Source organism: Calliphora vicina, chromosome 5 (genome assembly GCF_958450345.1).
Source record: "Calliphora vicina chromosome 5, idCalVici1.1, whole genome shotgun sequence".
In the NCBI taxonomy this organism is placed as follows: domain Eukaryota; kingdom Metazoa; phylum Arthropoda; class Insecta; order Diptera; family Calliphoridae; genus Calliphora; species Calliphora vicina.
The window spans coordinates 75,815,702-75,959,880 of NC_088784.1; the positions used below are offsets into that span (position 1 = coordinate 75,815,702).

Consider the following 144,179-nt stretch of genomic DNA (forward strand, 5'->3'; position numbering starts at 1 on the left):
GCATAAATCTCCTAAAAATGTAGGTATAAGCACAAAATTCAACATAAATAACTTCCATGTAAACTTAAATCACACGACCTAATTTCATGGTGATCGGTCCATAATTGGTCATAGCTCCCATATAAGGCCACTTCCGAAAATTATTCACAAATATAAATTATAGAAATTTTGAAAGAAAAATGTTTTTGTTCATTTACTTAGTGTAGGGTATTATACTTTCTTACTTGTTTATTATTGATTCACAGCGGCGATATATAGAACCAACTAAATATCCAATCGCCTGCATTGAAATATTTTGTCATTCCCTTATAACCGCATCTGATATTGAGTCCTTCGTGTTATACACAGAGAAAACAGATTCGTAGTAGCAACCGAATTTGTTGCCAATCGAATGATTCGGTTGCAAACATAGAATGTTTCGTTTTTATCAATAGAAAGTCAGTTGATAAAAAAGAATTTCAGTTGAAGCTACCAAACTTTTTGAGTTCGTATTTTGCGAACTACAATTTTTCATAGGTTTTCTATGGGATTGAGAACTGTCGTGCAGGCCATTTCAGACAACGTTATCGACGCTCATTGTCGAGCTGTAATCGCCAAACTAGAGACATATTTGTCTCAGCAAAATGGAAATGTATCCGATTCCAGTCATAAATAGAATATTGAATGATATAAATTGGACCCATACCTCGTCCTGAAAAATAGAATCACACCATAATATAGCCACCGCCACTTATGTCTCTTTACCTTCGGCCGTCTTACAATTTATTTTTGCAAATTCTATACGAGTAGTAGTGGTTTTTTGCGGGCTAACAGTTCGAGAACTAATTTCATATTTTAGACTATGGATAACCTCCTAACCATTTTAAACTAATTTTGTATTAAATTGTATTGGAGTTAAGCATCTAATAGTTATTTTTAACTTAAAATTTAAATTTCTATTAAGCCATTGTTTTTTTTTTTAATTAAACATTTTTCTGTTTTTCTCACACAGAGAAAATTGTTTTTGATTTGATTACGGAATTCACTGTTAATCAAATGATTCAGTCTAAATGAGCATTTTTCTGTTGTGTCTGAAAAAATGTTAGTTGGGCTTACATATTTAAAATTTCAACTGAATTTCTGTTGTTAGTAACAAAAATTCTATGGATATAATCGAATTATTTATTGTGCAAAAATTATACTGTAACTTTAAGTAGAAAACTTATACCTATGTAACTTGAACTTTCACGGGAAAATTTTCCGCTTAGAAACCCTACCAAAATGTGTAAAATTTCATCACAGTTCAGATGTGTCCAAAGTGGTGCTGATTTGAGATTTAAAAATTAAGGTTTTGGTTAAAAATAGAATAATTTCTACATCACTATTGAAATTTACACCATCTAAGTTGTTTACATATTCCGTAGTCAGCTGTCAATGATAAATTTTGATAAAATTTGAAATTTAAGAGTGAACAAAGTGAATTTTAATATGTACAAAAGTTTTATATTTATCTTAATAGGAATTAGAGCAGACTTAATTTAAATGAAGAAATAGGTATTAAAACTAAACATAATTTATTTAAAACAATAGAAATTATTGAATTGTAATAACTAGTCATCAGTCCAATAGCAAAATCACACACTCAAGGCCGATAGATTAAAAAAAAGATCATTCATGGTCTGATTTGAAAATGAATTTATTAATTTGTATCATTTCGTTTTTAAGTTACATCGGAAATATTTTACTAAAAATAAAAAAATTCACAAAAGCCAACAAATTATGTTTATTTTTTTAAATGGTGCCATTTTATGAAGTTTTGATTATTTATCAATGTCTACTGTGCACAGAGGCAGTACCTATATTTACTTAATTTCTAAATCTCTTTAAACATTTCATAACTTATAACACCCTATCTTTGCCCTTTGTAAACAGCGTAGGGTATACCGCAAAAGAAATGGATTTATGATGAGGTGTTTAATACAATACAAAAACAACAGCAGAAAAAAACGTAAAAATAAATGAATTTCAAAAATATTTTACAAGAAAAACAACAAAGAAATGTTACAAGTAGTAGAAGTACAAAAAAAAACAAACAAAACGAATGAGCAACAACAAAAAACCCTCATCTAACCAGCTTTTTGGTTAAAGAAATAAATAAAAAGAAAGAAAAAAACAAACAACAAAAATCTGCTTATAAATATTAAACAACAAAAATATACATTTTGGGGGAGGAGAATTAAATAAGAAAAAAAAAAAAGAATTAGGCAACAACAACAATAACCATAAGTCTTTAACAGGTTCTCTAAAAGCTTTGCATGCTTAAAGCGAAACATAAAATAATACATCTCTCTGTTTAACCAACAGTTTTCCATGCACATAAATAAACACCAATCAAAATGTTTGTGTAGGGGAGAGTGCAAAGAAAAATATGAATATTTTAAAGAGAGTGTGTGTAGAAGAGAGAGCAAGCATGCTGTGTAATGATAACATGTATTCATTCTAACTTTCATGATGGTGTCTGTTTGGTTTAACACTGGAAACTTGTTTTTCCAGTCTCTAGTTAAATATCTCTTTTACTCTTTAGTGCTAAGAGGGTAAAGTACTCTCTCTAGCACTACAACTACATTAAGCTACAAACTACAAATTGCTGTTTTTCATTAATTTCCCCTGTTTGTGGGCCAGAAAACAGGTTGTTGGAAGAGGTTTGTTGTTGTTGAACTAAAATGTTGCTTAGTAGCCAGCACCGGCAATAGTAAAATGATCACATAATCACCTCGTACCTAGTCGTTCACGCACTTTGTTCGTGGTTGGTCGCGCAGACGTAGGTAATGTGTGTTGTCGTCGTCGTTGTGTAGTTTTGTATTTCTGTTGTTCTCAAACTATATGTGTGTGTTGCTAGTACTTTTTTTTGTGAAAGAAAATAGAAAAGAAAACACAAACCAAAAAAACGTTAGTTTAACGATTTCGTTAACATTGTTGTACTGCTCCTCACCATCTTTCTCTAAGGGTGTAAGCGTGAGAGTGTGTGTGTTGGTGTGGAAGCGTTTGTATGTGTGTGTGTATCTGTGTTTTCGTGTTTCCATTGTGCTGTTGTGTTGAAGTGTTTGGAAAATAATCACACCGTCGCAAATTTTTGATTATGGTCTTTAATGGTTAGTTGTTGATGTTTTTTACAGCGGTAATGTTGTGTGCTGTCTGTCGTGCCGTCACTACGTTAAACTCTCCACCAAACTCTAGCACTTACAAAAATTTAATGTGTTTGTTACTCAAAACCACCAGTAAACAACACAAAAAAATTACGCGTAATAATCATTAACCAAGAATAAAATTCCTCCAAAAAAAAAAAATATACTATAATCATATTAAAAAAAACGCGTCGCGACCGCAAATAATAATAATACAGATAAAAAAAATACTTAAATTATCCCTCTTTAAAGGCAAACTACTACCACAAAACAAGAATAAAAAAAAAATTAATAATAAGAAGAAAATTATCATAAAAGCTTTGATTATACAATTTTAATCAAACACCCTTAAGTGCATCATATTAAATAAAAAAGAAATTAAGTGATTTTTGTATTGCAATAAAAAATTAATTAAATTTAAATTAATTGACCATTAAAAAAATAATATAAAAAAAACTAAAGGAAACAAATCAATTAATTAGCAATAAATAAAATTAAAATCTCAAAATCCTTTCAATTCAACTTTAAAACTCTAAAACTAACCTCTACTGCCCACGCAATTTCATCAAATTTTTTTGTTGTTAAAAACGTCGCTTCTAGTTGTTTTTATTTGTTTAATAAGTGTCATCAATTTTAATTACACTCATTTATTTTTGAGTGAGTGTGTATCTAAATGTTGTTGTTTTTGTTGTAACAATATCAGCTGCTCTAAACTGTAATTAAAAGTTTGTTTACCTTTTTTATTGCGGGCTCTCTTAAATATTTTATTTTAAGTGTAGAAGTGTGTGTAAAAAATTAAATTAATTATTTAAACAACAACTAAAAAAATACAAAAATTTATTTGATTTTTTTGCTTAAAATTACATACAACTAAAATAAAAAAGAAAATTAATTGCCAATAAACAAACAACAGCTAAAAATAAAACACGTGCATTTTCTTTTAAAAAAAATAAAAATTAAAAGTTTTAAAACCAAAAGTTTTAGTTGTATAGCAAAATTCAAAAACCCGCTGCGTTTGCGTTTCGATTTTGTGTGTTGTTGTGTCAAACAAAGCCTTCAAAATTTTAGATAAAGTGGCCTCAATAGGCGCCAACACGCTTAATTTCACTGATTTAGGGAGCCCCTACGAGGGGCCTCCCAGTACACCACAGTCCGGCATGGATGCACCCGATGCCCCACATACCCCTAAATATATGGACGGTGGTTCCACCACCAGCATAACACCGGGTGCCGGTTCGGGGGGAGGTGGCGCCAGCGGCCCCACCGGCGGTAATATACCGGGCAAATCGGCTTTCGTTGAGCTGCAACAGCATGCTGCCGCTGGGTAAGTTTGAAATTAGAGATTGTCTAAAGATTTATTTAGACTTAACAAAGTTGTTAATTGTTTTGGAAAAAGTCATACAATTTTTTTCGAGATTGTTTCACATTTTGGTGAATAACATTGTTTTCTTTTGAAACGATTTGGATGATTTTCAATAGCAATATGCTTAGGCCAATGATAAACATTTTTTTATAATCTTAAAAATTTTAAAAGGGATATTTAGGAGGTGAACTTGTTTTATACAGACATAGCTAAATGGTACTTTAATGAATATGAATACAGAGAAAACAGATTCTTGATAGCAACCAATCGAATGATTCTGCCTTAGTGAACGAATTTTACAGTTGTGGCTACAAAATTTTAGAAGGAATAATAAAAGTTTGAGTTGAGATTTTCAGTTGATAGAACCGAAAATGTCTATGTGTGCAACCGAATCATTCGATTGGCAATAAAATCGGTTGCTTCTACGAATCGGTTTTCTCTGTGTTAGAACAAACAAAAACCATAGAACAGAAACATTTTAAATTCTTTTGGTAAAATTCATACAAATTTGTTGGAGTTTGTTTCGGACTTTGGTCCATAAATTTTTTGTCTACATTGGTTTTGCTTAGAAATGCTTAGATATATCACAAACTTGATTATGAAATTTTATGGAAATCAATAGAAAGAACTCTTAAGATTTTATTAAAACAACATCGAATTAAAACCTACTGCAAAAATAAAACTTTTGCTGATGCATCTTATTAACTAATGGCGTTTTCTTTTCTAAGATAAATGAAGCCTTTATTCAGACTTTTACCTTTCTTTATGTTCTTTTCTTAAACAAAATTTAGTTCTTTTCAAATAATGTTGCCCTAAAACCCCGAAAATATGCAACATGTTACACCCTGAATTTTAGCAAAGGGTTAGAAAGGCTGCACTTTTCAAAAAGCTTTTCTTGTTATTGTTTTTGAAATTCGTTTGTGTTCTAGTTTTAGAATATTAAAAAGAGAGAAAACAGATTCGTGATAGCAACCGAATTGGTTGACAATCGAATGATTCTGCCTTGGTGACCAAATTTTATAGTTGTGGCTACAAAATTTTAGAAATGTTAACAAAATTATGGTTGTTTCAACCTAAAATTTTCTTTATCAACAGACTTTCTGTTGATAGAACCGATAAATTATATGTGTGCAACCGAATCATTCGATTGATAACAATAATATTCGGTTGCTATTACGAATCTGTTTTCTCTGTGTGATAAAGATTTTTGTTCTATTTGTGAGCTTTAATAAAGGGTGTCTCAGTAAGAATGCGCTTTTTTATTTTAAAATATAAAGGAGACATGTTCCGATTAAGTATGTAATACAATATCCGTCAAATCACACCCACAGCACAGGATATTATCCTCTCCTGACCCCTAGAAGTATTATTTTGGGAATATTCCATATTTAAAAACTGTGTTGTATAGTGAAGGTCACAGTTTTTCTATTTAAAAGAACAATTGTTTAAAATTTTAACGGAAGTTCAAATTTAAATGTTAATTTGAGCCTTCAGATAAAACTGTAGCTCAATTGAAAGTTTTTTCAGGATTCAGGCATATTTTTTTTTCTAATATTTGGTACTTTAAATCAGTTTTGTTTAGTTAAGGCTAAACAATTTTTTTTAAACTAAATTTTTTTTTGGAAAATTGATTAAAGAAGTCAAAATTGAGTTATCAATTTGGGCCTACAGATAAAAATGTAGCTCCATTGAAAAGTCTCTCAGACTTTAGATCAGAGTTTAGAGCTCTAATACGGGCAGGCATTTTTATTTAATTTCAAGCTTTATTATAAGTTGATAAACTCGATTTTTAAGCAAAATCTGAAATTTAATAACGCTAGAGTAAAGGAAACTTAAACACCTAAAACTACATTGAAAATGGAAAAAACCCGACCAATTGTAGTAGGATAAAAAAGAAAATATAAAATTTATTGTTGAGGTTTTGTCAAATATTTTATATTTTTACAAATTGTAATTATTATTCGATCTAAAGTTTTATTTGTATAATAACTTAAGCTCTCCTAAAACCTTTGTGAAAAGGTTTCCTGGTAATCACGTTTCATTTCACGATTTCATTGAATTTATTTAGACTATTTAAACTGGGAATAAAGCATGTTCAAAATGATTAAAACTGAACTAGTTCCGTCATGGGTTCACAAGGTCTTGGGTCTGATTTAATATGTCATCTTTAGACCCTCTGTGGCGAGTCCCTGAACTAATCAATGGAAATTTTTTCCGTTTTGGATATTATAACAGTGATCACGAAATTAGCTTAAACAGGCCATTCCGATCGAAAGTGGAATTAATTCCGTATTTTCTTTCGGAATGAGTTCACTTTCAGTTTTAAATTTTTAAACAGTTTCTGTACCAAAAACTTCACTTTTGTTTTAATATACAATAAAAACTCTGTCAACACGAAATCTGAAGAACCTAAAACGAAATTGATCGGAATTGAAACCATTCAGAACAAAATGTGTAACAGGCCTGAAAATTTATTGATTGAAATGTTGACATTTTAACTTTCAGGGATGTGTCCGCTTTTGACATGTTACGGTTCTAAGTATCCCAGATATATCCAAACATATTTCCAAAAATCTAGGTAGCCGTGATTTTTTGATCATATCTCAGCTATTTGTGAATGGATGTATGTATCTATATTGAAGCAAGATTTGAGTTCGGCGGATATTTATTTGAAGGCTTTGGAAAGAGGATTGCAACCAACATACGGACAGGCGGACTTCGTTATATCAACTTCCCTGTCTATAACTATAAAATAAGATGGAATAATGATCTGGCATAAAAATACCTTTTTTGGCCCAGCTCACCTAATTTCATGCATACAAATCATGCAAATAGTAATGGATATAAAACAAATATTTGTATTCTACTTATAGAATATTTCAAGTATATTTATATATATTATATGTATGTACCTCGAAAGGTTAGTTTTTCAAAAAAATTCAGTTTTTTCCCTTCCTTCTTTTTAGTTTCTGTTTTCTACATTTTATTTTTATTTTAAATATTTCATAAATTCGTGCAACTTTAAAAGTTTCTGAATTAAATAAATTTCCTCAATTCATATCATACATTTCCGTCATATTGAAAAAATAAAATTAATTATTGCATACAACACAAAACACTAAATGCGAAGTGAGCGGCTTTAAAAGAGATTGCTAATGATGAAAAATAAAAAAAAATATTTTTGTCTTTGGGCTTTGTCGTCTTTTCTTTTATTTTTCCGTTGAAAAACAAGTTATAGTTTTGCATGTTTGTTAGATGTTCCATAAACTTATGCCGGTCTTTCTAGATTTTATCGGGTTTAAAATAGGATAGAAGCAGTGGCAAATCCCGATCGAGACGGAAGAACTATGTAACAAAGTAGTAGATCGTTCTGCTAAGAATGAAAATTTCAAATATAATATGATTTATTTACTCAAAATTTACCATAAACAATTTTTTATTCAAAATTCTTAGCTCGTAATTTGACACTCAAGTGTAAATGTTTGCTAAAAGTGTAATAAACTAAAGCAACCGGCATATTTGTTAAAAAGTTTTTATATGAATCATAAATATGTTGGAATTTCATATTTTGTTTTACTTTATTATTGAAATATATTAAAAGCTTCCGCTAAAACAAGAATGTGACTGAAAACAATTTAAATAAAAATATTTTTGGAATTTGAATGGTTCTTAATAAAGATTTAATTTCAAGCAAACCAATTCTATTTTTCAAATGCTTGTTTAAATTGTAGTACGCTTCCAAAGCAGCATAGCTATTGGGTAAAATAAACCAGGATGTCATAGGCTATCAGTAAATTGAAGTGCTCCAGGGTTATAATATTACCAATAAATTTGCTATTTTTTACTATTCCCTATTCTATTTGGAATATGAGAAAAAAATGGTTTCAGAAACATTCGAAATTTAGGCTATTTGGGTTTCTTTTTTTTACCTTTTTCGACCTTTTTACATATCGCAGTGTATTTACGAATATAGTCTAAAAATGTTGCATAAGGAGAGATTAAACTGTTTCTTAAGCAGACAATGTCCGGATATTCAGTGTTTAAAACTTCTTCGTTTCTTGGCACATCAAAAACGAGGGTCTGCCACTTTGTCATTAGCTGCCAAAATCAGAACTTTGTGTGCGTCTTTACATCAATTTAATGTTTGTGTATTTTTCGATTCAGAATTATTTTCTGAATCGATTGAACAATGTCCGTCGGTCTATCTGTTCATGTGAGGACTTCTTGCATCGAAATACCTTGAGCAATTGATTTATTTAGGAAAACGGTGGTGTAAAAATAAGTTATTGGCTGCATTATACGCCAGAGGCCGCATCAATTCAAACTTGTGTAAAGCATTCGTTTTATAATCACTTCCTTAGTTGATTTTACGATGTCCTTCGGTCTGTCTGTCCATGTAAAACAGATTGCAATAGAATTTTGTATTTAATCCCCTTTTACGTAGACCGAGACCTCTTAATTTAGTTTTGATAAGCGGGGTAAAAATAATCAATTCAAAGTTTTGTAGACCATTCAACGCCTAATCACAACCTGAGTTGATTGAACGTGGTCCTTCGGTCTGTATATGTAAAATTTTGAAGCAGCTTTCTTAGCTTCTTCAGACATCAGTAAAAATAGGCCATTTGGCTTTTAATTGCGGAAAAGACGTCAGGATTATACGATCAATTCAATGTTTCCACTGTACAAATAGTTACTTGAGTTAGTTAGCAGAGCTGGAAGATATCATAATGTAGGCGATTGCCCTTACCTTTCTTCAAACATCAAATTTGCTTCTTCAAATTACAAATTAAAAACTGAACTGCAAATTTGGTTTTTAATTGCGGATACGATGTCAGGATTATACTCAGACCTCACAGAAATTCATTGTTTTCAGTACTCAAATAGTCAGATATTTTATCCGAGCTGGAAGACAAAATATCGACTGGTATTTAAGGGCACATGAACTACGATTGAAGATAAAATTCGACTGTAAAAAGAACTACGACGAAATCTGTTTAAAACATCTAGGATTGAAGATAAAATTAAACTTTAAAGCTGAAATTGGGCTTTGAAAACAACTCTGATCCAAAATTGAACTTTTAAAATGACTACGATTGAAGCTGAAATTGAACTTTGAAAAGAACTATGATTGAATTTAAGAAAAGAACAACGATAGAAGCTGAAATTGATTAAATCCAAAATTGAAGTTTCAAAAGAACTACAATTGAAGCGGAAATTGATTGAATCTAAAATTGGACTCTAAAAAGAATTAAAGTTGAAGCTGAAATTGATTGAATCCAAAATTGGTGTTTAAAAAGAACAACGATAGAAGCTAAAATTGATTGAATCCAAAATAGGACATTCAACAGAACTACAATTGAAGCGGAAATTGATTGAATCCAAAATTGGACTTTAAAAAGAACTACAATTGAAGCTGAAAATTTTTGAATCCAGAATTGGACTTTTAAAAGAACTACGATTGAAGCTTAAATTGATCTATGGAAGGACCTACGATTGAAGCTGAAATTTGACTCTAAAAAGAACTGATTGAATCCAAAATTGAACTTTTAAAAGAACTACGATTGAAGCTGAAATTGGAATTTGAAAGGAACTAGGATTGAATCCAAAAATAGACTTTAAAATAACTAAGATTGGAGTTGAAATGGGACTATGGATGGACCTATGATCGAAGTTGAAATTGAAGCTAAAATGGGACTTTAAAAATAACTTCGATTGAAGCCCAAATTTTAATTTAACTGGAACTGCAATTATAGGGATTTGAAAGAGCTATAATTGAAAGCTATAATTAGATTTTGAAAAGAACTACGATTAAAGCCAAAATTAGACTTTGAAAGGAACTACGATTGAAGCTAAAATGGGACTTTAAAAAGAACTTCAATTGAAGCTAAAATTGGACTTTGAAATGAACTACGATTGAAGCTAAAATTGGAATTTTATAGGAACTACGATTAAACCTAAAATTTATTTTAAAAGGAACTACGATTGAAGCTAAAATTCGACTTTGAAAGGAACTACAATTGAAACACAAAATTTGACTTTGAAATGAACTACAATTTAAGTAATTTGACTTTGAAAGGAACTACGAGTAAAGCTAAATTTGGATTTTAAAAAGAACTACGATTAGTGCTCAATTAGGGCTTTGAAAGGAGCTACGATTATAGCTAAATTAGACCGTTAAACCCAACAGCGATTAAAGCTAAAATTGACTTTAAGAAGAACTACAATTGAAGCCAAAATTAAACTGTGAAAGGAACTAAAATAGAAACTAAAATTGGTCCTTAAAAACAACTACGATCGAATTACAAAGTGGCTAATAACTGATGCCATCACCTTGAAATTTGTTGAGCACATCAGGGGGTCGATTCTAGTTCTGTGAAACGGTGAAATGAAAAGTTTTTTTCATATTTTCATAGAGTTTCTGATTCTCGTTTAGTGAAAAAATGATAAATAAATTCAAATGTTTTCATATGAAAAGAAAAAGTTGAATAAAACAAATTGAAGAACGGGAATCGCAATTTGTGTAATTGTGAAATGATAATATGAAAAGTTCTTATGAAAACGAAAATGAAAAGTTTTTTTCATTTCACCGTTTCACAGAACCAGAATCGACCCCCAGTAATGCAGAATTATGTAGATTCGTTATTGAATATTCAATGAAATTCATTGCTTCTTAATTCCGTCTACTACCAAACTTAGTTCTCAGGTGAATTACACTTGAATTTATTTAGATTCATATATTTCGTTAGAATCATAAAAATTTCCCATAAAATTTTGTATTACAAATGAGGGCGTATTTAGGGAGAGGGAGTAAGGCTTTTATTCATCATTATTATTATTATTAGAGTTAATTTTTTACAATATTCTGTTAGATTTGTCATAAACATGCTGTTTGTTTTACATACAAAAATAATTTTATATAGAATTTTTAAACTTTTTTTTTTGTTTTTTATTTATTTTTGCTGCATCAATCATAAAAAGTAGCAGCAAAAAAAAAAGAGCTATAAAATAGTTTTAGAGGCATTTTGTTGTTGGTTTTATTGTAACAAAAATTCTGCATGCAATTTAAACATTTCACATTTATTATAGTTATTTTTATTATTTTGTATATACAAGTTTTTTTTTTTGTTATTCAAACATTCAGTGAACAACTTTTGTCAAGAGTAAAATGTTGACTCAATTTTTTTTTGTAAAGGTCTATTCAATAGTGCCCACAGTATAAGTATAAGTGTGAGTGTGTGTTTGTGTAATTGTAGAGTGTGTAGTAGTGAGTGTCACCATATTTTTCATAGTGACTTATTGGTATAATTTTTATATGTCTGTCTTTACTGTCAACTGACATGACTGACAGTTTTCTGTTTTTGCAGTAAAAGTTGCTAACAAAAAACTAAAAAAAAAAAATTGAAAGAAACATGAAACATTTTACACTTTTACTATTTCATTTGAAGACGTCTAAAATTGTCTATTCATTTCTTAAATGATTTCTATAATAAAGTCATGGTAGCTGCAGTTAAAGCTGTTGGTTTTTTTTGTGTATTTATGGCCTTTGAAGAGGAGGATAATAAGGAAAAGTGTTATAAATTTTTTTAGTTTAAACTTTTTTTTTTTTTGCTAAAAATGGTTAAATTATGACAAGTTGATGATTATCATTTAGTAGAGTTTTTCTGTTTTTTTGGATTCTGAATAGTTTTTTCTTTTGTTTGTTTAGATTTTGTAAAGCAAGTTCCTTTAGATGGGTAGGAATTTTCTAGTTTAAATATAATTAATGAATAGTTTTCATCCGTTTAAGTAAAATAATTTGTTTAATTTACTTTGGAGTTACAAATTAAAATGCCTTAAATGTTTATTAAGTTTTTGTTTGTTAGTTTTGCTACTTTTTTTTGTATTAAAATTTAGTAATTTAAAGAGATGTTACTAAATAAAAATATATTTTTTTTAAATTAAATTTTTTTTCAAAATATTCATCTAAAACAAGCTTAAGGAATAACTTCATGGTTTAGATATCTATGAATGTTTTTAAATAATGAAATTTGCCACTTATTACATTTGCGACTTTTCTTACAGACCGTCCTTCCGTCTGTCTGTCCATGTTAACATTTGGTTCGCATTCCGCTTATGGACTTTTTGATTAAAAAATCCTTGATTTGTTAATTTATTTTTGCTAAACGCCTTAAAAATCATATTATACTGTAAACATCACATCTATTCAAATTTTTGTAAAGCAATCGATTCAGAATCACTTCATTAATCGATCAGACCATGTCCTTCCGTCTGTCTGTCCATGTAAACTTTTGCAGCACGTTCCCCTTATGTACTTCTTGCTTAAAAAATTATTGATATGTTAATTTATTTCTGCTAAACGTTTTAAAAACTACATTATACGGCAAACGTGACATCTATTCAATTTGTTGTATAGCAATGGACTCAGAATCACTTACAGAGTCTATTTAACGTTGTCCCTCCTTCTGTCTGTCCATTTGGTACACATTCTCCTTATGGACTTTTTGGTTCAAAAATCCATGATTGGTTAATTTATATTAACTAAACGCCTTAAAAATCATATTATACGGCAAACGTCACATCTATTAAAATTCTTGTATAGCAATGGACTCAGAATCATTTCCTAAGTTGATTTAACGTTGTCCCTCCTTCTGTCTGTCCATGTAAAGTTTGAAATCAATTTTGTTATGGTCTTTAAATCATTCATCAGTTAATTTAAACGTTTTAAAAATTACATTATATGGCAAACGTCATGACGCGGTATGACGGTATGACGCGTCATACCTATTCAAATTTGTGTATACCAATCGACTTAGAATCCATTCCACAGTCGTATAAACCATGTCCTTCCGTCTGTCTGTCCAGGTAAACATTTGGTTCACATTCCCCTTATGGACTTCTTGCTTCAAAAATCCTTAATCTGTTAATTTATTTTGGCTAAACGCTTTAAAAATTACATTGTACACCAAACGTCATATCTGTTAAACTTTTTGTATATCAATCTACTCAGAATCACTTCCACAGTCGTTCAAACCATGTCCATCATTCTGTCTGTCCATGACATTGAAATCAATGAATGGAAAAAATTGAACTGTTAATTTATTTTTGAAGGGATGTTTACGGGTCTATACGAGAGACCACATCAATTCAATATTCTGTACAGCATTCAACTTAGAATTACTTTCTAAATCGATTGAACGATATCCTTCGGTCTGTCTGTCTAGTTAAACATTTGGTTCACATTCCCCTATAAACTTCTTGCATCAAAAATCCTTGATCTGTTAATTTATTTCAGATAAAAGCTTTAGAAATTACATTATACGCTCAAAAAGATATCTATTAAAATTTCTGTATACCAATTGTCTCCGAATCACTTCCTTAGTCGATTAAACCATGTCCTTCGGTCTGTCCGTCCATGTCTTTGAAACCAATGAAATCAAATGAATTCCTTTTATGGTTGTTTTGAATCTAAAAAACTTAAGTTGCTAATATATTTCTTAGGGGATATTTACGGGTATATACTAGACCCAACATCGATTTAATATTCTGTACATTCGATTTAGAATTACTTTCTTTGTCGATTGAATAATGTCCTTCAGTCTGTCTGGCCATGTAAACCATTGCAATGAATTTGGTATTCGTCCTTTTTTATTTAAACCTAGACCTCTTAATTTATTTTTCAATAAGCGAGAAATTTACCACTGTTGACACATCAATTCAAACTTTTGTATATCCTTCGACTCGGTAACACTTTCTGAGTCTATTGAATGACGTCCTTCAGTCTGTCTGTACATGTAAACTATAGCAATTGAATTTGGTTCTTCTCCCTCTTTTATTTAGATCTAGACCTCTTAATTTATTTTTCGATAAGTGTGTCCCCTGTGGACACATCAGTTCAAACTTGTGTAAGCGTTTCGACTCGGAATCACTTTCTGAGTTGATTGAACGATGTCCGTCGGTCTGTATGTCCACTTCTGCTTTTAGCATTTTAAAATTTATCCGTATTGCAGGAAACAAAAAGGCTAGATTTGTTTATTTATTTTTGGCAAACGTGATAGAAATTAGGACTGTATCCTGGGCAACACATCATTTTAATGTTTAGTATACCATTTGAATCGTAATATCTTGACATAGTCGTTTTTAACTTATCCGTCCGTATGTCTGTCCGTGGTAATTTTGTTACAATTTAAGCCCATTGCATTTTAAAATTTATCCGTAATATAGAAAACTAAAAGGCTAGACATGGTTAATTATTTTTGGCAAACGGGATAGAAATTAGGACTGTAAGCTGGACAAGACTTCAGTTCAATGTTTTGTTAACCATTTAAATCTAATATCTCAACTTCGTCGTTTTTAACATATCTGTCCGTCTGTCTGTCCGTGCTAACTTTGTTACAATTTTGTTGGCTCTCAAAACAAAATTTAAGCGCAATGGACATAGTGTGGACTGGAAAATATACAATAAATTAAACTCAAGAACATAAGTAGCAACAGAATTTATTAAAATTTGCTTATATTTTCTGCCCCGCAATCTTCAGTTTTTACAATATCTCTTGTAAATAGCTCACAATTAAAGAGGAATATGATTCAGGATTAAATTTGTAGTTAAAAATAACATCTACGAAGTCATTCAATCATTAGATATCAAGCATAGCTTTTAATGCAGTGCATAAGAAGCAAAAACGAACAACTCCTGAATACATGAAAAGAGTTTTCTGTAATTTGTTGTAGTTTTTTAGAAGTTCCCTTTATTTTTTAAACTATTACTAAATTATTTCTATGTAGTTCGTTAATAATGTTTGAATTTGTTTACAAACAAACAAAAAAACGCCATATTTTCTGTAACATGTATTTTTATTTCAATAAAGTTTTTCGCACTAACGCACATTTTGCGGTTTTTGAAAACAAACATGAACGAAACATGTGCGGTTGGAAAAATATGGCGTGTTTGGAAAACTAAAAAAAAGCATATGGTTGCTATATATAGTAAAAGGTACATAAAATATATATAAATACATATGGATTTCAAATAAAATCTTAGGCAACACACACACTTAAGCTCTAACATGGAGAGCCTACGTATGTGAATGTGAATGCGTATGTATTTGTGGTTAACCACTTCCGTTTCCGTGTTTAACTAACAACAACATCAGCAGCCAACAAGAAACATAACAGTTGTGGTCAATAAACAGCAACAAAAAAGACAAACATTCAGTTTTTTTTATTATTATTAATTTTTAAATAAATTTTCCAATAACATTTTGAGAATAAAACTAACACCTACCATTTGTTATTTGTATTTATTATAACAAAAAGAAGGACTGTTTTTCAATCAAACAGGATATTATTAAATATTTATAAATATTATACCTTATTTTGTTATCAATGCGAGGTTTTTTTTTGTGTTTTTTTCTAGTGTTAAAAAAATATTTTATATAACACTTGTTATGTTAATTATTTAAGTATTAAATTATTTATATAAAATTTTATGATTGTTTCTATTTAGTGTGAGAATTTTGGAGAAAACAAACAAATGGTTTTTCTATTATTAAACAAAATATGTATATTAAAGATTGTTTAAACAATTGATGTAACAAAATAATACGTAAAGCTAAAAACAATGAATTCCAAATTTGGTTCCCCCAAATTTGTATCAAAACTCCCCTCCTCGCCTTGTTTTAATACATTAAAAAAATTTGATTATTTGTCAAATTTGAAAGGGTTTGCTTTTTTAATCCATGGCATGTAATTGTAGCCTTTTTTTCAATTCATTTAATGTTTACTAAATTTTTGACAATTTAAAACAATTTAACTTGGACATTTTCGTTTGGTGTCATTTTCATAGAGAAATACAAACAAATTTTTGTGGGCTGATTTTCTTGATTTTAAATAGCAAACGAACCTTGACTATAGCGGATATATTGATGTATGAATCATGTTTGTAAGTTATTTTGGGGCTACGGAAAGTTGATTTCAACATACAGGCGGAGTTAGGTATTTGAAAGCAGAGTTTCACTCATAGTGAAGGGTATACAAATCACAGATACGAGTGTTGTTTTTATTTTCACAATCACCCCTATCGTGAAAAATATGTGAAATTTATATTCCCATGAAATATCCATTTCCCTCGAAGGGAAAATTGCTATCGTGATATTCCCCTAAACTTTTCATTCACAATAGTTGATTTTGTTCGTAACAGCTGTTTATTGTTTACAAAATTGCATCTAAAAATTTCACAACATGGAGAATTTTTTCACGTGAACAAAGTTTATGACAACTGAGTTAGGTGTTCGAAAGCAGAGTTTAAAATTTTTCGTATAATTTATTAAACTTTAAAGTCCTATGAGTTCATAATTATGTTTGAAATTAACATTATTTGAATCGATATTCTACAAGTTTTATTTATTACTAATAAAACCAATATTCATTAACTTAAATGGGTTAAAGATTGGCAAAATTCTCAAAGTAGGGAATCGGAAATGGAATGAAAAAAAATAATTTTTTTAACAGAAATGATAAATTTAAAAAAATATTGTATATTTATAAATATTGTATATAGGGGGCTGTTCAAAAATTTTTAAATTTATTTAATTTTTATTTTTTTTTATTATTATTACAGATTCCAAATAGAATTTAAATAAAATGTTAATTAGGATTTTCATTGTTTTTGAAAAAGTCATCAAAATTACATAATATTTGAATGTATTTTCTTTTAGAAAAAGTGCCACAACTTTGTTATTTAATAAATAATTTAATTCAAATATAGCTTATTTTATTCAAAACAAATCCGGCATTCAAAAATTGTTTTGAAATTTTAATAATTTCAAACAAAATCTTTTAATTAATTAATGCCAAAGTTCAACATTTTTGAAATAAAATTAATAAAATAAAAATTTGTTTATAATAAAAATTAATTGCTCAAGTTTATAATTAAAAATTTTAAAGCTATAAGGATTTTCTTCGCAAAACTTTTTTAATAATTAAAACCCTATTAAAAAAAATAAGTTCGCGCAGTCACAAAAATATATATTCCGGTACTAACTCCAGTTATTTCTTAAGTTACAAAATAGGCGATAAAGTTTTCAACCAGCTCTGTAATCCAAACTGGTTGAAATTGTAGTTCATGTAGTCCCATAAAATATATTTTGCTTATTAGAAAAGCTGTTTAGACAAAACTGGGCTTCACACTGAATGGAATTTCTCCATGAAATCCAAGATTTTTATAAATTAAATGAATTTTATTCTGGCTTAAATTCAGTGTTTTATTGTAGTTATGTCAAGAATACATTGGAAATGTAATTACTAAATACACTAAGCTGAGTGTAAGTTATATTCTGGACCTCTACATCCATCTTCAGCACTCTTCGGACGAGCCTTAATTGGCTTTTCACGATAGAAATTATATTTTTTTCTTATAAATTAGAAAACCTTTTTTAAAACAAACTGCGAAGCGTTTTGATTGTCTGCAGAAACACCCAGAGTCTCTGGCAGGAATCGAACCCGCAACCCTTGGATTGATAGTCCAGCACGTTATCATCTAGTTTATCGGGGCACCCTAATATGTTTTTAAAGGTCAGCAGTATAAAATTGGCTGGCGGCGGCTGACTCCAAAAATGGTCGGCGAAGGCTCAAAGCCGGCTGTCAGCCGACTAAAGAATAACTACTCAAATTCTAAATAACTAAAAATTTTAAAAGTGAAATTCCGAAAATTTTATGAAATTACTATTGAACTTTTTTCAAAACGGAGGCTATTTTGAAGACGACTTAAGCCGAACCAATATTGGGCGGCGGCGCGGCTTTTACAATTTATCGGCGGCTTGGCTCAGACGGCTTACAGCCGTTCGGCGCAGGTCTCTGGTCGGCACTAGTTGTAAAACAATCCAAGATAATTTCGCAACTGAATATTTTCAAAGTTTCTTATTGACATCAGGTTCTTTCAAAGGTTCAAAAAAGAGCAAGTGGGGATCTGAAATTTCAAATTGACTAACTTACAACTGTGTTGATTTTACAGATATTTGTTTGGTATATTTTTCCATACAAACAAATTTGTACATTACAGTAATCAGCCCAGTAAAACCAGTAAAACCGTGGTGTGTTTCTTTAAAATTGTTTCCATAAATATAAATTCAGTTTTATAAAGACATATTCCATCCAGGTTTTGTCCGAATATTTAAGCAAAATTCTTAATATTGCTGAAATTAAACAATAGCAATTTTAAGTCGATAACTTACCGGGTAATGCATCCAGTAACGTGTCTTTATAATCCTTTATCTTGAGAAACAAAAGCTGTTATTAATTAAAATCAATAAAGGTATTTTAGCAGGATTAATTTAATACTCTATTGAATAAACTTTAAAGCTTCTGCTTACCAGGTAATGAACCCAATAAGGCATCTTTATTACACAGTAATCAATTAGACAGTAAACTAAGCTTATTATTAATTAAAATTAATGCAGATTGATTTAAATAAGCTGTGTTTCATAATATTTTAGCTAGATTGATTTAATACTCTATTAAACGAACTTAAATGCTTAAGATTACCGGGTAATGTGCAATGTATGGCGTGCTTATTACCCTTAAACTTAAAGACAATAACCTGGACCTGGACGCTTGTCTTCATTAGAGGAGCCGCAGAACATAAGGTACTATTTCAAATTTTTTTAGAAATTGATTTTTTTGGTATTTTTATAATATTTGGGTTGAAATCTTCTAAAAAAATCAATTTTCCAAAATTTTTAAATTTTCATAAAAGTACATTTTGTTTTGCGGCTCCTCATTAGTATTCTTTAGGTAATGTTTTGCAAAGAAATTTGTTATTATTAAAAATCAATTTTTATTAAACATTTTTCCTATGATTTGATTTGTTAACCTCCAATGCTTATATTTACTGGGTTGTGTAGTTTTATTTTATTTTTTTGTTTCTTTTGTTTTAGTTAAATTTTGCTGTTGTTCATACATAAATAACTACAAATATATTTTGCAATAAAAAAAAACATTTAAACACGCAAACATTTTTTTTCATTTTCAGTTTTCTATACATTTGTCGGTATAATTTATTTATTTTTCAAAATATTTCACATTTGTTTAACATTTTAAAATAATTTTTTGTTTTAAAATATTTGTATTAAATCTTGTTTTCTATTTTCTTTCTTTCTTTTTAATGTTGCAGTTACGGCGGCATACGCAGCAGTTATCAACATTTTGCACCACAAGGTGGTCAAGATTCTGGTTTTCCCAGTCCACGCAGTGCTTTAGGTTATCCATTCCCGCCCATGCATCAAAATACCTATTCAGGTTATCATTTAGGCAGTTATGCGCCGCCCTGTGCAAGTCCACCAAAGGATGGTAAGTGTTTCTTGATTTTATATAGTTTTTACTTTAAATAAATTTGAAAGTATGGATAATGGGGAGGGGTTTTGAAATACAAAAATGAAAGCGATAGCGACTAAAAACTTTTAAATTTAATTATAAGGCATGTCAAAAAGTCTTGGATACAAATGTCCAAGATTTAGGTGTCTCTTAAAATGCTTCCTATAACTGTTTTAAATGTTCTTTTACATATTTTTTTATATTTTTAGAATGTTTTTTTTTTAATGTTAAGCTATTAATCAATATTTCTTTTAAATATTATTCATGACATGTTTTTGTTTTAGATTCTTATCTTATTAAAAGGACCTTAAATATGTCATTAAGGTTTATGATTGATTAGAATATTTATGTATATAAATAATCATAAACTGAAAACAAATATTCTAAACAATTCAATCTTCTTCAATTTAATTAAGCAACAAACTATGACCTTTTATCCCACAAACTCCGGTAAAATAATATTCATTTTGAGCATTTTTATCACCCTCATATTTTTTATACATACTTTGGTCAAGTATCAGTTTATACAAAATCTTAGATATTTTTCTGTTTTTTTCTCTACATTCATTGAATTAAATAATCATTTGAGAAATATAAACATTTCTACAGCTCCTACTACACTTAAAGCTCACTAAAGCACAAACTCAACCACTTAAGAAAGAAGCTTCACAGTTTCAGCAAGTGTTTAAAGGTAGACAATGACAAACAGCCAAAGACATACAGACAGACAGACGGACTCACTGAAAGACAGACACCAAGAGGTTTTTGAGCTACATATGTATACAAATTTCAAAAAAGATCTTTTATTCCTTATACTTCTTTTTTTTCTGAAACACAATTGAAATATATTCGTTTAACAAATATCGCATACAAATGTGTATTAGTTAAATGAATTTGTTTAACACGTACTTGTATGGTCCTCCATATAAGGAGTTTGGTTTTTTTCTTGAATAACCCATCAAAAAATGTAGCTAAAGCACGGAGATTTTAGAGGAGTAGATCAGCAGATCCAATTTAAAGCACAGTTTTAAACAAAATGTTGTTAAAATAGGTTCAAATAGAGGCAAATTGAAAAAAAAAATCAAAATGATTTATTCAAATTTTAAGCTTTAGTAAAGCTTTGAGATTTATTAAAGCTAGAGCCTTATTAAAGCTTTAAGCTTGATTAAGGCTTTGAGCTTTTTTTAAACTTTAGCTCTATTAAAGCTTTGAGCATTATTAAATTAAAGTTTTCTTAATACTTTGAGGATTATTAAAGCTTTGAGCTTTATTTAATGCATTGAGCTTTATTTACAGCATTCAGCTTTATTTAAAGCATTCAGATTTATTAATGCTTTAAACTTGATTTAAAGCTTTAAGCATTATTAAAGCTTTGAACTTTACAAAATCTTTAATCTTCATCAAAGATTTGAGCTTTTAAAGGCTTTGAGATTTATTAAAACATTGAGCTTTATTAAAGCTAAAGCTTTAATTAATCTATGAGGTCGGTTTTAAGCTTTAAAACTTTATTTAAGCTCTAAGCTTTATTAAATCCTTGAGCTTTTTTTTAAAGGTTAAGCTTTATTAAAGCTTTAAATTATATTTAAAGTTTTGAACTTTATTAAAGCTTTTAGCTTTATTATAGCTTTGAGCTTTATTAAAGCTTTTAGCTTTATTAAAACTTTGAGCTTTAGTAAAGCTTTGAGCTTTATTAAAGCTTTTAGATTTATTGAAGTATTAAGATTTATTAAAGATTTAAGCTTTATTAACGCTTTAAGCCTTAATAAAGCTTAAAGTTTTATCCAAAGCTTTTAGTTTTACTAAACTTTAGAGCATTAGCTTTGTTAAAGCTTTAGACTTTATTAAAGCTAAACTTCTTTAAATATTTGAGCTTCAATAAAGATTTAAGCTTAATTAAAGCTTTGAACTTTATTAATGCTTTAAACTTTATTGAAGCTTAAAGATTTATTAAACATTTAAGCTCCTTAAAGCTTTTAGTCTACAAAAGTTTCAAGATTTATTAAAGCTTCGAGTTTTAATCTTAAAGTTTTAAAAAAGGTAGTTTAATTAAGCTTTATAAAAGATTTAAGATTTATTACAGCTTTAAAGTTTAATAATGCTTGCAGTAAATTAAAAATGTTGAAACTAATTGAAGCTTTAAGCTGTTAAAAGCTTTAAACTTACCTTCAAGCTTCATTAAAGTCAAACAAAACAACAATTTTATATAAACCTACATTTCGCTGGGTTATTTCACAAAAAACTCTCTTAAAATCTGTATAAAAAAAACAATCGCAACCAAAAGAATCAAGAAGAATGAATTGTATTAAAAAACTTGACTTTCAATTGTATGAGTTTTTCTTAACTGGTGAGTGTGTGTGATTTATTATGGATTTTAAATGATTTTTATTGTGGCCAAATTCACACTTGTCTAGAGCTCTTGTAAATAGGGGGAAAAAACTGTTTTATCAAGGGTTCTTAACCAAACAAAACAACGATGATGACGACAAGAACAAGATAAAAAAGTGCTTCCTCATGATTTGAATTTATAACAGATTTAAGTGCAAGTTTTTTTTTTATCTGGCTGTTGTTTGTTTGTTTGTTGGTTTTTTTTATTGTATTCATTGATCTTTTAATTCTAAACACAAATTTTGTGTTTTAGTAATTGGTCTTTAACACAAAATACGGAAAATATGCCGCTCATTTGTGTTGACAACTCCCTGCTGTGTGGGATGTAGATGTCTTGTTAACCCTTATTTGGGAAAATAAAACAAACAAAACATTAAGGATAATCAGTAACAACAGCAAAGAGTTAAATAACTCTTAAAAAACTATTTCAATTTTATGTTTCTTGCATTCAACGATTAGCCTTACTACTCGTCGTAATTTTAAATATCTTATTTTTGACATCACAAATCTTACAAAAATCAAGTAGCGTTTTTAACAACTGACAAGTGTCGTTGTAAACATCATGTTTTCTATATATTAAACAAGCACACATTAAAAACGTAATAAATATTCAAATAAAAAAACACCTACAAAAAGTTTATGCATGAAAATAAATTCATTAATTCTCTATTGAAGTTTTAAATGTCATGTCATGTTTTGTGATTTTTTTTTATTACATTTAAAATTCCAAAATAAAATCTATAGAAATAAATTTTAAATCAGTGCAAAATTGTTTTTTTTTTTATTGTCAGATTTTTTTTCCAGACTAAAATTCAATTCAATTGAAATGCATAAAAAAAATTCGTTTCTATGCAATATAATAATAATAAAAAAATAAAACATTTGAATTTATTTTCAAGTACTTTGTACATCATCAAGGTTATAGCTGTGTATTTGTCAAGCATGTGAACCATCACATCTATAAACGGGAAAGATTTTTTTTATAATAGTTTTGGGTTTTTTTGTTATTTTTTTGCAAAATCTAAAACCACTGAAGCAGAAAGTTTTCGACACAAACAAAATTTAAAAAAGAAAAAAAAAACAGTAAATAAAAACATTTAATTATGTCATCATCGTCATAAGATGAGTAATGGAAATATGCAAAATAAGCTAGGTAAAGCTTAAAGCTTTAAAATCTTAATATTTAATAAATTAATTTCTAAATATTCCAATGCATTACAAACAAACATTGCAATGTTAAAACATCAAAAAGCTATAATGATAAATAAAATATAGATTTTGAAAAATTTCAATAATATTGATATTATAAAAAAATATACTTTTGTTCTTGGAAAAGCTTAATAGTAAAAGCTATACACTTTAATATGCTTTAAAGTTTATAAGAATTGCTGTAAATATCGTTTCTTTATCATTTATAGTATTTAACCAAACTTTTAACTATTCCAGCTTAAAGTTTTTAATTGAATTTAAGTTGTTACTTTCCTCCAAAAAAGCTTTGATAAAGGCTCTGAAGATGATTAATGGTTGTTCAGGAATTTTAAGACACTTTATTAAAGCTTTTTTGGCATTGTATTAAACGTTTGCCTATGTTTTATATTTTTGCTATGAAATATTAAAGTTTAGCTTAAAAGCTTTAAGCTCCACAAACATTTGATTCATAAAAACACCAAAGCATTAATCAAAGCTGTACTATATTGTTTTTAATATACAAATTAAGCTGCGTTAATCACCTAATAAGAAGCTAAATGTAACTGAAAAGCTTAAAACTCTAAGGAATGTTTACACAAAAAACATAGAAATATTAAAAGAATAGTGCGTTGAAGGTTTTAATCCATTAACACACTCTATATAGTATTAAAATAAATATTATACAAATATAAGCTTAAAGCTTTTAGGCGTTTTAATCATTTATATATTCTTTTAACTTATTTTTAACAATAAATATGTTAAAAATTAGTTAAAATCACAATTTTGTATAAATTTGCTATAAAATAGTCAAAAAGCTTAAAGTTTTATGGAATTTCTAACCAAAAAATAACAACAACATGAAAATAATTGTGTAATGAAAGCTTAAATTGATGTATACACACTCTGAGACTTTTTAACCACTTAAAACAACCTCGAGATTATTAAAAACAATGTAGAATTTTAAAAATAAGCTTAAATTGACTATAAGGTAGCTTATATAACGCTAAAAAGCTTAAAGCTCTAGGGAATTTTTAACAACAAAATAGCAAAAACATGAAATTAATTGTATTTAATTTCTTTTATACACAATTTAAAGTAATAACTAAAACCAAGCTTAAAGCTTTGACGCCTTTTAATCATTTAAAATATTTTGAAAGGTAAAAAAAAACTATATACCACTTTGTATTAATAAAAAACTTAAAGCTCTTAAGAATTAAAAAAAAAATTTAGAAACATTCCCTAACGAACGTTTAAATACACAATTTAGGTGATAAATATTAATATTGTTAAAGCTTAAAGCTCTTAAATTCTTTTAATCATTTGAAGCATGTTAAATGGGTAAAAACTCTCTAAAAGTCTTTTTTATTAGCTTGCAACAATTGATTAAATTAAAGATAACTTTTACAACTTAATTTATGAAAGCTTAAATATCTTAAAACTTTTTATTTGCGTATTTAAATTTAAGACATATAAATCTCCACTTCTACTTAAAGTTTTAATATAGTAAGCTTTTAGTATAAGCTTTAAATTTTATCAAAATAGTTTACCAAATACGTAAGCTTTTTATTGGAATTTAACGAATTACATTTACTTTAGTTTCAATAATATTTTTGACCAGGAAAGCTTTTAAAACTTACTTTCTATTAAATTAAATATTTTACTCATGAAATAAAATTTTTAAGACTTGATTAAAAAAAGCTTTTTAAAGTTAATTATTTATTACAGTTTAATTTAAAAAATTATAAATTTTTAATAAACTCAATATTTAAAATTGAACTTCTAATTCAAGAAAAGATTTTTTTAATACGAAAGCTTTTTATTGGAATTTATCGAATTACATTAATTTTAATTTCAATAATATTTTGACCAGGAAAGCTTTTTATAAACTTACTTTCTATTAAGTTAAACATTTTAAAATAAAATAAAATTTTTAAGACTTGATTAAATTTGTAATTTAAAAAAATATAAATTTCTATTGTAATAAACTCAAGATTTAAAGTTGAGCTTTTGAATACTTAAGTCCTGATTAAAAAAAAGCTTTTAAGTTTTTGTTTTTAAAGTTGGGTTGTAGTAGCTTTTACTAAATTAGTAGTTTGTTTTTATATATACATAAATATGATTTAATTTTTATTGCTGCATGCAATTTGCTTTAAAATTAAAAAAAACAAATTTTTTTTGAAAATACAATATTCAACAACAAACCACCCCTTTTTACAATTTCTAGATGAATCTCCATATAACAACCGAAAAGTTTCTAACTACAGCCCAACAGAATTTAGACTACAATTAGCGCAATATACAAAGAATGACTGGTCAAAATATACTAGAGATATAACGGGTATGTATTTTCTTTCTACAAAACAAACTAAAAATAAACCACAAATTTCTGAAATGAAAAAAAAGCTTTCTTGAAATAAAGAATAAAGTTTCAGGGGAATAATTTTAAAACGAAAAGTTTAAGCTAGATTTCCAAGTTGAAAATATAAAGCTTTTAAAGTGAGCTTTGAAGTTCCTACTAAAACTAGGGTTAAATAATGGTAATAGCTAAAGTATGTAGAACATTTTTAAATATTTGTTGCATTAATAAGTTCAATGGAATTATTTATTAATATTCTAAATTTAATTCAAACATTGAAACATTTGAACATTTGAACTTTGACCAAAAACCTACAAAAGCTCAATCTATGTAATTCTATACATTAGATAAATCTAAACTTTATTTACTCTATATTTTCAATATCATTTATAATTTATATTAAATACATACATTTAAATTGTAATAGACATATGTAAACTTATGTAAGTGTATGTGTAATATACATATACATACATATGTATGTGAATTGAGTGTCTGGTAGGTAATTGTAATTGCTGTAATTAAGTTTTCATTTGGCGTTGTAATTAATTGCAACCATTCTTTAGTTCTTTTTTTTTATATTTTGTTTTGGCTTCTATATGTAGAGGATCAAACATGTAGATATATAGTATATATACAGACAGTTATACATACCTTTGGATATATATGTATATAAATGTACGTATTTGGAGAAAAAATGTATGGTGTAAGGACTGGCTATGTAATTGTAATAGCAGACAAATGTTTTCATTTTCAATATAGTTTTTTTTAGATTTTTTCACGAATTTCTATAGTTAAAGCTTTAATTATTAATACTCAAAGTGCTAAATGAAAATTTTAGGTGATTTTTTTATTAAGGCTAGAAAACGTTAAAGCGTCAAGTTGATAAATTAGAAAATTTAAAGAATTTATCTTAAATTTTTTAAGCATGAATCTCAATAAAAGCTTTGAATTTAATTAAAATTTTGAGCTTAAACTAAGCTTTAAGCTAAATATAAGTTTTAGGCACAATTAAGCTTGAAGCCCAGTTAAAGCTTTCATCGTTTATAAAGTTAAGCTTTCATTTTAATTAAAGCTCTGAGTAAATTAAAGTAGTAGACTTAATTAAAACTTTAATCTTTAGGTTTAATTAAAGCTTTATGCTTATTGAAATCATTATCCTTAATTAAAACTTTAAGCTTAATTCAAAATTTAAGCTTAATGAAAGCTTTAAGCTTAATGAAAGCTTTAAGCTTAATGGAAGCTTTAAGCTTAATGAAAGCTTTAAGCTTAATGAAAGCTTTATGCTTAATGAAAGCTTTAAGCTTAATGAAAGCTTTAAGCTTAATGAAAGCTTTAAGCTTAATGACAGCTTTTAGCTTAATGAAATTTTAATTTAAGCTTTACTTTTATTAAAAGTTTAAATTTAGTTAGAATTTAAAAGCTTAATGAAAGCTTTAAGCTTAATGAAAGATTCATGTTGAAAGAAAGCTTTAGATTTAAAGAGAGCTTTAAGCCTTCATTAGCTCTAAGTTTAATTCAGTGATAGGTTTAAGTTTAGTAAAAGCTTTGAACTTAATTAAAGCTTCAATGTTAATTAAACGCTTTTCTCTAATCTTTACTGTTAAATATTTCAATCTTTGCTATTTTTGAATACATATTTTTAGGAAAACTTATGTCTTATAATGCCATTCTTTAGTTTAGAGGCCTTGTCGCCTGTCGCTTTCATTTCAAACAACAAAGCTTTTACACTCTAACCAGCTTTAAAGGTGGATGCTTTAGTTTCAAACTTAATTATTTACGAGTGTGTGTAAAAATGCAACACATAAAAATTGAATGTCAAGCTGACCAAGTAAAAATAGTCATAAATAATAAAAATGTTGTCGTTTTTTTTCTTTTCATTCTCAAAACTTAATTATAGTTTTGATAAATTTATACAACAGCAGCAAAAAAAAATAAGAAAAAAACTCAAAGAAAGATAAATAATTTACAAAGTGTTTTAGTAAGGGTAAAATAAAAAAAGCCGGTATATATTTAAAAACTAAAAAAAAAGCAAATGTTAGACTTGTAATTACGTTTTTTTTTACAAAAAAAAAACTAAAATACAGCTAGACACAAATGTTTTCTAGTTGTAAATTTTTCTTAAAATTGATTTATTTTTAATCTTTTCTCTCTCTGATTTTTTAGATTTTTCCATATCGGATAAATGCGAGGACTCTGGATTACGTGTGAATGGTAAAGGCAAGAAAATGCGTAAACCACGTACCATCTACAGTTCACTGCAGTTGCAGCAATTAAATCGTCGTTTCCAGCGTACACAATACTTGGCCTTGCCAGAACGTGCTGAATTAGCAGCGAGTCTGGGCTTAACACAAACCCAGGTTAGTATTTGCAAAAAAAAAAAAAAAAATATTTATAAATATGGTTCACAATTATTAATCCATAATTAATAAATAGAGAGATCAGCAATTAAAACTTTTAATATTTGAAATATTTAATAAATAATTTATTATTGTATTAATACAAAATACTACTCTTACGTTAATTAAAACTAAAGTTATGCAGTTCAAATCATTGTTACATTTTTAACTTTTTCTTACATATTTATGTAATAAAGTCAACCTTTTAAGAGATCTAGAAAAAGGGTATTGTGGATTACACAACAATGTGAAATATTTTATTTTAAATTTATATATGAAATACGTATTAATTAACATTTAATTGCTTTATACATTTCCATTAAATAGGATAGTTTTCTAGGAATTTGAAATGATCTGTTTGATAAGAAAAAATTTAGAAAATTTCATGAAAGTTTAAACTTTTTTAAAGGCTAGTCATTGAATTGGATTTTCATAAATTTCAATAATTTAGAAAGAAAATTAAATTAAACAATAAAAAATTTCATATAATTCTTTACTTAATTTACATTTCATTAAATAATGTAAAATTTGTCATTACAAATTTTATTAAAATTATTACATTGTTTACCTATACTTTACATCGTGTAAAAAGTTAAAATTTTTTACTAAAATATGAAATTTTTGTATGATTTTATTTGGTAGATTTCAATATCTTTATAATTCTTTGATATACATGGTGAAAATAATGTAAATTTGTGTTTGCCTTAAAGTAATATTAGTTTACTTCATGAATTTATAAGAAAATTTTAATTTTATTTCAATTGTTATATTATTTACCTATAATTTACATGGTGTAAACAATTGTATATTGTTTATACTATGTGAAATTTTTATCAATTTTAATGATTTTTAAGATTTTTAAGTTTGAAATTTTTTTACATGTAAACAATTAAAATTTCTTGTTATTATGAAACATTTTTTGCAATGGAAACTTTAGATTTTTTAGCTGATGTAAATTATATGATTTACATGGTGTAAATAATGTAAATTTGTATTTGACTTGATGTAATCTTTGTTTATTTCGTGATTTATACGAAAATTTGAATTTTATTTGAATTATTACATTGTTTACCTCTTATTTACATGATGTAAACAATATTTTTTATTTTTTGAAATTTTTATCAATTTCAATGATTTTTAGGGAAGGTTTTAAATTTTAATTTTTTTACACCATGTAAACTTTACAATTATGGGATTTACATGATGTAAACAATTAAAAATTCTTGTTATTATGAAACATTTTTTACAATGGAAACTTTAGATTTATTTACTCGATGTAAATAATATGATTTATATGGTGTAAATAATGTAAATTTGTGTATGACTGAATGTAATCTTTGTTTATTTCATGAATTTGTAAGAAAATTTGAATTTTATTTAAATTATTACATTGTTTATCTATTATTTACATGATGTAAACAATTGCATATTTTTTACATTATGTAAAATTTTTATCAATTTTTATGATTTTTAAGGAAGATTTTTAAGGAAGATTTTTAATTTCCATTTTTTACACCATGTAAACTTTACAATTCTCGGATTTACATGGTGTAAACAATTCAAAATGCTTGTTATTATGAGACATTTTTTATAATGGAAACTTTAGTTTTTTTTACCTGATGTAAATAATATGATTTACATGGTGTAAATAATGTAAATATGTGTTTGACTTAATGTAATCTTTGTGTGTTTCATGAATTTATAAGAAAATTTTAATTTTATTTAAATCATTACATTGTTTACCTATTATTTACATGGTGTAAACAATTGTATATTTTTTATATTATTTTATGATTTTTATGATTTTTAAGGAAGATTTTTAATTTTTTAATTTTTTTCAACATGCAAACATTACAATTCTCGGATTTACATGATGTAAACAATTCAAAATTCTGTGTAATTATTAGATATTTCATTAAATTATTTAATTTTATATGAATATTCTGATTATATTTAAATTATTACATTATTTACCCTTCCTTCTTTATATTATATAAAAATGTCATAAATTATAATGATTTTTAGGGAACATTTTAATTTCCTAATTGTTTACACAAAGTAATCTTTACATTTTTTAAATTACATGATGTAAATAATGTAAATGTTTGTGTCATTGAATAAAATTTCCATGAAATTAAGAATTTGTAGGAAAATTCTAATTATATTTATGTTATTACATTGTTTACCCATTCTTTACATGATGTAAACAATTCAACATTATTTTTGTTATATGAAAATTTCATAAATTTTAAAGATTTTTATGGAACATTGTAATTTCTTAATAATTTGTATTAAATAATCTTTACATTTTTTAAATTACAATATGTAAATAATGTAAATTTTTGTATTACTAAATTTAATTTCCATAAAACCAAAAACTTATAGTTAAATTATAAATATTTTTAAATAATTAAATTGTTTACCTCTACTTTACATAATGTAAACAATCAGGACAGCTTGCTATTGTTTCAAATTTGAATACATTTTTATAATTTTTAAGCAAAATGTATATATCAGTTGTTTACACCATGTAATCTTTGAATTAGCTAATGTAAATAATGTAAATTTTTTGGGTAACTTTGGGATTATTCTATAAAATTTGCTGTTTATCTGTTTTTAGCTTGAGCAAAATATTTATAAAAAAGCTTTTGTTTGTAATTTTGCTATTTTACTTCAAGTTATCTTTAGGTAAATAATTGAATTCCAAAAAAGTTTTCAGCAGAAGTATTTGAGCTATTCTCTATCTTTTACATTTAATTTTGTGATTTTATGTAAAAAATGTTTCCAAAAATTGTTGTACATTTCAATAGAGACTTTGAACTGACACAGAACTTTAGTTCCTTGTGGCTAGGAACCGATTCCAGTTGTAACACTTTATATCAAAGTGTCCTTCTAACATGTCAATCACCTAGCAGGGTTCAAATTGATACCTTTTAGACACTTAGTGACTGGTCAGGTAACTAATCCAATCGAACTTGATGGATTAAAATTAATTGATACGATTTTTTACCAAATTTGTTTAAAACTACTTGATAAATGATCAACTTTTTACATAATTTTACAAGTAAATTGCTATAATATCCCCTTTTCACATGTCACCGGACTTTATTACGTTTATATTAACACTATTTAGGATTGCCTTTCCATCAAACTCCCTTTAACATTTGTCTAATATTGTTTTGGGGGGATTAACTTTAAGTAATAAATATTTGTAGCATGATTTTGTTTGTTAGTTTTATTTTCCTATCAATAAATTAAATCTGTACAACAATTTAAGCTTTCTAAATCGCTGGACAAACACTACATTTACCACCAAAAACACACCCAAAATATTAAGTTTGAAAACGAGTGGAATGTTTCCTCTTCTATGTTCCTGTTTTTAAGGCCAAACGAAAAAACAATAATGTAGTCAAGGACTAATATTTTATTAATGTTTACAGACCAAATGTGTTTTTGTACTAAATAAAACATTAAACATTATTAACATGCCCTTAACTTTGTTTGTGATCACATGTTTTTTGGGTTAAATGTAGATTATTTACATAAATTTACACCATTTGCCAAGTGTAAGAACAAATTGGACTCCGATTTGAATTTTAAACCAACATTTTGCTAAAAAATCAATGATTTATTTCCTGCAACTAAAATATTTATTTGAGTTTACTAAAATTGTGTCAAGACAACCAATTTTTTTTGGAAACGGTTTAATATATGATTTATTTGAAAGAGATTTTCTGAAAAGCTTTATTAAATTGACTTTAGAACTAGACGAGCGTCGTAATTAGGTTATTTTCAGCATGCTTGTAAGTCTTGGTTGTGATTACCGAATTTTTGTTAAGACAAACAAGATCAGAACTAAAGCAATTAGTGTTTAAAAGAATTGCTTTAGTTTTGTATTGAAAACAGAAACATAAATTAACATTTTTTTTTTGTTACAATTAAAATATTTTGTTTCAGCAATCATATTTTTATTTAGTTTTACAAAAGTTGTGTAAAGCCAACTAAAAATTCAAATTAATTAATTAATTTCCCCAACTAAATTATTTATTTGTTTTTACCAAAGTTGTGTCAAGGCAACCAATTTTTTGTTGTTAATGGAAATGGTTTAATTTATTGTTTATTTTTTGGGGCATAAAATATCTTATTCTTGCAACTTAAACAATCAATAAACAACTTCCGCTTTTTGTTGTTGTTGTTATTGTTGTTGGTGTGCCAGACCTATTGTTTTTGTTGTAATTTGATGTGTGTTTAGGTCTGTGAAACAAGAAGGCGGTTTTAATTACTGGCCCTTAAGTAAACTGAAACTACACTAAAAATCGATTGTAAAACAAAGCCTGGCTGGCTGGCTAACTGACAGACAGTGTAGTGACCCTTTTTTTTGTTTGTTTGAGGAAAGTTGTTCTCAAAAACTATGGTGTTGAAGTAAATTATTTTAAAGCACTTGCAATTTTGTTTTTGTTTAAGAAACATTAACCTTCATAAATTTTGTTTTAAGAATGAAAAGTTGACTGGTGCTGAAGATCTTGATGTGAAGAGAATTCAGCTACAGATAACGGGTTTATATATAATAACTAACAGTTACACCCTTAAAAAAACATAAATTAATTTTTTTTTTTGGAAAAAAGGGTTAAAAATTAAAAGTTTTTTTTTATTTAAGTTCATTTGTTTAATTAACACTTTTGCTATAATATTTTCATAATTTTATTCTTAATCAAAAAACACTTCCTTCCTAATGATATTTGTTTGTCATAGCAGTTAGTTAGGTTAAGGGAGGGCAGTACTCATATAAATTTTATTAAAGTTGTAATATTCCTGGCTTCCTTTCCTTTCTTTTTTATGGTGTTTTTCTTTATTTATTATAGTTTTTTTCTTTAGAAAGTTTTATGGCTTATTTACTTACCACTTTTTCTTAGTTTTATTGATTTCTTAACTAAATCTTTAGTTTGTTGTTTTGTTTCTCTATAGTAGTTTTATTAAATTGTGTCTTGTCTAATAAAGTTTAACTGAAAACTGTGGGGGCGTGTCACTGTTGTTTTTTTTTACAACAAAAACAATAAAATGTTGTTGCTGTTTGTTTGCATGTCAGGTATGGTTTTGCGTTTTTCTGCCTTCATGCAATTCATTACACATTTGCAACTTTAACTCCTTACTATTTTTTTTTTTTGGCCACAATTGTTGTCTAGTCTTGTTACCATATAAAAATATTGTGGTTTGTTACGATTTTTGCCTTAGTTTAAATAACACGCTAAGAAATATTTTTCAAAAATTAAGGCGAAAATAAAAAATTTAGGAAAAATGTGGGATTCGAACCTGGGGCTTCTAGAAACAAGGAAAATAAACTTAGATGTGGGTATTGTAACTTAAATTTCTATATTTGTGTAGTTATTTAGGAAAAACTCAATAACGAGCTTTAGAGCTTTACAAATAAAGGATTTTGTATATCTTTTTTTAAGGAAAGCTCAATGTCGTGCTTTTAGAGCTTTTAAAATTAAACATTTTGTTTATCTATTTGCATAGATCTACTTTAAAAATCATTCCTTTTATTGCAATGAATGATTTTTAAAATTGTTTCATACATTTTTTAGGTAATGTTCAGAATTGAGGTTTAGAGCTTTTAAAAATAAAGCTTTTGTATCTAAGTTTAATTTAAAATCAATCTTTTTGTTGCCTAAATTGTTTTTAAAATTTTGTTCATACATTTTTTAGGGAATGTTTAGTATTGAGCTTTAGAGCTTTTAAAAATAAAGATTTTGTATCTCTATTTGCATACGTTTACTTTAAAATCAATCTTTTTGTTGACTAAATGGTTTTTAAAATTGTGTTCATACATTTTTTAGGGAATGTTCAGTATTGAGCTTTAGAGCTTTTAAGAATTAAGTATTTTTTAACTCTATTTCTATAATTTTGTTTTGAATTCCAGTTTTTTTGTTTTAAATTTAGCTAAGCGAAAGCTTTACTTTGATGGTACACTCTCTTTTAAGCAAAATTATTTAATAAAAATCTGAATTAAAAGAGCTTTTAGATTTAAACAACTTTTAAGTGAAAACCTTAACCAGTCTTTAACTAAAATTTATGAAAGCTTTTCATAATAATCTTTTAGAAAGCTTTCAATTAAAACGTTTGTATAAAAATATTTAAAATAACAAGATTGAAAGCTTAAGTATGATACTACTAGCTCGGCTTTTTAAAGTCCATCTATGTGAAAGCTTTACTTAGTTCGTACTGTTTTTTAAGCTAAATAATTTAATAAAAATCTGCATTTTAGACTAAAACAACTTTTAAATCATAGCCTTAGCCAGTCCTTAACTAAAATCTTTAAAAGCTTTTAACTTTTATCTGCAAGCTTAATGAATGTTTTTGACTACAAGCTTCAAGAAAACTAACTAAAATGATTTAAATGTCTATTTGAATAACTTTAATTTAAAATCATTCCTTTTGTTGCCATAAATTGTTTGTAAAATTTGTTCATAAGCTTTTGAGGCAATGCTCAGTATCGAGCTTTTAGAGCTTTAAAAATTAAGTATTTCTTATCTTTATTTCAATAGTTTTCCTTTGAATTTTTTTTGCTAATTTCTTCAGATAAAGCTCAATATAGAACTTTAGCGATTTAAAATTAAAGGACTTTTTGTCTGTATTTGAATAATTTTATTTTGAAATAATAAAACTATAAATAGTTTTTGTTCATAAGTTTTTGTAGGGAAAGCTCAGTATTGAGCTTTAAAAGTTTAGGATTTTTTATCTCATTTTCAATAAATTTCCTTTGAAATCGTTCCAATTTATGTTTGTTTCCCTCAAAATTTCTCTCAGTATTTGCTTTTGCTGTCTCTTGCCAAAAAGAACGTACATTTTTTTAAAACTTGCTTGTTTGTTGTAGATGGATTGACAGCTGCCAGCTTTTTTTTTCTCAATTTTTTTTTAAATATAGCCAAGTTTTTAGGTATATGTTGTTGTAGTTGTTGCCAATATAAATAAATGTTGAAAATGTGCGGGTTTTTTTTTGTATTTTCGTATTCATGTTAGTGTAGCTATAAAGTTGCAGTATCGCCGTATTGTTTTTTTCTCTCTCTGAGCCGTCAACTCCTAAGGCGTTAATTTAAACATGCAAATGTAAATAGAATATATTGTGTAGTAGTTTTAAAATATATATAAAAAATTCATGGTAAAAAAGGTGTTTATTGCAAAGAAAAATTAAGGAGAAAAATGTGGTCAAAATTGAAAACAAACACTCAGAAAAATAAATAAATCTAATCTAGTTCCAAAAATAAAAAATTTACACATAAAATTCCTGTCTTTAAAGAAGAGTTAAATAAAGTCGCACCGAAAAATTAAAGCGATTTTAACGATTTTCTTTATAGATCTTTACAACACTATAAGGAACGTAAATATGACTACAAAAGATGTGAAGACTTTCTATCAAATTAGAATACATATTTTAAAATTTGAAATGTAAGGACAGAAGGACGGACAACAACAACTCAAATCCTCTGTAAATAAAGAATCCTAAAAATCTTTAATTTATAAATTATTCTCTTAACAATCGTACTATAAATATATCTTTCAATTTGGAAACGATATCATATTAAAACCAGAAATTTTAAAACAACTTCAAAAATCTTACACTCACAAAAACAAACTGCTACAAAATTCCCTAAAAACTAAGCAAATCTCAAATTTCAAAAGGCACAAACAAACAACAAAAACAAATCATCCACCCACTCAGCTCAGAAGAGAAAGAACAAAAAAAAACAAACAAGTTTCTGGCTTTAATTCTTTCAAGTTAAAAAAACTATAAACAGAATTTACAATGAACTTATTTTGTATTTATTCATTTATCTTTTTCTTACAATATATTGCCTGGTGCTGCTGATACCAACCATATGGAGGGCTTGTTGTGGGTACAACCAACTACAACAAACCAACAAACACACAAAACATATGCATGCGGTGGCAGAGACCACAGACCCAAACAACTCGCAACACACAGACCAACTATATACGTATGCTAGTACTAATTCAATTAGGATACACACGCCCACTATCAATAAATATATCAAAATGGGTGATTTGAAGTGAAACAGCTAAAGAAAAAAAAAAAAGTTACAACAGAAACAAATATATGCAGTGTGTTTAGGGTAAAGCTAGACATTAAACAGTGGCATGTTTACAAGAAAATTTACAACAGAAATTTAATAATTGTTTTAACCGTCTAATAGGGTTTTTGAAGAATTACAAAGTATTGAATAGAAGCAGGATATTTTGAGTAAATATAATTAAGTACAAAAGCTTTAAGCTTAAATACATATTATTGGAAAAATAAATGGGTTTTTAATGTCCATTTAAGCGAAAGCTTTGCTTAGTTAAAGTAAATTCTTAAATATCTGAAGAAAGCTTTTCACAACAAGCTTTAAGAAAGCTTTTAAATAACTTTTTTAAACGTTTAAGTAATGTGATTTGAAAAGAACTAATCTTAAAAGCTTAATTATTTTAATACTAGTTCGGCTTTTTTAACTCCCAACTATGTGAAATCCTTACTTAGTTCTTACATATTTTTAAGCTAAAGAATTTAATAAAAATCAGCATTTTACACTTAAACATCTTTTAAATCATAGCCTTATCTAGTTTTTAACTAAAATCTTTAAAAGCTTTTAACTACAAGATTTAAAAAAAACTTTTAACTGCAAGCCTAATGAAAGCTTTTGACTACAATCTTAAAGAAAACTATCTAAAAAGAGGTAAATGTCCTTTTACAAGAAAAAAACTGTTTTCTTAATGCATAAACAAGACTTGAACTAAAAGTTTCGAATACAATTTTTCTACAACTTTAAAGTTTTTGATATATTATTTTATTAAAAAGCTTTTTATTATAGTAATAAATAAGAGATTTTGTTAAAAGCTTTAATTTTTTTGACCAACATTTTTAAGAATTTAGCTAAAAGTTTAGTTTTTAGTTAAAAGCTTAAAGTTATTCTGTGATTTTAGTTAAAAGCTAATTTCAATATTTAAATTTTAAAGTCTTAGTTAAAAGCATTAGTTTTTAGTAAAAAGCTTTACTGTTTTAGTTAAAAGCTTTAAGTTTTTAGTTAAAAGCTTTAAGTTTTTAGTTAAAAGCTTTAAGTTTTTAGTTAAAAGCTTTAAGTTTTTAGTTAAAAGCTTTAAGTTTTTAGTTAAAAGCTTTAAGTTTTTAGTTAAAAGCTTTAAGTTTTTAGTTAAAAGCTTTAAGTTTTTAGTTACAAGCTTTAAGTTTTTAGTTAAAAGCTTTAAGTTTTTAGTTAAAAGCTTTAGTTGTTAGTAAAAAGCTGTATGATTTTGTTAAAAACTTTAAGTTTTTAGTTAAAAGCTTTATGGTAAAGCTTTCTGTTAAAAGCTTAAGTTTTTCTGTTAAAAGCTTTTAAACTTTTAGTTAAAAGCTAATTTCAATATTTAAATTTTAAAGTTTTAGTTAAAAGCTTTGGATTTTTGTGAAAAGCTTTAAGTTTTTAGTTAAAAGCTTTAAGTTTTTAGTTAAAAGCTTTATGTTTTATAAATGTTTAGTTAATAGCTTTGGCTTTTTAGTTATAAGCTTTAAGTTTTCATTTAAAAGCTTTAAATATTTGGATAAATGGTTCTTTTAAATTGTTAGTTAAAAGCTTTATGTGGAAAATACTTTAAGGTTCAAGTCAAGAGCTGTGAGTTTTTTGTTAATACGTCAAGATTTTATTTAAAAACCTTTCAGTTTTTAGTAAAACACTTATTTTTAGTAGTAATATTAAAGCTTTTTGTTTTCAGTTAAAAGCTTTAAGTATTTAATTAATAGTTTTATGTTTTAAACAGCTTTAAATATTAAAAATTTGATCATTTCCATGGTTTTAAAATTCGTTTGCTACATTTAACTAGTAATGTTAAAAATTTAATTTCGAAACTTTAAAAAGCTTTAGAAATCATTCTTGAAATTGTAACCTTGTCTATTAAGAGTGTTTTATGTGGCAATAATTTAAGAAAACTGTACTTAGTAAAGAGGTGTGTTGGTTTATTGCAAATAATCAAATAGAAAAGCTTTTTTGGTAAGCTATAACATTTTCTATTTATAAAATATTAGAAATTTGTTAGTTTCGTACGTCTAGATTCTAAAGCTTAACAGCTCGCTTATTTTATAAGCTTTAAAGCCATTAGGGAAACCTTCCCCTTGTAAATACATACTTGTATTTCTTACTACTATTTACAATTTATTTTTATACCCTTCAGCTTCGTGAGAAGGGTATATATAAGTTTGTCATTCCGTTTGTAATTTCTACATTTTTCATTTCCGACCCTATAAAGTATATATATTCTGGACCCTTATAGCGGAGTCGATTAAGCCATGTCCGTCTGTCTGTCTGTCTGTCCGTCTGTCTGTCTGTCTGTCTGTTGAAATCAGTTTTCTGAAGACCCCAGATATCTTCGGGATCCAAATCATCAATAATTCTGTCAGACATGCTTTCGAGAATTTTGCTATTTAAAATCAGCAAAATCGGTCCACAAATGGCTGAGATATGAGGAAAAAACCAAGACAACCTCGATTTTTGACCTATTTTTTTACCTATATCTGGATTACTAAGACATTAATATAGACAATATGGATATCTAATGATAGATATTTCAAAGACATTTGCAACGACGTATATAAGACCATAGTAAGTTGGACCTACAATGGGTCAAAATCGGGAAAAAAATTTTGAACCCGAATTTTTTTTTAAAAAAAAAAAAAATTTAAAAAACAAAAAAAAAATTTTTAAAATTAAAAAAAAAAAATTTAAAATTTAAAAAAAAAATTTTTTAAATTTAAAAAAAAAAAATTTTTAAATTTAAAAAAAAAAATTTTAAATTTAAAATAACAATCGAAAATTTTTTTTTTCCAAAAAATTCAAAAAACAACTGGAAAAAAAATTAAATTTTGTTTATCTAAAAATATTTAAAATTTTGAAGTATAATTTGGTGAAGGGTATATAAGATTCGGCACAGCCGAATATAGCACTCTTACTTGTTTTTTTTATCGAAATCTAATTTAAACAAGCCCTAGTTTCAATTTAATCTATAACAACATTAACAACATGCATAATTATGAGAACAAAGTTGTTTGTTTCTAATCTGTGATTAAAATTGACATTTGTGTCTTTGAGTGTGATTTTTAAGTTTCTAAACAAACAACAAAATCTAATATTAAACTTGATTTTTTCCAAGCATTTTTAAAACCTACATACATGAAGCAGGAGTTACGAAAAAATCGCGTATAATTTTTTTTTTTTTGCTAAATTTTTGCAAAATGTTTGCCAATGTCACACCCGTACTTTTCAAGTCAAATAAATACACACAAATACTGTTAACAAACTCAAACATCATTTTGCAATTGCATGTCACATTAACGTCTTAACAGCCGTACTAAACATAAAAAGTTGAATTTTTAATTTTTATTTTTTTCTATTTTTGTAATTTTAAGCAGAAAATCGAAAAAATAGAAAAAGCTCGCTAATAAAAATAATGAAATAAATAAACTGTGGTGGTGTTTGGTGTTGGTTTAGAGAGTGGAGCTGATTTAATGTTTGACTATTTGGTTGGTTGCCAGCAAACGCAGACACTTTTTTTAGCAGTAATTCTTCTAATGAAGCTTCCATCAGTACCGCTAGTAAAATAGTAGAAGTAGTAGTTGTGAGACCTGCATGCATGCATGCCTCCTCTTGCCTGACATGCACATGCAACACTCATAATATTTTTTAAAAGAAACTTTACAAAAGACTGACAAAAAAAACCACCAGCAAACACTTTCGTAATAGTTATATCCCCTCCAGCTAGATTTTTTTCTACATACACAATATATATATTTTGAGCGTTTGAAAACAAACGATCTGTCAGTGTTGTTTAGAGGAAAATACTTGTAAGTTAGTCAGTCAGTCAGTTAGTTAGATTGCTGAATAGATGGATGGATGGATGGATGGTTGGATTTATGGAAACATGCATGGTTAGATGAATGGCTGACTGGCTGACTGACGGTTTAACTGACTGGCCCGTTTGCCTAAACAGACGTTCGGATGTATACATCAAAATTTATGATTATTTTTTCACTAATACACTAACTTTTGTTTGAATAATTCAAACACATTATCTAATAAATAGATTTTTTTTTATTTCGCATAAAATTAAATTCTAATCACAATTACAAATATTTGAAAACAAAAAAAATAGATATGATATTTATTAAATCGTTATGAAAAAAATATTTAGAATTTTTAGTAAGTTTAACACTAAAAGGATTAAGAAAAAAGGCGGTCGATACTTTCGCGATCCAAGTTTAAAGATCATTTAAAATGCACAAGCCAACTTCTATGGGGACCACAAGCCACCCTTAAAAATTTAAATTTTTTATATTTTCTAAAATTTTAAATGAATTATTTGAATATTTAGATTATTTCTAGCTTTTTGTGAGTTTTAGCACCTGGGGCACATTAACCATTATTTGTATTTATCTTACAAAATGAAAATTGTTAAAGGTTTTGATGTTTTTTATTGAAATATTTTAATTTTAAGTTAATTTTTGATTTTATGCGAGTTGTGGCCCCCAGGGGTACATAAGCCACACTTGAAATTTATCTTGTAATAAGTGTAATTTTAATAGTTTTGATGGTTTTGAAAGAATTATTTTCATTTTGTTTATTTTTGATTTTTCGTGAAATGTACACCTGGGGTCCATGAACCACACTTAGTATTTATGTTATTTTAACATAATTTTTTAAAGATTCTTCACATTTAAATAAAATATTTTAATTTTTAACATATTTATAGCTTTTTGTTAGATGTAGCACCAGGGGGTACATGAGCCATTCTTTGTATTTATCTTACTATAAATGAATTTGTTATAGATTTGTTGCTTTTTAAAGAATTCTTTAATTTTTAGTGTAGTTTTACATCTTTTGCGAGATGATGCCCCGGATTTTTTTTATGAGTTTGTGCACCTGGGGCACATAGGCCACTTTTTGTTTTTGTACTATAATATATGAATTTTTAATTATTTTGTTAGTTTTTACCGAATTATTTAAATTTTTAGTTTATTTCTTGTTGTTTTGTGAGTTAAAGCTCCTGGGGAACATAAGCCACCTTTAGTTTTTTTTATTGTAATAAGCAAATTTACAACATTTTGAGGTTTTTTAATAAATTTATTTAGTTTTAACATTTTTGTGAAATCTTACACCTGGGGACCCACAAATGAACCACAATTTGTTAAAATGATAAAATTAGTAAGTTTTTGTATAGTTTTTTAAACAGTGTAACTAATAGTTTACACATAACCAGACTTCGTGTTCATGGGGGTTTTTTAAATAATTTTTTTTGAATTTTTGTTTAAATTTTTTAAATATTTCGTTTGAAATCACTATTATTTGATAATTATATTATAAATGTGACTTATTTTGAATCAAATAAGCTCTATAATCGGGAATCAATTGTCAATGTGGGGTATCCTCCCAAAGGTAGGATAAAATATTTTTTTGATTTTTTTTTTTAAATTTAAACTTTGGCTTTAAATAATTTAAAATTTTTGTTTGAAATGTTTATAATTTAAATAAAATTTGTGAAAGCTTGTTGAAGTTTTAATCATGTAGGCTTTATTCCTCTAAAATTGCTGTTAAAATGTCAAAGTTGTCTAACTTTTTCTAAGCAAGAATAAAAATAAAACTTTTAGGTTTTTAACTAAATTTAGCAACTTTGGCCCTAATTAATTGAAAATTATGTTTGTAATGTCATTAATATAAATACAGATTTTGAAAGACTGACTTATTATGAATCAAATAAGCTATATTTCCTTAAAATTGATTAACAAATGTTAAAGATGTGGTATTTTTTTCGAAGTAGCTTTTTATTTTTTTCAAAATTTTTTAAGTTTGGCATTAATTAATTTCAATATTTAGTTTGAAATGATATTAATTTCAAAACATTTTTGGAAAGCCTGTTTTATTTTGAATCAAATAAGCTATATTTCTTTAAAGTTGATTAACAAATGTTAAAGTTGTGGCACTTTTTCTAAAAAATATTTTTTTAATATTTCAACTTTAACTTTAATAGTTTTAAAATTTTGTTCAAAATTTATATTATTTGAATAAATTTTTTGAAAGCTTGTTGAATTTTGTATCAAATAAGATATAAAATTCCTTATTAAAGAAGATTTTCTTTAACCCTTTAACTGAAGTAATAACCAAAAATAGCCCATATTTTTAAAATGAAGATTCCTAGTCATTGCAACTGATTATGGTAAAACAATCCTGTGAGTGTTTCAAGTTAGAATTTAAGCCTAGAGGCTTTTCTTATTTAGGCATAGACCGTTTAACCCTTAAACATGAGGGTTCCTAAATGACCCCTGACAAGTTTTTAAAGAGTTAAAAAGTTTACAAAATTTCCTTTCGATTGTAAAACAAAATATAAAATTTATATAACTTTTAAGCAAGCTTTAGGAAACTTTTTGGGGTTAATAATAATATTAATAAACAGCAACAAACAACTTGTTATAAATGTGGCGGCAAAACATCATTCATGGTCATAATTTTTTTTTATTTTTTAATTTTATTCACAAATCATGTTTTATTATTTTAAAACTTAAATACACTGGCTGGGTTGAATGAGTGACTGAATGACTGACTACTAGATTTGATATTTTTTTTTTGTTTGCTGTTGTTTTAGTATCTGTTGTATTTATATATCTCTAAGCTATCAGCAGCTGAGCAAAAAAAAAAAATGAAAAAAAACCTAAAATAATAAAAAAAATTTAAACAAAAACAAAAAAAACTTGCATGTAAAATGAGTTTGTGTTAAATAAATTAATGCAAAACATTCGTCATTTTGTCAGTTAGTTTGTCAGTTGTGACTAAATGCTCTTATAAATTTACTCATGACTATAGCAGTAGCCAACTGCTGCTACTGCAAGTTCTTGAGTTTCAAATGCATCTGCTGTAATAGTGTTCTTGTTCTGTAATTAGAAATATAAATTTTTTCTTTAAGCAATTTCATTTCAAATTTTGTTTAGTTGCAGTAAACTAAATTAACACAAATTTAATTATAATAATTTATTTACATTTACACTAGTTGATTAGTAAGTAAGTAAATATTTCTTTGAGTGTATGTATGTATATGATTGAAACAGATTTAGTGCAAATGTTTTTTTTGTATTTTTTTATTATTATTTTCATTAATTTATTTTGTTGTTTGCGTTTTTATGCTGGTTACTTGTTGTCGTATTTATTAAAACAAAATTGTAATAAAGCTTAAAAAATACTTAACAAATGAGTAAGTTTTTCTTAATACATTTGTTTTTTTTTTTGCTGTTATTTCTTATTAAAATTTATTTAATCATCATGACTTGGCAGCTTTCAATGTCTGTTTTTTTTATAGGAAAAATACTTTTTTTTTATTTGAACCGTCATCATACTTCCACCCTATATAGTACTTGCTAAGGTCTATAGTGACAATATTAGTTTTATTGCTGCAATTTTTACGCCATCATTATTGTATTGTTTTAAATCGTGTCAGAATTAGTTTTAATTTTTCTTCGGTTTTTTTCACTCAATTGTTAAAAGTGGTTTAATATTTATAGAGTTTGCAGCAATTGTTTGAGATATATTTCAATAAAATTGATAACACAGAAAACATTGAGGTTGGTTGGAGAATGATTTGAAACCAAATCATTAGTCAAATCTTAGATGTTTGAGAATAAGGCAAGTTTATTTTCAACTTTAAAAAATTCAAATTGTGCTCCAACTTTATTTAGGAAAAAAAATTTTAAATATCTAAAATTTTAATACATTTTTAAAGTCTGACTTATTTAGAATCCAATAAACCACATTTCACTTTAGTTTGAAATATAAAAATTTTTAAGTAAAAAAATATATTTTTTTTAATTTTTTAACTTTGGCGTTCATTAATTTGAATATTTTGTTGAAGATGATTGTTATTTAAATACATTTTTTGAAAGCCTGACTTATTTAGAATCAAATAAGCCATATTTCTTTAAAATTTATTAACAAATAGCAAACTTTTCCTAAGTAGGAATACAAACACAAATTTTGACTTTTTTTATCATTGGCTTTAATAAATTTTTAAATTTTGTTTGAAGTCACTATTAGTTATTTAACATTTTTGGAAACCTGACTTATTTCAAATCTAAATTTCTTTCTTTATTTATTTCTTTGAAATGGATTGACAAAGTTCAACAATTTTTAATAGTTTTTCTAAGTAAGAATTTAAATAATTATTTTTTAAACTTTTTCCACTTTGTGTTTAATTAATTAAAACATTTTGTTCCAAACGACTATCAACTGTACATATCTTCTGAAAGCTTGACTTATTTAGCATCAATTTGGCTATTTTTCTCTCAAATAAATAAGGAAATATAAAATTTGTTTTATTTGTTTCTAAAAAAGAAAATATAAAATTTAGATTTTTTTCAAAATCTTCAATTTTGTCTTCAATTAATTTAAAAATTTTGTTTGAAATGACTATCATTTGTATACATTTTTTGAAAGCCTGATTTGTTTTAAAGTAAATAAGCTGCATTTCTCAGAAATTGATTAACAAATTTCAATAATGTTTAAGAATTTAATTTAGAAAGAATAAAAATATATTTTTTTTTTAATTTTGGAGTTACTTAATTTCAATATTTTGTTAGAAGTACCTTTAATTTTAATACACTTTTAAAAAGCCTGGCCTAATTTGAATCAAATTAGCTAGATTTCTTTTAAATTTACAATCAAATTTCAAACTTGTAATACTTTTTCTAAGAAATTATAACAATTAAAGAATTTTTCCACTTTGGCTATATTTTATTTAAACATTTTGTTAAAAAACACTAAACAAGATATTAATATTTTGAAAACCAGACTTGTTTTAAATCAAATAATATATTTTTCTCTAAAATTGAAAATGAAATGTCAAAGTTGTGGCTCTCATTCTAAGTATGGATAAAAAAAAATTTGTATTTTTTCTAAATTTTTCTACTTTGGCTTTAATTATTTAAAAAATTTTGTTAGAAATACTTTAAATTGAAAACATTTTCTGAAAGCCTATCTTATTTGGAATTAAATTAGCTATATTTATATAAAATTTATGGGTAAAAACCAAATTAAGCTACTTTTTCAAAGTAAAAGTAATTTTGTATTATTTTTGGAATTTTTCAACTTTGGCGTTAATTAATTTAAAATTTTTGTATCAAAAACCTACAATTTATATAAATGTTTTGAAATCCTGATTAATTTTGTAACAAATAATCATTTTTTCTTTAAAATCGTAACTCAAAAGTCCCGTTGTGGCCCGTTTTCTAAGTAAGAAGAAAAATAAAAATTTTGATTTTTTTCCATTTTTAATTTTTGGCGTTAATTAATTTAAAGTTTTTTGATAATTTATATAAATGTTTTAAAAGAATAATTAATTTTGTAACAATTAATGTAGTTTTTTCTAAAATCGAAAGTCAAATGTTCAAGTTTTGGTTCATTATCTAAGTAAGAAGAAAAATAAAAATGTTTGATTTTTTCAAAAATTTTTAATTTTTGCCGTAAATTAATTAAAAAATTTTGTTCGAAAAGACCATTAATTGAATAAATTTTTGGAAATTCTGATTTATTTCTTATCAATTAAGCTCTTTTTCTCTTAAATTTATTGTAAAATGTAAAAATTTTAGTACTTTTACTTATTATAACATTTAATTTTCGGATTTTTTCAAAATTTTCAACTTTGGCGTTAATTAATTAAAAGAATCAGTTCGAAAGGACTTATATTTGATTAATTTTTTTGAAATACAGATTTATTTTGCATCAATAAGGCTTTAATTGTCTTAATTTGATTGTAAAATGTGAAAATTGTGTTAGTTTTTCTTCGCATAAAATTTAATTTATGTTTTTTTTTTCAAAATTTTCTTCATTTAATGATTCATTTGGTGATTAATTTAAAAAGTTAGTTTGAAATATCTTTTATCTAGATAAATATTTAAAATGTTTGATTTATTTGGTTACAATAATTTACTGTAATTTTCAAGCCATTTGTACAAACAACACCTAAGCCAAGTTCTTAGCCTAGACATTTTGGGTGGTTGTAGCTGCTAAAGTAAAAGTATAAAGCCCTCGCCACATATTCAGTTTGATTGAAACAGACAATGATGCATATAATTTGCTCTCATTTTCATGCAATTTGTACAGACAACACCTAAGCCATGATCTTAGCCTAGACACTTTGGGTGGTTGTAGCTGCTAAATCAAAGGTATATCTGAAGCATGGAATTTTTTGCTTCTTTCGATATTGATTTCTTACTATTGTAAATTTACTTTAAAAAAGATAACAAATTCTTACATTTAAAGACAATTCATTTGCAATATTTTTTCATAAACATTTGCCTATCATTGTAAATTCTTTTTTTCAAAAGAAAAATTAATAACAAGTAGAACTTGATTTATGTTTAGTTTATAAAAATTATTTCTAAAAAAGATAAAAATCTTTTTGCAATAAAAACATAAAATATTTCGCCTGTATAGTAAATATTTTTTACAACTTTGAACATGTTTCTATATGAGACATCAACAGAGAAGAGGAGGTAAAACAAAAAGAAACTTATTATTATGATTTTTTATATTTTAATTTTTTTTTTTTGTAAAATAAATAAAATTAAATAAAACTTGCTGACCGCATTTAAATACAACAACTACGATCAACGTCAACATCATTTACATTAAATGAAAACAACATACAAGATACAAGTACAGATTCATGTGAACAGAACACAACACAGTCTAGATACAACGAAACAAACTGACAAAATCATGTTCACATTGTCATCTGAGGGGCTTGTATCATTACAAATATCTACAAACATATTTACATAGTATTTCATATTATAGTATAGTAAAGAGTATGTAGATGTGTTGTTGAATATTCTATATATTGTAAACATATCCATCATTTTACTAGTTTCAATTATGTATGTTTGTATAGCTTATAGTATGAGTATCTAGATACTTAGATACTCATACTATAAGCTATAATAAGTATTGAGATACTGAGACAACCGACCTGGCAACATAGTAGTGACTACAGAATCACGTACAATTAAATAAACCCTCATTTTTTGTACATTACTACTTTATTTTATAGTTTATAGTTTTTTTTTATTTCCAGCCACCGTCCTAATCTGTGTTAAGAGTATATGATGATAGTTGTATAGTCGTTTATAGATACATTTATTAGGATTTCAGTAAACTCTCTGCATATTGTCATACAATGTCAATTAAATTATGGGTCATGTAGTAATAAATACAACAAAATCTCTCTCGCTTTAAACACTTGTACATAATTCACATAATTTTTTATTTTTTTTTTCGTAATCCATACCCGAGACCGCATTAGACAAGATTAATTGAAATTGTTTATACTTAACTAGATAAATGTATAATGGAAAAAAATTTTTATAAAAAAAAAATAACTAGTTGCACGTTTATTTTCATTTCGTAAACAAAAAATTAAAAATGAAAGTGTTAAACTTTATTAATATGTCATTTAATGAAAATAAAACTAATTGAGAAAGTTTAGAACGTGTTTGAAGAGCATTACAGGAAGCCGGAAGAGGAGAAAGTGAAATGATAAGGCTTTAAAATAGATCAAATAAGAGCAGTCTCTTTGTAAGGCAATTTGTGAAAACAACACCTAAGCCACGATCTTAGCCTAGACACAGGGAGTTGTGGTAGCAGCTAATGGAAAAGTGTATAGACCTGATCACATGTTATCTCTCCATTATGAATCAAAATAGCATCAGCTTGATGAAAATTTCATGCAATTTCTACACCTAAACAATGTTCTTAGCCTAGACACTTTTGGTTGTGGTAGCTGCTAAAGCTAAATTATTTAGCCATCATCACCAGTTGTCTCTTTGTTATCGTACAAAATGACATCAGTATGGTAAATTCACTTTAATTTTCAAGCTATTTATACAAACAACATCTAAGCAAAGTTCTTAGCATAGACACTTTAGGAGATTGTAGCTGCTAAAGCGAAATAATAAAGCCCTTGCCACATGCTGTCTTTTTGGTAATGATGACAAATAATATTCCTATGTTGGGCACAGATAATGATGCTTTTAATTCGCTTTCATTTTCATGCAATTTGTACAAACAACACAGAAGCCAGTTCTGAGCCTAGATACTGAGCAAGTCCTTAGCCTAGACACTTTGGGAGGTTAACTCTACTTTTGTAGCTGCTGTAAATTTACGCAAGCTTAAAAATGTTCCTCTTTATGTAACGAGTACATTGTTGCTTTTAATTTTTTGAAAAATCAAATAGCACATCCTCATTGTTTTTCATAACAAATTTTTAAAATAAAATTTTTTGAAAATTGAAGCTATTTTGATATGATTTATTATAATTAATAGCTGACAAACAAAACTGTTTCAAAAAACTAAGTAGCACACCCCAGTTTTTTCCTTATAATAATAAAAATTTTTGCATTTTTTGTTAAACTGCATTTATTTTAATGAAATTTTCAATAAACTTAATTATTTTACAGTGTTCTACTGTTTTTAATTACAGAAAAATAAAAATCTTTTGTAGAACTAAGTAGCACACTCTAAATTTTCTCTCCCTGAAGAATTAAAAATTGTAAATTTTGTGTATTTTGAACTAATAACAATTTACCACAGATAAAGATTCAGCTAATAAAGTTCTTAGTCTAGACCAACACCTAATGTGTCTAAGTTAAGATCTTGCTTAGTTGTTGCTCATACAAATAATTTAGAGTTGCTTGACAGTATTTATGAGTGGCTAAAACTCAAAAGCTCATCTTTACACTCAAAGTGTCTTGGCTGAGAGCATGTAGATCTCTATCATTTCAAATACCAAAGTTTGTGATATTTTCTTAGTTCAATCAAAATTTTTGTTTAAACAAATCTTTTAAAATGACAATATTACTATTTGCTAAATATGATTATTTGCTTTATATTACTTTAATTTTTCGCTGGCTCGCAATAGCTCACCTTAAGCCGATACAGCCACCAAAAGTGTCTAGGCTAAAAACATGTGACTGACTCAAATACCTATTGTTCGTGATATTTTATTTTCAAAATCTTAATTTTTGTTTAAATAAAATCTATAACATGTTAAGACAACTTTTTGTATGTTTTGTTTTATTCAAACTAAAATTTGAGTTAAAATTTAAAGTAAAGTACAAAAAACCAACACACAACTTTTTTAAACAAAAAGGGGTGTAAACCGTGGGCGATGCGTCTGAGGATAAAGAACGCTTTAACACACACATTCATATAATTCTGTAAACTCTTTTTGTGTTTAAACAGTTTTAGCTGTTTCCTATACCATGAAGCGCCGTTTTAACAGTTCATCTAAAATGTAGAAAAACAACGAAAAAAACATATTGAAAAATCAGGAAAAAAAGGTTCCTTAAACTCTGCTGTTAGCCTGCAATGCTTTATAAACATAAAATAAGATCAAAATAGGCCGATAAAAGCTCATAAACACGCAGTTTAATCATTTTTATAAAAGTTTCGAGGTTAAAAACCGACAACCAAAAAAAATATTGTTGTTGAAAAGTTCACACGCTGCTTTTGAAAGGTCTCCTGTTGTTGTCTTCATGGGCTGCTTGCTGCTCATGATGCTGACGACACGTTGTTGTATGCTTTGATGGCGATGTGTTGGAAGTGTGATCTTCATTTTTTTAGCTGTTAGTTATTGTATATTATTTGTGTATGAGGTTTAAATCATTGTAATTATTCAATTAGGATCACTTGTTGCCAAAAACTAAAGTAAACAAGAGAGCTAAAGAGAGGAAAGCGAGTGAGCATTGAGTGCGTTGCGAATTTCCAGTAGTAAATAATTGTTTTCATAATAAATGGTTGTAGTTGCAGCAGCAACTAATAATTTTCTTAACAGCTTCAACTGTTAAAAATGACAGTGATGACAGTTTGGAATGATGGTAAATACCCTGGGAAAAAAAGTAGCACACCCTGATTTGTTTTTTATAATAATATAAAACCTAAATTTTTTTGGTTAAATTTTCAATATTTAAAAGATTTTTAATGAATTTACTAATCTACACACAGAGAAAACAGATTCGTGTTGGCAACCGAATTTGTTGCCAATCGAATGATTCTATCTTCATGACCGAATTTTACAGTTGTGGCTACAAAATTTTAGAAGTGGTAACAAAAGTTTAGTTACTTCAACCGAAATTCTTCTTTATCAACAGACTTTCTGTTGATTGAATCGAAAAATTCTATGTGTGCAACCGAATCATTCGATTGGCAACAAATTCGGTTGCTATCACTAATCTGTTTTCTCTGTGCATCAATCTATCTATTGGAAAACCAAGTAGCACACCCTATTTATTTATAATACATTTAAAACTAAAAAAGATTTTTAATAAAATTAAAGAATTTCACAGTGTTTTACTGTTATTAATTAAAAACAAATCAATTTCTTCCTTAAAAATAAGTAGCACACCCTACATTTTCCTCTCCAGAAAATTTAAAAATATAATTTTTGTTAATCTTTTTGTTAACAAAGTATTTTCTTGGAATTATTAATTAACGAAATAAGTTATTTTAATAAAATAAGTAGCACACCCAAATTTTGGTGTGCTAACATTTGATCATAAATAATTTTTCGTAAATTATGGAGATTTTATTCGGCTTGTTTGAAATTTATAAGCAATTGCCAAATTCGTTTTGAAAAACTAAATAGCACACTCTAAATTTCATGATCAAATTGGTTTTAATATATGATTTATTAAAAATTTTGGTAAAATTTTAATTTTTTTTTTTAATTAATAACCATCAACAAAATCTTGTTGGAAAAACTAAGTAGCACACCTTAATTTCTAATAAAGAATATTTTAAGGGCATGATTTTTTGTAAATCCTGGTAAATTTTTTAAAATTTAATAGTTTTATTAACCAGCATTAAAATGTGTTTTCAAAAACTAAGTAGCACACCCTAAATATTTTATCTTTGTTAATTTAACTATATGATTTTTGCGAAATTTTAATATTTTTAACTAGTTTACTAGATTTTTCCTACCAAAAACTTATATTCATTTGAAAAACTAAGTAGCACACCCTAAATTTTTTCTCTTTAGTGCATTAAAAATGTAATATTTTGTAAATTTTCTTAATTTTTACTACTTTTCTATTGAAATTTTAAGTCTCAAAAGAAAAAAGTTTTCTTTGAAAAAATAGCACACCTTAATTTCTAACCAAAACAATTTTAAGAATGTGATTTTTGGCACAACCAGATAATATCGTAATGTTTTCATGTATTTATAACCAGTGACAAAATATGCTTCCAAAAACTAAGTAGCACACCCTAAATTTTGTCTCTTTGTTAATTTATATATATGATTTTTGTTAAATTTTAATATTTTCAACCATTTCTGCTGGATTTCTTTACCAAAAACGAAAACTGTTTGGAAAAACTAGGTAGCACACCCTAAATTGTTACTAATTGCCTATATTTCTGTCTTCGATATTTCAATTATAAGAATTTTTCATAAATTTGACTTATTTCATTGTATACTTCTGAAATTCACAATCAACTAAAAAATAAGTTTTATTTAAGTAAATAGCACACCCAAATTTATTATTAATAAATTTTTATGAAAGTGAATTTTACTAAATACTGCTAATTTTCTTTTGTTGTTGCTGAATTTACAACAAACTAAATAATTTTGTTGAAAAAACTAAGTAGCACACCCCGACTTTGTTTTCTTTCTTAATTTAGCTACATAATTTTTGCAAAATTTTCATATTTTGCTTAAGTTTTTCTGGTTTGCTCTAACAATAAAGAAAATTGTTTTGAAAAACTAAGTAGCACACCCTAATTTTCATTTAATAACATTTAAATCTCGTGATTTTAGTTAAATCCTAATGATTTAATTATGTTTTATTGTTATTTATAATCTATTACAAAATTAGCTTGAAAAACTTAAGTAGCACACCCAAATTTATTATCTTCAAATATAAAAAATTAAAATTTTATTTTGAATTTTAAAAATTTCTTAAAATTTTAGCAAAATTATTATTAAGTCTGGAAATTTGTTATAAAAAACTAAGTAGCACACCCTACTTTAAGTCATTTTGATATTTAAATGAATGATTTTGTTTTAATTTTGTTATTTTCAGCCAGTTTTGTTTAATTTAATATCTATCCAAGTTATTTGTTTAAAACTTATAAGTAGCACACCCTAAATTTTATCCTCTAAGTTTTAAAAATGCAATTTGTTTGGAAATTTTTGGGATTATTACTTAATTTTTAATAAACTATAACTTAAAGTGTAAAATAATTTATATTTTTGCTTTTTAAAGTTGAAATTGAAGGTAAATTTAATTTTCCTTTGACGAACTATTTAGTTTTTCGGGTGCTTTTAGTTTAGAGAAATCTTTTCTTATTGCAGTATACACAATTTCTTTGGCTGTAGTCTTTTGCTTTGCTTTATGATTCATTTAAAATTCCTTAATGTCTGGCGGAAGAAATGTTCAAGCTAAGAAAAGAAGAAACTGTTGGTGTTTTTGATTTAAATTTGTGATATTTTAAGGTTTTTTTAGTGAGTGTTTTCATATAAAACACAACAAATCTTTTCACTTTCAAAAGCCTCAAAATCATCGCCCACCACTATGAAAATACAAAGAAATATATAAACAAAAAAAACCAACTTCATCGATTAAAAATCCATCATACAGCCCAGACCAGAACAGACATCAGCTAAAATTTTACGCATAAACACCGCACCACCACAGATTTTCGGGTAAAGCCTACTTTTTTGGTTTTTTAAGGTTGTTCTATAAAAACAAGTATCGAAATCTGTACAAAACAAAATAGCAGTGCTTTAGTTATGCAGCATCTTTATGCAGACCCTGTCAATGTTGTAGGCCAGAAAAATGTTCTTTAAAAGGCTGTGGTGCAGTCCCACTGCACTTTTTTCCTTTTTTAATCCAATGGCAATGGGATGTTAAATATAATAAATTTATAATTATTGTTATTATCGCGTAACACAAATCGCATAAATTTTGTATTTAAAGCCAAACAAAAATAATTTTTTGAACAGACTTTAGGGAAGAATTATTAAAAAACGAAGAAAACGTTTAGTATTTAACACTAAATATGGCACACGTTGGGGAAAATTCTTTTGGAGGATTCTTAGTGAGAAAATTCCTAAAGAACCTTTTTCTCTAATTTGTGTGTAAACCTAATTTCAATACAGATTTTGTTGTTAACTACAATCGGTCGTTTTATAATGTTGACTTTTCTCAAAGTTGCTTGCATTTTCCCTGCCTTCTCTTCTTAATTTTTACAAGATTTTGCAATTTCCTTTAATAAAAGATTTCAATCACACATAACAAACTCAATCATCAAGAGCATGTGTCAGTTACCAGTTTTTAAACGATTTAACTTTTTTGCGCTGTGGTAAAGTTTCATAAATAATTTTAAGATAAAAAACTTGTACAGAGCAAACAAAAAAAAATTAAAAAAATCATTAAATTTGTTGTATAAATTTTATATTTAGTATGTCAACAATAACGGCCCACAAATTATGACGACGGTGACGACTGACTGTGTGTGTCAATGAGTGAGTGTATATGAAATCAGTTGGTACAGGAGGCAAAACAAATTTTAAATGGTTTTTAAGCAAAAAAAAAAATTACAAAAATAAATTTGTTGATCATTGATAAATGATCTGATTAACATGAACATTACTTTGCAATATGTAATGTCATATGTTTGTGTGTGAAAAATTTGTATGGAAATATTTGAGTTTTAAGTTGGTAAGGAAATTAGGTTTGTTAGGTAAGAGTTGAGAATTGTGAATAAATTCGAAAAGAATCACTCAATTTTTATGATCGATATCTCATTTTATTCCTATTATATGTAACTTTGCGATTAAATAATAAATCTTCACAATTTTTGGTGTTTTCGATTTTTCCTGTATTTTTTAAAACAAAAAAATTTGCTATTTTCACTTGAAAAATATATTTTTTGCTTCAATTTTGTTATTATAACTCCGAAACTACTGAGCCGATTGAAACACAATATATAAATGAAAATTTGTAAATAGCATGGGGAAAATATTTTAAAAATTCAATCAATTGAAAGAAGAACATTAACTACTCAATTGTATGTATATCAAACAAAAAAATAAAATTTTGTGAAAATGAGCGAATTCACTTAATTGTAAATAAATTCGAAAATAATCAATTCATATTAATGATTGATATATCATTTTGTTCCTATTACATGTAACTTTGCGACAAAGTAATAAATCTGAACAAGTTTTGCCGCTTTCGATTTTTCCTGTTTTTTTAAATAAAAAAATTTTTTATTTTCACCTAAAAAATATATTTTTTGCTTAAATTTTTTATTATAACTCCGAAACTATTGAGCCTATTGAAACGCAACATATAAATGAAAATTTGTACATAGTATGGGGAAAATGTTGTCAAAATTCAAACAATCGAAAGAAGAACTTTGAATACTAAATTTTATGTATATCAAACAAAAAACTAAAATTTTGTGAAAATGAGCGAATTCACTTAATTGTGAATAAATTCGAAAAGAATCACTCGATTTTTATGATCGATATCTCATATTATTCCTATTACATGTAACTTTGCGATGAATCAATAAATCTAAACAATTTCTGTCGTTTTCGATTTTTCCTGTATTTTTTAAAACAAAAATATTTTTTATTTTCACCCAAAAAAATATATTTTTTGCTTAAATTTTTTATTATAACTCCGAAACTACTAAGCCGATTTAAACGCAATATATACATGAAAACTTGTACATAGCATAAGGAAAATCTTTTCAAAATTAAATCACTCGAAAGTACAATATTAACTACTCAATTTTATGTATATCAACTAAAAAACTAAAATTGTTTGAAAATGAGCGAATTCACTTAATTGTGAATAAATTCAAAAAGAATCAATTCATATTAATGATTGATATCTCATTTTATTCCTATTACATGTAACTTTGCAATAAAGCAATAAATCTAAACAATTTCTGCCGTTTTCAATTTTTCCTGATTTTTTTAAAATAAAAAATTTTATTATTTTCACCTAAAAAATATATTTTTTGCTTCAATATGTTATTATAACTCCGAAACTACAGGGCCGATTGAAACGCAATATATAAACGGATTAATGGTTATGTAAATCTCAACATTTTTCAAGTTTATTTTAGTTACATCGGAATAACACTTCTTGAGTTATCATTAATTATGTGGAGAAACGTCTAATTAAAATTCTACTTAATTTTTTTTTAAAAAAAACCTCTCCATAAAATGTAAAAATTGGATCATATTTGTACTACTGGTTTAAAAAGCCTTTAAATTTTTTTTAAATTTTGATCCCTTGTGTAAATGTTACGTTTATATAAAGTATATAAACAGCACTTTAGAGCACTACAAATAATGTTTAAAGTGACTACACTCTAGATTACTTAGAGACACTTAAGTGATAATTGACTTCATTCTAGATTTCCTGGGATGTATAAAGTAACCAATTTTCTCTCTGCAAAGAGCTAAATTTCAATGAAAAAGCCTAAATATTTCTGAATTTGGAACTTTGACCCTGTCGGCGAAAGAGTTAATGTTCCCTGATTTCAGTAAAATCTTCAGTATATATTTGATAATGATTAAAATTGTAATATATTTGTTGATGATAACATTTCCCTGCATTTGATTTTTGCCATTTTACATACATTAAACATAGATTGCACAAACTATAAAAATAGATAATGAAAATGCTCTCAAATACTAATTGGCTACAAAAAGTATCAAATGAATAATAGAAACTCTAAACACACTTGCTGCTCACTGCCAGCTGCCCCTTAGCCAGCAACATCCCCCCCAACAAAATGCAAACTGAAGCCTTTGAACTGTGAACACAAAATCAAACAACAACAATATTAAAGATTAAACTTTGGACTGGAGAAGGGCTAGAATGGCAAACAACCAACCAGTCAGCCAGTATGTAGTTGCTATTTAGTAATACGAGTGCAAGTAAAATGCTGTGTTAGCAGCAGTTGCTGATGCTATTGAACAATTTGATGCCAATTAGGAAAGTATAATGAAATATAAAAAGGACTTTCTTAATGATTACACAGAAAGAAAAAAACTAAATGTTTAATAAAATAATGTAGAGAAATTTGTTTAAAAATTAAGGTATAATGAGTTGTATTTAATAGACTATTATTTAAAAATGGTTTGTAATGGCTGTTTTGTAAATTCACGTGACGGTTACACTTTGCTGAATTTACCAAACATTTTTATAAGAGACATTTCTATACCCACATACAAACAAACTAAACGTATTTATTTTGTTTTCATTTTTCTCTTTTTTTGTGAAAATAATCACAATAATAAAAAGTAATTTTTTTTTTTAAAAAATCACTAAACCATGAAATTTTTTTTTTCAAAAATAATAAAGATTATGATAAACAACAAACAATTACGCTGACATTTTGTCATCAAAATTTATTGTTTTAGAAAAAAAAAAACAAAAAAAGAATTGTATATTGTTTAAAAAATCATGCATATTCATTTTCGAACCAAAAAAAAAAATTCCCATTTAAAGGGGATTCCAGACAACGAAAACAATTGAAAACAAATTAACATAGTAAGTGTAATGAGGGGTTTGAAAATATTTGATTTTGTAGTGTAAAAGAAAATGCAATAAATTTTACTGGTTTTTGGAAACTTTTGAATGCTGTACCCTTATTCTGCCTAATATGGATAAAAGCTTTGATTTGAATTTTTGTCCAACTATCATAACGTTTATCCATTCCCATCTATCAACAATAAAGTTATATTTTTATGCCATTTTCAAAATTCCAGTTTTAAACTTTTTAAAACCTTATTAAACAAATTTTGTAATTTAAGCATTTTATTATAGGGTTTTATTTATAAAAACCAAAACGAATTTAGTCAATAACTGTCATAATTTAGACGTACGGGCGATTTGAACTTTAGATTCCCCTACAAATTACATTTTTAGCTATCATTTGGTCAATATGCCCTTATTTTAAACTGTTGCTTGGTTTTAATAAAATAAATTTAACAATATTATTACTAAATCTATAGCCAATATATGCTGAAGATTTTACTGAAATCGGCGAACGTTAAATCATTCAACGCTGAGGTCAAATTTCAAAATCTTTCAATATTTTGGAGTTTTTGTTTAAATAAAGCGTAATGTTATGCATATATTGCAGTATTTTTAAGAAACATCTGACAAGTATTCCACTAGTTTTTGTACATATGAAAACTAACCCTTTTAATACCTATGTCTCAAAATTACCCGATACAAAATTTTGGTTTATTTTGACCCCAAGTGCCTAAAATGGTGAAAAATCCCTAAAAATAATGTTCTAAAGGTTATTTTTCAAACATTTTAAACAGACCGGGGTTTTAAACATTTAAAACTTAACAACTCACTAAATACTTCTCTTATGTTTTATAAAAATTTGCAAATTAATACCATATAATTTGTAAATTTCTATGAAAAATTAAAAATATTGAAAAAAATTTAAACTTTGACCCCAGTATTGAAAGAGTTAACGCTTGCCGATTTCAGTAAAATTTTGAGTCTGTATTTCCAGTAGATTCAGTTAAAATATTCTGCATTTATTTTATTAAAACTAAGCCTCGATATAAAATAATACAATATTAACCTAATTATGGCCAAATTTTTTTTTTTTTTAAATTTTTAAGTTCAAATATTAAACTATTTCTTTTTGAATTTTGTTGCTTTAAATATCCTTAATAAAAGCAAAAAGCAATTCTTTAATTTTTATTTTTAATTTGCTAATAAATTCAAAATAATTTGTGAATTTCTATGAAAAATTTAAAATATTGAAAAAAATTTGAAATTTGAAACCGATAATGAAAGGGTTAACGTTTGCGGATTTCAGTAAAATCTTCAATATGTATTTCCTATAGAATCAGTTAAAAATATTCTGCATTTATTTTATTAAAACCAAGCAACACTAGAAAATAATGCAATATTGATCAAATTATGTCAAAAAGTGTTTTTTTTTTTGTCAAAATTTATTAAGTTTAAATCATATTTATAGAAAAATTATGAGCAATATTAAACTATTTCTTTTTGAATTTTGTTCCATTAAAGCAATTCTTTAATTTATATTTCTAATTTGCTATTAAATACCAAATAATTTGTGAATTTCTATGAAAAATTTAAAATATTGAAAAAAAATTTGAACTTTGAAACCGTTAATGAAAGCGTTAGCGTTCGCCGATTTCAGTAAAATCTTCACTATGTATTTCCTATAGATCCAGTAAAAATATTCTGCATTTGTTTTATTAAATCCAAGCAACAGTAGAAAATAATGCAATATTGACCAAATTATGGCCAATAATTGGCATTTTGTCGAATTTGTTTAAGTTCAAATCACATTTATCGAAAATGTATTAGATTTATTAAACTAATTCTTGTTGAATTTTGTTATTTTAAATATCCTTAATTTCTATTTGTAATTTGCTAGTAAATACCAAATAATTTGTGAACTTCTATGAAAAATTTAAAATATTGGAAAAATTTTGAACTTTGACCTCGATAATGAAAGGGTTAACGTTTCAGTAAAATCTTCAGTATGTATTTCCTATAGATTCAGTAAAAATATTCTGCATTTGTTTTCTTAAAACTGAGCCTCATTATAAAATTATGTAATATTGATCAAATTATGGCAAAAAATGTTTTTTTGTCGAAATTTTTTAAGTTCAAATCACATTTATCGAAAAATTATGAGCAATATTAAACTAATTCTTTGAATATTGTTCTTTCAAATATCCTTACTAAAGTTGTATAGAGACTTTATTTAATCCTGAGAATTTATTTAAGAAATTTTTTAATAGTTTGAAACCGGAGTTTTGTAAAAGTTATTTAAAAAAATTACCTTTTTTGTTAGCAATTTTTAATGGGTAAACCTTAACATATTTAGACAAAAATTCATAACTGAGCTTTTATGAATCTAAGGTAGGTAAAAATATTCGTTTAATACAAAAAATATTTTCTTGTTTTTTTCTTTTCCACAAGATCTGGCAGACATAATGGTACGGGGAATTTTTAATATTTCAAACATTTTTAAACCCATTTTTGAGTTTTATATTATTTTAGAAAGATAATTATGTATAGATTACGATTTAGTAATGATTAATGGCGATAATTTATATTTAATTAAAATTGTTTGGCAAAAACTTAAATAAAAATCAATTTTTCTTCTTGTAAACTGATGTTCAAACTTCAAATCGAATGTGTCTAGGCTAAGCACAGTCAATTTGATTCAAATTTCCAGATTTGATCAATCTAATATACCTATGAGGAGCCGCAGAACAAAAGTTACTTTTTTGAAAATTTAAAAATTTTGGGAAATTGATTTTTCTTAGAAGATTTCAACCCAAATGTTATAAAAATACCAAAAAATCAATTTGTAAAAAAATTCGAAAAAGAAAATTTTGTTCTGCGGCTCCTCATATATAGAACCCAGATCATTTAGTTTTTATTTGTTTATACCAATATAAGTGGAAATCACTCTTCGTTGCAAACTACCTCTGAAAATCTTGCATATGTTGCAAATCTAGCATAAGTAACACAACAACAAAATACAGCATTTGCAACATATGCAAGGTTTGCAAGGTTTGCTATAGAGACTAGCTATTCTAACCCTTTGTCTACTTCATAGTTTTAGTTTGTTACATTTTTTTATAATTCCCGTATACTGTTTGCTTGAAATAATCTTAGTTTTATACAACATTTTGTTTAAACAAATTTAAATATTCCCACAAAATTTAAACAATATCTGTTGTATTTTTTCTTATGAAAATAATTTTCATTTTATTATTATTTTTTTATGCTAATAAATTTTGTTTCTTAGAAATGTAATAAAACAATATTACAACAAATAACTGTAGTAAATAGAAAAATATTGTTGTTGTTGGCTTTTTTTCACTCTTTTTTTTAAACAAAACAATTACATTTTACCACGACATGCCATTGTTTTTAAAACAACAAAAAAAAAACAAAAATTTTTTTTTGAAAATCTGGAGATTTTCCAAAATAATTTTAAAATGCATTGTTGTAGTTGTTGTTACATTCTATACATTGTAAATCTATTTAAATATTGCTGTTACTACAGCTATTTTCTTTGTAAGTTGAATGTAATTGTAAGTTTTTTTTTATTGTATTTTGCTACCGCTGCTGTTACTTTGTTGTAAAACAATTGCGTGTTTAAATATAAAAATCGGAAAATAGTTTTTTTTCTCCAACCAAACAATGGCTTTTGTACAACAACAAAAAAAAAACTTTAAAACGAAATCAAATAAAAAAAAAATTACGCAATCCGTCAACCATGGCAATCAAAAGACAAGAAACAATGACGTTGTTGCATGGTTTTATTTAGTTTAGTTTGAATTTTTTATTTGAGAAAAAATTCATAGTTTTAAATAAATATGCGTGCTTTTAAGAAGAGTCACATTAAAGAAAATTTAGATTTATGGGAATTTTTGTTAAGGTACTTACATCCATAGTTCTTTAGGTTCAAGTGTCCCTTGACTGGCTCCTAGTGGTACAAAGAGTAGCCACATATAAAATTAACAAAGATGAGCCTGTTACAGGGAGAGAGTAACAACATAATCCATAATATATCGCTATTTGAAACACAAAACTTTCACAAAACTAATTGTTCTAGATTCTAAATAATCATTGCAGATCACACCAAATCCAATACATTGTTGCTGGTTTATAATTATCATTATATCTAGTTTCTATAGCTGACTATTTACGTAAATAAATGCCATTAAAATTAACCTTTAACTCAGTTAGAATAAAAAGGGTTTTGTTTTTTCTGTTGTTGTTTTAATTACTAAAAGAACTTCAATTCTATACTATTTTCCAGCAATAAAAACTAAATACTACTAATAATAATAAATATTAATAAACACAACACGTGTCCGGTATTAATTTTTATGTTTAATACCATTTTTGGTATGAGAAATATCAACTCTAGATAAATTCAAAATTACTATGGCAGTATTTCAATACCAATACTTAAATTCTTATCGTTAGGATCAATAATAGAGTTAAACGTAAGTTTGACACACAGTCATCTAGCTAGTAGCTACCAGTTGTTTGGTTCTGCTTGAGCAACTTCTAAAATGTAAAGGATAGAGAGTAGAAGCAAAAAAATGGAATTATGAAAAAAGAAAAATCAATAAATGTTTTAAATGATTTTCCGATTTCACAAACAATTTTCAGCTTTTTGTGATTTTGAAGACCAGACCAGACAAGTTTTATTATGACAATAAGCCATCAACACTCTCTTAAAGGCCATAAAACACACACAATAGAACTGAAAGTCCGTTTTAGGCAGCTTTACTAAAAAAAAAGGAGCCAAATAAAAGAAAACTATTTAATTTCCCTAGAAATCTTCATCATCTTGATGAGGGGCCTTCGTTTTGTTGCATTCATAGATGCTGATGATGTTGAAAGATCATCAAGATATTGATGATGCCTGTTCTCTCATTACCAAACTGGGAGGATAATGTTTTACTTCTTAAGTTTGTCTAGTTTAGTTTTTTTTTGTTTTTTGAGTATCTCTTTATACATATTTTTATTATTATTATCATTTGTTATTATAGCCCAGTTGATAGTTTCGTTATGGGGTTTCTATATATTTTTTTTGTAACTTTTTCATTATTTTTTTTTGTTGTTGTTACCAAAAGCTATAAATGGCTAAAAGTATGTAGCTTTAAGCACTTAAACATTAAACAGTCTATAACTATAATATTGTTGTTGCTGAATGTTTATTTAAAAGTCGAAAGCCATGATTACCTGATCCTGGTGTGTAGCTGTTTAACGGCAGCATTTACAGCTGCTTGTGTTTAAAGCGCGTGTTCTCTATTTCTCTATATATTTTTATAGTTTTTTCCCCTTCTAAGTTGTTGTTGTTTCTTCATATGATGCTCTTTTGGCCACATCTAAATGATTCTGGTTCTGTTATGATTAAGATCGGACTATACAGTGAATGAAGGCAAAAGCGAGTTTTGAATCTAAAGGCATTTTTTTGGGGAAAATTGTGTAAAAAGCTTTTAGAGAAAAAGATTTCGTGAAAGCTTTTGCAGAATTTAAGCATTTTTTGAAGACTTTGCATTATTTTCAAATATAAAAAAGCTTTTAAAGCGAGGTTTTCTAAAAAAAAACTTTTTGATGAGCTTTAAGTTTTCTATATGAAAAAGCTTTTCAAATAATTTATTAAAAATATTGATAAATATTTAGAAATGTAAGCTTTTTTTTTAATACAAACTTTCCCCAAAGGCTCGTTTTATTAAAAAGCTTTTATGAAACTCAAAAAGCTTTCAAATCATATGTGTTTGATAAATTGGAAATAACTTAAGTTTATATTAAAAAAATCTTTTATTAAAATATGAATTGAGAGCTTTTAAAAGCTTTACAAATATTTAAGCTTCTTATTATAATAAGCCTTCAACAGAAGTCTGTTTTAATAAATGAAGACCATTTGGAAAATTAGATTTCAATAAAGCTTTAACAGATTTAAAAAAGCTTTCAAAAATAATTTATTTAAAAAAACACTTTGACTGACTTTGAAGTACTTTTAATTAAAGCAAACTTTAAAAACAAGACATTAAAGCTTTTAAAACACTTGAACTTTATATTAAAAAAGCTTTGCAAAGCTTGAACAATATTTAATCTTCCTATTATATAAATCTTTCAGCTTTAATTAAGCCCATTTGGAAAATTAGATTTCAATAAAGCTTTTAAAATAAATTTATTTCAAACACTTTGACTGATTTTGAAATACTTTTTATTAAAGCAAACTTTTAAAACAAGACATTGAAGCTTTTAAAACACTTGAGCTTTATATTAAAAAAAGCTTCTTAGAAAAGACTTTCAAACCTTTAAAAAAATTTAAACGTTTCTGTTAAAATAAATTTCCAACAAAAGTTGATTGATAGTAAAAGCATTGTTAAAACCAGAAAAAGCTTTTTTAATAAATCTTATTTAAATCACTTTGACTGATTTTGAAATACTTTTTATTACATTAAACTTCAAGTAAAAGCTTTTAAAACAAGACATAAAGCGGTTTTTATGAAAAGCTTTTATAATAGTTAAGCTTTATATTGAAATAAAAGATTATTATAATAGGCTTCCAAAGCATTACAAATATTTAAATTTTTCACTAAAATAAATTGTAAACAATAGTAGGTTGGTTAATTAGATTATAACAAAAGCTTTCAAATTTGTTTAATAAAGTATAAACTTATTTTATATTACTTTTAATTAAAGCAAACTTTATTTTAAAAAAAGCAAAGTTTCAACAAAAGCTTATAACTGATTTTTAAAAGCTTAACTGATTTTTAAAAGCTTTTGAAATTCTTCAACTTTTTGTTAAAATATTCTTCCCAAAGAGCTTTTAATAAACTACATACAGCTTAAAAGAAACAAAGCCAGTTTCTCAAAGCTTTTTGTTGAAATAAATAAATAACTCTTTACATTTACGAATCTCTTAATGATTAACATCGGATTAGTGTACTAAGTAAACAAAAAAATCATATCATTTATAAACATATTAACTAAAATTAACTATTAACCTGTGCTGAGCTACAACCTATTTTTTTGTCATCAATTGTATAACATAAACGTTTCAATACATGTGATAGGTAGGTAGCACGGTTACGATTAAGCAATCACTTAAAAACTCTAAAGCAATAACAAAAAACACACAAAACTGTAATATATATTTATATAGGAAAAAAACTACGTACTCATATATATTTATTTATTTTTTTAATAAAAACAAATCATTCGAACGTGTTGTTTTGTTCCAACTTAAACCGTCTCAGACACTCCACTCACTAGTATTCGTTGTAGTATTTATTTTTTTTTTTTGAAATGATGATGATAATAAAAATCAAGATCAATATCTTTATTTATAACTCTATAAATGTTCAAAATACCATTACATTTCATTTCATTACATTAAAATTACACATTCAACTACTGTTTGGTTTCTACTCAGTTTCAATGTCTGTTGGTTGCTGCAACGCGTTGTTGCAACAGCCAACGGCTGTTTCTTTTATTACTTTTCTTGCCATTTGGTTTTTTTTTGTCGAAATCATTGAGGATGATGGCTTAAAAGTTGTGGTTTTATGAAAGTGCTTTTAATTATTTGTTTTGCAGGAATATTAGCTGGTTTATGTGTGTTTTGCTGGAGTGTTTAAATCATATTTATTATTTAATAACAACTTTCCCAGGAGAATTTCGTAAATACAGAAATGGTATCTATTAGTAGAACAAAGTATAATATAATACTTACTTCTGGTTAACCGGGAGCTTAATGAACTGGGAAAAAGAGTGGTAGCAATGGTATATAAAGTTCACAATGAGTTGCTTATGTTCAACTACTACAAAGAATAAAAGTTTCTTGTAATATTAGTGGGTTTCATTCTAAATATGCTGTCCTTTAACTGAAAAAGTTAATCAGTCATTTCCCGGTTGTAAAATTTTTAGGGCACTTTAAAGTGGAATGCTTTTTTTAGCCAAATAAAATGAAAAATGTATTTTATGACATAAAAAGTTTTCTTTTGTTCTAGAGTTTTTAAAATTTTAATTTGAAATTATGCAATTTGGCAACAATAATTTGAAAGTTTGTAAAATTCCATAAAGTTATCTAATATAAAAAGCTTGTGGTAAAAATCGTACCAACTTTTGTGAAAGTCAATATAAAATTACAGCTTTTTAAATTCTTATTGTATTTTACAATACGTATAAAGCTTTATTTTGTACGAGAGAGCTTTTACATTTTTCTCCAATACATAACATGTCTTGAAAGCTTTTGATATATGTAAGTATTTCACTAATACTTTTTATTATTTATGAAAATGTAAAAAGCTTTTAAAAAGATATTGTTTAAAATTAAGTTTCTTAAATACAAATTTTTATTAAAATAAAAAAACTTCTAAAAAAGATTTCCAAAGCTAAAAATCAAAAAAGCTTTACAAATTATTTTGTTTTAATAACTTTCAAATAGTTAAACTTTGCATTTAAAATGTTTATATTAAAAATTTTAAAAGCTTTTATGAAAATATAAAAAAAATACAAACAAGATATTTAGATTTATTTTTAAATATTTATGCTTTTTCTTAAAATCAAATATTAACAAAAGCATGTTTAATAAAAAGCTTTTTATCCTGTAAACTTATGGAAAATCATTTGATTTCAATAAAAGCTCACACAAATAACAAAAGCTTTCAAAATGAATTTGTTTAAAAAACTTTAACAGATTTTGAAATACTTTTAGAAAAAACTTCTACCAAAAGCTTTTAAAACAAGCTTTCAGCAAAAGTTGGTTTTAGCAAAAAGCTTGTACGAGCAGCTAAAGAGCTTTCAACATAAATTTGAGATAATTAAGTTTTATATTTTAAAAAAGCTTTTATTATAAATGTAAGAGCTTTTATGAACATATAAAACATCTTTAAAAAATATAAAAGCTTTTCAAAACATTTAAGCTTTTTACTTTTTAACAAAAGGAAAGCTTTCTCAAAATATTTGTTTAAAAATTACTTCAGCAGTACCCAAAAGCATTTAAAATATATAAGCTTCAAAAATATTTAGTATTTTAATTTATAAAAGCTTTCAGCAGTAGCTAGTTTTACTGAAACAAGCTTCAAATAAAATATTATATGAAAATTAGAAAAGCTTTCGCAATAAATTTATTAAAAAATATCTTACAAGTTTCCCCAAAGCTTTTAAAATATATAAGCTTTTTATTGAAACAAGTAATTTAACAGAAAAGTTTTGCTTAAAAACCTTAAAATTAACAAAAACAAAATACTAGAAATATATGGCCTAGAAAAATTCTAGAAAATAAAGCTTTTTATTTAAAAAAATTTGTATTATTCTAGTAACATTTTACTAAAGTGTTTGGTTAATATTATTATGCTTATATCAAAATCGAAAAGCTTACACAATTAAAGTTATTCAAATAAGCCCCCAATAGAAGTTTGCCTAAAAAAGCTTAGCCAAAGATTAGATAAAAATGTTCTGTTTTATTAAAGCTTATAAGGAAAATCAAAAAGCTTTGACAATAAATGTATTTGAAAAAACTAAAAATGCTTTAAAAAACTTCTGAAACAATTATGCATTTCATTTAAACAGCTTTCAAAATCGTTTGAGAAACTTAAAAGCTTATTTAAAGCTTTTGTTAAAAAACCCATAAAATACTAAACAACTGTTTACAAATTTCAATTAAAAATTTAACAACTCTTAACAGATATCCTTTTACCTCCCTATAAGATCATTTATACTATATTACTTGCATTGTTCACACTACATTCCTGTTTGTATTTGAGAAGATGAAAAAAAACAAAATTATTATTCAACACAACTTGTTTGGAATTTCTGGAAAAATTATGATTTTTTAATGATCAAAGATAAATTTTTGTAAAAGGTGCGAAAATATTAATTTTTATTTTATTTACTTTTATCTGTGGGTTATTTTAACAAGACAGACATTGGCAGTAACACTTTGACCATTTAAAGTTTTGCGTAAAACTATGTTTATGGTTGCCATTTATAGGTGATTGTTTAATTGATTTATATCAGTATAATAATATATGATAATGTGGCAGAACAGACCTTAAATGGAAGAGGCTGCTAAAGTTTTTTTTTTGTTATTTAAAGGGAACTGCTTTTTTTGGAAAACATAATTATTAGCATGTAATAAGCAAGGAAATACATAAGATTCTTTTTTAAGTTATCAATGAAATCTTTCAAAGGAAATCTAAATTTTAGAGAGGAAAAATATAAGTAAAGTGATGGAAACTGAGTGTGTAAGTATAAATCTAGAGGAATATTTCTTTTAGAAAACATAATAAAAAATCTTCTTTTAATTGAAGTTAATAGAAAAGCTTTAAGTTAATATATAACAAAATCAATAAGAAAAGAGCTTTTAGGAAAAGTTTAAACTATAGTCTATTAAAGCTTTTTTTAAATTTAGTTTTCAAAAGCTTTTAATTTGAACAATAGTTTAGTAAAAAGATTCCTATATGTTTAATTGATAAAGCTTTGGCGAAAGCTTTTTTAAAGTTTGTTCAATTGCAGATATCTAAGACAAGTTTATTGAATTAAATTTTTCTTAAAAATTATAAAATTTGTTACACTTTTTCAAGCTTTATACAAGACAATGATAAAAATGTAACAATAAATGTCGTTAGCAATTAGAAAACTTGAACTTTAGCTAAATAAAATAAAACGAATTCCTAGAATTGACTAAATTTCAGGGTAAATAAAAACTATATTATAGATTTCATTACAATTTAAAATCACAAACTATTTTTTCCATTTTTTTTAAGAGGAATTTTTTTTTATATTTTTTTTAGTTTAAAATAATTTATTCTAGATAAATATAAATTTGTTGTATAGATGTTTGTATACATACATATAAACACAAATATATGTGCATATAATTTATAAAAAAAATCTAAAAATCTAAGACTGACTGACTGTAAATATTGCACAACGGAAACAATATTTCATACACTCGACTTTAGTATTAATTTTTTTTTTATTTTTATTTTTTAAATACAATAAGCAATTTACAATTACGTATGAAAAAAAAAACAACTGAAATACAAACAAAAAGTAGCTACAATTAATGCAGAAATCACAAAACTATTTGACCAGTTTTTTTTTGTTATTATATTGTTTAAATTGAAGCGAATTGTATTTGAAAAAAAACAAACGTAAAAAATACACGCAACAGGTGTTTTATGTTTTATAACTTTAGAATTCTATTTGCACATAAAAAAATGTATTTAGTTTTGTTGGAATTTTAAAGAAAACTAAGTTTTTTTCTTCTCTCTTATTTAATTTAAAATTCCAAATACTAAAAGACTGTGTAACTGTTTGAAAATACGAGAATATAAGTATGATTGTGGTTTGTTGGTTGTTAGTTTGTAAGGGGAAGTGGCTAGAGTCTACAGCTTTTTTTTAATTTGTTAAAACAAAAAAAAAATTAAATAAAAAATACGAAAAAAATTCTCTAACTGAAAAATCTAACCTTGACAATTGTTGATCAAATGAAGCCGACAATTGAATTGTGTGCTTTTTTTCAATTTTAGCATTTTATTGTAGCTATAAGGTTTACATTTAAAAAGTGAGTAGCTAAAGTTGGTTAGTTGGTTTGTGAAAAAAAAACAAAATAATCGGTGTTTGAATTAGGGCAGTTTTTTGCTAAAACCTATTTCAATTTCCTCCTACAATTCACGATTGGTTTTGAGCTCGTTGTCATAGACCTTCATTTTCAAATAAACTAATAAAAATAAAGTCAAAGGTGTTAAATAACACGATCTAGAGGGCCAATTCCGATCACCCATACGACAGAGTATCCGACCAGGAAATGTCTCATACAGTAATTGTTTTGTTTCAGGAGCTTTAAGGTATGAGGCATCGTCTTGTTGAAACCCTAATATCAACCAATTTAGACAGAAAGATCTCAGGATATCATATCGTAATGTTGAGCAGCAGTAACAATTACTGTTTGACCGGTCTCCTAATGACCTTATGCTGTCATTAGGAGTTCAGAAAACCCACAACCCAGAAATAAAAGGATAGAGAACGTGTTACTGTTGGGTCCAAAGAAAAATTAGGACCCAACAGTTTTCTGAACTCCAAATGACAGCGTAAGGTTGCACGAAGACAGCAAAATCAAGTGGTTTATGAACCTCTCTTTAAAAATTCAAGATTTGTTAAAATAATCCGCAAATTTAGTATCAAAGGGAACTTAAAACAATCTGGCGAAAGAGTCCCTTTCTATACTCATTTATTCTCTCAATTATAGGGTATTTTGAACCCCAAATAACAGCGTAAAGATGCACGAAGAGAGCGAAGTCAAGTGGCTTATGAACCCTCTTTAAAAATTCAAAAAGATTTGTTGAAATAATCCGCAAATGTAGTATCAAAGGGAACTTGAAACAATCTGGCGAAAGACCCCTTTCTATACTCATTTATTCTCTCAATTAAAAGGTATTCTGTACCCCAAATTTCCGCGTAAAGATGCACGAAGAGAGCGAAGTCAAGTGGCTTATGAACCCCCTTTAAATATTCAAAAAGATTTGTTAAAATAATCCGCAAATGTAGTATCAAAGGGAACTTGAAACAATCTGGTGAGAGAGCCCCTTTTTTGTATTTATTTATTCCCTCAATTATAGGGTTTTCTGAACTCCTAATGCCAGCGTAAGGTTGCATGAAGACAGCGAAATCAAGTGGTTTATGAACCCCCTCTAAAAATTCAAAACCATTTGTTAAAATAATCCGCAAATGTATTAACAAAGGGAACTTAAAACAATCTGGCGAAAGAGCCACTTTCTATACTCATTTATTACCTCAATTATATGGCCCCGAATAACTTCCCTGAACCCCGAATAACGGTTTTAAAAATTCAGAAGGATTTGTTGAAATAATCCACTGGTTCAGTTACAAAGATAACTTGAAACAAGCTGGATAATGGTCCCTTTTCTATAACACAGGGTTACAAAATCGAAAAAAATGTTAGAGGCTTTTTAAACCACTACACAATTTTGATATATTGTGGTTCCAGTAGTACAAATATGGTCCAAATTTTAAATTCTATGGAGAAGTTTTTTTTTAATTTTTTTTTTTTCTAAAATTTCGAATTTTTGTAGATGTTTCTTCACATAATTTATGATAAGTCAAAATGGGTTAGTCCGATATTACTGAAATAATCTTAGAAAACTTCCAATTTACATAATCTTTAATCTGTTTTTATATTGCGTTTTAATCGGCTCAGTAGTTTCGGAGTTATAATAACAAATTGAAGCAAAAAATATATTTTTTACGTGAAAAAAGCTAATTTTTGGTTTGAAAAAAATCATGAAAAATCGAAAACGGCAGAATTTGTTCAGGTTTATTAATTTAGCACAAACCCACATATAATAGCAACAAAATGAGATATCGAGCATAAAAATTGATTGATTCTTTTCGAATTTATTCACAATTAAGTTAATTCGCTCATTTTCTCAAAATTTTACTTTCTTGTTTGATATACATACAATTGAGTAGTTAATAATCTTCTTTCGATTGATTGAATTTTGAAAACATTTTCCCCATGCTATGTACAAATTTTCACATATATATTGCGTTTTATTCGGCTCAGTAGTTTCGGAGTTATAATAACAAATTGAAGCAAAAAATATATTTTTTACATGAAAATAGCAAATTTTTTTGTTTTAAAAAAATCATGAAAAATCGAAAACAACAGAACTTGTTGAGGTTTATTGCCTTATCACAAAACCACATATAATAGCAACAAAATGAAATATCGATCATAAAAATCGATTAATTATTTTTGAATTTATTCACAATTAAGTGATCACTCATTTAGTTGCTTCAACCGAAATTCTTCTTTATCCAATGATTTTCTGTTGCTAGAAACAAAAAACTCTATGTGAACAACCAAATCATTCGATTGACTACAAATTCGGTTGTTATTTTTCTGTTTTCTCTGTGTAGAGTTAATTTAAATTCTACTTAGTTTCAACAAATTTTTGTGTATTATTTATTTATCTTCTTTTAAATTTCAATGACTCAGTTTAAATTTTTATTACTTTTATTATACATTCGGTTAATCACAAAAAAATAACAAAATCTAAAATCTAGAAACTCTCATTAATGAGTTTTTTTTTTACAGGTGAATCGTCATTACATGTTTTAATACATTTACTTATAATAAAAGCAAAAAACAAAATGTTGCATGTGTTTTAAAGTTTTGCGCCAAAACATTTGCAACGTAAAAACACTCATAGTTTTAGTTTAGATTATTGCACAAAAAAAAGCTAAAAAAAGTACAACATGATAAAAATCTCAAAGGTTAAAACATGGGAACAGTTTCCGGATTTATTGTGTGGCGAGTAAAATCAACAAACAACTAAAACTCGTCATTGAAAATCTATATAATACAACACAATATCAAAAAAAAAGTTAAGATTTTAGCAAAGAAAACAACAAAAAAAAAACTATATAATATTTGAAATCGAACAAAAAAATAATCTATGACTTTTGGTTGTGTGGCTTACATACACAACGGATGTACGTCATTTACATCCGTTCAGACATGTTTGTTCAAACTCAAACATACACTTTAGTTTAGTTTTGGTTTGTTTTTTTTTTTAACATCACATAGATCATTTTTGTATCAAAAAAATCCATAATTCTAACTTTGAGTCATGGAAAATTAAAAACTATTACAAATATTATTAAGGTTTTGGCTACTTAGATTCTTCTAGGGGCTATTTAGATTTTTTCCAAAAACTCTGGTGAAAAATATTTTTCCCTCAATCTATTGTCGATACAATTTTCGAAGTCATTGGAAATATGACGCCTTTCAAAAACTGCTCATTTCCCTTATATTAAACTGACAAATTAAAGCCTTTGTACCCTAGTGGCTCTTGTCCCCCTTTCTTGTGGTTAAATAAGTTTCTTTAAGAAAGGTGAAAAGGGGGGAAAAGTATCTTGGGCACAAAGTCATTCATTTGGAGAATTGAAGAAAGCTGACAATCAATAAATATTTAAATAAATATTTTTAAAAATTTATTTTTAGCTTTCTTAAATTCTCCAATTTAATAACTTTGTGCCCTATGGTTTCCCTCCCCTATCCCCCTTTCTTAAATTAACTTATTTAACTACTTATTTTACTATACATATTTAACTACAACTATTGAATTATGACTGCTTCAATTATTATTATTATTCATCGAATAATGCCTTTGTAACCTAGGACAAAAGCCCCCCTTTCTTAAATAAACTTATTTAATTCAAATAAAACAAATAAACTAAATATTTTAAAACTTTATTATTTGTTCCAAGTTTTTAGCTTTTTGGTAACCGGTTACTCGATTATTCGATTCGTTTTTTAAAGATTATTTGAATAAGTTTTATTAATTTTCAAATAACAAGTGAAACTACATATTTATTGAAGCTTTCGAATATTTTTAAGCAAACGGTTACTCGAGTACTCGGTTTATTATTTGGTAACCGCTTACTCCATTTGTTCTTTAAAGATTATTTGTATATGTATTCAAATAAAACAAATAAACTAAACATTTTAAAATTTATTATTTATTCCAAATTTTAAGCTTTTTGGTAACCGGTTACTTGATTATTCGATTCGTTTTTTAAAGATTATTTGAAGAATCTTTATTAGTTTCCAACAAATTCCGTATTCAAAAAAAAGCAAACGGTTACTCGAGTACTCGGTTTATTATATGGTAACCGGTTACTCGACTATTCGATTTGTTCTTTAAAGATTATTTAAAGATTATTTGAATAATTTTTATTATTTTGCAATAAATTCCTTAATTAAGTAAACATTTTTAAGCAAACGGTTACTCGAGTACTCGGTATATATTATTGGTAAACGGTTACTCGATTTGGTTTTTAAAGATTATTTTTATTATTTTGCAATAAATTCCGTAACAACATATTTATCTAAGCTTTTAAACATGTTGAAGCAAACGGTTACTCGAGTACTCGGTTTATTATTTGATAACCGGTTGCTCGATTATTTGATTTGTTCTTTAAAGATTATTTGAATAATTTTCATTACTTTGCAATAAATTCCTTAATCAAGTAAACATTTTTAAGCAAACGGTTACTCGAGTACTCGGTATATATTTTTGGTAACCGGTTACTCGATTTGTTTTTTAAAGATTATTTGAATTATTTTTATTATTTTGCAATAAATTCCGTAACAACATATTTATCTATGCTTTTAAACATGTTGAAGCAAACGGTTACTCGAGTACTCGGTTTATTATTTGATAAGCGGTTACTCGATTATTTGATTTGTTCATAAAATATTATTAGAATAAGTTTTATTATTTTGCAATAAATTCCTTAATCAAGTAAACATTTTTAAGCAAACGGTTACTCGGGTACTCGGTATATGTTATTGGTAACCGGTCACTCGTTTTGTTTTTTTAAAGATTACTAGAATTATTTTGCAGCAACATATTTATCTAAGCTTTTAAACATTTTTAAGCAAACGGTTACTTGAGTACTCGATTTATTATTTATGTATTTTAATAATATTTTTATGGAATTGAAAAGTTTTTTAATAGCTTTTGAGAAAATTATAATTTATTTGTTGTTATTTTAATTTTTAGGTTTTTAAGTAACCGGTTACTGGTTAATTTTTATTTTATGCCAAGCTTGATTTATATAATTTAGGTTATTTTTCTTTAAATTTAAAAAAAAAACTGCTAAATTGTCTTTGCCTTAAATCGGCTACTCGATTATTCGTTTAGTTTTTAAACGATTATTCGCAATTGCTAAAAAAAAGCTAAATTGTATTTGCCTTAAATCGGTTACTCGATTATTCGTTTAGTTTTTAAACGATTATTCGCAATTGCTAAAAAAAACAGCTAAATTGTATTTGCCTTAAATCGGTTACTCTATTATTCGTTTAGTTTTTAAACGATTATTTGCATATTTTTAATATTTTGCTATAAAATTATCAAAGCTTTGTAAAACGTCCAAGCAAACTGTTAATCGGTTAACAATTTATTTTCCAAAATTTTACTACATCAATTTATTTCTGGGATTATTTGCATATTTTCATTATTTTGCTATAAATATAGCAAAGCTTTTTAAAACGTTTAAGCAAACGGTTAATCGGGTACCCGATTTAACAATTACTTTTCCTAAATTTTACTACTTCAATTTATTTATGATTTTTTCTAAATTATTACAGTTCATTAGCTTATTTAATTTTCCAAATTAATGCCTCTGTAAACTAGTGGCTTTTGTCCCCCTTTCTATAAACTTATTTGGCATTTACTGGGCCTAAGTTGTTTATGTTTATCAAGTTTCTCATATTAATTATTACATATTTGTCCAAATATATTTTGAATCTTAAAACTCAAATTATGAAATCAACCTATTTAACAATGTGTTAACAAAATGGACATCAACAATAAAAAATTGATGAAAAAGAAAATGTTATAAATGTGTAATAAAACGTTTTCAAAAAACTATTATTTAATGGTGGCACATTAAACATGAACGCGCGTGCGTACAATAAATTATAAAAATAATAATAATGGACCAAAGCAACTAACATTTGCAACTAAATAATACATAATACGTTTAACACCATAGCGGCTCAAATCAAATTATACTGATTTAAAAGCACACGTACTATAACAAGGTTATTGGCAGCCTCTTTTATTTAAAGCCTGTGGTATTATTAAGGTGGCAATAGTTCAATAGTTAAGCAAACTCAAACATACGAGTACTAAACAGGGTTTGTAGTTTTGAACTTGTAACTCTGGCTTAGCACACTTTGCTGCACAGCATCTGTTGCTGTAGCTGTAGCTGTCGCTGCTGATGATGAGTTGAGGTTTAATAGATTTTCTTGTAATATTTAACGCCTTTTTTTCTCTAAAAATCTTTGTTAGTTGTTTTTCCCATTTGTATAGCTTTTTATTTAAAGCCTAAATGTGTTTATAACAGCAGAGTAGAGGAGCTTCAGTTAAAACCTCATAATTCATTCAATGTTTTATTCAATTTTTTCCTCTTTTTTTGATGTTGTTCTTTTTCAAGTAGATTTAGGGCTAAAGTGATAAGTCACAATGCATTTATTGAAATGATTTGTTAACAACACCAACAAAAAAAATATATTTAAAACACCCTTTAAAGTATAATGTTATTTAATGTAAATTCTCTTCTTTATTTTTGTATTTATTTCAAGCCAAAGAAAAAAGGTTTGTATCCAAAAAAAAACCAAACTGTAGTCTGTCAGTCAGTCAATATAAGCAGCAAACTGTTTGTATTTTGGTTGTTAGTGCCTGGTATTGGCCTTGAAGCCTTTGAGGGATTTTTGGTTTTGTTTCAAAATGTTTTTTTTTCTTGTTGTTTTCTTCTGCAGGGTTTTGAACAGTTTTTTTTTTTCGTTGGGGTTTTGTGTTTTCTTTTATATTAAAAATAGAGGCGTGAGGGCGTTAACTTAAACTGCCTTTAACGTTTTTATTTGGAAATTCGTTGTTAAGCATATACAACGTTTTCTTTTACTTTGATGAATTTTTTCTTTTGATTTTTTCTTTTTTTAAAAATGTTCAGAAAAAGCCAAACAATAAAATTCAACATTTTAGTTTGTTGATTTTGATGACCTGGAATATACAAAATTCGTGTCATATTAAAATTAAATTTAAAAAAATAATCTTAACTGAATGAGAATTATTTTGAACTTTTGTGAGTTCAAAACTTTCATGTAATGCTAGCAGTATATAGTACCCATTACAATGTATATTACCCAGGAATTGCTAAGAAACCAGTTAAATAAATAAAAATTCTAGACTTTTGTAAGAAAAATCAATACAAAAAATATCAAACTAAAAACAATTGTAAAGAAATTTAAAATTTTCAACAGAAAAATTTAGATTTTGAAAAATTCCTTTAAATATTCAAGGCCAATTGAGCCTCATATCTGCCATTTTAGCTTTCCTATTTATGTTTCTTTTTTATCAATTCCCAAAGAATTTTTATCAATAGTTTATGTAAATTTTGTATTGTATAAAAAAAAACAAAAAAACCTGCTGTTTTAAATTAAACCACTTTCCTTTAACACAAAATTTACCAACATTTCTGTGCTTACGCTTAACACGAGTAGTCAAAATATGTTTAGTAATATTAAATACCACTCACTCACTTGGTACACTTAACGTTCACTTAATAAACTAGGTACTACTATGTAAGCAAAATGTAAAATACAAAAACTCCGCCAGGCAAAACTTCAGCATCCGCGCTCTGTAACACATATTTTGTAGCATGTAGCAAGATCTGTACCTGGCTGTTACCCCAGCTATGTGTGTAACTTTGAACAAAAAAAAACTTATCAAAATGCAATCACTAAGTTTTCTTTTCTTCTGCTGAAGCGAGATATTTAATTTATGCCGGTTTGTTTATAAAAATAATCTAAACAGAATTTTGTGGGGGGGAAAAAAACTTTAAAAAATTTTGATTTATGATCTTGTCGCTTAAAAGTTGTTCATCATCTATGAGATGCTATAGAAAAAAAATCTTAAGTTTAGTTTAAAAGTGGATTTTTAATAACAACTTTTTCAAACTTCCACAGTGGCTTAAAGTGTTTTGAATAATCGATTAATCGGTTATTCGTTGCAAAAAGTAAACAAAACATATTGAATTTGTTTAAATTGCGCTATCTATCTTAAAAAAAAATTAATATGTTTTCTTTACGTGTTGTAATGATTACCCGATTAATCGATTATTCAAGACTTGTTAAACAAGCTTGGAAGTTTGAAAATGTTGAAACAAATGACAATTTTACTATAATCTATTAGAAGACATTCAATTATCGATAAAAATATTCTTAAATCCTTTAAAATTTAAAACGGGTACTAGAGTAACCAACTTATAAAACGAATACTCGAGTAACCGTTTGCTTGGAAGTTGGAAAATGTTGAAACAAATTACAATTTTACTATAATCTATTAGAAGACATTCAATTATCGATAAAAAATATTCTTAAATCCTTTAAAATTTAAAACGGGAACTCGAGTAACTAACTTATAAAACGAATACTCGAGTAACCGTTTGCTTAATTGACTAACCAATTGATAATAAATAAACAATTTACTGTTTTCTATATGTTTTCTTCACTTGTTGTAACGATTACCCGATTAATCGATTATTGAAATAAATTATAATTTTTCTATAATCTATTAGAAGACATTCAATTCTCAATAAAAATATTCTTATTAACCAACCAACCAACCCATAAATATAAACCGGGTACTCGAGTAACCAATTTATAAACCAATTGAAACTATATAAATAATTTGCTTTTTTTTTTTAATTTAAAGAAATATACAGAATTATATAAAATAAGCGAGTAACCGGTTACTGAAAATTTTAAAAATCTAAATACCAAGAAATAAATTGTATTTTTTTACAACATACTAAATTATTTCATTATTTGATAAAACATATTCTTAAAACCGATAAAATATAACCCAAGTACTTTAGTATTAGGAATATAAATCGGGTACTCGATTAACCATTTTCTTAAACAATTTAAAAAGCTTTGATAAATTTGTGTGTTTATTTATGATCGCGAAATTTCTTGCAAAATAATAAAAATGTTCGAATAATCGTTTAAAAATAACCGAATAATTGAGTAACCGATTGAAAGGAAAAACAATTTAGCGTTTTTTTACCAATTTTTAAAGAAAAATAACCTAAATTATGTACATCAATAAAAAAAAATATTCGAATAATCGTTTAAAAACTAAACCGAATAAATGAGTAACCGATTTAAAGAAAAACAAGTAAGAGTGCTATATTCGGCTGTGCCGAATCTTATATACCCTTCACCAAATTATACTTCAAAATTTTAAATATTTTTAGGTAAACAAAATTTAATTTTTTTTCCAGTTGTTTTTTGGAAAAAAAAATTTTTCGATTGTTATTTTAAATTTTTTGTTTTTTTTTTAAATTTAAAAATTTTTTTTTTTTAAATTTTAAAATTTTTTTTTTTTAAATTTAAAAAAAATTTTTTTTTTAAATTTTAAAATTTTTTTTTTTTAAATTTTAAAATTTTTTTTTTTTAAATTTTAAATTTTTTTTTTTTTTTTTAAATTTTAAAAAATTTTTTTTTGTTTTAAAATTTTTTTTTTTTTAAAAAAAAAATTCGGGTTCAAAATTTTTTTCCCGATTTTGACCCATTGTAGGTCCAACTTACTATGGTCTTATATACGTCGTTGCAAATGTCTTTGAAATATCTATCATTAGATATCCATATTGTCTATATTAATGTCTTAGTAATCCAGATATAGGTATAAAAATAGGTCACTAATCGAGGTTGTCTTGGTTTTTTCCTCATATCTCAGCCATTTGTGGACCGATTTTGCTGATTTTAAATAGCAAAATTCTCGAAAGCATGTCTGACAGAATTATTGAAGATTTGGATCCCGAAGATATCTGGGGTCTTCTGAAAACTGATTTCAACAGACAGACAGACGGACAGACAGACAGACAGACGGACATGGCTTAATCGACTCCGCTATCTATAAGGATCCAGAATATATATACTTTATAGGGTCGGAAATGAAAAATGTAGAAATTACAAACGGAATGACAAACTTATATATACCCTTCTCACGAAGGTGAAGGGTATAAAAAAACAAATTACTCAAGTAACAGGGAAATAAAAAAAAATAACCGATTAAAAGGAAAGACAATTTAGCGGTTATTTTTAAAAAATTTTAAAGAAAAATAACCTAAATTATATAAATCAAGCTTGGCGTATAATAAAAATTATAAAAATAAACAAGTAACCGGTTACTGAAATGCCTAAAAATTAAAATAAGAAGAAATGAATTAAAATTTTCTCAAAAGCTATTAAAAGGCTATTTAATTCTATAAAAATATTACTAAAATGCATAAAATAAAAACCGATTACTCGACTAACCGTTTGCTTAAAAATGATTACGGAATTTATTGCAAAATAATAAAAATTATTCAAATAATCTTTAAACTAAAAATTGAGTAATCGAGTAAACGGTTACCAATAATATAAACCGAGTACTCGAGTAACCGTTTGCTTAAAAATTATTACGGAATTTATTGCAAAATAATACAATTTATTCAAATAAACTTTAAAAAACAATTCGAATAATCGAGTAACCGGTTACCAACAATTTAAACCGAGTACCCGAGTAACCGTTTGCTTCAAAATTTTCAAATGCTTAAATAAATATGTTGTTTCACTTTATTATGGATTTTAGTGCAAAATATTAAAAACTATTCAAATAATCTATAAAAAACTAATCGAATAATCGAGTAAACGCTTATCAAAAAGTTAAAAACTCGGAATAAATAATAAATTTTAATCTTATTTATTTTATTTAAAAAAAAGTTTTAATATAAAAAAAAAATATTTCTGTAGCCGATTGCAAATTAAATTAATAATCGAGTAATCGGTACAAATTTTTAAAAATCTTAAAAAGGTTTTTTCTATTCTTGATTTATTTTATTATGAAAAAAGAAAGAAAGTAGTAAAATTTAAAAGGACATTTGACAGTTATTCGAGTAACCGAACAATCCGAGTATTCGAGTAACCGTTGGCTTAATAATGTTCAAAAGCTTAGATAAATGTATTGTTTCTCTTGATTACGGAATTTATTGCAAAATAATTATAATAATCTTTAAACGAGTCGAATAATCGAGTAACCGGTTACCAAAAAGCTAAACATTTGGAATAAATAATAAATAAATATGGTAAAATAAGGAATGTATTCAAATTTAAGAGGATTGCAGTTTGCTTCAACAATAATTATTCGAGTAACCGAATAATCGGTTACCAAAAATTAAAAAAAAAATTAAAAAATTCCAAAAATTTAAAAATTTGAGGGTATTTCTTTAATACTAACAAAATTAAACATACAAAAATATTCCAGTAACCGATTAAAATCTAGCGAATAATCGGGTACTCGCTATTATTTAAAATTTGTAAACTATCTTTGTTAGATTGTGCTTTAATTAAATTGCATATAATTGACTTAAAAAATATAAAATATTCGAATAATCGAATAATCGGTTACTTAATTATTGTTAAATCTTAGTTTTTTATAGCTTTCCTCTCTAACATTAGCTATTTGGCTGCTAACAAGTGTCTTAAAGTGGACATGGGCACGTCTTAATGGTTACAAAATGTATACATAAAACATACAGCCAAATCAAGTGATCATTCATAAAATCTTTAAAACTAGCACGTGTTTAAAGTCTCTGCTGGTAGTTTTTTTTTTGGTTAAATGTTGCAATCATAAAAATTTCATTGAACAGAAAAACACAGTTTTAAAAACATGTTTTAATATGTTGTTTAATAAACATTAAAGATACGAATCTCTTGATTTTAAGAAATTTTTGTGAAATTTGTACAATATTATTTCAATTCAAGTGATATTTGTTTTTTGGTTTTTAAAAACATCAAAATTATTTTTGCAAAAAAAAAAAATAACCAAGTTTTTTAAAAAAAAATTTCATGGCATTGAAAACAAATTTTCCACTTGGCAGGTCTTGCGTAACCGTTGCCAAATGGAAAATCACACACATAAAATAAATAAAAAACTCAAATAAATCTAACAAAAAAAAAACTGAGGTTTTTTGTTAAAAAGTGTTTAGTTAAACAAAACAAAAAATTACAATTAAATAAAATATAATTAAAACGAAACATTGACAGTGAACTTAAACATTTAGTCAGTCATTTCTGTGTTTTTGTTTCGGAATGATGTGATGATGATGTTTAAGTTGCTCTGTTACAAATTTCAAGCTTCATTGATTTTCTTTTGCCAACAGTTTGAATTTTTTATTCTTTCTAACCATAACTATTTAGAATTTTCCCATCGTATTATACATAGAATTAATAGATTTTAAATTGCTTATTTTCTTTTGTGTGCTGTTCACACAAAAACCACTAAATTATTAAGAAATACTAAACAAAAAATCTTGGTAATTTTGAGATAAAAACAGCAAAGATTAGCAAAAAAATTAATAATCAATTATTCAGTTTACAAACAAATAAAAAAACTTAATAAATTCTGTGGGAAATTCAGAATTATGGAAACAAATAATGACTAGCAATATTCATAAAAAATATTCGCAAACAAAAACTATTCATATATTTAAATTACTTCATAAACTTGCATCATTACTTGCAAGCCAAACTTTTATCTTTATTTTTTTTTGAAAGGACCTTCTCTCTTACAATATTCCCACCTTATCTTTTTATTATTCACTTTTATTTGAATATTTCATTAATTTAAAAGTTCCCGCCAATTCCTCTAAGCCGTTGATATAATAATTTTGTAAATCGTTTGTATTTGCCATGCTATTCGAAATGATAAATCTTTTTCAAACAAAATAAATACCCAACAACTATCAACATTTGATACTAAATGACAATTTAATGTGTGTATTTTTTTTAATATTTTAGTAGTATCTCTCTTTCTCTCTTAAATGCCATTAAGTGTAAATTAAGCTTTAGTTTGTATTTTTTTATTTAATATGAATGTGTATTTTTTGTATCCTTTCAAGACTTCGATCAGGTGCGATTAAAATCTGTTATAAAATCTTGTTAACCATGTGTTTAATGAATTGTTAAAAAATTTATTAAACTGGTTTCAATGAAAAATTGTTGGAAAATAATTTTGAACTTGCAGCCAGAGGTGTTTTGAGTTTTGTGGACACCCTATATCATAAATACCAAAAAAAATTATTTGTGCACAAAACAATATTGTAATGTTAGTTTTCTTGGATTTATTTAATCGATTAAAACTAATCGAATAATTTTATTCCAAAATAATTTTGCTTTTATGTTAAAGAAAGGCGTACAAAACGATATTGAGTAATCGGTTTTCAAAAATTCTAAAAATTCTAACCAATAACCAAGTTAATTAAAAATAATTTTTAGATTTCTGCACAATTAAAATTTCGATTATTCGTTTAAAAATATTCGAATAATCGAGTAACCGATTTTCAAAAATTACAAAAACCTACAAAATGTAATTAAGTTATGTAGCCAATAAATAGATGAATAATCAATAAAAAATGTATTTAATCGATTAAAAATATTCGAATAATTGAGTAACCGATTTCCAAAAAATTAAAAACTTCAAAAAATGAAATTATTACAATCTTTTAGCTTTCTATTAATAAAACTAGAGGTTAAACCAATAACAACTATTTTATGGAATAAAAAATGTGCGAATAATCGAGTAACCGATTTTCAAAAATTCTGAATAAAAAATTAAATAAAAATAATTTCTAGCGTTCTGCACATATAAAATAGACGATAGAGCAATAAAAAAATCGATTAATCGTTTGAATATAAACGAATAATCGAGTAACCGGTTTTCAAAAATTAATTAAAAAGCTCCCAAATGTAATAAATTAATGTATATATTTATTAACTAGATGAATAACCAATAAAAAAACTATGTTTACTCGATTAAAAGTATTCGAATAATCGAGTGAACGGTTTTCAAAATTTACAAAAAGCTCTAGAATGTAAAAATTCAATTTATGTAGCTAATATCTAGATGAATAGCCGATAAAAACTATGTTTAATCGATTAAAAATATTCGAATAATGGAGTAATTGGTTTTCAAAAATTCAAAAAATACAAAAATTAAATAAAACTAGTTTTTAGCTTTCTGTATATAAAATAGATGATAGATCAATTAAAATTGTAATTATTCGATTAAAATTTACGAATAATCAGTAACCGGTTTTCATAAATTACAAAAACCTCCAAAATGTTAATTAATGTATGTAGCTATTAACTAGTTGAATTCTATTACTTCAAATACAGTCTACTCGAATATTCCAAAGAGTCTTCCTTTAATCGATTAAATATATTTGACAAAATTTTTAAACGGTTACCAAAATTAAGTTCTCTATCTGATTAACTTAAATATTCGCCATAGCATTTAGTAATACTTGAATATTCTAAAAATTCTTCCTTTAATCGATTAAAAATATTCGAATAATTCCGTAGTCCGTTAAACTTAAACTTTCGACTTAGTATTTAATAATACTCGAATATTCCAAAAAATTGTTCTTTAATCGAATAAAAATATTCGAATAATTTGATAATCGATTACCAAAATTAAGTTCTTTACATGATTAGTTTAAATATTCGCCTTAGTATTTAATAATACTCGAATATTCCAAAAAAAATCTTCCGTTAATCGATTAAAAATATTCGAATAATTTGGAAATCGGTTACAAAAATTAAGCACTCTACACGATTAGTTTAAATATTCGCCTTAGTATTTAATAATACTCGAAAATACTAATAAATCTTCCTTGAATCGATTAAAAATATTCGAATAATTTGGTAATCGGTTACAAAAATTAGGTCCTCTACATGATTAACTTAAATTTTCGACGTAATATTTAATAATACTGGAATATTTCCAAAAAAAAATTCTTACAAATATTCGAATAATTTGATAATCGATTAAAAATATTCGAATAATTTGGTAATCGATTAAAAATATTCGAATAATTTGGTAATCGGTTACAAAATTTTAATGATTAACTTCAATATTCGCATTAGTGTTTAATAATACTTGGATATTCCAAAAAATCTTCCTTTAATCGATTAAAAATATTCGAATAATTTGGTAATTGGTTAAAAATATTCGAATAATTTATTTTAATAATACTAAAAAATCTTCCTTGAATCGATTAAAAATATTCGAATAATTTGGTAATCGGTTACAAAAATTAAGTCCTCTACATGATTAACTTAAATTTTCGACGTAATATTTAATAATACTCGAATATTTCCAAAAAAAAAAATCTTACAAATATTCGAATAATTTGGTAATCGATTAAAAATATTCGAATAATTTGGTAATCGGTTACAAAATTTAAATGATTAACTTAAATATTCGCCTCAGTGTTTAATAATACTTGGATATTCCAAAAAAATCTTCCTTTAATCGATTAAAAATATTCGAATAATTTGCTGATCGTTACCAAAATTAAGTCCTCTCCTAGATTTCATATTAAATATTCGCCTTAGCATTTAATAATATTCGAATATTAAAAAAAATTCGTATAAATTTTTTTTTATTTCTAAAAATTCTGTTGTATTTCCTTAAATTGTGAAAATTTGTTTAAGACCTCTTACTTTTATCATACATACTTTGAAGTCAGCTTTCTGCTTTAATCTTTTCTAAAAGTTTCTAAACATTTCCTTCTTTTCTATTAATGCAAAGCAAACAAAATCTTCTTAAAAGAAATAAATTATTTCATAATATGTACTTATTTCTCAAGCGCCACTAAGACTGTAAATCATTTTCTTGTTTTAAGTGTTTTTTTTTTTTTTGAGGAATTTATGCTAAATGCATAATGACTTTATTTGTTGCACTCGTATATGTTGCATTTTCAAAAAGAAGAACCAACAGCAGATCAAGTAAAGAATGTAATCTTTAATTTAATTTAAAACTCTAGAGAGCTGGGGAATTAGTATAAAAATTTACGGTTTTTTTAGAGTCTTTTAGTCTGAGAATTCACACCATCAATTGTCTGGCAATGTTGTGTCTCCTTTGTATGCAAAACTGCAAAACATTCATCATTCATTTAACCAACGTACCATGCAGGTACTCTCGTATAAAATAATTGTTGGCAAAAAAACACAAAGAATTTGTTTAAGCTGTTTTTAACAAATATTTACCAAAAGCCATAGTTACCAAACTTAATAGTCTAACAACGCCTTTTTTCTACTTTTTTTTCCTCAAAAAACAACAAGCTACAAGCCATATTTTTGAACATAAAATTTATACAATTACTTATTTATTTATACTCGTACATCCATACAAACATTCATTCATTCAGTAACAATAGTTATAAACAATTTTTGGTATTTTAGTTTTCGTTTGTTTTTACAAAACTTAAACTTACAAAAAAAATGAAGAGGAAAAGCAAATAGTTTCCTATTTTTGCAATTTCAAAAAGTTGTTAATAAATTTATGGCCTAAACGTTGGAAAATAGACAACAACAAAATATTTCCTCTTTTTGGCATTAAGCAGCCAGGAAGGCAGGCAGTAAGTTAGGCCTGGTCTGTATTAATGAGAATTATTTTCCCCTGTTTTGAAATTGATCTAAGAGTATGAACGAAAGACAGACCCTTTTAACCTGTTTCTTCGTTGACTGTTGGCAATTTTAACGAGCCCCAACTATGTACTGCAAACATTTTACAGCCAACCAACAAAAGCCGCTTGCTGTTTATTTATACAAAAAAAAAAACACAAAACTCTTGTTAAAACTTTTCATTCATAAATTCTTTGTTGGCTACAGCAGCAGCCAGCCAGCAACATTTGTTTTCTTTTTTTTTTTTGTGTTGGCCTGTAAATGTTGCACTGGTATTTTAAAACATTTTTTGTTTTCAGTTGTTGCACAAAGAAACACCGACAACACATTGTTGTTGCTGTTACATTGCTGTTGTTTTTCCAAACAATTGCAATTGTTGGTGAAAGAGTTGAGAATCCAAAAAACATAAAACAAGATTTGTTTGTTTGTTTTTATTTCATAAACAATAAACAATTAAAAAGGTTTTCTAAGTTTACACAATTTCTATTAGCTGAATTTGAAACTAAAAGTATGATCATCTGCCTTTAACCTTAACATTTTTCAGAGAATGTGTTGAATATTTGTTTATATCTTAGGTGATTTCAATTGAGTTTCAAAATTACTTTTATTTTATTATAATTTTTAAATACTTTAGCTAGCTGAATTAAAGTTTTTCTCCCAGAAAATACTCAGGCAGCAAATACCCAGCAAATTACTGAATATCACAATTATTAATGTGATCCACATACCATTGGCATTACTTAGAAGTAGACAAATAATGACTTACTGATAATCGGAATGTCCCAAAATTTATGCGGGATTTTTTCAAATTTTTAGCTTTTATTTTGGAATTTTTGTACAATATAAATTTATTCGAAGTATTGGCTATAGTTAGCTATGAACTTTTCCCATATTTCTGGCAACATATGCATTCCGAGCCAAAAGAACTGCTCATCTTTTGAGGCAAAGAACGAATCAAGTCAATTTCGGACACTCTGTTCCAAAGGGAAGCGTATCCCAGAAATAGCGTTCAGCTTTGATCGAAACAAATAGTAGTCGGACGTAGCAAGGTCTGGACTATAAAGTGTGTGAAGCAAAACATCCCAGCCAGTTCATTCTAAATACTTTTTAACACGTTTTCATGATGGAATAATAGGTTTTTCGGCTAATGCTCGCTTCAAACGAATCAGTTGCGTTCTGTACAGATTCCCTGTGATGGTCTGGTCAAATTTCAGCAGCTCACAATAGCTACGATCCTTTTGCTCCCACCAAATAAAGAGAATTACCTAATCGCCATGGATATTTGGCTTTGATATCGATTCGGCTGGTTGGCTGGGCTTCACGTACGATCACTTACGCTTCGGGTTATCGCAATCGCAACTAATGACTCGGCTTTTCAGACATAGAAAATTGTCTTTCAAGGTCTCCCTGCTTGTATTCGTATGGTACCGAATTTCCTTGCCTTTGGATGAATCGTAATCGCAACTAATGATTCGGTGATAAAACGATTTTCATTTATAGGGTTCAAAATCAGCTTTTTAGACATACAAAATTTGCTTTCAATTCGATGTGCTCCAATTCGTATGGTACCCAATTTTCTAGCTTTTGGATGAATCCTGCAGACAAAAATCCTATTTCAAGATCTCCCAGCTTCAATTCCTATTGAACCGAATTTCCTTGCCTTTGGATGAGTCGTAATCGCAACTAATGATTCGGTGCTAAAACGATTTTCTTTTATAGGGTTCAAAATCAGCTTTTCAGACATACAAAATTGTCTTTCAAGGTTTGTCTGCTCCAATTCGTATGGTACCATATTTCCCTGCTTTTGGATGAAACCTGCTGCTAGCAAACGTTGTGAAATTGCTGCTTGAGTAGCTTCCAATGATTTTGCAAGCTCTTTTTGAGTTTGACAACAATATGTCGAATAGTTTGCCATGATCACTCTTCGACGGTTGAGTGGTTGTGGGGTTGTTGACTTCAAACAATTCCATAAAAACTTTTGACGATTAACTAAGCCATCTGGGTGAAATTTATCTTCATCGTTTTGGATCGGATTATTTTCCATGAAAAATCAGCATCCAACTTGTCCATTTAATGAACTCTCTCCGATGTGCCTGGTCGTTAGACTTCAGTTCATGTGTCAATTGAACTTGGAGACGCAGATGTTCAGAGAGCAGAGGGCATTTTGCAATTTGCTATTCTTAACCAAGACGCCTAATTAATCGGCCCTGAAACTTTTTCCAAAACTCTATGCGTTGTTTCGATATTGATATGTAGCCTTGTTTTCAATTCCTCTCTTCGCTGTGCTTGTTCATGAGGCTTCAGTTCTTGTGTCAATTGAACATTGTAAAATTGTAAGCATGGAGATGCAGATCTTCAGTAAGTAGAGAGCTTCTTGCAGTTTGCTATTCTTAACCAAGACGCCTACTAGATTGGGCTTGGAGTTTTAGCAACGCTCTTATGGTTTTCTTCGATATTGATATGTAAACGCCTTGTTTCTGAATGATCAGTGTATTTATCATCATCTTTTGATCCAATATCTCTGAATTATTCAATAACTGCAGATCTTTAGTGAGTAGAGAGCTTCTGGCAATTTGCTATTCTTAACCAAGACGCCGAATTGATCGATCTTGGAGATTTAGCAACGCTCTTATGCTTTTCTTCGATATTGATATGTGAACGGCTTGTTTCTGAACGACCAGTGTATTTACAATCATCTTTTGATCTAATCTCCCTGATTTTTTCAATAATTCTCTTCGTTGGTCATGAGACTTCTGTTATTGTGTCAATTTAACTTTGTAAGCATGGAGGCGCAGATATTCAGTGAGTAGGAAACTGTGGAGAGCTTCTTGAAATTTGCAATTATTGATAACGACGTCGTATTGATATTCCTGGATTCTTCGCTGTGGCTGATCATGAGCATTCAGTTCTTGTGTCAATTGAACTTTGTGAGTAGGGAGCTGTAGAAAGCTTCTTGAAATTTCTTGATAACGACGTCGAATTGATGGTCCTGATCACGCCTTGCTTCGATATTGCTATATGCACGATATTGATATTGTTTTTGCACGACAAGTGTGTTTAGCATCACCAATTGATCTAATCTCGCTGAACTTTTCAATTACTCTCTTCACAGTTGACGATGTTAAATCAATATTCCGACCCTATTTGATTAAAAATGTTCGAACTGTGTGCGACGAACTGTGTACTTAAGGGAATTTTATTTGTTTAAGGAAATTATTGAACTATGTATTACTAAGTTGTTTTTTTTTTAATTTTCTAAATTAATGAATTTTATGAAAACTTAAAGTATTTTCAATTAACTTTAGCATCATACATATGGCTGTTCAAACTTTATAGCTTTTTTTATCATACAAACCCATACAAATACCCATCTGTTGAAATTCTGTTAAAATTTCAATTTAAAACTTGCGGTCAATGGAGCATAACATTTGTTGGAGTGCTGCTGTCTGTCTAGCTGGCCTTCTTTTGACATTTACAAAAATAAATTAAGGAAAGTAAAAGTGTGTTTAAAGCCCCTTTTGAACAAATATGTCAATAATATGTCATTTACTACAAAAACCATAAAAACACTTTCAATTATATTGCTTTTATTTGTAAGCAGAGTTTAAAGAAAAGAGAAAATTAGCATACAAGAGAATCTGACATCCTTTTTAACCTACTTTTGGCTGCTGTTTACAATTGTTTACATGTTTATAAAGTTTTAGCAGGAATGAGAAAAAACAAAGAACAGCAACAAGTTTGTTTTCCGACTTGATCACTCACTTCCTTAACATGTCAGCTCTTATAATTTATGTTTTTTTTTTTTTTTTGTACGTATTTTTCTCTTTATTATTGTTGCTGTTTCTATTTCTATAGTTTTATTTTTTTTGTAGATGTTGCTTAACAGATTACAGACATTTATGACAGGTCTTAAGACAAGACAAGACTCGCAAGTGTTTTTTATATTTATTTATTTATTGTTTTTTTTTTCTTGTTCTCCTACCAGTTTTTTAAATTATGACCAGGTCTCTGGGGTATTTAAAAGTGTAAAATACTTGAAAGAAGCTTTAACGTGTCATTTTGTCTGTATAGCAAATAGTGTTAGTGTTTACATTAGCTTTATTTGGCGGCCACAGTTCGCAAAATATCGTACAAAATATGGTAGGAATATTGATGTAACTTTATCAACCGCGAAGAGAAAATTTGAGGAATTCAGGACCTTTCAAATGTTAGTATTGAAGCAATGAAAGTCAAGGATCAATCAATTAGGAGTCGTGGTTAAGAATAGGAAATTTCAAGAAGCTTTCAACAGTGTATACTCTTTGGATCATTGTCTCCATGCTGCAATTGACACAAAATGTGAAGCCTAATGATCGATCGTGCACTGCGAATAGAGTTTGTTGAATGAATTTTGCTTAAATTGTGCCACATTCAATATAGGCCGTGAAACAATTCAATTTCAGCATGAGACATTTTCTGGTCGTATAATCTCTCGTGTCGTTAATCATATCGTGTGAACCACCATTGTGTAAGTAGTGAAGTGTCAGCATATTTGGCATTTAAAGTCATTACTTGGTAATGAAAGCTGCGGAAGCAAGATGGAACAGCGATTTTTGTATATTTTTATACCCTTCACCTTCGTGAGAAGAGTATATATAAGTTTGTCATTCAGTTTGTAATTACCACAATATAATTTTCGACCCTATAAAATATATATATTCTGGATCCTTATAGATAGCGGAGTCGATTGTCTGTCCGTCTGTCTGTCTGTTGAAATCAATTTTCTGAATACCCCAGATATTTTCGGGATCCAAATCTTCAACAATTCTGTCAGACATGCTTTCGAGAAATTTTCTATTTAAAATCAGCAAAATCGACCCACAAATGGCTGAGATATGAGGAAAATACCAGGACAACCTCGATTTTTGACCTATATCTGGATTACTGAGTCATTAGTATAGACAATATGGATATCTATTGAAAGATATTTCAAAGACCTTTGCAACGACGTATATCAGACCATAGTAAGTTGGACCTACAATGGGTCAAAATCGGAAAAAAAATATTTTTTAACCCGAATTTTTTTTCACCAAAAAAAAAATTAAAACAAAAATTTAAAAAAAAATTAAGAATTAAAACAAAAAATAATTAAAATAACAATTCGAAAAAAACGTTTTTCCAAAAAATGAAAAAAACAATAAATTTTGTTAACCTAAAAATATTTAAAATTTGTATTTTGAAGTATAATTTGGTGAAGGGTATATACGATTCGGCACAGCCAAATATAGCTCTCTCTTACTTGTTTTAACTCAAAATGTTGTCGGACTTTTCTTTATGTAGGTCTTTAATTCTGTTCAGTGTGGTCCTATAGACTAGACGATAGTGTGCTGGATCATCAGTCTGAGTATGGCGGGTTCGATTCCCGCATTTAAGCAAAGGATTTGTAATTTGAATTATGATGTTTTATTTTAAATTTGATTTGAAGTCTTTGTAATGAAACTGAAATTAAACTTGTTATTATAACCATCAAGTTTTATTTTAATTTTATTTCATTATCGTTGTTGTAATTATTATAAGAGTTGTTATTATTAAGACAATATAACTGACATTTGAAAATAAAAGCGGCTGGCTTCATTTCTATCATCATAATAATAATTTATGCTGCTACTTATGGCCATTTCAAGTTAAAAAAAATAAATAAAAGCAAGAGTTTTGTTATATGCAAAGTATATCTTGTACAAACTTCTTGTCTGTTAATCATTTTTTCTCTTTAGTTTAAATCTAGATTGTTTTGAAAGTGGTTTTTACAGCGAAAGTGGTTTGTTGTTCAAATAAAAAAAAAATAAAAGTGTAGAAAAAATTTGTTTAAAAAAAAATATTTTTAAAAACACAATAAAACAGCTAAAACAACAAATGAGTAAAGTGAACATTATCATCAGACAGTAGCGGTCTTAAATATATTTTATAACTGATTTTAATGGCTTCCTGTCATAATAAGAAAAAGTTGTTAATATTAGATTTGTTAGATGTTAGATATTGTTACTATATTTATTTATGAGTTTTTTTTAATGAATTATAAATACAGGTTGAAATAGAGGTTTGACATTATTAAGCTATAAATTAGTTTCCTTTTTTAAACCACAAGAGAGAAAGAGCAAGAGAGAGAGTTAGGTAAACATAGAGAGAATGTAAATAATAACTGGGGAATCCCTTAAAATGTTTAAATATTCAAATTAAATTGCAAAATTGTTAGCTTTTGATTCAACTGGGAACTGTTTTTGAAATCTATTCTTGTGTTAAATAAATTTATTAATAAATTAATTTATTATTTCCCATAAAGTGATTTCATAAATTTAATTTTTCATAGAAATATTCCCACGTTTAAAACATTAATTTTACTATGCAGCCTAGCAAAGTAATAAATCCCATAATGTGTCATAAACATTTAACACTTTATAGTAAATTTAGTTTTAAAAAAGTTACTTTATTCTTTTTTTCATATTAAACATAAACACATGTCATTTAAATTAAACTGACTAAAATTTAATATTTTATAGACTTTTTTTTAAAAAAAAAATATTAATCCAAGAAAAAATATAACAAATTGAACAGCCAACCAAGCTTAACTAATACTAAAGATATTGGCCAATATGTATTTGAAAAGTTGTGGTGGTTTAAACAACTTTGTAGTTGGCCTAAAACACTTTTTAATGTGTGCAAACCGAAAATGCTGGTTTACACGCAAAACGCATTCAGCCTCAATAAAGCAATCAAGTGCAATGTTTTTATTAATTAATTATGATTTTAACACCAAACACTAATTAAGTAATAGTAAAATCAAATACTACTAGCAATTCAGCTATAACTATAAGTAATAAAAATAATAAACAAATTTTAATTTGTTAAAAGGAAATATTGAAATTTAGCTAAATGAGTAAGGAAACGAGTTAATATTTATAATAACAAAATTTTAATTTGTGGAAAAAATTAAGCAAGTTTTAAATTCGCTAGAAATCCCTGTTTTCCCCCAGTTATATTGTTATTATCATAGCTCAGAAACTCTCCCGTCAACGACCTAACTCAGTTGTCAAAAACAGTCATTGTATGTAGCAGCCATTTCCATCTGTCTGTTGAAGTCAACTTTCCGAAGCCACCAAATAACTTTCATACTTGATTGATACATCAATACCAGTAGTCCAACTTAGGTTGCTATTTAAGATCGAAAAATTCAATCCAAAAATGGCTAAATATAAGCTAAAAACACCGACTAACTCGATTCACCAAAATTCGATTTATTCACAAATTTGTTCAGCCAACATTTTTTTTTGATTTTTCACGGTCTGTATATCATCCAATTTAGGTAGAAAGATCTCACGATATCATGTCGCGATATCGAGCCTATTTTTTAAAGAAATAGAATCACACGATCTATGATCCAATTCTGATCAGCGAAACGTGAAAAATGTGTCTGTATGGCTTGTCGTCCACATTAATATCATCCAATTTAGGTTGAAAGATCTCACGATATCATGTCGCGATATCGATCACTAGTAACTTTCACTGCTTGATCCGCCTCTTGTTTAAAGAAGTAATGATCAATGATACATCCAGCCCAACAGTTACAACTTGTGGATGCAATTGTTTTTCGACAACCACGAACCCTTATTTTGACGATTAAAAAAGTCGTCAAACGGAAAATGAATTGCGTCGTTTCAAAAATCCATTCAAAAAACTCTTTATGTGCCGGTAATTAGACTTGAGTTCGTGAACAGGGCGGTTACTGCGAAACTTAATCCGAAAAACCGAAAATGTTCGAAAATGTGTGCTAAATATGTATATTGTAATTGGAAAAGATTTCCTTTCAAATCAAAATAGGGAGTAGCAGATCTTCAGTGTTTGGTTCGGGACTCTCACGCTTGCTGGTTTTTGAACGATCAGTGTGTTTTGCATTCACTCTCCCAGAATTTTCAATTACTTTTTTTAAAGTTGTCGAAGTTAAATTAATATCTCGACCCTAGTCTGTTCGAATTTAGTTTTTATATATTTTTCAGAAAGGAATGCGAGTTGTTCTCTCTTGTTCCATTTTTACTAACACTAAACTGTCAGTTGTCAAACTGTTTTTTTTTTTTGGTTAACAATTCAATTCAAATATTGAGTGTATTAAATACATATGATTATGAAATGTCAAAGTTGTGTAGTACATTTGCAGAGAAGAAAAATTTATTCATGAACAGATATTGTTCATTTTCAACAGACAGACAGACGGACGGACATAGCTGGATTGTCTTAAAATCTTTTGAGGACCCAGAATATATATACGAAAGAGGGTCTGCGACAAAACTGTTGATGTCTAACAAACGGAATGACAAAATCAAAATACCCAAATCTTTCTTGATATTGGGTATAATTTTTATTAAAAAAAATATAATTTTTACCCGCCCACTTTAAAATTTTCATCAAGTGGGCGTGGCCAAATTTCAATAAATACGATTTTTGCTTTTAAAGTGTATTTAAAATTAATAATAGTTTGACTTTTTTTGGCATTTGTTAAAAAAAGTACTAAATATTAACTAAAATTAAAACAATTTTACAAAGTGTTGTTGAACTGGATAATTAGGATTTCCCTTTTCAGAGATTACGGCACAACTTAGGCAATTTTTAAACGATTTAAAAGAATGATAGCTGATTTTATTCCTTACAAATAGGGCTTTTAGAAAATTTATTAAAATTTTAGTCATTCTAAACAAAATTATGAATTAAAAATGCATTCAAAATTGAAAAATTTTGGAAAAAATTTCACATGTTTTAAAATTTTTAAGAAAATATTCAAGTGGGCGTGGCTAAATTTCAATAAATAAGATTTTTGCTTTCAAAATCTATTTAAAATTAATAATAGGCTTTAAATTCCTCAAAATTCAACAATTTTAATATTTTTAAGAAAATATTTTTCAAGTGGGCGTGGCTAAATTTCAATAAATAAGGTTTTTGCTATTAAAATATATTTAAAACTAATAATAGGCTACTCATTTTTGGTTTTTGCTAAAAAATATTACTAAATATTAACTAACGTGAATAAAATTCTACAAATTGTTGAACAATACTTGTCAGAAAATTTAGAATTTTCCTTTTCAGAGATCACGGCACAACTTTGGCAATTTTTAAACGATTTAAAAGAATCGTATCTGGTTTTATTCCTTATAAATAGGGCTTTTAGTAAATTTATTAAAATTTTTGTCAATCTAAACAAAATTATGAATTTAAAAGCCTTCAAAATTGAAAGTTTGTTAAAAAAAATTCAACAATTTTAATATTTTTAAGAAAATATTCATCAAGTGGGCGTGGCAAAATTTCAGTAATTAAGATTTTTGTTTTAAAAATGTATTTAGAATTAATAATAGGCTGATCGTTTTTGGTTTTTGTTAAAAAAAGTACTAAATATTAACTAAATTGAAAACAATTCTAGAAAGTGTTGAACAATTCTTTCCAGAAAAATTTGAATTTCCCTTTTCAGAGATCATGGCACAACTTTGGCAATTGTTAAACGATTTGAAAGAATGACAGCTGATTTTATTCCTTATAAATATGGATTTCACAATATATATTGAAATGTAGGTCATTCTAAACAAAATTATGAATTTAAATGCCTTCAAAATTGAAAATTCTACTTAGGGTTAAACAATACTTGTCAGAATAATTAGAATTTCTATTTTCAGAGATCATGGCACAACTTTGGCAATTGTTAAATGATTTGAAAGAATGATAGCTGATTTTATTCCTTATAAATATCGCTTTTACAATATTTATTGAAATTTTGATCATTCCAAACAAAATTATGAATTTAAATACCTTCAAAATTTAAAATACTGCATAGAAAAATTTGAATTTCCATTTTCAGTGATCATGGCACAACTTTGACAATTTTTAAACGATTTGAAAGAATGTTAGCTAGTGTTAATTCTTATAAATAGGGCTTTTGCAATATTTATTTAAATTTTGGTCATTTGAAACAAAATTATGAATTAAAATGCCTCCAAAGTTGAAAATTTGTGGGAAAAATTTCAACAATTTTAATATTTTTAAGAAAATATTCTTATTATTTGGGATTATGCTTTCAAATGCATATGTTATTCAAATCCTGTAAGGATTTTATTTTCACACAGTTTTATTGAAATCAATTTGGGATTGTAAATTGCTTTGAATTGATCATAAATCCGGCCTAACACCTACCTTTAGTCAATTATCTTATAATTTTTCTTTGTACCTCAGTATTAATAACAATTCATCTCATATTTTAAGTTGAATTAAATCATAAAAACCCTAGTTTAATGAATTTATTGCTTTAAGTAAGTAAATATGTATAACAAACACATATTAACATTTATGCTGTCGTGTTTTTCTTTAAATTTATGAACAAAAATTACCATTAAACATAATGAATGAATTTTGTTCATCATAATTTTGTTGTTACTAAATTTTTCACTTAACAAATTTGTTCATAACACGAAATTATTTAGTAAATATTGTAGTTTTTTAAGTTAAACGAATAAAAAAAAACTAACAAATAAATAAATTAAACTAATGAATGAATAAAGTTATAAACTATGATAGTATATTTAAAGAGGGCTATTAAACATATTAAAATCTTATTAAATTAACTATAATTATTAAGTATTATTACAAAATGCCACCATTTAATTGCCAACATAGACATCATTATTATATTTCTTCAAAACTTTTCATAAAAATCTTAAATTTTTAAAGCTCATAAATAGATACCAACTACTCAAACTAACTAGTCACTTTAATTTATCACCAAATAGCTACATACACACTAATTCCACATACCCCACCATATTAGTTGGTTTGTCTTAAAGTTTATTATAACTATTTAATTATATTAATAATGTCCAATTAAAATCACTATAAACGTTAGTTTCATACGTTTCGTTTCGATTTTATTTGCACACCTCTTGATTAAATGAAAAATGACCCATAAGTTTTGTACCCCCTCTCTCTCTTAAGCAGTTATTTTTATTAATAACTCTATTAATTTGTCATCGAAAAGTGTTGAATTAATTTATAATTTATAATATTAATACGGCTAACAATCATATCATGTAAAATTGTATTAGTTTTACAGTTTAGTTTTAAAATGTTTGCTTTTTTGGTTTAATTGTTATTGACAAATCATTTTTGTTTAATTGCAGGTTAAAATCTGGTTTCAAAATCGTCGCTCAAAGTACAAAAAAATGATGAAAGCCGCCCAGGGTCCTGGTCAAGGTAGTGGCATGCCCTTGGGCAGTGGTGGTCCAAATCCTGGTCAACATAGTCCCAATCAAAATATGCACAGTGGTAAGTTTTCCAAAAACACTTTAGCTTAACAAATAACAAGTTTAATATCAATTAAATTTAAATTAATTTATTTAAATTTTCTATTGTTTTGTATATTTTTAATTAATTATTTAAAACTGTTGTATATTTTTAGGCGGTAATAACGGTGGCGGTTCAAATAGTGGTTCACCATCACATTATCTACCTCCCGGACATAGTCCGACGCCTTCAAGTACGCCTGTATCTGAATTATCACCCGGTAAGTTTTAACAAATATCTTATTTATAATAAAAAGTAATCAAAGAAGTTTAGGGAATATAGAATCTAGAATTAGGGCCTGCTAATGGAAAGGTTTAAAAGAGTAATATTTATTTAAGTTTAGTATTTTTATTCCCACAATATGAACAATATTTATTGGCTGTATGACTTAAAAATGCGAGATTTTTTTAAATGTTTAGCTTTTATTTTGAAACATGATATTTTCCATTCTTTCTGGCAACATATGGATTCTGAGACAAAAGAACTGCTCATTTTTTGATTCCAAGAACGAATCAAGCCAATTTCGGATACTCTGTTCTGAAGTGAAGCGTATCCTAGAGAGAGCGTTCTGCATCTCTCGAAACAAATATTAGTCGGATGGGGCTAAATACTTTTTAACAGGCATTGTAACATGTGGCCGAGCGTTGCCATGATTGAATATTTAAAAATGGCGGATCTTTTAAAATGTTTAGCTTTTATTTTGAAACATGATATTTTCCCTTCTTTCTGGCAACATATGGATTCCGAGCCAAAAGAGCTGTTCATCTTTTGAGGCCAAGAACGAATCAAGCCAATTTCGGATACTCTGTTCAAAGAGAGAGCGTTCTGCATCGCTTGAAACCAATAGTAGTCGGATGGGGCAAGGTCTGGACTATAAGACGGGAGAGGCAAGACATCCCAACCACTTCTTTCTAAATACTTTTTAAAAGGTATTGCAACATGTGGACGAGCATTGTCATGATGGAATATTACGGTTTTAAGTCTGGCCGTTTTTCGGTCAATTCTCGCTTCTCACAGGTTCCCTGTGATGGTCTGGTCAGATTTCAAGAGCTCATAATATATAGGACCTTTTTGTTTCCACCAAATACATAGAATTACCTCAGAGCCATGAATGACTTTGGTATGGATTCGGCTGGTTGGCCAGGCTTCACATACGATCTCTTAGGCTTCGAATTATCGTAATGGATCCATTTTTCATTGCAAATATTGATTCGGTGCAAAAATGATTTTCTTTTATAGCATTCTAGCATTATTTCGGTCATGCAAAATCGTCTTTCAAGGTCTCTCAGCTTCAGTTCGTATTGTACCCAATTTCCTTGCTTTTCGATGAATCCTGTTGCTCGCAAACGTTTTGAAATTTGAATGCTTGAGTAGCTCCCAATGATTTTTCAAGTTCATCATGTGTTTTACAACAATCTTCATGGAGTAATGCTTCGAATTATTGGTCTTCAAACTTGTTTGACTGGCCTGAGCGCTCTTTATCTTCCGTGCCAACATCATCACTTCTGAACCTTCTTTCGAACGTTGAAACCGATGGAACTCATTCACCATAAGCTTTGGTGAGCAATCGGTGTGCTTCAACGGTTCTTTTTTTCATATTGTTGGCACAAAATTCGACATTTTCGAAGCTAAATGTGTTTTTCCGTGCGTTATTCTTTTGTTTTTATCAAATTTGAGGAGCCGCAGAACAAAAGGTACTCTTTTGAAAATTTAAAAATTTTGGGAAATTGATTTTTTTCTAGAAGATTTCAACCTAAATATTATAAAAGTACCAAAAAATCAATTTAAAAAAAAAATTCGAAAAAGTACCTTTTGTTTTGCGGCTCCTCATTTGTTTCGTTTTGAAATAAAGTACCAAAAAGGTACTTTTTTTAGTTGTTTATTTCTTTTAGCTAAAAAATCCATTTTTAATTCTTAACTTAATCAATATCTTTATTTAATTTCTTTTCAGAATTTCCACCAACGGGGTTAAGTCCGCCAACGCAAGCGCCATGGGATCAAAAACCGCATTGGATTGATCATAAACCACCGCAAATGACACCACAACCACCTCATCCAGCAGCGTCACATCCGCAAACACATCATCATAATCCACCACCACAAATGGGCGGTTATGTACCTCAGTACTGGTATCAGCCAGAAACAAATCCATCGTTATTAACGTAGGTAAAACTATCTAAATATGAGAAAAATTCTATTATTTTAAGCTTGAAATAGATATTAAGGGCCCTCCCTATTCATAATCTGTTTGTAAATTTATTAAAACTTTGTAGAACAAATTTGGTATTATTAAATTTAAAAATTGAGCTTTGGGGTAAAGCTTTTAAGTTTGAAAAATCCAGGTCCAGACATAGTAGTGTGAATGAACATTATTTTAAATGTCTTTGTTTCAAATATGATTTGAAATATTTTCAATAAATTTTTCGTTAATTTTAGTCCCATTTTCTCAGTCTCTGGTGATTTTTTATCGTGACGATATGCTGGCAATACTCATACAAAAATTTCTTTAATTGAAAGTATATCGTTACAAAAAACAATAACCAGAAATTGAGAAAATGAAGTTTACTGTTTGCAAAGAACTTAATTCAAGCTTTATTATTTACAAAAACGTTTGATGTTTAGGCAAATACTGTACTGCATTTAAAGTTTGAAAGCTCTACTTTGTTGCTAGAACTTAAACTTTTAACTAAAGCGAGCTTTAAGCTGTTTTTCTTTAAACCTAATAGCTTAAAATTTCATTTAAATTTTTTATTATAAAAATATTTATTAACCATATTTTTTCTCTCTCTGTTTTTTTCTCATTTTAGGGTATGGCCAGCGGTTTAACAAACACCTCCTTCTACTCTAACCACAACAACCTTTTACCAAACCGATCCTATAGATAATTCTATGCATATATATTAATTAAAATTTAATATAAAGACAAAAAAACCATAATGAAAACAAACAAAAACACAATAAATTAAAAATGTAATTTGAAAATGTTTATTATTTTTTTTTTTAGGAAAATGCCTAAACAAATTGTATGAAAAATTAAAAAAAAAATGTGTGTGTGTGTAAAAAATAAAGCACCTTGTATAAAAAAAGTTTTTTTTTACTATTTAATATTAAATTTAAAAACAAAATTTGATAATCAGATGTTTTCTATTATTATTATTATTATTTTAATTTTAATACCAATTTTAATTAATTAGCTATAAAATATTATAAATTATACAATAAGTTTTAAATATAATTTTTATGTAAGACATAAAACAATTTACTTTAATATAAATATATTAATAAAAAATAATAATAATAAAAAAAAAATTTATAAAAAAAAAGAAAACATTCCTCATTGTTTTTAAACAAGCATTTCTTTTGAGTTAAAAATTATATATTTTTTTTGTAAATATTTATAATAATTTTTTGTAATTTATATTAATATAATATTAAAAACAAAACAAAAATAAATGAATTGAAAATCAGCTGATGATCTTAAAGTTGTCTTAACAAAAAAAGTAAAAATAAAATGTTTAAACATAAAAATGAATTACAATTAAAAAATAAAAAAATAAAATGTAGCAAAAAAAACCCTATATAAAAGTAATTAAAATGAAATAAAAAATTAAATAAAACCATACAAAAAATCCTTTAATTTTTCTAATCTTAATTATTATTTGTAGATCGAAATGAACAGAAATTATTGCGAATTACCATGTTTTTAGCCATAGAGAATATACACAGAGCGGAAACTAGAAACAAATTACACATACGAGTTTTTGTTTTCACATAGTTTTTTATACCCTACACCACCTTAAAGTATACCGATCGACTTAAAATCACTTTCTGAGTCGATTAAACGATGCCCGTCCGTCCGTCTGACTGGCTGGTTGGCTGGCTGTCCATGTAAACTTTGTGCGCAGAGCACAGGTCGCAATTTTGAAGATATTTCGATGAAATTTGGGACATATTATTTTTTCGGCCCAAGTACGAAGCCTATTGAAACTGGCTGAAATCGGTCCATTATTTCACCTAGCCCCCATACAAATGTCCTTCCGAAATTGGACTTTATCGGTCAAAAATGTTTAATTTATATATGTATCTCCACAAATTCCGCTCAAAAATATAAATTATTGAAATTTTGAAAGGAAAATGTTTTTGCTCTTTTACTTAGTGTAGCGTATTATATGGTAGGGCTTGACCGACCATACTTTCTTACTTGTTTTACTAATACATTCTCACCACTTAGGTTTTTGACAACTGAGTTAGGTCTTTGACAGGAGAGTTTAAGATCTACATATGTGTATTAATATATGATTTTAGCATACACATTTGAACATGTTTGTTTTCGAATAAAGTTACAGATTCTAAAGAAATTCTCAACATTATTTATTAGGAACATTGACTCTAAGATTTCATATTATACATTTAAAGTTTTGATGCGAACCCCATCCTCCGATTTTGTTTAAGTATTTTGATTGCTACATATGATCGACAGTTAAGTCTTCTATTATGTCGAATTTATTACACCCTACTCGGCTGTAAATAAAACTTGACATTCACTTTTTTCCTTGTTTGACCAGCACTCAGCACTTGGACCCTACTCATGCAAAGCATTGTGTTGGAACTAGGAAAATATGTTATGGGAGGGAGGAAAGAGGGAGTAGTGTTTGGGGACATTCGATTTGAGCTTTCCGGCATTGAAAATGACAGGAAAGACTTCAGCGGAAAGTTTGTTTCACATACGGACAGTATGGCAAAATAACGAATTTTCCCTGAAGTGTGTTGTGCAGTCCACTGGCCAAGCTACCACACAGGGATGTGTTCTTCATGAAAAACGTGTATTATGTAAAAATCTGCGGGTATAAGAAACGAGTTCCAATTTCATCAGAAAACATTCAGTTATAGTACCGATAGAACAGTGAAACGCATCCCACATTGATTCGGTGCTCCAGCGAATCATTAGAATCAGGAAACCGAGACACTTAATGCCTCTTTCGACACTTGAAGTATATGTTTAGACCAGCGGTCATCACATTGTATTTTCATGCTCAGAATATCAAGAGCGTCTGATTTCACAATATTTACACAACCCATAAATACAGATGAAGCGACATGATCTGTCGATCATTTTTGTGACAACATCCAACACTAAGTCTTGCGAGCATTGAAAGCGACCCTATTCGCACTATCCCATTCAGAGATTGTCACAAGGTCCCGATTAAGGGAATGATTCATGTTTTGTCTCATTGCCCCAATTTCCGACAGGCTTGGTATATAACTGAATTAAGATGAATGGCAAATAATACTGTTTGACGTAGAAGGTCGTTTAGAAAAATAAGGAATAGAGTAGGATAAAGAACGGAGCCTCTCGGTACCCCTGAATTTATCTTGAACTCGTTTGATGAGATTCCATCTATAACAACTCGTATAGTGCGATATCTGAGAAAGCTCAATGTAAATCTAGAGAAATTATTACCGACACCACAAGCGATAAGTTTTGATAAAAGTGCACCATGCCACACTCACCCTCCAGTTTGGTGAACATTAGTAAAAAAATCATCCAAGCCCTCTGAAGTTTTGAGACGCTTTTTTAAGGGGAAAAAATAAATTTTTTTCAGTTTTTGCAAAAATTTAGCTATTAAAAATTTACTTTTGCATTTTAATATAAAAGAATTAAAATGTGTACGTAATTATCGTTCTAATGAGACATAAAAAACAGAAATTGGTCAAAAAATTTTAAAGTTATTAAAAATTCGCCAGGCCATTATTGTGTCTCAGGCAACTAGAACAAGAAATGTAGGAACAAAATTAACATATTTTGGTAAATATTAAAATAAAAGCTCATTTTTACTTAAAATATATCCATATTTACTTGTATATGAGTTTTTATCTTCATAGGATACAGTTAACCTGTTCGCAGGTGTAACCAAAAAAAAATTTTTTTTTAACGGCAGTTTCAAAACTCCACTTTCTAATTTTTAAAAATTTTGTTAAACAAATTTCAGAATTTTTTGATTATCTCATTGGGATTTATTAAGAATATAATACGGAATAAAAATGTGAAAAAATTATGAAAATATCTCTTATAGTTTTTCCGTACCTGCGATTTTAATTTTGAAATTTTCGAGAAAAACCAATTAATTGGCAATATTTTGGCGAATAAGCCCAATTTCTCTACTGTTATTAATTTTAAGATTTTTAGTCGATCGTTATACTTTAAGGTGGGTGTTAGACTAATGCATAATACCCTCCCCACTGTGGTGGCGGGTATAAATACTGTATTTTCTATTTAATTTAAATCTTGTGTAAATTGAGAACAAATCTTAAATCTTTCCGTCTCTCGGCGGGAGCTAGGTTTTAATTTAATACCTATACTTTATTTTGGTAATTTTCTTAGAATTTTGTATAGATTCCGATTTTGCTATACGCCTCTCACGATATTTCTCATCCGAAGAAATTGATCTACCCTAGCGTGCACTAGGGTGGGTCAAAAACGGCACCCATATGGAGGAAAGCTTTCTCATACCCAAGTGATTGTTCAAAATTTAAACCACTGTGACATGTGTGACGCCTATGTCTTCCACAATCTTTGGCACTGTCAATATCCGTTGGGCCCTTAACTGGGCGTCCAGAACGTTCGGCACTGGGCGTCCGAACGAAATTCATTAAACCACTTTTTTAGAGCAAGGACAAACAATTTCTACCGACTAAAAGCAATTCAAATATATAGATCATTTTGAGTAATGAATAAATTTTAAAATATAAATCAAATTATGGCAATGAAAATAAATCCATAGTTATTAAGTAGCCAAAAATCAATTACACAGTGCTACAATGGAAAAAAAACTTGGAAAACGACCCAGCGTGGGTTATAGGTCTTGCTGAGTACATTACTAATTTTGTCTAAAAATTTCAGAAACACCTTCAATTTCAGAAGTTGCTCTAAAAAAACAGTTTTCAGTGATGTTTGCCAACTTATTGACCTGTAGCTCAATCAGTTTTTGTCCGACCTTTAATTTTTTAACGGGTTTGGATAGAAATCTGATTACGCTTTGAAATGACGTCTATTTTTTGATACATTTATAAGTCATAAGAATTGTTTTTGTTAAGAATATCTAAAAGAAAAACTAAATTTTTCAACTTTTTTGATTTTTGTCGCATTTCATTGCTTATTTTGATATGAGAGCTTATACAAATTTATACCTATGTATAAAGGCAATTTATTTCTTAACAAAACATAGTTTTAACTATTAAAATCGAATAAAAATTGTAAACGTTATTATTATTAACCTTTCATTAACACTTTTTTAGTATTTTCTGCACCCTACACTAAGTAAAAGAGCAAAAACATTTTTCTTTTAAAATTTCAATAATTTATATTTTTGAGTGATTTTCGGAAGTGGGCCTTACATGGGGGCTATGACCAATTATGGACCGATCACCATGAAATTAGGTCGTGTGATTTGTGTCTATATGTGTCTATTACTATGTTGAATTTTGTGAGTATACCAACATTTTTAAGCGATTTATGCACGTTAAAGTGATTTTTAGAAGCGGGTCTATATGGGAGCTATGACTAATTATGGACGGATCGTAACAAAATTTGGTGACATGAATTTTGTCTATATAAAACTTATTTGGAGAGCAATTTGTGGAGATACATTTATAAATTAAACATTTATGACCGATTAAGTCCAATTTCGGAAGGACATTTGTATGGGGGCTAGGTGAAATAATGGACCGATTTTTGCCAGTTTCAATAGGCTTGGTTCTTGGGCCGAAAAAATAATATGTACCAAATTTGATCGAAATATCTTCAAAATTGCGACCTGTACTCTGCGCACAAAGTTTACATGGACAGCCAGCCAGCCGACCAGACGGACGGACGGACATCGTTTAATCGACTCAGAAAGTGATTCTAAGTCGATCGGTATAAGGTGGGTGTTAGACTAATATTTTTGGGCGTTACAAACATCTGCACAAACGCATTATACCCTCCCCACTATGGTGGTGTAGGGTATAAAAAACTGTAGAAAAAAAAAATTATTTGTAAAATTTTGAATTTACAAGGTAAATTTTTTCGAACTTTTTTCGAAGAAGTGTAAAAAAATGGGGTGAAAATATCCATTGTTGCATTAAAAAAATTACGAAAAAAATAAAAAATAAAGCGAAACTTTTTATGAAAACTTACACAAGTTTTTGGAATATATATTTTATGCATACATTTTATGAAAGCACAATTCTTTGTTATCCATAATTGTTTATAATTTTTAAATCGGTCTAAAAATGTGTGAGATAGAGGTACTTAAGTACTACGACCTACCCTAAAAGAGTTTTTTCAAAATAACTTTTTTGAGGGTGTTTCAAATTCTTTGAAAACGTTTTTAGGCCTACAACCTCCATTAGGTCGCTTTTCAATTTCTGACGAAAAGTGTTATTTTGTAGCAGAGTGTTATTATACGAACCACATCTGTTTGAATGCCTTAGTATCACAAACAAAGAATCATCTTTATATTCCTGTGTCCACAAAAAAGGTTCTACTAGTTTTTCAAAGATCAGGAAAACTTATTTCGACCAAAAGTATTTCATGCCCTTCACTGTTTAAAGAATAATCATATAAATGGATCATGGCGAAAAATGGAAACAAGTAGTCTATATTGACGGTTCAATGTAGTAGACTCAGACTCAGTATATTTAAATATAAATTTCATGATGTACAAAAATAAGTCAGGATGAGAAGACATTTTAGAGAAGATATTGTTATGATTTTGGGTGAATTTTGCTTCATAAGAAAGCTTGCTCTGTCATGAATATCGACCTGGATGAATCCCGAGACTTACGCGAAAATGCTGGAAACATTTGGTATTATAGAATTCACGTCATTTGCGCACTTGTCTTGCACACCAATCTTAAATATTTAAAAAGGTAAAAAGGTTTGAAATAATATCTTTATTTTTGGTTATAAACTAAAAGTATTTGAAATGTTTTAGATTTTTTCCAAATATTTCAACATTAGCACAATTAATTAAAAAATTTTGTTTCAAATGCCTATGATTTGAATAACTTCTTTGAAACACTAAATTAACATATATTTTACTTAAATTGATTATAAAATGTGAAAGTTGTGATAGTTATTCTTACACTAATTCACTTGGCTAGTACATATTTTTTGCAGTTGAATTTATTTAATTATAGACCCCATAAATATTAACACAACTTCAAAAAAAGAAAAAAAAAAACTTATAAATCTCTTATAAATTTTGCTATCGATCTACATTTCATCACAAGTATATTTCATGCTGAAGGCGATTAACCCATTCAAATTAAATAATTTCAATTTAATTCTAATTTCTTTGCAATTTTCAATTTCTTTTGCAAATTATGATTAATAATGTTATCCTTAAAATTTCTTACAATAATATCAACTAATCTTCAGATGTAAACTCCTTTTAAACAAATTGAAATTTATTTCATTAAAAATTTAATGAAGAAAAGTCCTTAAAAAGTTAAGAGCACCATTTAAGACCCACCATTCTCTACAAGCAAAGGAGTATGAGAACTTTTTTAACACTTAAATTTATTTATTCAGTCATTCATTCATTCACTTGTATTTAGTCATTTCATTTCATTTCAATTCATTTCGTTTGTTTTTCGCACAGCTTTTGTATTTTAATGTACGAGTGCTACAAACTGCAATAATGTAGCGGAAGGAAACATAAAATCTGTTCCATTAATGACACATCACACTCAAAAATGCAACAGGACACAAGGATTCATACATTAATACTAAGAGACATCAACATACGTACATCTATCTACATTCTCACACTCTCAAAAACATTAACCACACACAACAACTCGTAGTCCTGTATAGGAAGGAGGTGTAAAATACAGTCATACAGTTTTATAGTCATGTTGCTGGTTGTTGTCATCAACACATCGGGAAAAATATTAAAGAGTATGTTGCTTCAGACACAAGTGACTCTGATGAGCATGAATGGTTCCATTATATGCTTGAATGAATTTTCCTATCTTTTCATTATTCATTTACAAAACAAAAAGGCTGTCGGCTGGCAAGGACTTTGATGCTGAAAATAATGTTGCTGCACCAAAATAGTGACAACACAGAATGTTGTATGTTGTAAATTTAATAATATTTATACCCTACACCACCATAGTGGGAAGGGTATTATGCGTTTATGCAGATGTTTGTAACGCCCAAAAATATTAGTCTAACACCCACCTTAAAGTATACCGATCGACTTAGAATCACTTTCTGAGTCGATTAAACGATGTCCGTCCGTCTGGTCGGCTGGCTGGCTGTCCATGTAAACCTTGTGCACAGAGTACAGGTCGCAATTTTGAAGATATTTCGATGAAATTTGGTACATATTATTCTCAAGGACCAATGCTATTGAAACTGGCTGAAATCGGTCCATTATATCACCTAGCCCCCATACAAATGTCCTTCCGAAATTGGACTTTATCGGTCATAAATGATTAATTTATATATGTATCTCCACAAATTCCGCTGCAAATAAGTTTTATATACACAAAATTCATGTCACCAAATTTTGTTACGATCGGTCAATAATTAGTCATAGCTCCCATATATGCCCGCTTCCGAAAATCACTTTAACGTGCATAAATCGCTTAAAAATGTTGGTATACACACAAAATTCAATATAGTTAACTTTAGTATAGACATAAATCACACGACCTAATTTCATGGTGATCGGTCCATAATTGGTCATAGCCCCCATATAAGGCTCACTTCCGAAAATCACCCAAAAATATAAATTATTGAAATTTAAAAAAAAAATGTTTTTGCTCTTTTACTTAGTGTAGGGTATTATATGGTCGGGCTTGACCGATCACCAGGAGCATTGTTGCCCTTTCAGTTAAGAGCCGGGTGCTTACGAGGGTGGACTTATTGACCCACCCTCGTAAGCACCAGAGACTTTACATCAAAAGTGATGAATTCATATTAACCAGATGAATAAACTCCAAATCTGCAAGTTTTTTTGATCAGTTTGCTCTACAAACATTAGAATTACACAATTCCAATTGCATGTACAGTATGTACTACATCCTAAATGCAAGTAAATTATGGTTAGCTTGTCATTTTTATTTTCAAATTAAAACTCTTTTAGCAGAAACTAAAAGTAAGTACATCCATACATATATGTAGAGTATTAATGCAAAATTAATATGCTGATCACATAGTCATTTGTTAATTAATTAGTAAATAATTTTCCTTGATGTTTTCGCATGAAATTGTTGCACATCCATCCATATCACTGCAGCACTGCACAACAGCGGCAGCAGCAACACACTTGGCTTCTGCCATGGAAATGAAGATGAAAACCAAAGAAATAAAAATAAAAATAAAAAAAATAATGAATAATTGTAAATGCTGATGATGAAACGATTTGATATTTGTCCATTTATTATATTGGAATTGTTATTCCGTCTGCAAACTGTAATACACACAATAAATACAGTGGTGTAAGTTTGTTGATCGTGTTTCCATTTGAGCACAAGCAACAACAAAACAACCAACATTTAAATTGTTCGATATCACCATTTTTGGTTCAACACACACAGTAGTGGAATAGTGGTGGCTGTTGTTTCTGTGTTGCTTGCTGCTCGTGCTGCCACCAATGATCGATATAAAATTTGCAAATAAACATTTCTTTCTCTTAACATTATGCTTTTCAAATCATGATGTTCAAATGATCCTCAGATCATTAACATTATTTTAAACTACTCCACACTCGTCTGATGTAGTCAGTATCATCATAAGTAGTGACAGCAGCAGTAGCATCATCATCATCAACGACAACAACATTGTCATAATCAGAAATTCATAGATCGTTAATAATATTGTGCCTGTTGTTATTGTTGTTGGTGGTGTCGTTGTTTGATCCACGTGCCATCACATTCGTTTCAATAAATTTCGTATTTTATAATTTTTATCGGACATACACATGTCCACATCCATGTATTTTGTCACTTTTTCTTGTTCAATCATCATGTTTTCAATTTTTCTTACTTTTATATTAGTAGCTCTTTTAGCCATATAAACCGAGTACATTCGCATACTCATGGTCATATTACAATCTAGATGAATTGTACAATTTGTTTGGTTGGTTGGTTGTTTTTTTTTCAGTTTCTGTTTAAGTATGAATAAATTTATGGATGTTTACTTACACTCATGGAAATTGTTTAAGTTTTGCTGGTCGTTGTCTGAGGAAGTGTGTTCCCTTCTTCCTTAATACATCATCTGCAAATATCAATCGAGCATAGCCAAATCTCCATTAGAAAATATCTAAGATCATTATGTTCTGATTAAATATCTTTATGGTGTGAAGCTTATTTTCTACCTTTTGGATTTTCGATTCTATATTATGATTTCCTTGTCTCCTTGTTTTCTCTAAGTGATATTTACATATCAAAGATCAGTAGGGATCTTTCAATATTGAGTTGTTCATTCAGTCTCAATTTGAGTTGAGTCCTAAGAGCATATTCTTTGCTGTAGAGATGTAAAGGTTAGATTTTCAGTACTCCCCATATTGGCAGATCAAAAATTACTCCAAGAAACTTCGCTTTCTTTAACAGCATTAGAGATTTGATTCAAGTTTAGAGACCCAGAAGTTCAAAATATGAAGACTAAGAATTGGAGGCATTACTCCATGAAGATTGTTGTCAACTTGAACAAGAGCTTGCAAAATCATTAAGAGCTACTCAATCAGCAATTTCAAAACGTTTGCAAGCAGCAGGATTCATCTAAATGCAGGGAAATTGGGTAACATACGAATTGAAGTTGAGAGACCTTGAAAGACGACTAAGCATGTCTAAAATGATGCTTGAACGCTATAAAAGGAAATCATTTTTGCACCGAATCAATACTTGCGATGGAAAATCATCACCATAACCCGAATAGTAAGTGATCGTGAGAGAAGCCCGACCAACCAGCCGAATCAACAGCATTATGAGCTGCTGATATTTGGCCAGACCATTAAAGGGAAACAGTACCGAACGCAACTGAATCGGTTTAAGCGAGCATTGGCCGAAAAACGCTCAGAATATGCGGCCAGTCATGAAACCGTAATATTACATTATGACCTGTTTATTTAGAATGAAGTGGTTTGGAAGTTTTGCCTCACCCTCTTTATAGAGCAGATCGTGCCCCGTCCGACAACTATTTGTTTCGATCGATTGAGAACGTTCTCTCTGGGATACGCTTCACTTTGAAACAGCGTAATCGATAGAGGATTGATTCGTTCTTGGCTTCAAAAGATGAGCAGTTGTTTTGGCTCGGAATCCATTTGATGCCAGAAAGATGGGAAAAAGTCATAGCTACTAATGTTTTGTAATTTTAATTTAGTCATAATCACATAGATTTATGATATTTAATGTCTAATTTATATCTATTCGAAATAGCTTTAAACAGTATTTTCGATTTCGTGATAATATGGGTTAAAGATATCCAAGTAAATTATTTTTGTAATAGTCACGGTTGAACAGACCTCACATATTTTAATATTCGCACTAATCTAACATCCTGATAAACCAAATATTTGCTTAATCAATTATTCGATTAATTGAATGTTTTAATTATTCACATTCATAAATAATTAAATAATTTTAATTGTTCAAAGTTCATAAATACTTAATTGATAAGTCAAAAATTTTAATAAGTTCAAATAAATTATTTATATAACAAAAGTTACACAAGTTGTATTTTTTGTTTGTTTTCAAAATTCAAATCATAATCCGAATGTTTCTTCGATTAATCGCACATCCATAATTTTTAGTGTAGAAGACTAACTTTGCTATATTGAAGAGTTTTCGCCCCAGATATAAAAGTCTGTCAAACACAAACTAAATTACGCAGTTTGCCCAAGTTTTGACAGGAGTCAACTGACAGATGGCTGTTGACTGGAACAGTGTTTTAGAATCTCCATTATTAATTTGTTTGCAATTTTGTTTAAAATTTTTTGAAATGTTATGATGTTTTTGGGATCAAGTTATTGATATCAGAAAATGTTTATATTCTCTATTTAAACATCTATGGGTAAATGAAATACAAAAACTATTTTTAATTGGATTTTTTTCAACATTTAATTTATTTAATTTTGTTTAAACTATTTAATAAATTTCGACCTAAAATTCGAAATTTTAAATTAATTGAACGACTAATTGTACGATATTTTCAGTATTTGGTTTTCAGATGACGGAGAACAATGTGTGAATTTGTGAGGGGATATCCTAACCTATATATGTATATCCTCATTTCTGATGTATACATGCCTAGTATGTCTGTGTAGAGTCTGAATATACTCCTTATAATTTGTTCCTTAAAAGTCAAAACCGAGATTTATCTTAACAACCGATGTTTGAGTCAAGATCAATTAGTGCCCCTGCTAATTCATCTGCAGTTTCATTATCACCAATAATATTGCGACCTGATCCCTGATCACACCCTCGATTCAGACATGAATTTCGTCGTTATACATCTCGGAGAATTATTCTACAATGTGTTTGCATCGAGTCTGAATGTATTCCTTATGGTTTTGTATACAAAAGCAAGTCATAACCAATGTTGCGATCAATTCATCTGTTTGAAGCTTCAGATGATCACCATTATTAGTGTAGACTGGTTTATAGATCAGTTTTAATACTTGTTGTTCGTTGATTACTTGTAGCTCTCTGCGACAACGATAGACTACCGCCGATACTTGAATATATAAGACACCGCTAACTAATATTTCCGTTTAGAAAATTCTGCATGAATTTGCTGCAATCCCCTAATTATCATAGAAAACTTTACTTTCAGTGCCATTTTCTTTGAAACATCGGTAAATACTTCAGTAGCTGTAATATTATGAATTAAGGATTCTTTTGGCGGAATGATTGTGGAGATCTCTTTCTGTCAATGGAGATTTGAATATAAATGATGCCGGATCTTTTAATATTGAGGTAATCATTCTGAAGCTATCTGAATTGAGTCTTAAGAGCATATTATTTTATTACTTAGAAACTTCGCTTTCTTTAAAAGTATTTGAAATTTGCTTCTAGTTTAGGGACCCTGAAGTTCGTTATTCTTATCCTTATGCATAGGACCATTTTCGTTTTCTGTATATTAACACCAGGCCAATAACTTTTTGTCATAAATAGAAAATGTTGCATTATCAGATGGTAATCCAACTCCAAGTGTGTCAAGATCCAGAAGTATTTTATTAGCAAAATCCACACTGTTGGTGATATAACGCTCCATTGGGGTGTGCTAACAATGGCGTCAATGACAGCTCCATATATTTTACCATGATCGTCGACTATTTGATCACTAACAGAATTGTTGGTATAACTTAATGTTCTTAAAAGCATATATTTGTTGAGGTCTTCACTGATTTGCCATTGGTTAAATTAAAATTATTTGTTTCAATCTGTTTCTTATGTGGCCATCTATTATAATTGTGAATAAATTCGAAGAAAAATCAGTCGGTTTTTATGACCGATATCTCATTTTGTTCCTATTACATGTGGTTTTGAGGTAAAGCAATCAATCTCAACAATTGCAGTAGTTTTCGATTTATAATGATTTTTTTAAAACAAAAAAATTTTTAAAAATAATTTGTTTTGCTTCAATTTGTTATTATAACTCCGAAACTAGTGAGCCGATTGTAACGAAATATATAAGTAAAAATTTATACATAGCATGAGAAAAATGTTTTCAAAATTCAATCATTCGAAAAAAGATCATTAACTACTCAATTTTATGTACATATATCAAACAAAAAACTAAAATTTTGTGAAAATGAGCGAATTTACTTAATTGTGAATAAGTTCGAAAATAATCAATCCATATTTATCTTCAATAACTTATTTTGTTCTTATTACATGTACCTTTGCGATAAAGTTAAAATCTGAACAATTTTTTCCATTTTAGATTTTTCATGATTTTTTAAAACAAACAAAATTTACTATTTTCACGTAAAAAATATATTTTTGGCTTCAATTTGTTATTATAACTCCGAAACTACTGAGCCGATTAAAACACAATATATAGACGGATTAAAGGTTATGTAAATGTTTCTGTTTCCAAGTTTATTTTAATAATATCGGACTAGCCCATTTTGAGTTATCATTAATTATGTGGAGAAATAATGTCTAACAAAAATTATAATTTTACTTAAAATTTTTTTAAAAAAAAATTGACAAATTTTACCATTTTTGTACTTAGGTATCCATGGTGCATTAAATCAATATAGTGGTTATTCAAGCCTTTTTTTGCTGTTGACCTGAGTCTTAAAGAAAATGAAAGGTAAGCAAATCGATATATATTCATTTGCTCGGCTCTGTTGAATTTTTGCAACTTGAAGGAAGCTCTGACAATGTCTCAACTTACTGCTTCTATTAAAATTTTATGCTAATCATAGTTGGAGACCTGTAAGGTCCGAACGTGCCCATCGCCAATTTAATCTCTGGAGTGCACTATAGTTCAAAGTATCACTTTTTCCGTGATAAATTCAAATTTCGAAGTTGTTATTATTCATTATTTTTTGTTGTCAATCTGTTACCAAAACTCCAATGCAATCAAATTCGCAATTGGTTTTTGTAAAATACAAAATACTGCTTGACAGCACGCCTTCAAAGTCAAAGTTTCGATACATTTTTAAAAAATTGTGAATAGTATCAATATTGTATTGTAACTTTTAACCGTTAATTGTGGAAAATGTGTGCATAATTTAAATAATGTTTAAAATGGAAAACAACGAGACGTCTAAGTACTTAATTTTTCTTTCCTAAATATTTGGAAACTATTTCCCTTTATATTAAAAAATAAAATTTTTAAACATAACCTTAAAGTAATTTCTTTTGATTACAAAACTTTAACTTTATAGAAGCTTTTAAAAAAATGTTAACGTTTGTTAAACTTGAGATAAAAAGAAATAAATATATTGAAATGTTGTGAATTCATTTCACTTTATTTCATACTGCGCATTTTTGCGCTTTTTGAGTAATTTAATTTTTTCTAGGTTACTGTGCTATAAAAAAATGAACTTTTTGAAATTTGGTCAAAAGAACGCCCAAAAGACACAAAGTATGATGCTATTATTAAATATATTGTGAAGAAAATTAGTGCTCCTGTTATTCCTAAGGGCTGTAAGAAATTATTGGATGAAGAAGTCCGTCATTTTGTCTACAATTACTTAAAAGTAAAATGTTAAAAATGCAGAAGAAAGGAAGATAATTTTCGAAATGAAAACACTATATGGCTTAATGGTTATATATGCTTTGAGATTAGTATCTTTGTTTACCAATGACATCCACAGTACACAAGGTATTAATACATTCGATGCAGATGATATAAGACACAGACGTAGAAATAGGATCGTTTTAAAAATTGAACATACAATAATACATATCCTAATATGGGGACCCCAGGCCGCACCCCTGGTGAGCTCATGCGGTCAAAATTTAAACTCGTCAACACTTCTTCTTTGCGCATGTCAAATTTTATTCAAATCTAACTAAGGACTAAGGATTTAGAAATTACAGATTTATTTCCCTCTTTTTTCAATACCACTGTGCGAAGTTTTATCTGATACTTCAATTAATATATATTGAATCAAATGTGTTTACAAAATGAATTACTGATTCAACTAATTTGACTGAAAACTAATATGAAATAAATTTTTTCTAATCAAAAGCAATGAATTTACTTTATTTTTCTCCTGATGGGTTAATGGTCGACAAAGGGTTAATTTTTTCTTAAATTTGTTGAAAATATAAGTATTTCTACCTATGGTCCAATTTTGGTATCAAACAGTAGAATACTTTATTAGTTATTAATTTCGCACGGAAAAAGTGATACTTTGAACTATAGTGGAGTGATGAGTTTTACATCTTAATTGGGATTGTTACAGAATTCGCTGTCAAAACTTCGTTGCATAACGGATTCAATAGACAACCTGTGCTCAGAACGATTACCGTTGAAGCCAGAATGCCGTTACAAGAATAACTGTAACTATAGTTAGTGAAATAACGTTGACGATGACATTTGAAAATTCGATTTAATTTTGTTTATAACTTATTCGTGTAGCAACCGATTCCACCTTAGTGATTGAATTTTAAAGTTGTGGCTACAAAATTTTAGAAGAGGTAATAAAAGTTTGAATCCTTCAACTGAAATTCTTCTTTATCAAATGACTTTCTTTTGATAGAATCTAAAAATGTGTGTGATCGAATCATTCGATTGGCAAGAAATTCGGTTGCTACTACGAATCTGTTTCAGTTATCTATAAAATATTCGTTACCAAAATTATCCAAAATATCGAAATTATCATAATTACTTTTAAACCATTTCGAATCGATTGTGCAACCTCGATTATAAACTATCAATTTGGAAGAGTACACAATTTTTTAAACATTTTTCCTCCGGTGTAAACACATTTAACCAATAGCATCTAAATAGTATTCAACTAATAAATCTATTATTGGCAATAGGTACGTACATACATATGTATGTAATAATACGTACGTATTCGTATTCTAAGGCGAAAAATTAGTTAGAATACAACACACAAACACACAAAATTGTGTATGGACACATTTGATTCGAATCGATTCGGATCGTTGCGATGCGATGCGAGATGCAATCGCATTTTACAATTAAGGACAATGTTTTGTGTAATAAAAATAATGTAATGGCCATAATTGTATTTGGAACTGTGTGTACATGTTTTCACAGTCATTAATTATGGAAAAATGTTGCTTAATCGAATTAGTATGCAAAAGCAAAAATAGAACAACAACATTGTTCCTTTTGCCAAACGGTATGATGGAACCAACAAGTAACAACCAACCTGCAACCATATTAAGGTGTTGTCCCTTAATAAAAATCGATCTTTAACCGAATTTATGTATGTATATCTATGTTTAGTTATTATATCGGGAATTTGTAGGCAGCACTTCCATAAAACAATAATGCTAATATTTCATTTACTTACGACTTATTAGTAGACTGATCGTAACTATTACCATTAATAGACACCCATGCGATACCAATACGAATAGCAATCTATACATATGATTACTACTTAGTAATGAATTTTGTTAGGAATTTCGTGCAATTTACTCGTGCTATTCGACTGTGCTTTACTGTAAGTGGTTAAGTACTTAAAGGATTCACTCTCTCTCTATACGCCCATCATTCTCCAGATTAATTAAATATCTGGATAATAAAGGTTGAAAATTAAAAAATATTTACTAAATGATCACACCATTTGTAGAGAAGATATTTTTATACAAAGTTAGTGAGTGAATGAGTTAGTAAGTGCTGCTAGATAATTTTCCATGTCAAGAATTCGTAACCAATGCTGGTATAAATATAATTACTTGAGATTATTGTTTTTGTAGTTGTTATTACAAAAATTATGCTTGTTAATAAATATTTTGCTATATTTATGGCTTGATTAAATTATTTATATTTTTGGCTTAATAAAATACCAACTACAACCAACAGTTCTTAGAATTGGGTAAACTTTTAAACCTTTTATAACATTGATATGGTGGATTTTTCTGAAAAATTTTAAATTCATTATTAAGAATTTGTAAGACTTAAAATATGGTGAGGAATTTGTGTAAGTGAATGGAGTGAATAATATGCCAGACATGAAATACCCTATATCTATATATCTAACAAATACTTTGGTAAGATAAATGTTCGGTTCGGTTGCCTTTCCAGTAGTTGATTTTGTAGGTCAGATAGCACTGACTTTCATTCGATTAACCCGAAAATTTAAGGTTGCTAACGGTGGAAATAAATACTAGACGAAGAATAACTGACACAGAGATGTTATCGGTTCCTAGTTAAAAAAAAACTTTATATGGGCCGCTTTAGTTTAACCCGGTGCGCTTTGCTACCACAATATTAGTTAAATAAAAAAACTGTTACTGAATTTTATAAAAAATTAAATTAATATACGAGGGTGGGACAAAAAGTCCGTGCCTTTCTGATGAAACACAGGTTTTTGAACAATTTTTTTTATAACCTTTTCCACTTTTTCCAACGTTTCATCAATTTTTTATCTCTTCCAAAAAAAGATTTGTCGATGTCATCAAAATAGGTATTTTATTTGTGAGATGATTTCATTGTTGGAGTCAAATCTCCGAGACTTTTCTAAAGGCTTTGAAACAAGAAATATTCACTTGGGAATAAATCCGTAGAATGGGACGGAAGAGAGAACATTTCGTAGCCTAATTTATGGAATTTTGCCATGGAAGCTGCATATGTGTGTAGCATTTTGTGCACTCGATTGTAAGCAAACACGGCAGCCATCTTGAAACCACTCAGCCATGTTGAAGACCTATGGCTTCCAAATCTATCGCAATTTCAATCTCTGATCGGCTGTTATAAATTGCTTCATTCTGAATTATATTATTATTAAAAACTAGCTGACCCGACAGACGTTGTCCTGTCCAAATTAAAGAAATTATTGTGTTCGATTTATGAATTTGTGAGAAGCGGTTTCAAAATGGTAAAAATAGTTAAAATGAAAAAAAAAACCTATTATTGAATGATAATTTTTATTCATATAGGACATAGAATAAAATATACATCGAAGCGCTACTGAGAGCCAAAGAACCTAAGTTTGTTGTCAAAAACCTAAAGCTATGTACACGCAGAGAAAAAATATAGTTGGGCATGGTTACTGTAACCATTTCAATATTGTTACAAGTTTTTTAACTATATTATAGTCACTGTAACCATTTACATGATTGTGGTAACATTAATATGGTTAATTTACGATTCACAAATAGTTAGTGGACTATAATATTGTTGAAAAACTTGTAACACTATTTAAATGGTTACAGTAACCATGCCCAATTATATTTTTTCTCTGCGTGTATACACGGTTGTGATATTCTTATAGGGTTTTTACACTTACGTACATTTTGGCGAAACGTATGGAAGATGTTGAAAACTTGAAAGATTTGTTCACACTTGCAACATCTAACATCTACCATCAGTAAAATTGCAAGAATATTAAAAATCAAATTATTTTTATGAAAACAAAATGAATTAAGTCTTTTTTTCTTTTTTATACAATCAAATTAAATAAGAAAATAATAAATTTCAAGCATATAAAATGTCACCCTCATTATTATACAAATATTTGTTTACATTTTGTTTTTAATATAAATGCCATTTTATTAGTGATGACACTAAAATAATCGAAAGATGTTATGTGGAACCAAATGTGATAGGAACATTTTTTAAAGATGTAGAAAGATGTTGGCACTCAGCCCTGTGTAATTCTTATGGGAAGATGTTAACATCTTTGCAAATTTATGGTAGATGTTAAATGTACGCTAGTGTAAAAACCCTATTACAATAGTGTCAGAAAATGTGCAATAAATGGTTACCACTAGGGTATTCAATTAAACGGGTTTCTGGTTTAATCGATTTATTCGGTTAATAATCGGTTAATTTTAAATTATTCGAATAATTTATATTTAAATGTTAAACTGAAACTAAATCACGAATTTTGTGTACTTATTGAAGTATTTTATTAATAAAAGGAACAAAAACATAAAAAATAAACAAACATATCAATTCAACCAAAAAGTAAATAATTTTCTTTAGTTTTAATAAAACTCGACTTGGAAAAAACGCACTCGTGGAGATGTTGGAGAAATCGAAAATAAGACGTGATAATGAATATCCAATTTGTCAGTTTTTTTTTTAGTTTTTTCGAAGCATATAAAATCCTCCATTATACCATTGGAGTGCTTTTGGATTTTTTAGATTTTAAATACTTTTCATAATTTCGATAAGTTCTGATAAAAATTCGTTTCAGTAGAGTCTCCAGTTTCGTCTATTATCATGTTCTCATCCGACAATACATGTAAAGTTATTATACTCACTAAACATATTTCTTGAATGCTCGAAAAAATATGTAATTTTACTTTGACATTTGTATTTGAATTAAAATGGAAAATTAAAAATAAAAAAAATATGTTTAAGTGCAAAAAAAAAGAAATTTCGGTTAATCGGTTAAACGACACAAATTAATCGGTTTAATTGTTATTTGAAAATCGGCAATTTTGAATTATTCGAACAGTTAACCGAACAAAATTAATCGGTTAACCGATTAACGGTTAACCGATTGAATACCCTTGTTACCACCCATTGTTTCAACATAAGTTCTCATGGTTGTGTTAATAATTTTCAGAGCATGTTCCTAACAATCTGACAACCTTAGCTTAAGTCTTGCAACAACAGAATACATGTAAATCACAGTGATCACAGATCGAGCTCCTTTTCTTGATTAAACGCTTATTGGCCAAGTTATTAGCGAATTTAGATATTTTTAGTTTTTATATAAAAAATCGATTTTTTGACAGAAATATTAGTGATCACAGATCGAGCACTTTTTCTTGATTAAACGCTTATTGGCCAAGTTATTAGCGAATTTTATATATAAAATCGAATTTTGGTCTGAAATATGATTCATAACAGACCGATGTATTTTGCAGATGTATTTAATAAGTGGGCGTATTAGTTTACGTGGACAATTTTTATTTATGTAAAAACTTTTGCGGACTATGTATTGCGTCCTGTCCTTTTTAGATATATCGAAAAAAAATTAGCGTGGTCAGTTTTTCTTTCAGTAAAAACTTAAGTTGGATCCTATGATCATTTAAACAAAAAATTAGCCAAATCGGTGTAGCCGTTTTTCGATTTTAGATAAATAGAAAAAAGTGGGCGTGGTCAATTTTTCATTCCGTAAAAACCTAAGTTGGGCTATGACCAACATTTAAAAAAAATTGTCTAAATCTGTCCGGCCGTCCTCTAATGATGCAATTACCAACGAACGACATTTGATTTTTATTTATATAGAAGAAGATTACAAAATTTAAAAATATATTGACATACAGTTGCGAAATGTTTTCTCAGTGCATTCCATTTGAGAAGCAGAAGAGGGCGTCGAATATATTGTCTGCAGCCTGAACTTCTAAGTAATACAAGTTAAGATCCGTCAGTTCCCAAATAATTACGCCATTTGCTTGTAGACCAGTCGGCATCTGGCGAACTCCAAACGAGTACCACTATGCATTTCTTTTAAGTAGTGGCATTATCTTTGGACTGCGGCCAGCCAATTTTGCATCTAAAAGTCTTCTCTTCGTAGATTTAAATATATCACATTTGATGACTCTAACAATATTTCGATCATCCAGAGGTGATTTTTCAAATGCGAATACGCAATTTTCAAATGCGTAAACTATACTTACCTGTAGCAATGTTTTTTGTAGATCTAAATTTAAAATCGGCCTGTTCGTTTAGAAGTTACAAATTTATTTCCTCTTTTTTTTCATATGTGTAGCGCAGTGGGGCAGAATCAAAATTGTTTGGAAATTAATTTTCCGATAGGATCCACATTTCCTTCGGAGTTGGGAAAATACTTTGGGACCTTAGAACATATGGCTAAATTTTGAAATTTTGATAAAAAATATGTCAATTTCGTTTATTTTTGAATCCATAATTGATATTGCTCTAAAATCTTTTGTATATTATTGGTAATTTAGTTGTAATCAAAAAAAATTCGATTCTATTCGGTCCAAAATTACGCCCTATATTTTAAAAAAAGTGGACCAAGGAATGGCAAAATTTTAAAATTTCAATTTCTAAAGGCATATAACCCGCAAAATATAAGATATAAATAGCACAATTTATATAAAAATCTTTGAAATAGGATGGGAAATTGCACGTGTTTAAAAATGTTACATGTCGAAGGTGCCCTACTTTGAGCCTCCATAGCGCCCTGGAGCTATGCCCACTTTAAATTTTATCCGGATCGGACCAGCTGTTTACAAATGCCAGATTTATTTCCAAAAATTTTGATTCTGCCCCACTGTGCAGCGTGCCAAAATTATATTGTATAAAAATATGTTTTACACAAGGAGCACTTTTTGTATCTTTTGTAGAGTAGTATAATTGTTACAAGCTTAAGCTATTAAGGCTAACTGCATAGGGACCCTGACCCTATCCCGTCCTGTCTGCCTTGCACGTTTGTAATTATCAGAATCTCTTTCACTTTAGCTAAAATAAACACCGTTCCACTGTAATATAACCTTTTTTTTAACTTGTTGACGAAATGTTCCATCAAAATTTAACATATGTCAATCATTTCCTTTTGCTCATTAAGTCAGTCACTTGCTACTTCTTTAGCATTTTTTTTTTTTGTGAAACTTGAATTTTTTTCGTTAAAATTCTCATGTCTTTATATGAACGACGCGTAAGTAAGTATAAACCTTAAATCCAATATTCAAGAAATAAAATGCGGCTGGCAAAAAAATGCAAAAATATCACAAGATTTGTGGTGGTTGCCTAAAACGGTGACAAAACTGAAGGAACGAATAAAAAAATCGCACTTTTACATTTATGCCAAACACAAAAGGATTTGAATGATTTTTCTTAACTTTGTACGTAAGTTCGTTGCTTAGAGAATAATTTTTTTGTATTTTTTGGGATTCAGTAAGACTTTTTTATATAAAATTTTAAAACATTCAGCATTTTCAATGGTTGGTGGATGGCCAAAGAAGAGAGGTAGAAAAAAAGGGCAAATGCAGAGAGAAAAAAAGTATGAATATTTGTGGGTTTGGAAAAGATATGCCAGGATTTTGACTACCGAATTACGTGCTTGTATGTGTCTGATCTGGTTATGTTTCGCAAAACGATAAAATAAGAGCAGAAGTAGTTTTACGCGTGGAAGCATTGAGGGTAGAATTTTATATGTTCGCAGTGGCAGGAGTTTGTAGATGTAAGTGTGTTAAATGAGACCAACTAGTTGTGAATGGGTTCAAATTAAAAAGCTGCTTAAAAGGAGTACAAAAAGCTTAAGTGTTTGGAAGTGTTCGATAATAATTTGGGATCATTTACTGAACTTCTATGAGATTGATGACTCGTATGTCAAGTTGGTTTCCCTATTTTCAACTATGCGAACGTAAATGTCAAAATTAGTGACTTGCTGTCTTGTTTTCGACACTTTTTTCGACAAAGTGAACTCTGTTCACCGAAAGTTTTCAAAATTTAAATCGACTTTGTTCGAGATCGAGAAACAGGCCATTATACTTTCACATCTGAACTACTCTTCAGCTTTGTCTAACTTGTTGCAGGATAATTTCTATCAGGTAATTTTTTAAACCCGATACAACTTGAAATTGTAAAAAATAACACCAAAAAGAAAATTTTAATCCAAACAATAGTATTTACATTTGTAAATGATTTCGGCTATATTGCTACCGCGCCTGTTCTTGACGAAGAGCATTCTGGACTTTCAATGTTGGATAACTTTTTTGGGAATTGCATTAATCATAGTGCGGTAACGATCAAAATTGACCGTAACTCTAGCTCTGTCTTAATTTTTGAAGAATTAAGGTCCGTGTTAACCATACAAAACGGTGAATTTTTGATGTATGGAGTCGGTAGGGTCTATTGTAGATTAGTCTCATTCAATATTTTTGTTTATTTATTTAACAATCCCGTCCTTGGGGAACTCCAGCTTCAATGTGTTGCGGAGGACTTAAAAAGTCTCCTTCTTTAAGCTTAAATGTTCGACCAGTCAAATAACTTTCCAATAGCTTGAAAAATGTCAATGAAGAGAGCAGAACAATATTTTTTTTCCCTCAAACGCCTTTCTTACAATATTTACAAGTCTATGGGTTTGTTCGATAGTATTGTGTTTTGTTATAAATCCAAATTGATGATTCGGAATACAATTTCTTTCAATTAGCATCGGGTACAACTTTTTCATGAGTATCTCTTCGAATAGCTTTGAAGAGATGCTGATGGGTGTGTATGATTCTACTTTTGTGTGATCTTTTCCCGGCTTAGGTATCATAGTAACCAGTGAAACCTTCCATTCTGGAGGATAATATTCAAGGCGTTATATAGCAATAAAAATAAAATTAATTAGTTTTATTGCTATCCCGGGTAGATCCATAAGCATCTTGTTACTGATTTTGTGAATACCAGGCTCTTTCTTGGAGTTTATATCAACAATATCCTTTTCGATCTCTCGAATCTTCAACATTCAGCTGCTCCAAAATGGAGTACAACAGTTGGCGACTCAATTGTTTCATTTGATGTGTTCGGTGTAAATACTTGCAAATGATTAACAGATTCTCTTCTTCAGTATCATTTCCTGCCCAACCACCACTTGAATTTCTCAAGGGGGGCTTACATATGACAGATATATTTTTCTTGCTTGGACCAGCACTCAGGTGATGACCCCTACTCATGCAATGCAATGTGACGGTATGGCTGAAAAACGAATTTTCTCTGTAGTGTGTTGTGCGATCCACTGACCAATCGACCACGAATGGATGAGCCCTCGCTGATGAACGCGTATTTCGTGAGAAACTACGGGTATCGGGAATAAGTTCCCTAATTTCATCAGAACACATTCCATTGTAGTATCGATAGAACAGTGAAACACAACCCACATTGCGACGATGCTCCAGAGAATCAATAGAGTTGGATACCCTACTGTCACCGATAAGCACCTTCGCCCTCTCCTCTGCGCTGTCGTGTAACTCCAAAATAGACTTCGAAGCACCGGCCCATACATGAGAATTGTATTCCATTTTAGGTCGGATATAAGTGTTGTAAATAGTAAGGAGAGCAGATGAAGTGAAGTATTTCTTACATCGTCTTAGAAAACCGAGGCACTTGAATGCTTCTTTCGCCACTTGAAAAATGTGCTTTGTCCAGCGAACATCACACTAAATTCTCATGCCTAGAACATCGAGAGCTTATGATTCCTTAATATTTACACCACCCATAGAAACAGATGAAGCAACATGATATGTCATGCGTTTGTGTGTTAACATATAACATTGAGTCTTACATGCATTAAAATCAACTCTGTTTCGCATAACCCCATTCAGAGATTGTCACAAGATCTTGGTTAAGTGTATCATTCATGCTTTGCCTCATAGCCTCAATCTCCGAAAGGCTTGGCCTATAACTGCATCAATATGAATGGTAAATGTTGCTGTCATCTGCAAAAGAATAGATAGGGTTGGAAGTTTGACTTAGAAGGTCATTTAGAAAAATAAGGAATAGAATAGGAGAAAGAACGGAGCCTTGCGCTACCCCTGAATTAATCTTGAACTCATTTGATGAGATCCCATCTACAACAACTCGTATAGTGCGATCTCTGAGAAAGCTCGATATAAATCGAGATAAGTCGTTACCGACACCAATCTTTAAGCTTCGTTTTGAATTGGGGGATCTGTGCAATTGCCACTCTCTTCGAACTCTTCTTTTTCATTTAAGAGCGCTTCGACGAATAAATTCGATTATATCTGATTTGCTGGGGGTTTGGGTAGCATGTTAAGCAGCCGCTTTGAAGTTTTTATCGAAATTAATAAGAGAGTGATCGATGTTTTCTGGTGTTCTTAGCGGCAAGGATAATTCTTGTGCCTGTCATCGCTAAATTACCAGTCGAGGATACAATTTCTCAGGGGCTGAATAAACTAACAATAGTGGGTGATTGATCTGAAGATTATTCCAGCGAGGATTCAACCTTAAACATTTCTCCAGGGATATTTTACGTGGATCAGTAGGCCAATAAGTAGGTTGACCGCTCGAAATTACATTCAAACCCATTTTGGAGATTGTATCAAACAAAACATCACCTTTAGGAGTAATCAGTCATGATCCCCAGAATGTGTTTTTGGTATTATAATCGCCAGGAGCCAGGACATTCTGCAATTGAATACCAAGGGGGCGAGTATATCGATAAAATCACTAAGTTTCGATGAAAATCTTTAAGACAGATCGTAGTAGCTTGGAGATAATCTTCGCAAAAATTACATATTAAGTAGTGTTTGATTCGAACTTTTATCAGAAAGTTATAGATTGTTGTCAAACTCAACAAGAGCTTGCAAAATCATTAGGAGCTACTCAATCAGAAATTTCATAAGGTTTGCAAGCAAGTACGAATTAAAGCTGTGAGACCATGAATGACTATTTTGTATATCTTGACGGCTATAAAAGAAAATATTTTTTCCAGCGAAGTGTCGATCCATTAAGATCGACACCAAAGCTAAGTTTTATTATGATTAGGGTTTTTATCCCGGGAAATCCCGGTACGAATTTCCCGGGAATTTTGCCAATTTTTCACTACCCGATTCCCCGGATTTTTAGTCGGGAATACCGGCAATTAAAAACTGACGCAAATACATAGAAAACAAGTTAGAACTCTAAACAGTGAAAAGTTTTTTTTTCCAGTTTTTTGCTTATATCTCGGCAATAATAGACCGCTTATTCTTATTATTTATTTGGGGTTTTTCGTATGAAAATTTAAAAAGTGAATTCATTATTTATAGAATTTATTTCTTATTGAATCCATCTAATATCTTCTTCAAATCCATAACAAAATAGCTTCAAAAATTTATTAAATGATTAAATTTTTCTTCAATTCAAATCTAGTACAAAAAGGCTTAAGACAATTTTTTCAATTAATTTTGTAAATGATTTGATTTAACAAAATTTAGTCATTCAAATGTTGAATAAATTCTGTTATTAATTAACTTTAAAATTAATTCAGTTTAAACAAAGGCTTTGGAATGAATCTAAAAAATTAAATATTGGGAATGGATTTATGGAATGAAAGGCTCACATTCTTTAATTATGGATTAAGATTTTAGTGAATTACGCACAAATTTTATTAATTAATTCGAAGCTGTGATATTTAATAATTATAACACTAAGTTTTTATATGAAATTTGGCTATAATATTCCTAATTTACAGTTTCATATATATTTCGGGAATAGCCGGGTACCCGGGAATGTAGACAAAAAATTCCTGATTCCCGGGAATCAAAAAAGGTCGGGAAATTAAAAACCCTAATTATGATCTGTATTTGGTGAGAGCAAAAGGGTCCTATTTATTATATGAGCGGCTGAAATCATCACAGGGAGCCTGTACGGAACGCAACTGATTCATTTCAAGCGAACATTGGCGGAAAACCTCCCCGAATATGCGGCCAGAAATGAAACTCTAATATTTCATTATGACAACGCTCGGCTACATGTTGCAATACCTGTTAAAAAGTATTTAGAAAGAAGTGGCTGGAAAGTTTTGCCTCCCCCGCCTCATAGTTCAGACTTGCCCCGTCTGACTACTATTTATTTCGAGCGATGCGGAATGCTCTCTCTGGAATATGCTTCACTTCAAAACAGAGTATCAGAAATTGACTTCATTCGTTCTTAACAATGAGCAGTTCTTTTGGCTCGGAATCCATATGTTGCCAGAATGTTGAGAAAGGGTCATAGCAAATAATGGCCAATACTTTGAATAAATTTATATTGTACAAATGTTTCAAAATAAAAGCTAAACATTTGAAAAAATCTCCCATTTTTAAGTCATATACCCAATAAATAGGCTCTAAATAAACTGTGTAACAAGTTTTAACAAATTTGGAACGGGTAATTTTCCACGTCTTTTTGAAAATTGGAGTGTTCTTCCCTATACGATCGTTCATCTTCTTTAGTCCATGAACGAATTTAACTATATCCGCAGTTGGTTACATTTGCCTGTTCCCTAGTTGGTCCCATTGAGTCTGTGAGACTCTTTAGACGTTGATCGTATGTGTGAATGTGTGTATACTCCTTGTACATGATCACTACTGGATTGGGTTGCATGGACCGAAGATGTGCGGCAAATCTTTTTGTTGACATTATTGAAATTATTTTGTCCAAGTTGAAAGAAACAAAGAATTGTTGTACTTCGTACATACAAATAAAATGAAATGAAATAAATAAATACATAAGTTTGTACGTACAAACAACTTGTATTTGTATAAAATGTTTTAGTTAAAATATTTTATTTTTGCTGAGTTTTTGTACAATAATGTGAATAAATCCACTAGATACATTGGCTACAAATACATGCAGGTACAATATGAAGGTTATGAAATGAATTACAAAATAACAAAAAGTACTTAAGCTAAAATAAAGTTGTGTCTTTTTATATTGACTTGTCCTAGAACTACTATGTAGTTGTACAATATATTTCATTTAAAACACAATGTATTGTAATTTGAATTTTTCTCAAATTCAAAAGTTCGCATTAAAAATTGTTACGATGTAAACAATTTTTTTGTTTAATTTCATTTACATTGTTGCCCATTGTGTGAGTGTTAATTTACAATAGAAGAAATAGTAAAAAAACAACACAATGGCAAATTTGTTACTTTGCGTAATGTCTGCCAGAATCGGGGTGACAATGACCGCGAAACCATTTTCAAACAATTGTCTTGAACCAGTGCGTTAGCAAACAATGCATCACTGGTTGCATTTGAATCTATTCATCTGCTTTTGATTTTTATTCTGCACAATTTTACGATGTAGGTACACAGTGGAAATATTCCCATGACTGTAAATCGCTGCAGTTTGGTTAATGGATTTGAAAACTAATGCTTGATTCTTGGAATATTTGAGAATTTTATTATAATACTTACAGAAAAGTGATTCAATGTGATGTATCATTTAAATATGGGAAGCAATAATAGTGAAACTTCTTGTTTTTAGTGAAATTCATACAAAACTAACTACTACATACTGTCTGCATTACTTAGAGGTAGTCCCCACCAGAGCTATCCAAACTTGGCCAATTTTAAAAAAAATTTAGGTTTGAGTTCCAAATATGCAAAGCACCGATCCACAGTGGGGCAGAATCAACATTTTTTTGAAATAAATCTGGCATTTCTAAACGGCTGGTCCGATCGGGATAAAAGTACAATATTTTTGAAGGACGGAGTTTTAAAGTGGGATATTTTTTGTAAAACCAAAAATTAAATTATCCAAAAAAAAAAAACAAGTTAGAACGGTATATTCGACTTTGCCGAATCTTAAATACCCTCCACCTGCATACATATTTTTTAGGTTGTTATATATGGGAGCTATAACCAATTATAGGCCGATCATCACAGAATTAGGTGTAGCGAGTTTGGTATATATGAGGATTATTTATGACGAATTTCAATTTAATAGCGATATTTTTAAGGTCTTTATGTTAATTTAAGTGATTTTCGGAAGTGAACTTTATATGAGGCTTATGGTCAAATATGGGCCGATCCACAAAAAATTTTGTGTTGTGATTTCCTTTAGCACGAAACTTATTTTTGCCGAATTTTGTATGGATACTGCAATTCTGAAGGCATTTATAGAACATAGAACCATATTTCGGGAAAAAATTTGTATGGGGGCTAGGAGAAATCATGAACCTATCTTTATAATTTTCACCAGGGATAGTCCTTTCATTATAAAAATAACGTGAGTAAAGTTTTATGGTATTATCTGCACAAATAACCAAAAATATGTGAAAATTGTCAATTTTTTTTTAGGTTGTCTCATATTTTGGTTCATAGCTCTGGTTCTACTGAACCGATTTTGCTGATTTTCAATACAAAACTGCTTAGGACAACAATAAACATATTCTTTGTAAGTCTACCAATTTTGTTTGCGTATTTTGGACGTGAGTGTGTTTTACAGAGACACACAGACCGACAGACAGAAGGACAAGGCTCAATCGGCTTAGAATTTCATAAGGATCAAGAAAATATATACTTTGTTGGGTCTCAGATGAATATTTCTCAATGTTACACACGGAATGACAAACTTATATTTACCCTCATTCACCACTTGTGGTTGTGGAGGGTATAAAAATAGTTCGAAATAAATGTGGATCAAATTTTTCCTAATATTTTCAATCCTATTAAAATGTTGATACAAATTTTAGTTTTAGAAACTCAATAAATGTGTAATATGTAATAAAATCTTTATTTATTAACAAAACTCAATGAAATTTTCAAAGTTTTGTAAATTTGTCATTCTAAATAACAAAGTGTAAAAAAACTTGTCAAAAGGTCAAAGGTAATCCCGCAATTCCTAAAAATTGGAGAGAAAATCCCGAAAATGATATTTTTTTGCCTATTAAGTCCACATTTCCTTGGGGGCTGGGAAAATACTTTGGGGATAAATAGGGAAAATATCAAGGTTTCCAAAGCTGCTTCCCATTTTCTGATCCCAGCTTTGGGATTTTAGAACATGTGGCCCAAAGTTGAATTTTTGATAAAAAAAAATATGTCAAATTCCGAAGGGTGTAAGGGTAACATATTCGAAAAATAGGACACGATTTTTATATCAAAATGTTTCCCATAAAGATACCTTACAGAAATATATAAAATTGTTATATACAAAAATAGTTAAGTCACTTTTTCGCTCAAAAAAAGCCAAAATCAACTATTTTTTTAATTTTTAAATTGGATCCATAATTGATATTGCTCTAAAATCGTTTGCATATTAATAGTAATATAGTTGTCCAACTAACAAAACAAATTCGAGTCCACTCGGTCCAAAAGTATGACCTGTATTTTAAAAAAACAGACCAAAGTATGGCAAAATTTTTAAATTTCAATTTTGAAATGCTTATAACTTGAAAAGCCGAATTCTTTCCAAAAGTATAAAAGTCTTTGAAAACGGATGGGAAACAAAAAATGGCACGTGTTTAAAAATTTTACATGTCGAAGGCACCATACTTAAACTCGAATACTTTTATCCCGATCGAACCAGCCGTTTGGAAATACCAGATTTATTTCCAAAAAATTTTGATTCTGCCCCACTGTGGAATGGCTCTTCCAAGTCCATGAGGATATTTTAATTCTTATGTACCATGGTACTCCCTTCATGGTCCTAAGAATTTTAGATTGGGCTCTGTGTATAATATCAATATTGATGTAGATGGCCATGGTACCGTGAAATAACACCCAAATGCAATAACTCCCCACGAAAAAATGAAATAACACCCAAAAAATTGTTCATACAACTTAGGATTTATTTCATAATGCAATAACTCCCAATGAAATTTTTGTTGGGTTTTATTTCATTTTATTTTGGGAATTAGGAGTTATTTCACTGTATTGGGAGTTATTTGCAAAATCAGAACCCATAAATATCAAAAACTGGCTTCACTCAGAAAAGTTTTTTGCATTGCCGGCCTTCGGCCTGGCGCAAAGGTTTTCTCCTCTGGGGTGTATCAAAAACCGGCTTCGCTCAGAAAAGATTCTTTTTACATCGTCAGCCTTTGTCAGGTTGCAACGATTTCTTAATCTGGTGCGAAATGAAAATCGGCTTTCTGAAATATTGTAAAACCTTTCTGCAATGAAAGAAATCTTTTCTGAGCGAAGTCATATTTTGATACACCCCGGAGGAGAAAACCTTAGCGTCCGGCCGAAGGCCTGCAATGCAAAACACTTTTCTGAGCGAAGCCAGTTTTTGTTACACCCCAGAGGAGAAAACCTTAGCAACCGGCCGAAGGCCGGCAATGCAAAACAAATTTTGTTAGTGAAACCAGTTTTTGACACATCCCAGAGGATTATAACTTTGCGCTACGCTATAGGCCCGCAATGCAAAAAATGTTTGGTAAGCGAAGAATAATTTCACTTTTGCAGATTGGGAAATATTTCATTTCTATTGGGATTTATTTCATTGGGAGATATTTTACTTTTTTGGGACTAATATTTTTAAAATTATGAAACCGCCAAACTTGAAAAATGAAATAACTACCAAAGGGTAAAATGAAATTTGGGAATTATTTCATTTTTGATGGGAATTATTTCATTGGGAGTTATTTCATTGGGAGATATTTCATTTGGGAGCTATTTCACGGTACCGATGGCCATTGACCATTCCCATAATTGAATTCCATACGTCCAAATTGGTTTTAAAACGTTTTTGTTACATGAGCTGTTTGGGCACTTAACGCTGTACTGTTGAAACGATTTGTTGTTGGTGTCCCTATCATCCAATTCAGGCCACAAGAAGGTGGTAGTCTTCGAGCTTGCCGTTGGCGGTAATGGCCGGCCCAACGGCATTCTCAGAGAAATATGGACCGATGTACAAAATCCACACCGAACTGGGAAGCATTGGACGCTCCACAGTGGTTTAGAAACGTCTTTTTTTTGGAAATAATTTGGTATCTCGGGAACTATTAGAGATATTATCACGTGGTTAGAGCTGAGGTGTTTTCGAGTTGATTTACAGTTGTTCAGCTTCCTAGAGGTAATGGGGAAAGTGTATTAGCCCTCAAAGTTGGTCGCCTCGGGTCTCACAATTTTTTAAAAAAATCACCAAAAACCATTTATGATTCGAATGAGCTGAAATTTAAAATATAAATAGTCCTTGAAGATCTACAAAAAATACGCTTACATATGTAGGTTATCTCTTTAATTGAAGATTTATTTAGATATTTTTATACCCTTCACCTTCGTGAGAAGGGTATATATAAGTTTGTCATTCCGTTTGTAATTTCCACAATATAATTTTCCGACCATACAAAGTGTATATATTCCGGATACTTATAGATAGCGGAGTCGATGAAGCCATGTCCGTCTGTCTGTCTGTTGAAATAAATTTTCTGAAGACCCCTGATATTTTCGGGATCCAAATATTCAATAGTTCTGTCAGACATGCTTTCGAGAAGTTTCCTATTTAAAATCAGCAAAATCGGTCCACAAATGGCTGAGATATGAGGAAAAAACAAGGACAACCTCGATTTTTTACCTATATCTGCATTACTAAGTCATAAATATAGATAATATGGATATCTAATGATAGATATTTCAAAGACCTTTGCAACGACGTATATAAAGCTATAGTAAGTTGGACCTACAAAGGTTAAAATCGGAAAAAATATTTTTTAACCCGAATTTTTTTTTCACCAAAAAAAATTTTTTTTTTTAAATTTAAAAAAAAAATTTAAATAACAATTAAAAAAAAATTTTTTTCCAAAAAATTTAAAAAAACAACTTTGGAAAAAAAATAAATTTTGTTTACCTAAAAATATTTAAAATTTGTTTATTTTCTTAAAATAAAGCTTAGATATTTTCCTTGAAGACCTATTTGAAGACCTATGGACGCTTGAAGACCTATGGACCCTTTTTTTAATTTATCAAAATATCTCTCTAACTCAGAGAGTTCTGGACCGATTTTTGGACCTTGTTGAAAAATTGTGTCTGAATTACTATACAATAGGTCTAACCTTGGTGTAAATTTCATCCCAATCGGAAGACATCGATTTTAAAAGTTGGTTAACTTGACTTGAAATCTCCCATATATGGGTTTGAGTAAAAATTCTAAAAACGCTCGGTGCTTTGCGTTTTAAGAATTTTTCGAAAAAGCTCCACAGTTGTTTAACCTTATATGGTTTTTGAACACATACAAAGTTTTTTTTACTATCACATGGTAAATAACGTCACAGTGGGCACTTTTATAAAAAAAACTTGGTTTTTGAAAAATATTTTACCCGTTTTAGAAATTTCGGTATTTTAAAATAAAAAATTTAAAAAATTATAATGCCATTGATTTAAGGACATTCGACAATAGTTCCAAATATTGTAATGATATCTTTAACCTTAAAATTTGACATTAATTAAAATTTTATATTTTTCTTAATGGAAAATCAGCATTCCAAAAAATTCATAAAATTAATCTTCAAATACTTATACAAGAAGCTTATGTTTACTCAACTCGAACCATGTGAAATTTCATAATAATATCTGTAATAGTTCCCGAGAAACGGAATTATTTCCCAAAAAAAAAAACGTTTCTAAACCACTGTGCGCTCTTGCATCTCATGTGGATTCGTATCTCCCCAAATTCGCTCTGTAGCTCTCATCCTTTACTGGACTGTCTTGAATTAAGTTGCACACTTTCGGTCACAGAAGCTATGATTGTTGTCCACTAGTAGGCCGGTATCATGAATATAAACTTGCGTACAGCATTAGCGGTACGTAAATCGACTCATTTTGGTCCGCGGAGGTATGATACTGACTGATAGTCAACATTTCGAATAGAAACAACATATCAGAGTATAAATAACGTATGGTTTAACAAGATACTAGTAATTGAACCAAACTGTACGCAGTATTATACATATTTAATAACGGATACAATTTTTCTACGACATCCCCTAAATTACCACTTCTGTTTAGCAAATTATTTCAATATTTTGTACGGGTCCATAAATTGGTGACTTTAAATTTGATATTATTATTATTCATTTTGAATTTGATGGATTTTGGTCAAATCCTAGCCAATGATAAAAAGTTCTACAAATGTACAATATTTCGGATGTAGCTTTTTGTTCTAAAATCCCAAAGCAGGGAGTCTCCAATGGAATACAGTATATAATCGAGTATGTTGTGAATAAGGCATGTACGAACTTTGTTCCGATTTTTTTTTATAGATTTCATATGTTCCCGGAACTAAGAAGCTGTTATAATTTAGGCTCTTTAAGGTTCTATTCTTTAAGAAAGGGGTAAGAGTAGAATTGAATTTCTTCTTAAAAGAAACCAACAGCCATTTAGGTATTTATTTCGTGTATTTGTTAAACAGTAGCGTCAATATGACTGCCAAGAAATCGAACTAGTCGATTTTGTTTTCCAATACCAAATACACGAGTTTGTAAGTATTAAGTTAGTTGGAGTTTGCATTTAAAAGGGAAGACTTTGCAGTGGCAGAGGCAGGAATAGCATGTTTCAAGTACAAATACTTGAGTAAAGATAATACAGACGTGAAAATAACTATAGGGAGATGCATATGGAACTGAGGATATCTGCAAAAAGGATTGGAAAAACAAATGAGATTCTTATATGTTTCAATAAGGTCCTGATTTGGGCAGAAAAATATTTTTAAGTAAGTTGTTCCCTATTTGAAAATGTGCCTCTCAATGATCACGGTTGCTTGGAGGGGAACTCCAACTCCATCATGCTGTATATTCTTATATCACTGTCCTAGATTGGCGGCTCTGGATGGTCTTTCACTTGATTTTCTTTCAGTTCTGTGTTGATCTACCTTTTAATAATTTCTGTATAAGTTATCACAATCTCTTTACGCTGATGTCACGGCAATCAAGAACGTGACACTGGGAAATTCGTTTCTGAATGACTATCGTAGTTAGATATACGAAAGCTGAATTCATTTATTTGAGCATTTGTTTGATTTGGCATCGAACCGTAAGCGGATATGCAAAGATCCTTATTGGTGGAAAGAAACATGATTAGTTTCGGGAATCACATATGAACGAGTTTAATTTAAAGCTTCTTTATCTCTATTTTTATTTCCTCAGCTGTAAAACAAAACCTTTAATGCAGAGTTTAAGGACAGACTTGAAATCGTCATACCAAATTAGTGATAAAAATACAGTAAAACGAATAAAATCTAAAAAGTAAAATAAAAACAACAATGACAATGTCAATAGTAAAATAAACACACGAAAAAAAGTACACAAAACAAAAGGAAATAAAGCGAAAAGAAAAGGAATGAAAAAAAGATGCAAAAAAACAAGTGGAATCCTTAAAAAGTTATTTCTGAAATGCATCCATCAAAGTCTGCTTCACCAAAGTCAAATCAAACTCGAAACCAACAGAGAAATACTGAATGCGACAATGCGTACGCGTACCAAAGACCATGCAGACGGACGGTTTTTTTTTTTTGTTAGCAACAATACACCATACAGCTACGAACGCATAGTCCAATGTTGAAGAGACTGCAATCCAAGAATACTATGGATGACTGACTACTCGTTTAGTTTTAGTTGTGTTTTGTTTGATTCAGTTCATTTCAGTTAGGTTGGGTTTGGCTTTTCGCTTGGCGTAAAACATAAAAAGCGTTCCTTACTTTTTATTTCGTTCGTTTTAACATCTTCTGCTGGCTGCCCAGCTCCAGAAACTAAATAAAGTTTTGCTGCTGCTGCTTATGTTGTTGTGGTTGTTGTTCGGTTTGTTTGGAAATATATGCTGGATATGCTACTGCAATGCGCATTCCATTTGCGAAAGGATTCATGGTATGATGAACGATGTGTCGCTGATGACCTGATCAAAGTGGAGCATCTGTACGCATATCGATTGCACTGCAGTAGACCTTTAAAAGTACGACTTGTAAGAAGTTGTCTGTTGATGTCAATGCTTAAAAGGTTTTGTTTACTTCGGAGGTTTTTTTTTTTGCAACCAAAGTGTAGGAATCTTTTGTCAATAACTGTGAGCGTTTCTTTTTTGTTTGTTTGTTTGCAGAAGAAGACCATAAGGCAACCATTTGGAATTTGTTATTTTTGGATTGCCAAAAAAAATTAAAAAATTTTTCATTTTATTTTTATTATTTCTGGTTTTGTAGAAAAACAGTGAGTTTAGGATCTATATCTGAGAGTTTTACAGAATAAAGTTCTTTTGCTTTTAGGTTTATAGTCTTTTTAAATTATTTTGGCCCTTAATAATGGTTGTGATTCATATTTATCAAAGTTATTAAAGGCATGATGTGTAGAACTGTTGAGTATATCATGATGTTACTGTATCTTCCGCTCAGGTGGCACTTAGACTTCCAGACTACGAAAAGTATAGGGGAATCATTCTAGACACCAAACTGTCTTGGATTACGAATAAATAAATGTAATGATTTCCTGTATGGTACTCGCTAAATCACACTATTGCAGGATCTTCGCCATATCGATCATCTGCACTGATGACAATCTCTGGTCTCAGGCTCAGTGTTGTAGGAGCATGGAAAGCTGGAAGTGCTGGCTATCCGATCTTGTCTCACAAATTTACGATCTACGACTGATTATCATCGGTTGGATATCTACACATTTAGATCCAAATCTGTGGCTGTATTGGCTTTAACATTCCCTGCTTTCGGAAGAAATTGAGTTTCAAGCTGCCTGAGCAATGCAGCGTTGTCCAGGATGAGATCTAGGCCACAAAAAGGGAGGAACACTGGCTAACGTACTACACGATGCGGGGGGTGCTCCGAATATTACGAATTACCATCAATGAACCCTCGACTACATCTCTTCCTGTTTTCCATGCGACATCTAGTTGGGCTTATTAATACCAGGTGTCTCTTAAGGACATTCTAACCTGAAGCTATTCTGAGTGCCGGGTCAATTATATACACGTACTGGATAAAACTGGTTCTAGTCTCCAAAGCGATGAAATTGGCCACCTATAGTTGAATTCACCTTTTAATAATTGCTGTTAAAATTGTCATAATAAGGACGAGGAGGAGCCAGCGATTAAGCACGGCATTTTCAGCATCACATAATGAATATATTGGGGTGGATATTTAGTTGTTGTAGCAGCAGTGACTGCTGAGTTGACAACCCTTGGGCGATTGAACTCGGATCATTCAGGTACGTAGAACTGGATGTCGTGGAAATGATGGATATTTAGTAGATGGATTCGCTTATACTCGAGATGATTTGGTATAAAGCCGTACACAAACATACAAAGGGGACGGAAACATGATCCCCTTCGGGACCTGATTATATACCCATGTGAACCGACTATCACTGGCTGGATGCCTTTATAACCAGTCAGTAAAGATGGTTGTCACAGACAATTGCAACACTTTTGGATCTATTTGTTCATTGAGATATACTGTAAGAGCTCCACTTTATAAAGACTCACTTTAAACCTCATAATATGCTCCAATTCCAGGTCAGTCAGTTCATCGAAGACAACCAAGTACAAGGATTTCCACGTCTGATGGTTGCAGAAGTGTTTAATACTTTCTTCTTCGTTCTCATCTCCGTTGCTCGTGCTGAAATTCTTGTACTTAATACAAAATCGCTAGCCATGTTGGCTTCCCAATCATCGAAAGTAATGATATACTACGACCTGTGTATAAATGTGACCACAGTTCTCTGGCAGTCCACAACCCATTTGTCAACTCTAAAGTTTACAAGAGCTCTGATGTAGACCCAAATATTCCAAATCTGATGGAAAGTTTATCAGACTCTCCGCGTGACATTCATTCTCCAGTATGTCACTCATCACCGTAGCTCGTGCAGAAATTCTTGTATTTAATACAAAATCGCTAGCCATGTTGGCTTCCCAATCATCGAAAGTAATTACATATTACACCCTGTATGTAAATGTGGCCAAAGATCTCTGGCAGTCCACAACCCATTTGTCAACTCTAAAGTTTACAAAAGCTCTGATGTAGACCCAAATATTCCAAATCTGATGGAAAGTTTATCAGTTTCTCAGCGTGAAATACCATCTCCAGGATGTCACTTCGACTCGCCAACCACATTAATGTTTTTTATAGAGACGAAATTCTATCCCATTTCTTACAACTAACGAGTTCCTGCCTAAAGAATATTACAGTGATCAAGCAGTTTATCAGACTCTCCGCGTTATATTCGTTGTCCAGGATGTCACTGCTACTCGCCAACCATATTAATGGTTATTATAGAGACGAAATTCTATTCCATCTCTGACAACTAAGAAGTTCCAGCCCGAAAAATATTGAAGTGATCAAGCTGGTTTCTTGATATAGATTCAGATCCTTACTATATATCCCATTGCACACACGAAGCATTCTCCACTACAGTTAATGCATAATGGGTCTGGCTAACGCCTATAATTATTCAAGCCAAAATTCTCCTTCAGGAATTATTGCAAGATGGTGTCGAGTGGGACGAGAAATGCCCAATATATTGAAGCAATTAAAATGCCATGCTGGATTAATTTTCAACCTGAAAACTTTATTCAGTTGCATGGCTTTTGTGATGCCTCCGAGAGGGCATAATATGCCGCCCTTTACATAAGATCTGAGAATAAGAACAATAGAAGCACACATTTGCTAGTGGCTAAGAACAAGGTAGCACCGTTACAAAAACTTAGTCTTCCACGTTTGGAATTGTGTGGAGCTTTACTACTTTCCAAGTTAGTAAGGCATGTCTTATCTAATAATTTGTTCCCAAGTTCATCCGTTCATATGTGGACTGACTCCACCATTGTTCTTGCTTGGCTTCAGAAACATCAATCTTCGTGGAAAACTTTTGTAGCTAACAGAACATCTAAAATTATTGAAAATGTTGGCGATGCCACATGGAAATAACGAAGATGAATTGAGGAGCCGCAGATAGAGTATCAAAACCGAAAACCGGTCAACGGGTTTTTTCATCTTTGTAAACTCGACCAGTTTTTTTTTTGAAGACAAAAACCGAAACCGTTTAAACGGTTTTTTTAAAAGACAAAAATCAAAACCGTTTTTTTCAAAAACACACTTTTTCGGCTAAACCGGAAACCAGCTTTTCAAATTTGCCGGTTTTTTTGGACACTCTAATATGCTCCGGTTTTTTCAAAAACACACTTTTTCGGATAAACCGGAAACCGGTTTTTTGGACACTATAAGAAGAGGTACTTTTTTGAAAATTTTAGGAAATTGACTTCTTTTAGAAGATTTCAAGCCAAATATTATAAAAAATACCAAAAAATCAATTTGTAAAAAAATTCGAAAAAGTACCTTTTGGTTTGCAGCTCCTCAATTGTCTAATTCATGGTCACCCACTTCACTTCCAAACACATTGGCATCCGGGTGTGTACTGCCAATAATTCTGATAAATCATATAGTGGCCATTCTCTGTACTTTTGTAGCGTGCCTAGATGTAACGTTCTCCAGAGAGGGACAAACAACTGGAACTGAGGAAGTCTGCCAAAAGCATTAAACAAATGAAATCAAATAAGAATCAGTTTCAATATGTTTTGATATTGGGCAGAATAATTGAGCCCTTAGCGCCAAATTATCGTAAGCGACAAAACACAAATTTTACAGGAGAAGGTTTTTTCGATTATTTTGAAATTTATACATAAAATTAAAAATGTTATGATGCGATATAATATAATTTCGTTCAAGCAAATAGTTATTTTTCAAAAATATTTATAACTTTTGACAATTAAAAATTCTTGGAATAGTTTATTGAAAAATATGACAAAAAAATGTTTTTTATTGAATTTTTGCATAGTCTACTTTTACACACAGCAAGTTTACTTGATGCAAGTCTCTTCGATTCCCTTTTAAACTTGCTCGACCGTTTACACACAGCAAGTCTGTGTTCAATTTTGTATGTCAAAACCTAATAGACGCCATAATGAAAATGAGAAAACAAAAGAGAATTGAAGAGACTTACCAGTACAAGCAAGTGTGTACCCCTCTTCTTTCTTCTTGCCTCTCTCTCCTATAAACTCTAGACTTGCGCAAGAAAACTTGCCCTGTATAAAAGCAGACATAGATACAAATTTTTCGAATTGAAATAAAATTGTTATTTATGAATAGTTTTTAATGAAATTTCACAGTTATGTAAAATTTTCTATTTAAAATGGAAAAATAAAAACGAATTTTGAAATTTATTATCAGCAATCCCGCAATTCCCAAAAAATTGTTGAAAAATCCCAAAAAATGGGAATATTTAGTTTTTTTGGCTATAATATCCATACCAGGGTCTGAGTTATCGGAACTCTTTACAAAATAATTAAAAGCATATTGAGCCATCTAAAACCAGTTACTATATTTTGATATCGAATATGCGATTTGAGAATTTTTGCCCTAAATTTTAATTTTACATAAAAAAATAGGTGTTTTTTGAATGGACCTGGTCCTTTCGGTAAGAAAAATTTTAAAATTTTTTTTCAATTAAAATATTTTCTGAAAACTTATTTTTCAGAAAGTATAAATTCCTTATACATCTTTTTAGAATTTTTTTGCGATAACTTAAAAAGAAAAAAAGATTTTTCCCAAAAATTAGCGAAAAATCTTTTTAAAATTTTTTTAAATTAAAATGCATATAACTTTGGATTTAGTCATTATTTGTAAAGAATTGTTTTTCTATTTGACACATACATATGTTGTTAGTCTAATGAAGGAAAACTGGAGAAAATCGGAAAAAATTTGGATACGCTATTATCAAAAAACTGGAGTAGGTTGCGTAAAACTGTTGAAAATTTAATTTTCAAATGCGAATAGCTCCTAAGCTAAAAGAGATAATTGAAATTGTAGCGCTCGAAAAGATTTTATATGTGTATTTTTTTTGAAATCAGAACACAAAAGAAGAAATAGGATCTTTTTAAAAATATAACATACCCGAGGTGTCCTACATTGAGGACATTTGGTCGCGCCCCTGGTGGGCCAATGAGGTCCATGTTCAGAACTTAACTCGACAACACTTCTTCTTTGCGCATGTGAAATTTCATTCAAACCAATCTAACCATTTAGAAGTTACAGATTTATTTCCCTCTTTTTTTTCTATACCAATATATACGATAAAATTCGTTTACTGTAAAATGTAAACATTGACTTACGATAAAATATTACTCCCTATAATTTTGAAGTTATTAACAATTTTGATATTCTGAGAACGCTAAAACATCAGTCGATCCATAAAATTTTAATTTTTGCAATAAAAAAAAAAACTTTGAAAATGTCGCTTACGATAATTTGGCGCTAAGGGATCGTCGTAATGTTGATAAACTGATTTTGTCGAACTAATTTTAAAATCGTCAAGAAAATCATTCTGGTATACCAATCTCTAGTGAATGATCTTCAGAGTAAGCTCTTTTCAATGACTCTCTTGAAGTAGTAAAGAGCGACTCTTACCTTCATGACCCATTTGATGACATTCAGTTTAAAGCTCAATTCAATATCCAGAATGAAACTGGCTCTGTCGATGACATAGCTATCGTTCTAACCAAAGCAAAGGCTTGGAATACAGGATTTTAACTCAAGTCCGCTTTCCTCTACCAATTTAGTGCGCAGATGGATATGTGAATCATTTAAAAAAAAAAACAAAAAGTTGTGAAACTCTCGCATTATCCAAGCCGTTTTTATTCGATTGGTCAGGCTGCCCTTTTAAGCAGACCATAAATAAAACCATATTTTTTCAAACTCATTGATTTCTGTCTTTCCAATAAAATCCAGCTGTGACATATAACTTCCAGCCTATACTTGACAAAAACTAACAAACAAAATAAATAAAAAATTGCACAAAGATGAAAATAAAATACCAAAAGACAAATCTTTTAGTTTTTGTCATATCAACCTCTTTTTGGACAAACTGTCAGACAGAACATACAAGTTTGAACTGAATTTTCAATGACCATTATAAATCGTACGTAGGACAAACAAACAAAAAAAATAAAAAACGAATAATAAATAAAACAAAGAAAGAAGTCTAAGAAGGATACATAGTATTTAAGGTTTGAAGGTTTGTTCAGAACAGTTTTATCTGATGCGATCTTTGCGCTCAACTAGAGAATTAAAATATACACAACAAAACCAATAAGAAACAGCAGAAGAACACAACAAGATTGAGAAGTTTTATGACAAATGTATTTTATGAACTGTCAAAATAGGTGTTGAAAATGATTTAATTTGTAACTGTCATGTTAAAAAAGGCGGCAAATTTTAAGCTAAAGGAAACACAGAAAAAGCTGGAAACAGTACAGATTGCCATAAAATTTGTATTGAAAATATAGAAAGGAAGAGAGAGGGCGACAGAGAAGTGTGTTTGAGTAAAACAGCGCAAGCGTAAGCATGTCAAATGTAATTTAATACTTTAAATTAAATATTGTCATAATTTCTTTTTAAAAAAAATTGTTTAACTATTGTTTAGATTTCCATTGGATTGTAGCAATTGAAGGTTTGAGATTTGAAAAATTAAACACATTTAATTAAATTAACCCTCATGTTATTATTACACACATTTATATTTGTAAACTTAGACATATTTATGCAATATATATTGAAACGTTTTCGTTATGTTGCCGCATTATGAGGATTTCATACGGTTATTAATGTATTCCTATGTATTCCCGTAAATGATGCAGCCAATTATTAGTAGTTTAGTGATTTTCTGATTTTAGAGGGGTGAACGGAAACTCTAGATGGGGGCGTTGCACTTGGAACATAAAGCACGTGACAAAAATTTTCAAACATTCCACTTACTAGTATTCTAGACTATTTCTGTTAAATTGAAACAAGAATTCTGTTTACCGGAAGCTGTAATGAAAACTACATAACTGTAGAAATTTATAAATATGTGTACGGAGTTTAATTGAAATAAAAACTGAAATTTCTGCTGAATAGTTCAGGCATCAGTCTTACATTAATTCGAGAGACTACTCTAAAAGTATTCATAATAATCATATTGGAGTCATAGTTAAATGTGTGGATATTTAAAAATGTAATTAAAGGAATATGGTCATGCTTAAAATGCAAAACAGTGTAACTATAAAAATGACGATTTCAAATGTTTGATTGACAATTAGGAATAACTTGCAAAGAACAATGATTAATCCTAAATAGTGTTTGTCAAAGGCAGTCAAAGTAAATTTAATGTGGTTGACGTCTTGAGAAAAAGTAAATTGTGACGGGGATCATACTTGTTTGTAATAAACAATATACAATTCGGTTTTATATGAAAGGTTTTCACAAATATCTTGTTGTTAATATAAACCATCGACTTAACGTAACCCCATGAAAACTAATCCTGCTTGAGCGATGTTGTCATTACCGATCTTCCCCTTAAATAGATCAGTTGTTTGACTCTATTGCAAGTGGCATCATCTTGTTGGAATCACATAACACTGATGTGAAGTCCATCCACTTCTGTCTTAAAATAATCATCCAACATGTCACGATATCGTACGCCATCATTTTCACTGGAGGACAAATATGGACCAGTGCGCTGTGGTAAAGAAACGTTTTTTTATACCCTACACCACCATAGTGGGGAGGGTATTATGCGTTTGTGCAGATGTTTGTAACGCCCAAAAATATTAGTCTAACACCCACCTTAAAGTATACCGATCGACTTAGAATCACTTTCTGTGTCGATTAAACGATGTCCGTCCGTCCGTCTGGTTGGCTCGCTGGATGGCTGTCCATGTAAACCTTGTGCGCAGAGTACAGGTCGCAATTTTGCAGATATTTCGATGAAATTTGGTACATATTATTTTTTCGGCCCAAGGACCAATCCTATTGAAACTGGCTGAAATAGGTCCATTATTTCACCTAGCTCCCATACAAATGTCCTTCCGAAATTGGACTTTATCGGTCATAAATATTTAATTTAAAAATGTATCTCCACAAATTGCGCTCCAAATAAGTTTTATATATACAAAATTCATGTGACCAAATTTTGTTACGATCGGTCCATAATTAGTCATAGCTCCCTTATAGACCGGCTTCCGAAAATCACTTTAACATGCATAAATCGCTTAAAAATGTTGGTATACTCACAAAATTGAACACATTAAACTTTCATATAGACAAAAATCACACGACCTAATTCCATGGTGATCGGTCCATAATTGGTCATAGCCCCCATATAAGGTCCACTTCCGAAAATCACTCAAAAATATAAATTATTGAAATTTTAAAAGAAAAATGTTTTTGCTCTTTTAATTAGTGTAGGGTATTATATGGTCGGGCTTGACCGACCATACTTTCTTACTTGTTTTTTTTTTGGAAATAATTCGGTATTCCATGAACTATTAGAGATATTGTAACGAAATTTAACAAAGTTGGAGCTGAGGTACTTTTGAGTTGATTTGCAGTGTCTGGTATTCGTAGGCGGAATGGTGGCCAGTGTGTGGCCCCACAAATGATCCCCAAATAAGCGTGCAAAATATTGGGTTTTGTTTTGAAACATTTGTACAATATAAATTTATTCAAAGTATTGGCCATTGTTAGCCATGGCCTTTTCCCATCATTCTAGCAACATATGGATTACGAGCCAAAAGCACTGCTCATCTTTTGAGACCAAGAACGAATCAAGCCAATTTTGGATAGTCTCTTCCAAAGTGAAGCGTCTGGGATACGCTTCACTTTGGACCATAGACCGTTCTGCATCGATGAATACAAACAGTATTCAGACGAGGTAAAGTCTGGACTATAAAGCGGCTGAGGCAAAACTTCCCAAAAACTTCATTCTAAATGCTTTTTAACAGGTATTCCAACATGTGGCCGAGCGTTGTCATGGAATATTACGGTTTCAAGTCTGTCATTTTTCGGCCGATGCTCGCTTCAAACGAATCAGTTGTATTCGGTACAGGATCCCTGTGATTGTCTGGTCAGATTTCAGCAGCTTATAGTAGATAGGAGCCTTTTGCTCCCACCAAATACAATGAATTACCTTAGCGCCATTGATATTTTGGTTTGTTGTCGAGTCGGCTGGTTGATCGGACTTTAAACACGATCTCTTACACTTTGGGTTATTGTAATGGATCCATTTTCCATCGTAAGTAATGATTCCAGCATGCAAAGTCGTCTTTCAAGGTCTTTCGGCTTCAATTCGTATGGTACTCCATTTCGCAACTTTTGGATGAATCCTGCTGCTCGCAAACGTTTTGAAATTTGCTGATTGAGTAGCTTCCAATCATTTGGTAAGCTCTTGATGAGTATTTCAACAATTTTCATGGAGTAATTCCTCCAATTCATGATCTTCAAACTTTTTTCGCGATCTTTATCTTCCGTGTCAAGATCATCACTTTTGAATCGCACAAACCATCCCTCGCACATTGTAACCAATGGAACGCATGACTTATACTTCCAGGTGTTGCCACAGCTTTTCATATATATTTGTCAATTCTTCACCAAAGTCTAACTATGCAAGAGATTAAACATTCTAAATCCTGACATTCATTCTTCTGAATTTCTTTGAGACTAGTCACACGCATGATAGTCATATTAACATCCGTTGTAATCATGTTAAGAGATGAGTGGCAGTCAATGACTGTTTTTATTAGGAGAGACATGGATTCAAAGACCACACTGTCGGCACAAATGTCAGAAAATGCATTAAGGGCTGCTTAGTTGCCACAATATCTGCCAGCAAGACATTGCAGTTTTTCGGCTTCCTTCCTCATATATAGAGTTTGGATAGAGTGTCTTGCTTATTGATTAAGCCAATAATTCAAAAAAGAAGATTAATC

At 28.7% G+C, this 144,179-nt stretch overlaps 1 protein-coding gene across 4 annotated transcripts; it reads left to right on the plus strand.

Moving 5' to 3' along the window:
* The first annotated feature begins 4,164 nt into the window (after positions 1-4,164).
* On the plus strand, positions 4,165-99,269 carry Dll (Distal-less). 4 transcript variants are annotated; one of them, XM_065513649.1, is made up of 8 exons: positions 4,165-4,488; positions 19,694-19,869; positions 25,691-25,804; positions 27,989-28,182; positions 96,176-96,320; positions 96,454-96,558; positions 98,290-98,504; positions 99,146-99,269. In XM_065513649.1, the coding sequence occupies exons 1-7, from the start codon at positions 4,322-4,324 to the stop codon at positions 98,502-98,504; spliced, it is 1,116 nt and encodes a 371-aa protein (XP_065369721.1). In that variant the 5' UTR covers positions 4,165-4,321; the 3' UTR covers positions 99,146-99,269. The 4 variants fall into 4 exon arrangements, with proteins under 4 accessions (XP_065369721.1, XP_065369720.1, XP_065369723.1 ...); XM_065513648.1 differs by having other exon boundaries at positions 98,290-98,500; XM_065513651.1 differs by lacking the exon at positions 25,691-25,804.
* The last annotated feature ends 44,910 nt before the right edge of the window (positions 99,270-144,179 follow it).

What these genes read in the sequence shown, in the direction of transcription:
- Dll (XM_065513648.1), top strand. Translation starts at nt 4,322, where the DNA reads ATGGATGCACCCGATGCCCCACATACCCCTAAATATATGGACGGTGGT. An exon ending in TGCAAGTCCACCAAAGGATG is followed by an intron (nt 19,870 to 25,690) that starts GTAAGTGTTTCT and finishes TACAATTTCTAG; the next exon opens with ATGAATCTCCATATAACAAC. An exon ending in ATATACTAGAGATATAACGG is followed by an intron (nt 25,805 to 27,988) that starts GTATGTATTTTC and finishes CTGATTTTTTAG; the next exon opens with ATTTTTCCATATCGGATAAA.